Source organism: Oncorhynchus tshawytscha, linkage group LG02, assembly GCF_018296145.1.
Source record: "Oncorhynchus tshawytscha isolate Ot180627B linkage group LG02, Otsh_v2.0, whole genome shotgun sequence".
NCBI classification, from domain to species: Eukaryota; Metazoa; Chordata; class Actinopteri; order Salmoniformes; family Salmonidae; genus Oncorhynchus; species Oncorhynchus tshawytscha.
This window is the reverse complement of record NC_056430.1, coordinates 61252453-61372265: the sequence shown is the minus strand read 5'-3', so window position 1 is coordinate 61372265 and position 119813 is coordinate 61252453. Positions and strand designations below refer to the sequence as shown.

At 42.5% G+C, this 119813-nt stretch overlaps 3 protein-coding genes across 3 annotated transcripts; 2 read left to right on the top strand and 1 right to left on the bottom strand.

Moving 5' to 3' along the window:
* The first annotated feature begins 1878 nt into the window (after positions 1 to 1878).
* Positions 1879 to 31213, top strand: LOC112265494 (oocyte zinc finger protein XlCOF6). Its single transcript, XM_024442846.2, has 4 exons — positions 1879 to 2499; positions 3129 to 3322; positions 3638 to 3806; positions 29277 to 31213. The coding sequence occupies exons 1-4, from the start codon at positions 2118 to 2120 to the stop codon at positions 30647 to 30649; spliced, it is 2118 nt and encodes a 705-aa protein (XP_024298614.1). The 5' UTR covers positions 1879 to 2117; the 3' UTR covers positions 30650 to 31213.
* Positions 31214 to 37785: 6572 nt separating this feature from the next.
* Positions 37786 to 43478, bottom strand: LOC112265500 (cytochrome P450 2B4). The gene is made up of 9 exons (XM_024442859.2): positions 43108 to 43478; positions 41423 to 41585; positions 40916 to 41068; positions 40388 to 40548; positions 39879 to 40052; positions 39382 to 39520; positions 38737 to 38924; positions 38444 to 38585; positions 37786 to 38285 (listed from the first exon to the last, which is right to left on the bottom strand). The coding sequence occupies exons 1-9, from the start codon at positions 43267 to 43269 to the stop codon at positions 38092 to 38094; spliced, it is 1476 nt and encodes a 491-aa protein (XP_024298627.1). The 5' UTR covers positions 43270 to 43478; the 3' UTR covers positions 37786 to 38091.
* A 9022-nt stretch (positions 43479 to 52500) lies between these two features.
* LOC112265509 (nidogen-1-like) lies at positions 52501 to 118777 on the top strand. Its single transcript, XM_024442872.2, has 20 exons — positions 52501 to 53012; positions 74738 to 75040; positions 75450 to 75682; positions 75983 to 76530; positions 81881 to 82021; positions 82256 to 82507; positions 84233 to 84433; positions 85902 to 86135; positions 97179 to 97316; positions 98189 to 98317; positions 98664 to 98807; positions 105160 to 105288; positions 107600 to 107836; positions 108279 to 108451; positions 109587 to 109713; positions 111642 to 111813; positions 112093 to 112250; positions 112591 to 112714; positions 116065 to 116177; positions 118233 to 118777. Exons 1-20 carry the CDS (start codon positions 52797 to 52799, stop codon positions 118349 to 118351), a joined length of 3891 nt encoding a protein of 1296 aa, XP_024298640.2. The 5' UTR covers positions 52501 to 52796; the 3' UTR covers positions 118352 to 118777.
* The last annotated feature ends 1036 nt before the right edge of the window (positions 118778 to 119813 follow it).

The window sequence follows — 119813 nt, the reverse complement described above, 5'->3', positions numbered from 1 at the left end:
TCTGTATACATCAATGATGTTGCTCTTGCTGCTGGTGATTCCTTGATCCACCTCTACACAGACGACACCCCTCTGTATACTTCTGGACCTTCTTTGGACACTGTGTTAACTAACCTCCAGACGAGCTTCAATGCCATACAACTCACCTTCCGTGGCCTCCAACTACTCTTGAATGCAAGTAAAACTAAATGCATGCTCTTCAACCGATCACTGCCCACACCTGCCTGCCCGCCCAGCATCACTACTCTGGACAGTTCTGACTTAGAATATGTGGACAACTACAAATATGGGTCTGATAAGACTGTAAACTCTCGTTCCAGACTCACATTAAGCATCTCCAATCGAAAAATGTAATCTAGAATCTGCTTCCTATTTCGCAAATCAAAGCATCCTTTACTCATGCTGCCAAACATACCCTGACTATCCTACCGATCCTTGACTTCCGGGATGTCATTTACAAAATAGCCTTCAACACTCTACTCAGCAAATTGGATGCAGTCTATCACAGTGCCATCCGTTTTGTCACCAAAGCCCCATATACTACCCACCACTGCGACTTGTATGCTCTGGTTAGCTGGCCCTTGCTTCATATTTGTCGCCAAACCCACTGGCTCCAGGTCATCTATAAGTCTTTGCTAGGTAAAGCCCCGCCTCATCTCAGTTCACTGGTCACCATAGCAGCACCCACTAGAAGCACGTGCTCCAGCAGGTATATTTTACTGGTCACCCCCAATACCAATTCCTCATTTGGCCGCCTTTCCTTCCAGTTCTCTGCTGCCAATGACTGGATGAACTGCAAAAATCACTGAAGCTGGAGACTCATATCTCCCTCACTAACTTTAATAATCAGCTGTAAGAGCAGCTCACAGATCACTGCACCTGTACATAGCCCATCTGTAAATAGCCCATCCAACTACCTCATCCCCATACTGTTATTTATTTAATTAATTTTGCTCCTTTGCACCCCAGTATCTCTACTGGCACACTCATCTTCTACACATCTATCACTCCAGTGTTTAATTGCTATTTTGTAATTATTTCACTACTATGGCCTATTTATTGCCTTATCTCCCTTATCCTACCTCATTTGCACACACTGTATATACACTTTTTCTATTGTATTATTGACTGTATGTTTGTATACAGTTGAAGTCGGAAGTTTACATACACCTTAGCTTGTGGAAGGCTACCCAGAACCCTTGACCCAAGTTAAACAATTTAAAGGCAATGCTACCAAATCCTAATTGAGTGTATGTAAACTTCTGACCCACTGGGGATGCGATGAAAGAAATAAAAGCTGAAATAAATCATTCTGTCTCCTATTATTCTGACATTTCACATTCTTAAAATAAAGTGGTGATCCTAACTGACTGAGGACAGGGAATTTTTACAATATTTAAATGTCAGGAATTGTGAAATACTGAGGTTAAATGTATTTGGCTAAGGTGTATGTAAACTTCCTACTTCAACTGTGCAGAGTGAAAAGCCAGCAGGAGGTCGTGCGACAAAGACCCCCTCCAAAACGAACCATTTGGACCATTTGGAGTCCCTACTGAGTATTTCCCACCTCACTTTAGCTGAGACAGGTAGAACATTTATCTCTACAGCTGAACATTCTCAACATACCAGTGTCAACATTGTATTTTTTTAAACATTTTAATTATTGGTATTAAAAAAAGGTTTTTAAAACCATGTTTTTTATTTGTTTTTATGAACGACTCATTGCACTTCAAATATCAGTGAATGAGCTATCCACATTGCAATGTTTTGAAATGCGCGGTTCTATTTAGAAAATTTCCTCATTACCATACAAACAGGACGTCATCGTTTGTGCTGCTGATAGAATACAAGTAGAAGAAGAAGCTTCTTCAACAACAACACGGCTACTGATTCAGCCATCTCTGTACCGGTAGCTTGTTAGCCAACATTAAACCGACCCATTGCATCACTTTAGACCATTTTTTTGTATAGCTACATGAATAGTAGTGTTTTAAACCCGATTCGGATAACGTATGTACTAGTTGATTTAAACGGAATTTGCAATTTAAGATTGATACTGAGCCTAGCACCAGGGCAGTCGCTCATGCTAGCTAGCTAGCTAGCTAACATCCCCGACAATGAGCTCACAAAGCTTCTCCCCCGCTGCTAAAAAAGAGGTCTGCTGGACAGAGAAAGAACCTCTGGGGCTGAACATTGTCGTAAAAGAAGAAGACGGGGATACAGTAAAAGGAGAGGAAGAAGCTTTCAGAACGACGAAGGAGAAAGAGGAGGCTATCACATTGAAAGAAGAAGAGGGGGCTGTTATGGTGAACGAAGAGAAAGGACCTTTTGTAGTGAAAGAGGAAGTAGACGAATTCAGAATGAAAGAGGAGACTATCACATTGAAAGAAGAAGAAGAAGAATATTGTATAATGAAAGAGGAAGAGATAGCTATCTCAATAAAGGAGGAAGACGTTTTGGAACTGAAAGAGGAGGCAGGAGGGGAGACTGAAGACACCAGTGAGTTTTGTCACATATAGAACAAGGTTTTGTCTAGAAGGGAATTTACAGATTTTTCGTAGCAGGTTTAGGAGAATTTATGCAGCAGGTTAAGGTTAGCTAAAATGCCCCCCCCATCCCATCTAGCCATGACTTTAGAACAACGAGCCAGATGTTTTACGGGATGTATACATCTGAAGCATCCGGTTGGAATTTCCATTCCCTATTCTCCATCAAATATGTTGAGGAGAGGAAGGAAGCCCAGTGTCCAGCAGTGGGAGAGTATGGAGTGAGATGGAACTGGGACGACAGCTAATTTTCTAAATCTACGAAACCTTTAATCACAAAACAAGGAATATGTTATGAACAGAGTGGTACGTTTTGTAGACTTTAACCTTTGCTAAAGTAAAAAAAAAAATACTGTGGTGTATCTTGGGTTAGTTATACAAATCTTTGGTATTGTCTTAAAAGCAGTTGTGGAGGCATTCTACTGACCTCCGTTTTTTTCCTTTTCATTTTAGTTTAGTTTGTATTCAGAGTTCGCTCTCCGACTGAAGGTCCTAGGATTTAGAGAGTGATATGCCTGGAATCAGGTAGAAAGCCAGCTACACCCTTTGTTTTAACCAATAGTTGAACTCTTCCCTTTACAGAACCACGGCAAAATGCTGTTTTCTGGCCCTCACAGGGCTGTATAGTGAAAGAGGACATCAGAAAGATACAGGAAGAATATAGTGTGGCTCCCATGAGTCCCAGCCAGACTGTTGATGATGATGGCAATGTTATTCACTGCAATGAAGGATGGGACATGGAGGACAAGGATTGGTTTCCTAGCAACCTGCTGGAGGTAAGTATTTCCCAGTCATTGAGTGTTTTGGTTCTCAACAGTCCTTCCTTGATTCTTCAACCTCCTTCTTTGAATACATTAGAGGAGAATATTTGAGGTTCCTCCAAATGTCCTATATATTTAAATGTACTTGGCAAATAAAGGTGATTCTGATTGGACTTTCTCTTCCAATACAATTTGGAAAGGAGGTCCAGAGAATGAGAGGAGTCAAAGAAAGACTGCTGAGACTTTTGAGAATTCAAATTTCTTTGACATGTAGGAGAGTTTCCCACCCTAAATTGATTCTGTCATTATTTACGCATATGTGTTTTCCAGGACACATCTTTCCCGCCCCCCTCCCCTCTCCCGGAGTCCCCAGGTCGTGCCTCACTGTGGGGTCTGAAGAGGGTGTCTGTGTGGCTAGTCGATTGCAGGAAAACACCAGGGCTGAGTGGAACTGCGAGAGAAGGAGATGAAAAGGGAGATTTAGATTCAATATTATCAGGTAAGAATAATGTTGTGTGTGGAATAGACTTCAGTCTTCTTCTGTAACAGTTCACTAATTGATCAATATTTATTTATTGACCCATATTTGGAAAACATAGCTATTTAGTGTTGATTAGCAGCTCATCTGTCAGGGCTATACAGTGCAACCGTTTTGGTCTCGTGTATGGCTGTGATGGTCTCGAAATTTAGTCAGCCGGTGATTGTCAAGCAAATAACTGTCGGTCTCACAGTAATTGACCGTTAATTAATCTTAAACACATTTAGCATCGTCTGGCTTCCACACACAGCCTACAAGCCACTGATGCAGAACTTTGGAACATCTACATTTTAAAAAGTCGAATAAATCCATGTAATATAGCCTACACCATCACAATAAATCCATGTAATATAGCCTACACCATCACAATAAATCCATGTAATATAGCCTACACCTTCACAATAAATCCATGTAATATAGCCTACACCTTCACAATAAATCCATGATTTTATTTTAGACTGGTCTAAAGAAACATGATATGAAGAAAATGTATTCTACTTCAGAAGAATAGCATACCCTGAGTTGTCCTTTTGGCATAGCCAGATCAGGACCTAACATATGACTGCTTTGTTTCTACACACTTCATCAGTCCCTCATTCACAATTTGACAAGTACTTGATAATGCCTTGAATTTCCCGGCGGCATCCCCTTTGTGTGGCCATAATACACCCTAAAAAAATCACATTTGCAGCCCTTTCCCTGAGTGCTGCCTGCTCCGAAGCATCTATCATCTCACTCAAATGGCTCTCCATCACGTGATCGGGTCTTTCTCACAGGCTACAAGTGAAGACACTTGTAATAGGATAAGAACGCATGCATAGGATAAGGACACTTGGAGTTGCGTCCCCAATGTGTCTATCGGGGACGCAACTGCACGCGTCCTTATCCTATTCCGAGGTGCATATTGAAGATATTGGAAGAACTGTCCACATTTACTTTTCGTCAGCCAACAAGATGAGTAGGCCTAACGAACAGCAACAGCACTAACCTATGTCAATCTACTGTCCCCCATAGTACAAAAGTTGACCTATTCTGTGCAAGAAGTAAATATTCCAAACATAGTCTGGGACAGTTATTGGATGTGATAGATCTAAAATTAATACAACCATTAGCTTTAAAAAAAACGACGTAATGAGGCTGACGCAACAGATCAGAACGTTTAGCTTAATTTTTTTTTTAATTTTAAGAACTACCCAGAGTATGACATCTTGTAACTGTACAACAAACATAGCGATCCTAAACGTTGACACTGTACACTGAGTGTACAAAATATTAGGTACACAGTCCTAATATTGAGTTACACTCCGTTTTGCCCTCAGAACAGCGTCAATTTGTTGGGACATGGACTCTACAAGGTGTTGAATGTGTTCCACAGGGATGCTGGCCTATGTTGACTCCAATGCTTCCCACAGTTGTGTCAAGTTGGCTGGATGTCCTTTGGGTGGTGGACCATTTCTTGATTCTGTACTGTTCTGGACATAATACGGACTTGGTCTTTTACCAAATAGGGCTATCTTCTGTATACTACCCCTACCTTGTCACAATACAACTGATTGGCTCAAACGCATTAAGAAGGAAAGAAATTCCACAAATTAACTTTTAACAAGGCACACCTCTTAATTGAAATGCATTCCAGTTGACTACCTCATTTTGTATGTGTATTCATTATGGATCCCCATTAGGCAGCAGCTGCTCTTCCTGGGGTCCAGCAAAATTAAGGCAGTTTATACAATTTTAAAATCATTACAATACATTCACAGATTTCACAACACACTGTGTGCCCCCAGGCCCCTACTCCACCACTACCACATATCTACAGTACTACATCCATGTGTATTTATAGTGTGTGTGTGTGTATATATGTCTGTGCCAATGTTTGTGTTGCTTCACAGTCCCTGCTGTTCCATAAGGTGTTTTTTAATCTGTTTTTTAAAATCTAATTTTGCTGCTTGCATCAGTTACTTGATGTAGATAGAATTCCATGTAGTCATGGCTCTATGTAGTACTGTGTGCCTCCCATAGTCTGTTCTGGACTTGGGGACTGTGAAGAGACTAGAGGTCGACCGATTATGATTTTTCAACGCCGATACCGATTAATGGAGGGCCAAAATAAGCCGAAATCGATTCATCGGCTGATTTTTAAAAAAAAATTAATTTTTTAAAAATTTGTAATAATGACAATTACAACAATACTGAATGAACACTTATTTTAACTTAATATAATACATCAATACATTTTTTTGTTGTTGCCTCAAATAAGAGAACATATGAGCTGGTGGTTCCTTTTAACATGAGACTTTAATATTCCAAGGTAAGAGGTTTTAAGTTGTAGTTAATATAGTATTTATAGGACTATTTATCTCTATACCATTTGTATTCAATATACCTTTGACTATTGGATGTTCTTATAGGCACTTTAGTATTGCCAGTGTAACAGTATAGCTTCCGTCCCTCTCCTCGCTCCTACTGTCGTGGAGAATCGTCTCAGAAATATAACACTCTTACAAGAACTTGTGAATTCAATATACACTTTAATACAAAGTAGCAAAACTGAGCCCTTCCATGGAATGACCCTATCACAAACATAACAGGGCCGAGCCCCTCCATGGAAAGAGACCAAATTCTCATATTACAGAGTCCTGCCTTTATAGGATTCTGTTTTTGCATAACGTATAGAGTCCCCTCCCTCTATATGAAAATAGCTTCCCTTGACCTGTCCATTATTTTCTTCACATCTTCACACCCACTAACGCTCATATCTGCTTTTGGTTAGGTTATAACGATGGTAGAACCCTTTTCATGTCCTAAAAATAATGTATCCATTGCATGCTTATCTGACTTGCCTAGTTAAATAGAGGTGTACATTTTTTATTTATTTTAAATTGGCCAAATCGGTGTCCAAAAATACCGATTTCCAATTGTTATGAAAACCTGAAATCGGCCCTATTTAATCGGCCATTCTGATTAATGGGTCGACCTCTAGAAGAGACCTCTTGTGGCATGTCTTGTGGGGTATGTATGTGTGTCCAACCTGTGTGCCGGTAGTTTAGACAGACAGCTCGGTGCATTCAACATGTCAATACCTCTCAGAAATAAAAGTAGTGATGAAGACAATCTCTACTCCACTTTCAGCCATGAGAGATTGACATGCATATTATTAATGTTAGCTCTCTGTGTACATCCAAGGGCCAGCCGTGCTGCCCTGTTCTGGGCCAATTGCAATTTTCCTAAGTCCTTTTTTGTGGCACCTGACCACACGGCTGAACAGTAGTCAAGGTGCGACAAAACTAGGGCCTGTAGGACCTGCCTTGTTTATAGTGTTGTTTAAGAAGGCAGAGCATCGCTTTATTATAGACAGACTTATTCTCATCTTAGCTACTACTGCATCAATATGTTTTGACCATGATAGTTTACAATCTATGTTACTTCAAGCAGTTTAGTCATATCAACTTGCTCAATTTCCACATTATTTATTACAATTTTTAGTTGAGGTTTAGGGTTTATTTCCAAATACAATACTTTAGTTTTGGAAATATGTAGGGCTAACTTATTCCTTGCCACCCACTCTGAAACTAACTGCATCTCTTTGTTGAGTGCTGCAGTCATTTCAGTCGCTGTAGTAGCTGATGTGTATAGTGTTGAGTCATCCGCATACATAGACACTCTGGCTTTACTCAAAGTCAGTGGCATGTCGTTAGTAAAAATTGAAAAGAGCAAGGGGCCTAAACAGCTACCCTTGGTAATTCTAACTGGATTATATTTGAGAGGCTTCCATTAAAGAACACCCTCTGTGTTCTGTTAGACAAGTAACTCTTTATCCACATTATAGCAGGGGGTGTAAAGCCATAACGCAAATGTTTTTCCAGCAGCAGACTATGATTGATAATTACAAAAGCTGCACTGAAGTCTGACAAGACACCCGCCACAATCATTTTATCGTCAATTTCTCTCAGCCAGTCATCATTTGTGTAAGTGCCATGCTTGTCGAGTGTCCTTCCCTATAAGCATGCTGAAATTCTGTTGTCAATTTGTTTACTGTGAAATAGCATTGTATCTGGTCAAACACAATTTTTTCCAGAAGCTTACTAGGGGTTGGTAACAAGCTGATTGGTCGGGTGTTTGAGCCAGTAAAGGGGGCTTTACTATTCTTGGGTAGCGGAATGACTTTAGCTTCCCCCCAGGCCTGAGGGCACACGGTCTCAAGTAGGCTTAAATTGAAGATGTGGAAAATAGGAGTGGCAATATCATCTGCTATTATCCTCAATAATTTTCCATCCAGATTATCAGACCCCGGTGGCTTGTCATTGTTGATAGACAACAATCATTTTTTCACCTCTTCCACACTGACTTTATGGAATTCAGTAGTACAATTCTTGTCTTTCATTATTTGGTCCGATATACATAGATGTGTAGTGTCAGCGTTTCTGCTGGCATGTCATCCCTATGTTTGCTTATCTTGTCAATGAAAACGGCATTAAAGTAGTTTGCAATATCAGTGTGCTTTGTGACGAATGAGCCATCTGATTCAATGAATGAATGAGCCGAGTTGACTTTTTTCCCAAAATGTAATTTAAGGTGCCCCAAAGCTTTTTTCTATCATTCTTTATATAATTTATCTTTGTTTCATAGTGTAGTTTCTTTTTATTTAGTTTAGTCTCATGATTTCTTAATTTGCAGTACGTTTGCCAATCAGTTTGGCTGCCAGACTTAATTGCCATACCTTTTGCCTCATCCCTCTCAACCATACAATTTTTTAATTCCTCATCAATCCAAGGGGATTAAACCATTTTTACAGTCATTTTCTTAATGGGTGCGTGCTTATTAGTAACTGGAATAAGTAGTTTCATAAATGCGTCAAGTGCAGCGTCTGGTTGCTCCTCATTACACACCACAGACCAGCAAATATTCTTTACATCATCAACATATGAATCACAACAAAACTTATTGTATGACCTCTTATACACTATATTAGGCCCAGCCGTTGGAACTTTGATTTTCCTAGATATGGTTATTATATTGTGATCACTACATCCTATGGATTTGGATACTGCTTTAAAGCAAATATCTGCAGTATTAGGAAAGATGTGATCAATACATGTTGATGATTTAATTCCTGTGCTGTTTGTAACTACCCTGGTAGGTTGACTGACAACCTGATCCAGGTTGCAGGCATTGGTTACAGTTTGACGTTTTTTCTTGAGTGGGCAGCTTGATGATAGCCAGTCAATATTTAAATCACCCAGAAAATATACTTCTCAGTTGATATCACATACATTATCAAGCATTTGACACATATTATACAGATACTGATTGTTAGCACTTGGTGGTCTATAGCAGCTTCCCACCAGAATGGGCTTTAGGTGAGGCAGATGAACCTGTAGCCATATTACTTCAACAGTATTTAACATTAGATTGTCTCTAAGCTTTACAGGAATGTGGTTCTGAACATAGACAGCAACACCGCCTCCGTTGGCATTTCTGTATTTTCGGTAGATGTTATAACCATGTATTGCTACCACTGTCTCATCAAAGGTATTATCTAAGTGAGTTTCAGAGATAGTCAGAATATGAATATCATCTGTTACAAGCAAGTTATTGTCTTCATGGATCTTGTTTCTTAGGGTACATATGTTATATGGGCTATTTTTAGCACTTTTCTGGGTTGCTTGATTGTTTTTAATGCTTTAATGGGAAGCTTATCAGAGGTAGACTTACTCATGTTATTTACATTGGAGCTGATAGTGCAGGGTGAGCTGCATAAAGGGGTCTTCCTACTATTGCACACCGCCTCTGTGCTAACAGTGTAACTCTGGTTTATAGGGTCATGATTACTTCATACAATAGCTGTAGGATAAACAGATGTATTTGGTGCAATTAGGGGTACATAAATTAAATTACTTACATTGTGTTTGCCAATGCCCCTAAGATCATGTACATTTGATGCAGCATTATGACGACTCATTGTCACAATGGTAGAGATTAACTTAACTGGTTTTGGATAATTTACCAGTCATTGTTTCAACGCAGCCTTGAAATACGTGGACAGAGTCCAGGAGCCAAGAGGAGAGAGTATCCTGTAGAGTATCTTCTGTTTCCAGAAGGTGTCAAAGTTATCAATAACAGTGACTCCAGCAGAGCTACGACAGTCTTTTAGCCAGATGTGTAATGCCAACAGTCTGCTGAATCTTTCACATCTGCGGCCCAACGATGGTACTGGACCTGAAATTATTGGCCATTTTTTTTTTGTCTTTTAATGCTAAAATCAGTTCTTTAAAATCCATTTTCAAATGTTCCGAGCTAGCCCTCCTGATGTCGTTTGACCCCCACATGGACTACGACAGTGTCAGCTCCCGGCATCTGTGGTAGAACAGTCGGAAGCAGCCTTGTTATGTCCTGTACTCGTGCTCCTGGGTAGCACAGAGTTTTTGCCTTGGGGACCGAGATGTTTCTCACCATAGAGCTGCCTATGATGACAGCTGGTGATGTTGAATGGGCCGGTCTCTCAGGCAGCCTCATGTTCTGTTGAGGCTGGGAGCTCCGAGGATCTGAACCCGAGGTAGAAGAATACCAAGAGTGTGCAAAGCTGTCATCAAGGCAAAGGGTGGCTACTTTGAAGAATCTCAAATATAAAATGTATTTTGATTTGTTTAACACTTTGTTTGGTTACTACTTGATTCCGTATGTGTTATTTCATAGTTTTGATGTCTTCGCTATTATTCTAAAATGTAGAAAATAATTCAAATAATGAAAAAACCTTAAATGATTAGGTGTGTCCAAACCTTTGACTGGTACTGTACATATAACCTCAATTAGCTCGACTAACCTGTACCCCGCACATTGACTCGGTACCGGTACCCCCTGTATATAGGGAAAGGGGGATACCTAGTCAGTTGTATAACTGAATGCCTTCAACTGAAATGTTTCTTCCACATTTAACCCAAGCCCTCTGAATCAGTTTCGTTATTGTTATTTTATTGTTACTTTAGATTTTTTTAGATTTTGTTTATTTAGTAAATATTTTCTTAACTTATTTTTCTTAACTGCATTGTTGTTTAACTGCTTGTAAGTAAGCGTTTCATGGTAAGGTCTGCAACCGGTTGTATTCGGCGCGTGTGACAAATAAAATTTGATTTGAAGGCTTAAAAATCTCCTCAGCCTACATCTACACTGATTGAAGTGGATTTAACCGGTGACATCAATAAGGATCATGGCTTTCATCTGGATTCAGCTGCTCAGTCTTTGTCACGGAAAGAACCCAACCTTAACCTTAATGTTTTGTACACTCAGTGTTTATGACATGAGTTGTATGATATGGAAGTGTGAAGTGCATATTTAGACTCATGGGTGTTTGGTTTGCTTGTATGATGTCAAAGCAATATTTATTATAATCCTCAACGTCTCATCTTTCAAAATACATACTCCTCTTAATTTACAGCAATTCCCTCACTTAAGCAACAAAAAATGTATAAAAGCTGCCAAATTAGTGGGAGGGATGGGGGCAACTTCTTGTCGTGCGAGGGGCTCAAGTTCAGAACGGCTGTCAGTCAAAACCCATACAGCGCTGAGAAGTGCGGAGTCAGAGCTCTGACGTCATGTATAGCATGTTACTGTACAGCCACTGCATGCCAATTTAGGCATTTATCAGTGCCCAAATCTCTAATTTTTACCCGTATTCAAGTACCCGTTGTCAAGTTTTTCGGGGCAGGCTAACTCTACTGTAACCTGAATTAAGTGTTTGAGGTGTGAGTTGAGGAACAATCAAATCAGATTCCCTCTGTAGCACAGAAGGCGTTAAAGGACAATTCTACCACTTTTCAACTTCATTCATTATATCCAGCACCAAACCAGTGTCTACATATGTGATCTTTGGTTAAAAAGATAAGAAGAAAGGTCCTAAAAAATGCTTCTCTGTGACATCACAGGGTAGGATTAAAATAGGGATGAGCACGGTTGCCCGAATATTTGAATATCTGAAGGAATGTTAGTATTATTTACTTGCAAATATTTTTTGATAATAAAAAAAATATTTTAATAAATACTTTGGAAATGTTTTTATAAAATTGTCTGTGACTTTGCTACATACAAGTATTGACCATGTCATTAGACATTTTAATAAAACAACAGTTATATTACAGTTTTTATGAGTGTGACAGTGGAGGCTGGTGACTTCAAAAATTGAGGAGGATGGGAGACCCATGGTATAGGCACAGAATGCACAGAGACCACAAAGTGTGTTTCAAAAATCATCAAAGACAAATTATTTTTATCCTAAAGCATTTAATAAAGACATTTATAGTACAATATTTTGGGGAAGGGGAATGAGAGGGCTACTTACACAAAACAATAACACAACACACTACACAGTTAGACAAAAGAGCTAAGAATGAGTTAGTCTAAGCAAGGAGTAAACTCTTTGATCTGTAATAATGTGATTTGTGTATGTGATTGACTCTACATACAGCAATGAGAGAAAATTGATAGGGGTACTCTCAGTGCCTGGAAGGAAAACATTCAATGTGCCAGTGGATGAACAGGTACATGAGACGTTGTGGCTTCGTTCGATTTCAAATGTTTAGGTGTAGCCTAGACTGCGGCAACATTTATGTCATGAGTTTTTGCTTGTGCCTGTCCGGAGTGATTATGTGTTATTGTCTTTGCTAAATAAATACTGGAGGAAAGTGCAAAGCCTACTTGAGTGCACGCGGGAAAAAAATGTGCTGTGTCAACCTCTCTCTTTAATCTAACGTTTAATGGATGATGCGATGGAAGCTATCAAATCATTCGGAATTGTTTTTGACATCCCAGAAAAGATGTTCAGCTTGTAAAGAATCATAACATTCAATTACAGGTGGCTTGATGATAGGCTCCCTGTTAACCAGCTATACATTTGATACCAGTTGGTATTGAACGCTCTCACCTTTTCATCCTTCTTCATGAAACTGATCTCAGGCAGAGGACGACCCTCTCTTTTAATTCACACCTTTTCCGTGTACCTCAGAGAATGAAAGGGGTTCTTCAACAAAATGTCTGCACACTCACGCTGGTAGTTAGCTACTGAAGTTAGCAAGGCAACTTTAAATACAGTTGAAGTCTGAAGTTTACATACACCTTAGCCAAATACATTTAAACTCAGTTTTTCACAATTCCTGACATTTAATCGTAGTAAGAATTCCCTGTCTTAGGTCAGTTAGGATCACCACTTTATTTTAAGAATGTGATATGTCAGAATAATATTAGAGAGAATGATTTATTTCAGCTTTTATTTTTTCATCACATTCCCAGTGGGTCAGAAGTTTACATACTGTACACTCAATTAGTATTTAGTAGCATTACCTTTACATTTTTTAACTTGGGCCAAACGTTTCGGGTAGCCTTCCACAAGCTCCCCACAATAAGTTGGGTGAATTTCAGCCCATCCCTCCTGACAGAGCTGGTGTAACTGAGCCAGGTTTGCAGGCCTCCTTGCTCACTGTGCCTTTAAACTTCCAAAGTTGTGGCAAAATGGCTTAAGGAGTGGCATCACAAAGCCCTGACCTCAATCCCATAGAGAATGTGTGGGCAGAACTGAAAAAAGCTTTTTCAGTTCTGCCCACACATTTTCTATGGGATTGAGGTCAGGGCTTTGTGATGCCACTCCTTAAGCCATTTTGCCACAACTTTGGAAGTATGCTTGGGGTCATTGTCCATTTGGAAGACCCATTTGCGACCAAGCTTTAACTTCCTGACTGATGTCTTGAGATGTTGCTTCAATATATCCACATAATTTTCCTACCTCATTATGCCATCTATTTTGTGAAGTGCACCAATCCCTCCTGCAGCAAAGCACTCCCACAACAGGATGCTGCCACCCCGTGCTTTATGGTTGGGATGATGTTCTTCGGCTTGCAAGCGCCCCCCTTTTTTTCTTCAAACATAACAATGGTCATTATGGCCAAACAGTTGTATTTTTGTTTCATCAGACCAGAGGACATTTCTCCAAAAGGTACGATCTTTGTGCCCCATATGCAGTTGCAAACCGTAATCTGGCTTTTTTTATGGCAGTTTTGGAGCAGTGGCTTCTTCCTTGCTGAACGGCCTTTCAGGTTATGTCGATATAGGACTCGTTTTACTGTGGATATAGATACCTTTGTACCTGTTTCCTCCAGCATCTTTACAAGGTCGTTTGCTGCTGTTCTGGGATTGATTTGCACTTTTTGCACCAAAGTACATGCGTTCTGTCTCCAAGAGATGAGTCTCCTTCCTGTGCGGTATGACGGCTGCGTGGTCCCATGGTGTTTATACTTGCGTACTATTGTTTCTACAGATGAATGTGGTACCTTCAGGCGTTTGGAAATTGCTCCCAAGGATGAACCAGACTTGTGGAGGTCTACAATTTTTTTTCTGAGGTCTTGGCTATTTTCTTTAGATTTTTCCATGATGTCAAGCAAAGAGGCACTGAGTTTGAAGGTAGGCCTAGAAATACATCCACAGGTACACCTCCAATTGCCTCAAATTTTGTCAAGTAGCCTATCAGAAGCTTCTAAAGCCATGACATTTTCTGGAATTTTCCAAGCTGTTTAAAGGCACAGTCAACGTATTGTATGTAAACTTCTGACCCACTGGAATTGTGATACCGTGAATTATTAGTGAAAAAATCTGGCTGTAAACAATTGTTGGAAAAACGACTTGTGTCATGCACAAAGTAGATGTCCTAACCGACTTGGCAAAACTATAGTTTGTTAACAAGAAATGTCTGGAGTGGCCGAAAAACGAGTTTTAATGTCTTCAACCGAAGTGTACAGTCGTGGCCAAAAGTTTTGAGAATGACACAAATTTTAATTTTCACAAAGTTTGCTGCTTCAGTGTCTTTAGATATTTTTGTCAGATGTTACTATGGAATACTGAAGTATAATTACAAGCATTTCATAAGTGTCAAAGGCTTTTATTGACAATTACATGAAGTTGGCACAAAGAGTCAATATATGCAGTGTTGACCCTTCTTTTTCAAGACCTCTGCAATCCGCCCTGGCATGCTGTCAATTAACTTCTGGGCCACTGACGGCAGCCCATTCTTGCATAATCAATGCTTGGAGTTTGTCAGAATTTGTTGGGTTTTGTTTGTCCACCCGCCTCTTGAGGATTGACCACAAGTTCTCAATGGGATTAAGGTCTGGGGAGTTTCCTGGCCATGGACCCAAAATATCAATGTTTTGTTCCCAGAGCCACATAGTTATCACTTTTGCCTTATGGCAAGGTGCTTCAGCATGCTGGAAAAGGCATTGTTCATCACCAAACTCTACCTGGATGGTTGGGAGAAGTTGCTCTCGAGGATGTGTTGGTACCATTCTTTATTCATGGCTGTGTTCTTAGGCAAAATTGTGAGTGAGCCCACTCCCTTGGCTGAGAAGCAACCCCACACACGAATGGTCTCAGGATGCTTTACTGTTGGCATGACACAGGACTGATGGTAGCGCTCACCTTGTCTTGTCCGGACAAGCTTTTTTCTGGATGCCCCAAACAATCGGAAAGGGGATTCATCCGAGAAAATGACTTTACCCCAGTCCTCAGCAGTCCAATCCCTGTACCTTTTGCAGAATATCAGTCTGTCCCTGATGTTTTTCCTGGAGAGAAGTGGCTTCTTTACTGCCCTTGACACCAGACCATCCTCCAAAAGACATTGCCTCACTGTGCGTGCAGATGCACTCACACCTGCCTGCTGCCATTTCTGAGTAAGCGCTGTGCTGGTGGTGCCTCGATCGCACAGCTGAATCAACTTTAGGAGACGGTCCTGGCGCTTGCTGGACTTTCTTGGGCTCCCCCTGAAGCCTTCTTCACAACAATTGAACCACTCTCCTTGAAGTTCTTGATGATCTGATAAATGGTTGATTAAGGTGCAATCTTACTGGCAGCAATATCCTTGCCTGTGAATCCATTTTTGTGCAAAGCAATGATGACGGCACGTGTTTCCTTGCAGGTAACCATCGTTGGCAGCGGAAGGACAATGATTCCAAGCACCACCCTCCTTTTGAAGCTTCCAGTCTGTTATTCGAACTCAATCAGCATGACAGAGTGATCTCCAGCCTTGTCCTCGTTAACACTCACACCTGTGTTAATGAGAGAATCACTGACATGATGTCAGCTGGTCCTTTTGTGGCAGGGCTGAAATGCAGTGGAAATGTTTTTTTGGGGATTCAGTTCATTTGCATGGCAAAGAGGTACTTTGCAATTAATTGCAATTCATCTGATCACTCTTCATAACATTCTGGAGTATATGCAAATTGACATCATATGAACTGAGGCAGCAGACTTTGGGAAAATTAATATTTGTGTAATTCTCAAAACTTTTGGCCTCGACTGTGTGTAAACTTCTGACTTCAACTGTAAATTGCACTAACTGGACAAGAAATGTAGTTCTTAACCCAAGAAAACAATTTATAATATACCTCCTCCATATCGTGTCATTTGAAAAAACGAATTTGAATTGAAAGTCAACTATCACTCTATACTCAACCTCTTGGTGTTAGGGGGCAGTATTTTCATTTTTGGAAAAAAAACGTTCCCGTTTTAAACAGGATATTTTGTCAGGAAAAGATGCTAGAATATGAATATAATTGACAACTTTGGATAGAAAACACTCTAACGTTTCCAAAACTGTAAACATATTGTCTGTGAGTATAACAGAACTGATGTTGCAGGCAAAAGCCTGAGAAAAATCCAATCCAGAAGTGCCCCAGGTTTTGAAAGCGCTGCATTCCAATGACTCCCTATATGGCTGTGAATGTACCATCAACGAGCTTACGCTTTCTACGTATTCCCCAAGGTGTCTACAGCATTGTGACGTAGTTTTACTCATTTCTGTTGAAGAATAGCCGTATGGGGGCACATTGCGTAAGTGGTCACATGGTGGCTCCGAGAGAGATTCTCGCGTAAAGTGCAGAGGTAGCCATTACTCCAATCGGTCCTAGAGAAAAAGGAATTGTCCCGACGGATATATTATCGAATAGATGTTAGAAAAACACCTTGAGGATGGATTCTAAACAACGTTTGCCATGTTTCTGTCGATATTATGGAGCTAATTTGGAATATTTTTCGGTGTTGTGGTGACCGCAATTTCCGGGCGATATCTCAGCCAAACGTGAAGAACAAACGGAGCTATTTCGCCTACAAAAATAATATTTTGGGAAAAAATTAACTTTGGCTGTCTACCTGGGAGTCTCGTGAGTGAAAACATCCGAAGTTCATCAAAGGTAAACGATTTCATTTGATTGCTTTTCTGATTTCCGTGACAAGTTTGCCTGCTGCTAGCAAGGCATAATGCTATGCTAGGCTATGATAAACTTACACAAATGCTTGTCTAGCGTTGGCTGTAAAGCATATTTTGAAAGTCTGAGATGACAGGGTAATTAACAAAAGGCTAAGCTGTGTTCCAATATATTTCACTTGTGATTTTCATGAATAGGAAGATTTTCTAGGAAGTTTTATGTCTGTTGCGTTATGCTAATTAGTGTCAGATGATGATAACGGTCCCGTTCACGGGCTGGGTGTCACTACAGGTTAATCTCTATCCAACAATGTCACCAAGCTTCTCAACACACAGAACATCTAAAATGCTCTGTGGCACAATCCCAATAATCTCTGATCCTACATCTATGATTGGATGGACAACATGTCTTCGATTGGTTGGAGGACGTCCTCTGGAAGTGGTCATAATTACCATATATGTCTACGGAAGGGGGTGAGGCCTACAAACCTCCTAGGTTTTGTATTGAAGTCAATGTAGCCAGAGGGGGACGGAAGCTAGCTGTCCTCTAGCTACGCTATGGTGCTAGCCCAGACAGTGCTGTTGAAGTTACTGTAGACCTTCATTGCAAAACAGTGTATTTTAACCAATTTATTTGGTGACAAATTAATATATTTAGTGTAGTTTTATCTAAAAAGGATAACTTTTTTAATGTTTCACTATTTTTATTTTTATGAAATTTCACTGAGGAGGATGGTCCACCCCCCCTTCCTCCCCTGAGGTGCCTCCACAGGAGTGTGCATCATAAAAATGACTGGTAGTCTACACACTTTGTTATTATCGGTCAGTCAAAGGAGCACTACTGTCAGAAGCTCCATGTGTACCAAGCCATGTGGAAGATTTGTAATCAATGCAACATTTAATTACAATTATGGAATAAAGTTGTCTAAATGAGAAGCAGTAGGCTCCAATGATCAACCACCAGGTAGGCTGTTGTTTAATATGAATAGAGTTGTTGTAGACCAGGACGCGGGGAGCGCTTCTAAATAGCCTCAATTAGCCTTGCTAACTAACTTAGCTGGCTAGTGTAGCTATCTGGCTTCTTGATGCAGTCAAGACAGACACTACCAGATGAGATGATAGACAACATATCGCAGCGACATATTTGTGTAACTTGCGTGAGTCAGTTTGGCTATTTTCTCTCTCTCCCTCTGTGTCAGACACAACCGGCCCCTGCTCACCCCCCACATGTCTGTGCTGAAACTACTAGAGTGCACCGCCTCTCCTGAGTTGCACGAGCATTGTCCAATTGAAGTGTTGTCTTTAAAACACATGTACACTGAACAAACATGTCATCACAATATGTAAAGTGTTAGTCCCATGTTTCATGAGCTGAAATAAAAGATCCCAGAAATGTTCCATACGCTGTCGTGGCATTTTTCTGCTTTACCAAATGAGGAGAGTTACAAACTACACACCAGTCAGAGTTATACTTAAATGACATCTTTAATAACAACAAGAGCTTTGCAATAGCCTTTTTTCACTTTCAATGATGCGCTATCTCTAATGAACCATTGAAAAGTGACTACAGAAAATTACAAAAGATATTTTATAGCCAAGATACACCCCTCTGAACTTATATGATGAATCACAGATCTTAGGAACAGTTCACAAAGATTAAGATTTGTTTGAAAGATATCTATAAAACATAGCAGACAGTTACTGCTGTGTCAACAGTTCTCATTGTAAAGACCAGTGTCTGGCCCCCTTACTCCAAAAGGGAACCGTCTCTCCCTAATACGGCATAGAACAGAACCATTAGCTCATGTTATCTGGAATGCTCTTTAGGCTTTATTACCCAAAGACATCGTAAATCTCCTCTGTCAGTGCTATCTCATCCTCAGTGGAACACACACACAATACTCTATTCTGTCGAATGTAACAACTATTATAATGTAATGCAAGCATTATAACAATCTTACAAGCATTAAAACATAATCTTGCAATTTTCCACGACAACGCTCAAAAAGCTTATTTCTCTCATTGTGTGCACAAATTTGTTTACATCCTTTTTAGTGATCATTTATCCTTTGCCAAGATAATCCATCCACCTGACAGGTGTGGGATATCAAGAAGCTGATTAAACAGCATGATCATTACACACGTGCACCCTGTGCTGGGGACAGTAAAAAGCCACTCTAAAATGTTTTGAGGGAGCATGCAATTGGCATGTTGACTGTAGGAATGTCCACCAGAGCTGTTGCCAGAGAATTGAATGTTAATTTCTCTACCATAAGCCGCCTCCAACGTTGTTTTAGAGAATTTGGCAGTACGTCCAACCAGCCTCACAACCGCAGACCACGTGTAACCACCCCAGCCCAGGACTTCCTCATCTGGCTTCTTTACCTGCAGGATGGTCTGAGGCAAGCCACCCGCCCCGTCAATATTAATGGGGGCCTGTTTGGCCTGCCCTTTCCTGTAGTACACGATCAGCTCCTTTGTCTTGCTCATGTTGAGGGAGAGGTTGTTGTCCTGGCACCACACTGCCAGGTCTCTGACCTCCTCCTTATAGGCTGTCTCCTCATTGTCGGTGATCAGGCCTACCACTATCGACAGAAAACGTAATAATGGTGTTGGAGTCGTGTTTGGACACGCAGTCGTGGGTGAACAGGGAGTACAAGAGTGGACTGGCCTCCCGAGTGGCGCGGTGGTCTAAGGCTGTGCCACTAGAGATTCTGGGTTCGAGTCTAGGCTCTGTCGCAGCTGGCTGCAACCAGGAGACCCTTGGGGCGGCACACAATTGGACCAGCGTCGTCCGGGTTAGGGGAGGGTTTGGCCGGCTGCGATGTCCTTGTCCCATTGCGCACTAGCAACTCCTGTGGCGGGCCGGCTTAGTGCACGCTGACACGGTTGCCAGGTGTACAGTGTTTCCTCCGACACATTGGTGCGGCTGGCTTCCGGGTTAAGTGGCATTGTGTCAAGAAGCAGTGCGGCTTGGTTGGGTTGTGTTTTGGAGGACGCATGGCTCTCAACCTTCGCCTCTCCCGAGGCTGTATGAGAGTTGCAGCGATGAGACAAGACTGTAACTACAAATTGGATACCATGAAATTGGGGGAAAAAGGGCTAATAAAAAATAGGAGGGGAGTACAAACCCCTGAGGGGCCCCTGAGGATCAGCATGGCAGACGTGTTGTTGCCTACCCTTACCACCTGGGGGCGGCCTGTCAGGAAGTCCAGGATCCAGTTGCAGAGGGAGGTGTTTAGTCCCAGGGTCCTTAGCTTAGTGATGAGCTTCGTGGGCACTGGTGTTGAACGCTGAGCTGTAGTCAATGAACAGCAATCTCACATAGGTTTTCCTTTTGTCCTGGTGGGAAAGGGCAGTGTGGAGTGCGATTCAGATTGCGTCATCTGTGGATCTGTTGGGGTGGTTTGCGAATTGGAGTGGGTCTAGGGTATCCAGGAGGATGCTGTTGATGGTAGTCCATGACCAGCATTTCAGAGCACTTCATGGCTACTGACGTGAGTGCTATGGGGTGGTAATCATTTAGGCAGGTTACCTTCGCTTCCTTGGGCACATGGACAATGGTGGCCGGCTTGAAACATGTTGGTATTACAGACTCGAACAGGAAGAGGTTGAAAATGACAGTGAAGACACTTGCCAGTTGGTCCGCGCATGCTTTGAGTACACGTCCTGGTAATCTGTCTGGCCCCGCGGCTTTTTGAATGTTGACCTGTTTAAAGGTCTTGCTCACATCGGCTACCGAGAGTGTTATCACACAGTCATCCAGAACAGCTGGTGCTCTCGTGCATGCTTTAGTGTTGCTTGCCTCGAAGGGAGTATAAAAGGCATTTAGCAGGCTCGTGTCACTGGGCAGTTCCCTTCTGGGCTTCCCTTTGTTGTCCGTAATAGTTTTCAAGCCCTGCCACATCCGACAAGCATCAGAACCGGTGTAGTAGGATTAAATCTTAATCCTGTATTGAGGCTTTGGTTGTTTGATGGTTCGTCTGAGGGCATAGCGGGATTTCTTATTAGCGCCCAGATGAGTGTCCCGCTCTTTGAAAGCGGCAGCTCTAGCCTTTAGCTCAATGCAGATGTTGCAGGTAATCCATGGCTTCTGGTTGGGATATGTACGTATGGTCACTGTGGGGACGACATCGTCGATGCACTTATTGATGAAGCCGATGACTGAGGTGGTATACTCCTCAATGACATTGGATGAATCCCAGAACATATTCAAGTCTGTGCTATCAAAACAGTCCTGTAGCATAGCATCCTGACCACTGACCACTTCTGTATTGAGTGAATCACTGGTACTTCCTGCTTTAGTTTTTGCTTGTAAGCAGGAATCTGAAGGGTAGAATTATGGTCAGATTTGCCAAATGGAGGGCAGGGCAGAGCTTTGTATGCATCTCTGTGTGTGGAGTAAAGGTGGTCTAGAGTGTTTTTCCCTCTGGTTGTACATGTGACATGCTGTTAGAAATGAGGTTAAACAGATTTAAGTTTGCCTGCATTAAAGTCCCCAGCCACTAAGAGCGCCGCTTCTGGATGAATTTATGGCCTTGTAGAGTTGGTTGAGTGAGGTCCTAGGGCCAACATCGTTTTGTGGTGGTAAATAGATGGCTATGAATAATATACAGTTGAAGCCGGAAGTTTACATACACTTAGGTTGGAGTCATTAAATCTCATTTTTCAAACACTCCGCAAATGTCTTGTTAACAAACTCTAGTTTTGGCAAGTTGGTTAGGACATCTACTTTGTGCATGACACAAGTAATTTAAATTTAAAACTTGTTAGGGATAGGAATTTTGGATGACTGAGGTGTCCAAAGTAAACTGCCTGTTACTCAGGCCCAGAAGCTAGGATATGCATATGCATGGTAGTTTTGGATCGAAAACACTCAAGTTTCTAAAACTGTTAAAATTATGTATGTGAGTATAACAGAACTGATTTGGCAGGCGAAAACCCGAGGACCAATTGTTGACCTGCCAGCCAATTCCAAGCTTAAGCTATTGAAACCAAAGACTTCCGCCTCACAAATTGCAGTTCCTATGGCTTCCACTAGATGTCAACAGTCTTAATACATGGTTTCAGGCTTGTATTCTGAAAAACCAACAAGGAATAGTTGTTTATCCTCAGGAAGTTCTATGGAAAAACTAGTCTCATTGCTCTCGTGACCGAGGGAGCGCACTGCGTTCTTTTCCTTACCTATTGAAAATAGTTCGCTCCATATGAAATATTATCGTTTATTTAGATATTAGTGTACCTAATAATGAATAAGAAATGTTGTTTGATTTGTTTGAATAAACTTTACTGGCAACTTTTGGAACTCCTATGTCTGCATTCTGAACGGGTGGATTACTGAACTCAATGTCGCCTACTAAACGGACTATTTGGGATATAAAGAAGGAATTTATTGAACCAAACGACCATTCATTGTGTTCCTGGGACTCTTGTGATTACAATCAGAGGAAGATCTTCAAATGTAAGTGACTTATTTTATTGCTATTTGGGATTTTGTGACGCCTGTGCTTGTTTAGATAATATGCTGTTGTGGGGCGCTGAACTCAGATAATCGAATGCTGTGCTTTCGCCGTAAAGCCTTTTGGAAACCTGACGATGCGGTTAGATTGCCAAGATTCTAAGCTAAAGAATCATGTATGGCACAGGTTTAATATTGCGTTTTCTGTATTTTGAATTTGGCGCTCTGCAATTTCACCGGATGTTGTCGAGGTGGGTTGCTAGCGGGACCCCTGCGCCAGAAAGGTTAAACAGCTTGGCAAATTCCAGAAAATTATTTAATGGCTTTAGAAGCTTCTGGTAGGCTAATTGACATCATTTGAGTCAATTGGAGGTGTACCTGTGGATGTATTTCAAGGCCTACCATGGCAAGTCAGTTACGACATCTACTCTGTGCATGACACAAGTAATTTTTCCAATAATTGTTTACAGACAGATTATTTCACTTATAATTCACTGTATCACAATTCCAGTGGGTGAGAAGTTGACGATGCCTTTTAAACAGCTTGGAAAATTCCAGAAAATGATGTCATGGCTTTAGAAGCTTCTTATAGGCTCATTTATTTATTTATTTTACCTTTATTTAACAAGGCAAGTCAGTTAAGAACAAATTCTTATTTTCAATGACAGCCTAGGAACAGTGGGTTAATTAACTGCCTTGTTCAGGAGCAGTAAAAAAGATTTTTACCTTGTCAGCTCGGGGATTCGATCTTGCAAACTTTTGGTTAATAGTCCAACGCTCTTACCACTACGCTACATGCCGCCCCATTTGAATAAATTGGAGGTTTACCTGTGGATGTATTTCAAGGCCTACCTTCAAATTCAGTGCCTCTTTGCTTGACATCTTGGGAAAATCTAAAGAAATCAGCCAAGACCTCAGAAGACAATTGTAGACCTCCACAAGTCTGGTTCATCCTTGGGAGCAATTTCCAAATGCCTGAAGGTACCACGTTCATTTGTACAAACAATTGTACGCAAGTATAAACACCATGGGACCACACAGCCGTCATACCGCTCCGTAAGGAGACGTGTTCAGTCTCCTAGAGATGAATATACTTTGGTGCGAAAAGTGCAAATCAATTCCAGAACAACAGCAAAGGACCTTGTGAAGATGCTGGAGGTATCTAAATCCACAGTAAAACGAGTCCTATATCGACTTCACCTGAAAGGCCGTTCAGCAAGGAAGAAGCCATGGCTCCAAAACCGCCATAAAAAAGCCAGACTACGGTTTGCAACTGCATATGGGGACAAAGATCATACTTTTTGGAGAAATGTCCTCTGGTCTGATGAAACAAAAATAGAACTGTTTGGCCATAATGACCATCATTATGTTTAGAGGAAAAAGGGGGACGCTTGCAAGCCGAAGAACACCATCCCAACTGTGAAGCACGGGGGTGCATGTATCATGTTGTGGGGGTGCTTTGCTGCAGGAGGGGCTGATGCACTTCACAAAATAGATGGCATCATGAGGTATGAATATTATGTGGATATATTGAAGCAACATCTCAAGACATCAGTCAGGAGGTTAAAGCTTGGTCGCAAATGGGTCTTCCAAATGGACAATGACTCCAAGCATACTTCCAAAGTTTTGGCAAAGTCAAGGTATTGGAGTGACCATCACGAATCCCTGAACTCCATCCTATAGAAAATTTGTGGGCAGAACTGAAAATGCGTGTGCGATCAAGGAAGCCTACAAACCTGACTCCGTTACACCAGCTCTGTCAGGAGGAATCGGCCAAAATTCACCCAACTTATTGTGGGAAGCTTGTGGAAGGCTACTCGAAACGTTTTGCCCAAGTTAAACAAGTTAAAAGCAATGCTATCAAATACTAATTGAGTGTATGTAAACTTCTGACCCACTGTGAATGTGATGAAAGAAATAAAAGCTGAAATAAATCACTATCGCTACTATTATTCTGACATTTCACATTCTTAAAATAAAGTGGTGATCCTAAGACAGGGAATTATTCAGTGGTTAAACGTCAGGAATTGTGAAAAATTGAGTTTAAATGTATTTGGGTGAGGTGTATGTAAACTTCCGACTTCAACTGTACATGTAGAGATGAAACGGTATGAAAATTTCATATCACGATTATAGTGACCAAAGTTATCACAGTTATCAGTATTATGGCGGTGTTGTTCAAATGTGCTTGAAATGTTAAAAAAATTACTGATACACACACTGAAATCATTTCACCAAGTTTTATATTGAAAACCAACAAACAACAAATACAATTAGCAGCACTATGCACTTTTTGTGTGCATAAACATGAAAATAATAACATTAAAATTAAAGATGGCACCATGTGGCCATGATAGGTAAAAGTTTCCCTAGTGCAGGTTTAAATGAACACAACCGTCTCACCTCGTCAACAGCCAGTGAAACTGCAGGGCGCCAAATTCAAAACAACAGAAATCGCATAATTAAAATTCCTCAAACATACATGTATTTTACACCATTTTAAAGATACACTTGTTGTCAAGTGTCCGATTTCAAAAAGGCTTTACAACGAAAGCAAACCAAACGATTATGTTAGGTCAGAGCCAAGTCACAGAAAAACAGCCATTTTTCCAGCCAAAGAGAGGAGTCACAAAAATCAGAAATATAGATAAAATGAATCACTAACCTTTGATGATCTGCATCAGATGACACTCATAGGACTTCATTTTACACAATACATGTATGTTTGGTTCGGTAAAGTTCATATTTATATAAAAAAATCGGAGTTTACATTGGTGCGTTATGTTCAGTAGTTCCAAAACATCCGGTGATTTTGCAGAGAGCCACATCAATTTACAGAAATAGTCATCATAAATGTTGATGAAAATACAAGTGTTATACATGGAATTTTAATGCAACCGCTGTGTCAAATCAAATCAAATCAAATTTATTTATATAGCCCTTCGTACATCAGCTGATATCTCAAAGTGCTGTACAGAAACCCAGCCTAAAACCCCAAACAGCAAGCAATGCAGGTGTAGAAGCACCAGTGTCAGATTTTTAAAAAACTTTACGGAAAAAGCAAACCATGCAATAATCTGAGTACAGCGCTCCGACAACAAATCAACCCAAAGAGATATCCACCATGTTGGAGTCAACAGAAGTCAGAAATAACATTATAAATATTCACTTACCTTTGATGATCTTCATCAGAATGCACTCCCAGGAATCCCAGTTCCACAATAAATGTTTATTTTGTTCGATAATATCCATCATTTATGTCCAAATTCCTCCTTGTTGTTCGCGCGTTCAGTACACAATCTAAACTGACAACGCGAGTGCAAGTCCAGCGGAAAGTACGGACGAAAAGTCCAAAAATGTTCTGTTACAGTCCGTAGAAACATGTCAAACGATGTATAGAATCAATCTTTAGGAAGTTTTTAACATAAATCTTCAATAATGTTCCAACCGGAGAATTCCTTTGTCTGTAGAAAAGCATTGGAACGCAAGCTACCTCTCATGTGAATGCGCGTGACCAGCTCGTGGCTCTCTGGCAGACCTCTGACTGATTCCCCTCTCATTCGGCCCCACTTCACAGTAGAAGCATCAAACAAGGTTCTAAAGACGGTTGACATCTAGTGGAAGCCTTAGGAAGTGCAACATGACCCCATTTCCACTGTATTTTGGATAAGCAAAGAGTTGAAACAAACCTACAAACCTCAGATTTCCCACTTCCTGGTTGGATTTTTTCTCAGGTTTTTGCCTGCCATATAAGTTATGTTATACTCACAGACATCATTCAAACCGTTTTAGAAACTTCAGAGTGTTTTCTAACCAAATCTGCTAATAATATGCATATCCTAGGATCTGGGCCTGAGTAGCAGGCAGTTTACTCTGGGCACGCTTTTCATCCAGATGTGAAAATACTGCCCCCTACCCCAAAGAAGTTAAGTAAGCAAATCAAATAAACAAACAACAAATAAAATAATTAGCACTATGCACTTGTGTGTGCATAAACATTAAGATAACAACATTAACATTAAAGATGGCGCCATGTGGCCATGAGAGGTAAAGGTTTCACTAGTGCAGGTTTTAGTGAACACAACCATTAACATAAGCAAATCAAATGTGCATATAAAAGCAACACAAGCAAAGCAATGTGCATGTAAGAACAATACAACCATATGTAAACAAATCCAATGTGCAGGTGTTGACATTAAAATAACACAAAATGTAAACAAATCGAATGAACCGCATTGATTGTATGTCCGTTCTCTCCTTCATAAAGAAATAGGGTGCTGCTGGCTTTTTTGTTCACTTGAGATTGAAATGTAAAAATGTCAGCATATTTACTTTGTCCGGTTTAATTAGTGATCTGCGAGGGGAGACGATGTGCCCGCTGGCACTGAACACTCCCTCTGATGGCCGGCTGGTTGCTGGGATGCACAAAAGCTTCCTTGCAACCGTGGCAAGGTGAGGGAGCGCTGATGCATGGCCCCTCGTTGTTATAATTATTATTATTCACGCACGCACACAGTCTATCTTCTGTGTTGGATTTGAGTATATGCCATGACCCCATGCACAATTTACATAAATACAAATGAGACTTAAGAAGACGGTGATAGTAATTGCAATGAGCCCAACAATTGACATAAATACAGGAGTCGTGTATAGGAGTCTATAGTGTTTCTCCTGTTGGAACACTTTTACAACCAAGTCGACAACTGACAAATTTTTCATGAACAAAATATGATGGTTGGGTGACTAAACTACAGAACGTGTTATCGTGTGCAATGGGCGAATAGAGTCTGCAGACACAACGCATACAGCAGCAGCAACGTGTAGTGTTTTTACAAGAGTAGGTAACACTGAAAGCTTCAGTTTACATTATTGACAAGCTATTAGCAAGTTAGAGAGACAAACCATGACGTTTTCCCCATTCCAAAGTCCCCACATCATGCATTGAGCTAAAAGTGAACTTGCCTTGCGTTGGCTATAAAGTAGTGGGTGGTGGTCACGAAGATGACTCAAAAGATTTGAAGTGTTGCAGTGTTGTTTGTTGTTGCATGTTCTGCAGACAGGGTGACCATCTTCGATTAAGTTTCCCTCAGCACTTTTGTAAAACCCAAAATATGACCACACTTCAGATTTGGTCCTCTTAGAAGGCTGAAAAATCTCCTGAGCTCTGTCACTGTCTTCCGCCATGTTTTCACACAAAACAAAACCCACGTTGCATGCTGCGCCTGCACTAGACTGTTGCTAACGTTGGCTGATGTTGGACAGTATTTACTGTGAGTTTTTCAAACTACGGTAATCCAAAAACTTTTTTAATGATAATTACAATTTGAAATGGTAATACTAACCGTCAGGAATTTTACAGTGGTTTATTGTGAAACCAGTAACCATTTCATCCCTATATAGATTAGATCTCTCTTGGTAGATAGTGTGGTCTACAGCTTATCATAAGGTACTCTACCTCAGTCGAGCAATACCTCGAGACTTCTTTAATATTAGACATCGCGCACCAGCTGTTATAGACAAATAGACACCCCCACCCCCACCCCTCGTCTTACCAGATGTAGCTTCTCTGTCCTGCCGCTGCATGGAGAATCCCACCACCTCTATATTATCTGTGTCGTTGTTCAGCGACGACTCGGTGAAACATATTATTTTACAGTTTTTCAATATCCCATTGGTAGGATAATCTTGATCATAGCTCATAGATTTTATTTTCCAATGATTGCACGTTGGCCAATAGAACGGATGGCAGTGGGCGTTGACTCTGCGCCCAAAATTCCGGATTGTGAAAATACAATACATTTTCCTGACACTCCCCCTCGAACCTATAGTGCTACAGCCAGTGTTAAGATTTACTGCTACGTTTAAGTTTGTTTAAATAGAGTTCAAAGTGCGTTATCACCTCCTTCATTCTCAACAATATGAGGAAGATGACTGAAATAAATATTTTATTCGTAAAATGTTCTTGTGTAAAAAATATCACGCCACATTTAGGAATAACAGGATGCATTTGAAACATCATGCACATTAAAACTTTCATATGAATAAAATGAAAGGAGTCGTAAAGAAGATGCTTGTGTATTGATAAGCACATCAATGATGGCATTATGATACACATACAATATAAGAAAGACTGCACTTCTAATAGCGTATTTCCCACCTTAGCCTGCTGAATTTGCAAGATAACTTTCATTTTCATTTCGGACAAAAATGAAAACGTGGCACTGACTTGCCCATGGATTGCCGTTTTCAGGTTTGCATCAATAAATAGTTTGGCGTTCGACTCACTAGGTTGTCCACGTGCCACATGGACAAGCAGTTACATGCCTGGCTGGAGTTAGTGGCAGCTGCAGGATCAATATCCACATCCGTAACGTGGATGAAGCCTGCTGGAATGTGAAGCTAACTGAAGCTGCTTACTTCAGAAAACCATAAGTAGATCTAGCTAACTTTGTAATATACCCCTCAGAACCCCAAGTGTAAGCTTGTTTTACTCCATTGTTTGTATACACTGTAATTGTAGTCCATTAGGTCTAATAAATGCATAACAGTCAAGTTCTATTTTGTTTTTATTAGGCTACAAAACACTACTGCCATTCTGTGATGACATGCGCTGCTGTTTTTATTGATGGATCTAGTCTTGATTAAATCTCATTTGAGGACAATTTTATCATATGGATGTTTCATTCAGGTCTCTGTTTAGTATTTAACTAAACACTCTGTTTGTCTTTGGCAGGAGAGAGACTGGACTCTCACTCGAACAGCGGAAAGTGTACTTCAGGGGAACCAGACCCAGAGATGCCCAAACCAGCGAGACAACACTGCTGCTCGCAGTGTGGAAAGAGTTTTACTAAGTTACGGAACCTAAAAGATCATCAAAGAATACACACAGGAGAAAAGCCTTACCACTGCTCACAATGTGAAAAGAGTTTTACTCAGTCGGGGCACCTGAAAACACATGAGAGGACGCACACAGGAGAAAAGCCTTACCCATGCTCCCAATGTGGAAAGACTTTTACCCGGCTAGGGCACCTTAAAGACCATAAGAGAACGCATAAAGGGGAGAAGCCGTACCACTGCTTTCAGTGCGGAAAGAGTTTCACCCAGTCAGGGAACCTGAGAACGCATGAGAGAATACACACTGGGAAAAAAAACACACACACTGTAGAGAGGCCTTTCCAATGCACTCAGTGTGGAAAGAGATTTATCCGGTCAACTCATCTGAAAGAGCATAAGAGAACACACACAGGAGAAAAAACATTCCAATGCACTCAGTGTGGAAAGGGTTTTACTTGGTTATGGACCCTGAAAGACCATGAAAGAACACACACAGGAGATAAGCCTTTCCAATGCTTCCTGTGTGGAAAAAGTTTTACCCATTTAGGGAACTTAAAAATGCACAAGAGAATACACACAGGAGAGAAGCCTCACCACTGCTCCCAGTGTGGAAAGAGTTTTACCCAGTTAGGGCACCTGACAACACATGAGAGGACACACACTGGAGAGAAGCCTTTCTACTGCTCCCTGTGTGGAAAGAGTTTTACTGAGTTAGGGAGCCTGAAAAAACATAACAGAATACACAAAGGAGAGAAGCCTTTCCAGTGCTCCCTGTGCGGAAAGAGTTTTACCCAGTTAGGGAGCCTGAAAACACATGAGTGGACACACACAGAAGAGAAGCCTCACCTCTGCTCACAGTGTGGAAGGGGTTTTGTTGAGTTAAGGGGCCTGAAAGAGCATGAGAGAATACATACAGGGGAAGAGAAAACATACCACTGTTCTCATTGTGGGAAGGGTTTTGGGCGATCAGGGCATCTAAAAGTGCATGAAAGAACACACACTGGCGAGAAGCCGTATCAGTGCTCTCAGTGTGAAAAGAAATTTTTCTCATCAGGGGACCGGAAATCACATGAGAGAACACACTTAGTAGAGAGGCAGAGGGCTTTCCAATGCTCTCAGTGTGGGAAGAGATTCATCCAGTCATCTCATCTGAAAGATCACATGACAATACACACGGGAGAAAAACCATTCCAATGTTCTCAGTGTGGAAAAGGTTTTACCAGGTTAAGGAGACTGAAAACACACGAGATGACACACACAGGAGATAAATAATCCTTTCAAATCCTCTTAGTGTGAAAAAGCTTTTACCCAGTTAGGACACCTTAAAATGCACGAGATGACATGCAGGGAAGAAGCCTTTCCACTGCTCCCAGTTTTACCTAGTCAAGATACTTGAAAAATACATGCGCTAACACACTTTGCAGAGAATCCTTGAATAAATCCACACTGCAGGAAAATATATTTTTATATGATTAAGTTAACTCATTGATCCTGCTTTGTTGTATACCCCTCAGGTCTAAGTTTGCGAAAAGGAAACCAGGCCCAGTCCTTGCCGTTCTGCCACTCTAGGCGAGAAAATAAATTGCCGCCATCCTCTCTCCGCAAAACTACAATAGTGTGCCGTGTCCACCCAGTGGTGGAAAAAGTACTCAATTGTCATACTTCAGTAAAAGTAAAGATACTGTACCTTAATAGAAAATGACTCAAAAGTGCACGTCACCCAGTAAATTACTACTTGAGTAAAAGTATTTGGTTTTAAATATACTTAAGATTCAAAAGTAAATGTAATTGCAAAAATATACTTAGTGCATTCGGAAAGTATTCAGACCCCTTGACTTTCCACATTTTGTTACTTTACAACCTTATTCTAAAATGTATTAAATTGTTTTTTTCCCCTCATCAATCTGCACACAATACCTCATAATAACAAAGCAAAAACAGGTTTAGATTTTTTTGCAAATGTATAAAAAACAAAATGGAAATATCACATTTACATAAGTATTCAGACCCTTTACTCAGTACTTTGTTGAAACACCTTTAGCATCAATTACGGCCTCGAGTCTTCTTGTATATGATGCTACAAGCTTGGCACACCTGTAGTTGGTTCAAGTCCCGGGCTCTGGCTGGGCCACTCAAGGACATTCAGAGACATGTCCCGAAGCCACTCCTACGTTGTCATTGCTGTGTGCTTAGGGTCGTTGTCCTGTTGGAAGGTGAATCTACGTCCCTGTCTGAAGTTCCTGAGCACTCGATCAGGTGTTCATCAAGGATCTCTCTGTACTTTGCTCTGTTCTTCTCTCCTTTGATCCTGGCTAGTCTCCCAGTCCCTGCCGCTGATAAACATCCCCACAGCATGATGCTGCCACCACCATGCTTCACCATTGGTTTCCTCCAAAAAGTTTAATCTTGGTTTCATCAGAACAGAATCTTGTTTCTCATGGTCTGAGAGACTTTAGGTGCCTTTTGGCAAACTCCAAGCAGGCTGTCCATGTGCCTTTTACTGAGGAGTGGCTTCCATCTAGCCACTCTACCATAAAGGCCTGATTGGTGGAGTGCTGCAGAGATGGTTGTCCTTCTGGAAGATTCTCCTATCTCCACAGAGGAACTCTGGAGCTCTGTCAGAGTGACCATCAGGTACTTGGTCACCTCCCTGACCAAGGTCCTTCTCCCCAGATTGCTCCGTTTGGTCAGGCGACCAGCTCTAGGAAGAGTCTTGGTGGTTCCAAACTTCTTCCATTTAAGAATGATGGAGGCCACTGTGTTCTTGGGCACCTTCAATGCTGCAGAAATGTTTTTGTACCTTTCCTGAGATCTGTGCCTCGACACAATCTTCTCTCGGAGCTCTGTGGACAATTCCTTTTACCTCATGGCTCGGTTTTTGCTCTGACATGCACTGTCAACTTTGGGACCTTATATACGCAGGTGTGTGCCATTCCAAATCATGTCCAATCAATTGAATTTACCACAGGTGGATTCCAATCAAGTTGTAGAGACATCTCAAGGATGATCAATGGAAACAGGATGCACCTGAGCTCAATTTCGAGTATCATAGCAAAGGGTCTGAATACTTATGTAAATAAGGTATTTCTGTTTTTTCTTTGTCATTATGGGTTATTGTGTGTAGATTGATGAAGAAAAAAACATTTATTTAATCAGTTTTAGAATAAGTCTGTAATGTAACAAGATGTAGAAAAGCCAAGGTGTCTGAATACTTTCTGAATGCACTGTAAGTATCAAAGTAACAGTATAAATAATTTAACATTCCTTATATTAAGCAAACCAGATGCCATGATTTTCCTGTTTGTATTTTTTTAATTTAAGGATAGACAGGCACACTCCAACACTCAGACATAATTTACAAACAAAGAATTTGTGTTTAGTGACTTTGCCAGATCAGAGGCAGTAGGGATGACCAGGGATGTTCATTTGATAAGTGTCAATGTTTTAAAATGTAACTTTTATTTAACTAGGCAAGTCAGTTAAAAACAATTTCTTGTTTACTATGACAGCCAAACCTGGACGACGCTGGGCCAATTGTACGCTGCCCTATGGGACTCCCAATCACGGCCGGTTGTGATACAGCCTGGTGTCTGTAGTGACGCCTCTAGCACGGAGATGCAGTGCCTTAGACCGCTGCGCCACTTGGGAGCCCATTTTAGTAACAAGTTATTTTGGGTGACAGGGAAAATTCATGGAGTAAAAAGAAAACGTAAAAAATATAAATAGTAAAGTACACACACCCCCCAAAAAGACTTAAGGTGTACTTTTGAAGTATTTTTACAACGTGGTACCGTTTGTAAAACATGCAGTTGCATTGGATTTATTAGTCCTGGTGTTAGTCCTGGTTCCTGACAAAGGTTTTTCTATTTAAGCTTTGAATATCAATTCCCCAAGTTTATCAGGCTTTATCTTGAGACTATTTGCTATGAGAATCAACGTGTTTACACAGCGGGAAATGCAGATGTATTTTCTTCGCTATAATCAGCTGGTCAAAACTTCAGGGATACAAATCTTAAACACTTATCTATTTTATTACTGCAGTGAACTTAGCTTTACATTGAAGATTCTGACTTTACTCGTCAATACCTCAACAGAACATGCCAGGAAAATTATAAAAATGTAATTCTAAATCAGCTGACAATAGTGAACAAGTTACACCCCTTGTTTTAACATATTTACTTTTTGGAGACAAAATGTAGCTAAAACATTGCTCTCCTCTGCTGCAAGGGTTTAGGGACCCATTTTAAAACAGAAACGCTTACTATAGCATGTTAATGAACAATGTCAATACCTTCTCAACCACAGACATACCCAGATAACACATTTAGGTTCTGGCAATAATCCCTGAAGGTTGTGGGAATGTTCCCCGAACGTTGCACCAATGTTCCCTAACGGTTTAAACTGATGGTTTTCTTAACATTCTTATAACGTTCTCTTTTGGTTTTACAAAGATAGCGGGGCACGTTCTCTGAAGGTTACACTGTAGGCAACGTTCTCTGAAGGTTCTGGGAATGTTCTCTGTAGGTTAACAATGGTCCCTAAAGGTTCAACATTATGGTTTTCTTAACACACACACAGGATGGCACAATTAAATATTAACAATTAATTCTTATATTTATACCAATTATCCCACTGAATACATTTTTTTTTTAAAGTATACTACGTCATAACTGACTTTGTATGGGCAAATAAAAAATACAAGTTTCAATTCTTCCAAGACTTAAAAAGAACTGATGATATTGGACAGAGGCTATGTTAGTGATGTTCCAACGAAATTACAGTTAACAAAAATGACCCTTAATCCAGTATAAACTAATGTATAGAATGTATTTTACAAGTTAAAATCACAAATTCTACAGCAAAACGGCAGAGTCATGTTTTAATTGAGTGATAATGCCGGAGTAGCCGCTGTTTGGAGGATATATTGGCACAGCCTGAGACCAAGTCAAATCATACCAAAATCAGCAACTTCGAGGGCATTATCACGTTTATACAACGGGTTACCAACATATATAAATAATGATTGACATATTTTCATTAATAGAAAAATATTTTAATTTATTCATGATATTTCATCCTTCCACAAGATATAGTCCCGACACAAATCTAGGGTTGCTACCCAAGCTATCTGTTCAGTTGCCACAGACGCAACCCAGTCGTTCAGTCTTTTTGTTCTGTATCTATGGATGCAACCCAGATCTATATGTTCCATTGCCATATTGGTTGGCAATGTTGTTATCCCTTGCTAGCTAGCTAGTCATGTCAAACAGTGCAGACAGAAAAACAACAAAGTAGCTGCATTTGTTTGTTGTTTTCTAGTGATATTTATTTGGATACATCCATAACAATGAGCTAATGATGCGCGATTTCACCTGGCATAGAAAATCTACACTCTCTCTCGTGAGGACACTGTTGCTCAAGAGCTAGCCAACAACACAGCTAACACAATCATTTTAAACTGAAGCGGAAAACACTACAAACTAGCTGCACATTGTTTTGTTAGACATGTTTTCTATTGCTAGTTCTTTGTATATATCCATAAAAATTATGTTGATTTCATGATTTCGAACTGGCTGAGAAAAGCTGCCTACCTGTCTGTCTCATCCCAACACTTTCATTACTATGGGACAGGTGGAGATCGAATTTGAATATTGAAACAATTTAGCAAATGTCGGAGAGACAGACAGCAAGGTTTATACAAATCTCCGATGTTGAAAACTAGATGTTAGTCTAAAAGAAATGGGAAATAATGTCTACATGCTTTTATAGTGGAGATCAAGTTTATAAATTGCCTGGCTGGGCTGATGAGACAGAGGATTGCACAGGCAGATGGAACAGAGTAAATAGGCATTTTAACATCATAGATTTAGCTGGTGGTAACTTGTGGAATAGACACAGGCTGGAATGCAGTTTTAAGCAATCAGCATTCAGGATTAGACCCATCTGTTGTATAAGTGTAAAACTAATGACTCAATAACCCATGCAGTCTGCGAATGCTATAAAGTCCAAAAGTTTTGGGCGGAGTTAGAAAGTTGTCTGTCAGAAGTATCAAAATGTAAATGTACTTTTAATCCGTCTGTCTGCATATTTCAAGACATGGCATACGAATGAGCAGTGAGATACCCGACGGGCTGGATGATACTTTTCTCATCAACCATCTTGAAAAAAATGCACACTTAACTGGAAATCAACCAATCGTCCATCGCTAACACGATGGAAAGGTCAAATACTTTATTATCTAAATGTTGAAAGTGCGTGGGTGACAGAGAGAAACAAAATGGTGCAGTTTTAGGCCATGTGGCAGAAATTGATGCTGATGCTGGAGATGAATGGGGGGGTGAGCAGATAGGTCTGGCCAGATGTGATGACATTGATGTTTTTGTGCTGTTTGGATGTGCATGTTTAGTATTGTTTTTAAAAATGTATAATTTTAACAGTTAACACATTTATAATTTTAGTTAACAATTCAGAAATCTGCAACCTGGTGACTGCCTCATAAAGCTGGTTGAGAGAATGCGAAGAGTGTCCAAAGCTGTCAAGTCAAAGGGTGCCTAAATATATCTTTATTTGTTTAACACTTTTTTGGTTACTACATGATTCCATATGTGTTATTTCATCGTTTTGATGTCTTCTCTATTATTCTACAATGTAGAAAATAGTCCAAATAAAGAAAAACCCTTGAATGATTAGGTGTGTCCAAACTTTTGACTGGTACTGTATATGAATGTGTTTTCACATTTATTTTGAATGTTCCTAATTTAGAGTCACTGCAGTGTACCTCTAGTGCTGCAGACATTGTTGTTTTCTGAGCTGACATTTTTAATAAATGTTTAATATACTTTAAATAAAAGTGAGAATCAAACATGTATTGTTTTTTCAATGACTACACCACAATTGAACAAAACAGGTGTGATTCAGTATAGGTCAAGAACAGCCTGCACTTGTGCTTACTTTCACAGTCTGTCTGCCTCCTTTCTCTGCTCTGCCTCTTTACCTTTTTGACCTGAAGGACCTGTAAGTTCCATACAATCAATGCAATAGCAACAAATGTAAGTTAAACGTGGCCTGCTAACGGCTAGTTATATAGATTACCGGTATTGCCATGACTGATAGTTTTGAAAATGTGAGTAAAAAAAATTTTGGGCCTGGAAGCATTTTTTTTTTCTCATGAATATCTGTCTCTGCTAAGTTAGCTTTCTTCTTTGCTCTGTCATATGAGTAAAACAATAACATCGGGTTACAAATAATTATTCAATGGTTATTTGTTTGAAATGATATGCCACACCGGACATACCCTATTAGATGGTCATACTGAATCCAGATTTCATATATACTATCACTTTCAAAACATATTCACTTTACCTGTGGTCTCCAGAATTCGGCCCCCATTCTATCATTTTCTATGTCTTGTCTGGTCGTTCACAGTTTTTACCTTTTTTTTGGTCCAGTAGCAATACACAACCTGATGAAGAAGTTAGTGTATTTCAATTATAAGCCACATAAATACTTTGAAAACAGCTACTACAGAATTGTTCTGCTATAACTCACACATGCTCATACTTGACTTGTTACTCTATTTTTATTCAGAAATGGGAATGTAATTTTTGCAGTGTAGAGCCCTGAAAATTGACCACCCGCTTATGTGGCTGGTGAAATTGACGTTCTTACCCACCAATACCTAAATCTACCTGCATTTGGCACGTTTTAATGTTATGCCCTGCTTGTATTTATGTATACATTTTTTTTGGAACACAGCCCTGCATCGACACCAATTTTACGGAATCCAAACACGGTCCAATATAAATTGACCCGCAACCTGGGTCAGGTGGGCATCATTTCAAAGCTTATTCTATTGCCAACATGACTAGCTAAGTTATAAAATATGACCTTGCAGTGTTAGGCAAGTATATTAAGTTATAATATTGGAGAGAACAATCTAGCTAATGATTAATTCAGCTGATTGGTCGGTCCCATCGTAAATTGGTGCTCTGACCCTCCCTCTCGTCAGGGGATACAGCTGTCTCTGCTATTGCAAACTCCTTCTCCAGCCTGATAAAAGCCAGAGTTCCTGCATCAGGGAGGAGAGCATCTTTTTATGTCCTGTGTTGATTTTTGTAGCCGATCCTTCCCGAGGTATGTGTATGCCAATAGGGCTTAGTGAACAATTTCAATAACCAAAAACACTGACATTAAGTATTAGTAATTATTCTGTTTCATTTGTTCCCAGGAGGGGAAGGGGAACGCCCCTTGGTAGCGGTTAGGCAAGAGGCCTGCGGGCATACATAACCGTAGTATTTAATCTGTCTATGCACGCTAGGTAACACCTGGGCTTTCCACCCCCTTGTATTTTGTTAAGCGCGCCAGGTGGTCCACCTTTAAAAAAAAAAAATCCAAATCACATGTTTTTAGCAATTGTTATTTTACTTAAGATCACTTGATAAGAAAATACAATTAGTTGTCAGTAACAGAAACACAAAACCAATGGTTTTAAGAAGGTATGTATTACAAAATGCATGCAAGCATACTGAAAGATCTAGTTTGTGAATGATCTGATCCTTACAGAAGATGACACAGATAATAAGGCATTCAATGGTGGGTTACACATTATTGAAAATGACTTATTTGAAGAGTTACTAAAATTAAGGTGAATTATTACAGAATAAGATCTGTAGCTGTCTGGCAGAACTAGTGCTCTCGTGGAGACTGTGGGTAGTTCACCCTCTCTCGCTGCTCCTCAGGTGCACTCCCAGGCGAAAGGGCTTTTGAGACTGTGTCCCACCAAAGATGAGGCTGAAATCTGGGACACCTCCATCCTCAGGCCAGACGAATCGGAAACGCCGAAGCAATGTCACTAGAACCAGGAAGAGCTCCATACGTGCTAACCCCTCCCCCAGACACACACGTGATCCTGGGGAACACACACACACAGCTATCAATGAGAACAACATTTCACTCATACCTTCATATGCATGCAGCCTGGCATTTTATGTCAACATATTCTCCTGTCTCTGTACAACACACTATCATTTATAAGCCATAGATATTGACGCTTTTGCAAAAAGGCACCTGCTGAGAATGGCAGAAAGGCTTCCGGTTTCACAAACTCTCCGACCTCGTTGAGGAAATTTTCAGGGTTGAACTCGTGAGGGAATTTCCACTGGCCTTCTTCATGCAGCACCGAAGACAGGTTAGGAATTACCATAGTGCCCTGGAACAGATGAGGAATTAAGGGTGCGGTGGAGAGGTACACTGAAGACTGACACAGCACCCATCATGACATCACTCCCTCTAGCCCAGGCGACCTTTATAGTTCTAAGGTCAACAACAGGCAGCATATCAGTCGTCATGGTAATGCTCACCTGGGGCAACTGGTAGCTGTGTAGTTGCGTGTCGCTGCAGGTAGTATGGAACACGCCAAGAGGAACGGTGTCACTCATGCGCTGTACCTCATGGATCATGGCTTGAACATACGGCATGGCATGTCTGTCCTCAAACGAAGCATCTGCACGTCCCTCAAGAATGTTGGTGATCTCTCGGTAACAGCGATCTGGAACAAACACACTCTTTGGCCGGAATTCAATCCGATCAAGCTTTGTAGAACAATTTCATATTTAGCCGACATACTCATCTCATATACATATGTATAGAAATATATATATATATATATACGGTACTCTATACCATCTACTGCATCTTGCCTATGCCGTTCGGCCATCGCTCATTCATATATTTTTATGTACATATTCTTATTCATTCCTTTACACTTACTTGTGTATAAGGTAGTTGTAGTGAAATTGTTAGGTTAGATTACTTGGTAGATATTACTGCCTGGTCAGAACTAGAAGCACAAGCATTTCGCTACACTTGCATTAACATCTGCTAACCATGTGTATGTGACAAATAAAATCTGATTTGATATGCAGTGTTTACCATGAATGCCGACACATTGTCTACAAGCTCCATCGAATTGAATGAAATGTATTCCAGTGTGTGTATTTCCTCACCCTGTACATGCTGGTTGGTCATCAGGTGTAGCACGGCAGAGCGGAGGGTGTTGGAAGTGGTGTCTGTCCCAGCCATGAACAGGTCAAGTAGTAGAAACACCATATGAGTGTCATTAAATGTGGAGCCTCCATTAGCTGTCTGAAACACACACACACACCAAATGCCTCTACATTAAATTCTGCTCCATCCTGTAAAGTACTTCCTCCTCTTCCACCAGCCCCAAAAATGTTTTTGCCCTTCTCACGGAAGTCATACCAAAGACTCTAAAAATGGGATCCGATGCCTCTCTGATTGGCAGATACTCAGGGTAATGTCCTGCGACAGACTAGTGTCCTATCCAGGGTTGTACTTCTACATCAAGCTGCTTAAATGCTACAGAAACAGGAGATAGGCTCCTGCCCCATGTACTGTTCAGGCTTACTTGTACAAGGCTACTTACTTTATATCTTATCTTATTTATTTTACTTCTAGAACCCTAGTTCTATTGTTCTCCTACCTTGTCAATCTGGTCCAGGTAGCAGTCAAGGAGGTCTCTGGGCTCTCCCACGACCCTTGAACTTTTGTGCTTGGTCACAATCTTCTTGATATGTTCCTTCATTTGATTAAATTTGTGTAAAATGTTCCTGAAGGGCAAAGGGAAGGGCCTCAAGACTGGAATGATTTCATAGAGCTACAAAATATAGATCGGAGGAAATGGATGTAAAACAGAGGGGAATGTGGTTCAGTGTGTCATGTCTAGCACAGAGAGGTCAGTGAGGATCATGTACACTTAAAAAATAATAATAAAAGGTTCCATCTAGAACCTAAAAGGATTCTTTGGCTGTCCCCATGGGAGAACACTTTGAAGAACGCATTTGAAGAACACTTTTGGGTTCAGTGTAGAACCCTTTCCACAGAGAGTTCTACCTGGAACCCAAAAGGGTTCTACCTGGAAACGGCCGAAAGAACCATTTTGGGATCCTTTTTTTTTAGTAAACATGGAGTGACACAGGGCTTAGACTGTACCATGGCCCAAGGTCCAAAAGCTTCCTTGGTCAACTCCTCTAACCTCTGGATGAGGGTGAGGATGACCGGGTCGTCATATTCGAACCTCTCTCCGAAAATCAGTGAGCAGATGATGTTAGACGCAGTCAGATGGAACAGGTGCTGAGGGTCCATCGAACCGCCTACCAGGACACAGCAACAGTCACCACATGAGGCAATATACACAGACAAGATAATAACAACGATCACAGAGCTACTGAATTGAACACATTGACAGGATTGATAAAGTAACAATCCCCACAGTCTTTATACCTAATGTTAAAACAAGTATAGTAAATATAGTCATACTGGGAATATTACTGAGAGTATCTTATTTCTGTGAAGTTTGTGTGGTTTATGGAAGCTTGTTACAACTAGAAGGGGTTAATAGTGTAATTGTTTGATACAGTATTTGGAGGATCTTTGGGGTGGATACTAAGCGCTGATAATGACATGAATATGTACAATAATGATTATGATTACGAGGACGTTGTGTGTGTGGGACTGTACCAGCACTGCTCTCCAGCTCAGTGCAGATGTGGGACACCTCCTCTAGGATGCGCTCTTCCATGGAGCGTTTGCCCAGACCAAATTTTCTCAGCGTGGTCAGAGCAAAGCGCCGGTGGTCCCTCCAGCTGGAGCCATAATTGGCCAGGACGATCCCTGATCGGCACACACACACGGAACATACGTGGGTCGGGCTCACGGTCTCATGCCTGCTACTTTAAAATCAGTGTCAACCCTCAGCCCAAGGGGGGATTTCCTATTGGGCTAATTCCTGTTTCCTGTTAGGCTAATTCCTGGTCTCCCATGGGTTTCTCCCATGGTAGACCAGGGCCCAGATACCGCCGGTGGCACACACACACACACACACACACACACACACACACACACACACACACACACACACACACACACACACACACACACACACACACACACACACACACACACACACACACACACACACTACCCTTATTATACCACATATTTCAAAATGGGTCAAGAACCTACTACCTTTGCTTTCAAAGAGGTGGCTGATGAGGAGATGGGTTGGTCGTCCAGCATATTCCTCTGCGTGTGTCACTAGTGCTTCACGAACCACCTCCAGGCCATTCAGAACCACAGCAGGCCGTGAGCCGATGTACAGACTGAACACGTTACCATAGCGCCTCTTCAGCTGAAGCACAGAAGGAAAGGGACATGGGGAGGATTTATTGTGAGAATATAATGTGGGACTTTTCTTTTGAAATGCTATTCAGGCACTTGGGAGACAATGGAAGGGTTGATGGATAAGCTTTCAGTCTTGAGTTTTAGAGTGGTTCCAGGAGTAACTCTTGGCTGACTACTATTATTTTGTCCCTTTACAAGTTGCAAAGCACTCTGATATTAAACATTGAGTCGCAGTGTCCCTGGTTTCCATCATTATGTGAAATGACAAAAAAAAAGCTCAACCTTATTCACAACATATCTATACAGTGTTATTAGTGTGTAATAACACCATTTCTTCCCAGGATAATAAAGTGTTTCCCTTTCCCTAGAATTTTATGGTTTAGAAATAATGTAAAGCGTGGTTTTTATCCACAATTTTCACAAATTATTTTAAAACATTACACTAAATTACATAATTATTTCTGTTTATTGTCAAATGAATGAATTATTGTCTTTAAATTGAATATGTTTTATGACATTCCAACCTTTTTGAGTATTTTCTAGTCCAATTGTTGCATGATTCTGCTGTTTGTATCCTTTTGCATCAGTTTCAATGCAAGACCTTTATTTTGAAGGTGAACCACCGATTCCACTATTGTTGCTCATTGTCCTAAAACTTTAGTCTACATCAAGACTTAATACCCATTCAGTCAGACTGGTCTCATAGACTAGAGCTAACATAGTAAATGTTAGCATGATATGTTACCTCTAGTATGGTTACATAAGACAGATACTTAAGGCAGTGATTCCCAAACTTTTTTCTCTTTTTAAGAACTATGTCCGGCTTTAAACTTACTCTTGAAGGATGTTTTAGTCCCATAGATTTTGTTGTATTTTTTTGTCACTCAAATATCACATGAATACACATTAGACATGGCAAAAGGTATAGAATTATAAAAAATGTAGCTTTAAAACGGCAACATTTTCTTTGCACCCCATGACAAAATGTGTGGAATTGCAGGAAATATGCTTTAAACCTGCAAAATTCTCTCCACCAACAAGAAGGGTGTGAACAGTTTGAGTCATAAACAGTGCTCGTGCCCATAGAAATAGACGTGGTGCGTGCGCGGCAAATTCATAACATATTGTAATGAAACAGCAGGGAGCCAAGGTCCAGCACGCTATCGACTGTGCAGCAAAAGCATGCTCGTGCAGCAGGGTCGATTTCCGCGGTTATAAACCCAGGGTCGTTACACTATTGTACATTTTGCAAATTCGTTAAATTGTAATACGTAACATATCATACGAAATGGGTGATGGACATCCATAATACATACCATACGAAACGTAACATATCATACATACTAAATGGAGTGTCTCGGATTTACTATACAGAATAATATAAATCCATGTACCTATATTACGGACTGCTTGTAGAAAGCTTTATCACAAATATTAGAGTCACAAAAAAAAGTAATTTCCAGCAGGGTTATCGTAACAGGTATCGAGACTAGGTCTAACCTTGGCCTACAACATATTGCCCACTTTACCCTTTCCAGGTCTTTGAGAGGGTTGACAGGATCCAGCTGTAGCAGATTGCCGAGGATGGGCAGGGGACGGGGTCCTGGTGGGAAGTTTTTAGGTCGGCGGACCCTGGTGAAGAAGAATAGAAGGAGGGAAAAGAAGCACAACAACACGATCGACCCTAGCATCGCGACTGGGCTTCAGGAAATGTGTAGGCTACTTCACGATTTAAAGCTGATTTAAAGATGCCGGTTGCCACCTACACAGATTGCAGACTTTGTTTTGAACGCTAGTCAGCAGATGTTTATGAGAGGGATATTTGCTGACTCGTAAATGTACATTAAGCCTAGTTTCGTAAATACCAGATCTAGGGCAACAGTTAATGTGGGAGGTAACCTGTCTGCCAATGGGAGACTAGTACATTTAAAGCCTTGACAGGACTCGATGCAAATTTTTTTTGGACAATTTCTTGTTTGATTTGGTATTGGAACTGGGGGGTCTCGTAGCCAAATCAGATTTATTGTGAAGTTTCTATGCGAATATATGAGCTGCAACAACAATATTCCATGCTCTAATTTATTATGACGTTCCTTTCGAGAATATTGTGATATTTGCCAAAATTAAGAATTCTAACAATCACCATTTATACCATGGATGACACAAAACAAGAGCTTTTTTTTTGCAAACATTCAAACACAAATAGAATATTGATCCAAACCTTTCAACAAAGGAATACTTAAAATGGACAACATGAGTCGTTTTTTCCTCGCTTTTTTGTTAATTTACTGTTGTGCAGCGACTTAAAATGTTAGTAAAAGTGGACTGGTTTAATGCCAGTGGCAAGTCATTGGTAACAATAGAAAAGAGTAGAGGGCCTAGAGAACTGCACTGGGGTACATAGCATTCAACTCTGAAGAGAACCCCAGTTTTCATAGTGACAGTGGCCTACAGGTCAAGGTTTTGGTCTCCAACAGCCCGGCTACAGACCCAATCTCTTGGCGCCAAAGTCAGAGCTGCTGAACGGTGCAAGGCCAAAGTCCTCTGGGAGTGCATCCTGTGTGCTAACCCCAGAAACCCCTCTGCAATCAGGATGATCCTGAAGAAAGTTGGTTGTCCAGGCTCATCTCAGAAGGTTGTGTCAGGTCCCAAGCTGACCCAGCAGGCCTTGTGTAACAGGGTTAAATAGACATCCTCATGCTGACCACACTGCTCGCGTCGTGCGCATTGCAAAATAAATGTACACATACATGTTATTCAATCATTGCACCCAGACTGCTTGCGTGCGCCAATGAGCATCTGCGTTGCCAGGCGTTAAAATTGAAGTTGCTTCTATTTATGAAGCAGAATGTGATGCAAGTCCTGCCTCTCCCATCTCCTCATTGGCTGTTAGAAGCATATACCCATGTGCCATCTCCTCATTGGTTATACCCACGTGGGTGACTGAAAGATGAACTGAGGTCGGTTATGGTAATACACCTTATTATGAAAGTTAGTTGCCAATCGCAATATAAAGTCCAAAGAAGAAAAAGCCTGGAAGGAGGGGAGATGACTAGAAACGATTCGGTTGACCATTTTATGTGTGGATTGTCCGAGTAGAGGACCTTGTGCATTTCAGGTAAAATAACAAATCAATGTTTATATTCCAGGACAAATTAGCTAGCAACAGCAAGCTAGCTAGCTAAATAGGACAAATTAGCTAGCAACTGCAAGCTAGCTAGCTAAATTGCCATAAATGTTTAATGCTTTTTGACCTGTCCCCAAATTAATATAATTGGTTCAGAGTTTGTTTTCATATTTCAACCTACGTGTCGTGATCGTGTTTGGTGTGGGCGGGACAAAATCAATTTGCGCACGCGGACGCACTGGTTTGTGCATGGGTTAGTTGTATGAGTTTTGTCATAATTAAGCAGTCAGGTTATGTATGTATAGCTGTGAAGCCAGCTGCGGTAATGTTTGAGTAACTGCATCCCCGTGTGTATCTGTGTGCATGATCACGCAGCATCCAGCCAAAGAGTTGTTCAACTTTGATGGGGGTATGTATTGTGATCCATGCTGCACTCAGTGTTTTAACTTTTAAAATGATACATTCAGCAAAAAAAGAAACATCCCTTTTTCAGGACCCTATCTTTCAAAAACAATTTGTAAAAATCCAAATAACTTCACAGATCTTCATTGTAAAGGGTTTAAACACTGTTTCCCATGCTTGTTCAATGAACCATAAACAATTAATAAACATGCACCTGTGGAACGGTTGTTAAGACACTAACAGCTAACAGACGGTAGGCAATTAAGGTCACAGTTATGAAAACTTAGGACACTAAAGAGTCCTTTCTACTGACTCTGAAAAACACCAAAAGAAATATGCCCAGGTTCCCTTCTCATCTGCGCGAATATGCCTTAGGCATGCTGCATGAAGGCTTGAGTACTGCAGATGTGACAATGACCCTCCTGACATGACCCTCCAGCATGACAATGCCACCAGCTATGCTGCTCGTTCTGTGCGTGATTTCCTGCAAGACAGGAATGTCAGTGTTCTGCCATGGCCAGCGAAGAGCCTGGATCTCAATCCCATTGAGCATGTCTGGGACCTGTTGGATCGGAGGGTGAGGGCTAGGGCCATTCTCCTCAGAAATGTCCGGGAACTTGCAGGTGCCTTCGTGGAAGAGAGGGGTAACAAATCACAGCAAGAACGGGCAAATCTGGTGCAGTCCATGAGGAGGAGATGCACTGCAGTACTTAATGCAGCTGGTGGCCACACCAGATACTGACTGTTTCTTTTAATTTTGACCCACCCTTTTTTCAGGGACACATTTTCTGTTAGTCACATGTCTGTGGAACTTGTTAAGTTTATGTCTCAGTTGTTGAATCTTGTTATGTTCATACAAATATTTACACATGATAAGTTTGCTGAAAATAAACGCAGTTGACAGTGAGAGGACGTTTCTTTTTTTGCTGAGTTTATCTAGTGCGTGCTAGGCTGAAAACCATATTGTTTTATAATCATTATCAATGTTGTTACGTGATAGTGTTACAGAGTTGTGTCATGTATTTATCATTTTATGGACATTTACAAAATTTGCACGCTGCGTTATGCTAAAGGTTAGCTAACGTTCACCTTGTACTTTCTTAGCTAATGAGGCTAGTCACCTCTTGAAGTGTAAATGTATTTTAATTTTATGTTGTTTCACATCACTCAGATTGCATGTTGGGTTTGCAGTTGTGCTGAAGTTTACACAGTGTTGTGTATGTATTCGCAGGTACGTGCTCCCAAATTATATTGAATAATGATATGCTACTGTACACGTGTAGCCCATGTGCTGTGGTGATTTGTTATGGCAGTCAGACGGAGTCCTATGTTGAGCACTCCTCTGTAGCCATGTTGTTATACAGTTGAAGTCGGAAGTTTACATACACCTTCGTCAAATACATTTAACCTCAGTTTTTCACAATTCCTGACATTTAATCAGAGTAAAAATTCCCTGTCTTAGGTCAGTTAGGATCACCACTTTATTTTAAGAATGTGAAATGTCAGAATAATAGTAGAGAGAATGATTTATTTCAGCTTTTATTTCTTTCATCACATTTCCAATGAGTATTTGGCAGCATTGCCTTTAAATGGTTTAACTTGGGTCAAACGTTTTGGGATGCCTTCCACAAGCATCCCACAATAAGTTGGGTGAATTTTGGCCCATCCCTCCCGACAGAGCTGGTGTAACTGAGTCAGGTTTGTAGGCCTTCTTGCTCGCACACGCTTTTTCAGTTCTGCCCAAAAATGTTCTAAGGGATTGAGGTCAGGGCATTGTGATGGCACTCCAATACCTTGACTTTGTTGTCCTTAAGCCATTTTTCCACAATTTTGGAAGTATGCTTGGGGTCATTGTCCATTTGGAAGACCCATTTGCGACCAAGCTTTAACTTTAACTGATGTCTTGAGATGTTGCTTCAATATATCCACATAATTTTCCTTTCCTCATGATGCCATCTATTCTGTGAAGTGCTCCAGTCCCTCCTGCAGCAAAGCACCCCCACAACATGATGCTGCCACCCTCGTGCTTCACGGTTGGGATGTTGTTCTTCGGCTTGCAACCCGAAGAACAATTATAAGTGAAATAATCTGCCTGTAAACAATTGTTTGAAAAATTACTTGTGTCATGCACAAAGTAGATATCATAACCGACTTGCCAAAACTATAGTTTGATAACAAGAAATTTGTGGAGTGGTTGAAAAACGAGTTTTAATGTCTCCAACCTAAGTGTATGTAAACTTCCGACATCAACTGTAAATGTAATGTATAACATGTATATTATAAATAGACTTAACTTTTCTAAAATTATTACAGATCCAGATGAGTTGTTATACTTTGATGGAGATCTCATGGTGGGTTTGCAGTTGTGCTGAAATTTACACAGTGTTGTGTATGTATTCACAGAATAAACCGTGAACGATAGCAGTACTGTGTCCATTGTCGATGAGCCATACAAGACCCGTTACACTTGCAATGTCTAGACCTGTCTCAGAGTGCTGTGCAGTATGTGGAGGCCAGTGCCAATGCCAGTCAGGTGTCTGGGTACCTTCGCTGCCCCCTGACATGGGAGCAGTTGAAGGATAGTCATCCCGTCAATCAGGAAGTGAGCCAGCTCAAGAGACCTCAACTGTCATCCCTTGAGTTAAATCTGTGCAGCATGTGGAGTCCAGTGCCAAAGTTCTCAGGTGTCTGCGTACCTTTCCTGGAAGCGGCTGAGGTATAGTCTCGATCAGGAACCGAGAAAGTCAAAGAGGCCTAGACTGAAGCAGCAGCGAGAGGCCTGCTGGTATGTCAGATAAGGCGTTTGGCAGCAAGGGGCTCAAGAGAGCATATAGCCAGATTGAAGAAGGAGGAGACCCCAGATCGCAAAAAAGACGAGGGACCATAGTCACTGATATTCACCTATTCATATGCACACATCAGGGTTGGGATCAATTCCATTTCAATTCAGTCAAATCAGAAAGTGAGCTGAAATCCCAGTTTCCATTAAAACAAATTATTAAAGTAAGGCATTGAGGAGTATTGGAACGGGAAGTGGAAAGTCAGTTTATTTCCTAAATTGAGAGAAATTAAAAGGAATTGACTCCGACCCTGGCACACGTATACAAAGAAACACACACACACACACACACAAATAAATATTTTTGTAATAAATATTTTAATTAGCAAACAATCAGTCAGTGATGTGTTTTTATTCACCATTTATATTTGAGTTCAATTTAACATCTGTCAATAAAGACTGCACTGTACGTCAAACTGCCCATGCCCTGATAGGAAGAGAGAGGATGGTGCAATACTACCACTGAATGTAGTGACTACATGTGTAAAACAGGTAAATGTATCTTTCATTTAAATCAAAAAGCAAATATATCACACACATAAATAGATTATTAAATGCTTCGCATCCATTCAAATGGATTGTTAAAGAATCTTTGACATTCAATTTCAGACTCAAGTCAGCAGGTGGCAGTGTCAAATGAAAAAGAGAGACGACGATTAAAATAAAAAATAAGGCAACTACAGTATGTTTATAGTACCGTTATATTTGTATTCTCTCCCTTGTTATTAATTTACTTAACTAGTTCATCAGGTCTGGAAAAAGAAAACGGCGACCTGCCATTGCAACACTACTCCATGTTGCACACATATTATATAGTTATTTTGCAATCGTTTGCAATTGTTTGCAATTGTTTACAATCTGTTACTTAACTTGGAACAAAATGTCGGTTGACGGTTAACATAGGCAACACCTTTCAGCTGTTAAATATATTGGCATGACGCTCTACTCAACAGTGTTGTTGTTTACATTTTAATATTCAGCAGACTCTCTTTGATAAGTGCCTTGCTCAAGCGTTCATCAACAGATATTTCACCTAGTCAGCTCGAGGATTCGAAACAGCAATATTTTGGTAACAGGTGTTGTGCCCCTTGCCAGAATCCCCCCCCCCCTCCCCTGCGCGTGAACGCGCGCACACTCAATCTTCATTGCTGCGACTTGCTAGCTCGTTGAGATTTCTGCTCTTCACTCGGTTGTCAGTTTAGTCTACATTTCACTGATTTTAGTAGGAGAAAGCATTTTTTTATTTGTGTCTTACAAGGCAGCTGTCACAAATTTTAAGTGTATTAGTCTATAAATAAATCTCTTTGCCAAAATTCGTAATCTCTCCCATGTCTTATTCGACTAGTAGTTGTTCTGAAATGTTTATTGCTTGCCTACATTTTACTCCCTCCTCTATGTTTAATATAACACACATACATTAATTATTAATTTTGGTTGCCTATCCTGATGTGAAGTTTGTTCTATAGAAAGTATTTGACTCTGATGTGTGACATAGAAAGTATTTGACTAGTGACAAAATGAAGGAAATTAGAAGGGGGGAATTTCGGGGGGAATTTTGGCAAGGCCATTTTCTAGCCTGCCAAAATTCTCTCCCCTCTTCTAATTTTCTTAATTATGTGGCTAGAGTCAAATACTCTCTGTGGCACACACTAATAGTCTTGGTCATGGACCTACTGGACTCAAACAAGGTTCAGAATGTCCACTGACTACTGTTCTATATTGCACACGCTTTAGTTTGTCCATTTTCATCTCACACGTTTTTACATTAATTCTGTAAACTTTAGAATTTCAATAGCCCCTTGGTCATGTGACCTACTGACCTCAAACAAGGTTCAGAATGTCCACTTTATCACGACTTCTCCCGAAGTCGGTTCCTCTCCTTGTTTGTTCGGTGTTCGGCGGTCGACGTTACCGGTCTTCTAGCCATAGCCGATCCATTTTTCATGTTCCATTTGTTTTGTCTTGTTTTCACACTCACCTGGTTTCAATTCCCTAAATTACATGTTGTATATTTTCCCTCTGTTTTCCCCCACGTCCTTGTCAGGAATTGTTTGTTGTATGTATTGGTGCCAAGTATGTTATGGTGTGTGACGGGTTTTTACCCACTTTCTTTATTTTGTATGTTGGTTTTCGGAGTTTGTAAGAATTGATTAAATAACTCTGTTTATACCAATTTCGTTCTCCTGCGCCTGACTTCCCTGCCACCAGCACGCACCCCATTACACACTTAGTGGGCCTACACATTGCACACCTTTTTGTCTGTCCATTTTCTCACATGGTTTTACATTAATTTGCCTGCTCTGCTCCCCTGAAGGACAGTGTCACTCACACACCTATTCACTTGGGCCTTCTCCCTGGGGCTTTCCTGACCTCCAGCCAGGCCCCCTTTGACCTGGTGATGTCTGACTTCTGACTTCTGGCCTCCAGGCCTACACTCCCTGCCCGCCTGCCTGCCCTCTCCCTGGGCCTAAGAGTGTATAGCTTACTCCCTGGAACTACAGACCTCCAGGCCTCCACACCTACTCTCCCTACCCGGTCAACACCCTACACCCTGGAATTACTAAGACATCTATAGTCCTGCTGTCAGGAACCACGTGCACCTGGTAACCCGAAACAGGCTCTGTGCATCTAGTAACCCTAAACAGGATCTGTGCACCTGGTACCCAAAACAGGCTCTGTGCACCTGGTAACCCGAAACAGGCCCTATTTACCTGGTGACCCACACACTTTTTTACCTACTCCAACCTCCACAGCCTGCGTTCCCCACAAACATGCTGTGCGCATCAGGACCCCATCACTAGCACTCCAACCCCATCACTAACAGCTCTACTCACCTGCCAAAAGAGGCTATCCCGGGCCAACCGAAGACCCATGCCACTATGGTATCATTACGTTTCGAGGGGATTTTGACTTAGAGGCATTCAGTCATAATCCCACAGATGGTAGCTTCGCACCATTGGCTCCTCAGCCATTCACATATATCAAATGTCTGAACTTGCGGTTCCTCTCTGCAATGTCCTATCACTGGAGGGCCAATGGGTTTAGTCTCCGCCTCGAGTCTAGTGAGTGTTGAGGAGACCTCCCCACCTACAATGTGTGGTGTCCAGCACTCAGGCAAGCCTGAGGCCTGGTAGGGTTAGCTAATGGTAAGGCGAACCGCCGGAGACTCCCCATGCAAACGTAGGTGGGGAGATCCGCGAGAAGGGACTAGCGTGCATCCAGAGTCAACAATGCTAACCATTGGAACCAACCCCCCCACCGACCCGCCAACAGACACCACCCTGACAAACCCCCGCACGCAGCCCCTTGTGAGACCCCGCACGAGAGATTGCAAGATGGTCCGCATAACGAACTTCCAACGGTGGTAAGAGGGCGATGGAGCGACTGCTCCCCTAGCCGTGGCTTAAGCCCCGCTTCGCACCACAGCCTGACCGACCCAGCCCTTAGAGCCAATCCTTATCCCGAAGTTACGGGCTTGCCAACTTCCCTTACATACCTACATTGTTATAACATGCCAGAGGCTGTTCACCTTGAAGACCTGCTGCGGGATATGGGTATGGCCCAGCTTGAGATTTACACCCTCTCCCCTGGATTTTCAAGGGCCAGCGAGAACTCACCGGACACCGCCGGAACCGCAACGCTTTCCAGGGCTTGGGCCCCTCTCTCAGGGTGAACCCATTCCAGGACGCCCTGCACTTCACAAAGAAATGAGAACTCTCCCCGGGGCTCCCACCAGCTTCTCCGGGATCTGTGGCGTTTCCGCACTGGACTTGCGGTGCCCGTCTCCGCTGGTCTGTGGACATTCTGAAAGTAGTTTGAGGTCAGTAGGTCACATGAGGTGTGCAATATGTAGGGTGTGCAATGTGTAGGCCCACTAATTGCACAGTCTGAACCTTGTTAGTGGTCAGTAGGTCACATGACCAAGGAGCTATTGAAATTCTAAAGATTACAAAATTCATGTAAAATCGTGTGGGATGAAAATGGACAAACTAAAGGGTGTGCAATATAGAAGGGTAGCCAGTGGACATTCTGAACCTTGTTTGAGGTCAGTAGGTCACATGACCAAGGAGATATTGAAATGCTAAAGTTGACCAAATTAATTTTAAAATGGTCTGAGATGAAAATGGACAAACTAAAGGGTGTGCAATATAGAAGGGTAGCCAGTGGACATTCTGAACCTTGTTTGAGGTCAACATGACCAGGGAGCTATTGAAATTAGAAACATTGATAAACATTGAAAATTAATGTCAAACTGCGTGAGATGAAAATGGACAAACTAAAGGGTGTGCAATGTGTAGGCCCACTGATTGTACATTCGGCACCTTGTTAGAGGCCAGTAGGTCATATGATCAAGGAGCTATTGAAATTTTAATGTAAAAAAGTCTGTACTTTGTTTATGCTCCCGAACTAATTAAACTAGGAATGCAAAATGCTGCTCAAATTTCCACGTTTTTTCGCTTTGGAAAGCGAATTAATGTCCAAATCTTGAAAATAAGACATGTGCGTTGTTGTGCGCATTTTTCCAAAATCATGACACTTATTTGGAGTCTGTGGCTCAAGTGGTTTGAAGGTTATTGAGGTTTGAAAGCGTGAATATCCGTCGAATATCCAACTTGAAACTGATTTTACCTTGGCGGAAAACCTGCATGTGAGACAGGCGCAAGACAGGCGCAAGTGTCCCATGCAAATTTCTCTGCTTTCTCCAACTCCACCCTCCCTTTATATTGGATTTTGCTACCGCCGATTCATTCCGTTATTGTGCGCCCTGAGGTGTGCTCTGCATCGGAACCGCTTTGGCGAACTGGGTAGCCAAGCATATAGGTCAAAACTAATAAGAGTTCTGGGCATAGATGTATTTAAACATGGATCTTCATCAACGAGGTTGGTTAGGATGGGCAACTCTGTTTGCCATTGCGTTATCAGTGAACAGTTTGAGCAAACACGACATGTTTGATTATGGAGAGCAAGCTGGAGACCAACTGTTGGAGCAGGGGACCGACCAAACTCAAGCACTTATTTTGAACCAGTCAATGTTCTTCTTCGATGGCGCATATGACACTGTTTATGTGAGTATAATTATGTTTTATGCACATGCGAAAATAGTAGCTTAATTATACACGAGAATAGCGGGGAAATATATCAATGGCAAACATGCACAGCCATCAATTATGATATTCACGTTCATATGTTGGCAGTTGAGAACCCCTTCCTATGCATCCATTGTGATATGCTATTTTATCCATGAAAGATAGCTAACAAAACAATTACATCATATGTTCTCAATTAGTTTACCATCTCATGCATGTGCCACATTTCACATCATTCAAAATCTCTTCACATATTAAAGTACTCTTTGATGATAATTACATTAGCATAAATTGCTCAAATCCCATGAATTGGGGGTTGAAAGGCCATGTGGAATGTTGCTGGAATGTCAGTCAATTCATTATGTGACTGATAAGGCTATCAATGCCCACCTTCATAAACAATGTCTTGGCTCTGTGCCTCCTTATACTGTAGAATATCACATACCAACAAATCATGTGATGATGGTTGATAGAGAATGATACATTAATTGATCCACAAATATCTTTAGTTTTAGAATGTTTCAGATCTTCCCAAGCACCTGAATGTTGCCCAAAATGTCACATTGGCAATTGTCACCCCTGCTGTCCCCAAATGTCTCTCTCTCTCTCTCTCAATTCAATTCAATTCAATTCAAGGGCTTTATTGGCATGGGAAACATGTGTTAACATTGCCAAAGCAAGTGAGGTAGACAACATACAAAGTGAATATATAAAGTGAAAAACAACAAAAATTAACAGTAAACATTACACATACAGAAGTTTCAAAACAGTAAAGACATTACAAATGTCATATTATATATATATACAGTGTTTTAACAATGTACAAATGGTTAAAGGACACAAGATAAAATAAATAAGCATAAATATGGGTGTATTTACAATGGTGTTTGTTCTTCACTGGTTGCCCTTTTCTCGTGGCAACAGGTCACAAATCTTGCTGCTGTGATGGCACACTGTGGAATTTCACCCAGTAGATATGGGAGTTTTTCAAAATTGGATTTGTTTTCGAATTCTTTGTGGATCTGTGTAATCTGAGGGAAATATGTCTCTCTAATATGGTCATACATTGGGCAGGAGGTTAGGAAGTGCAGCTCAGTTTCCACCTCATTTTGTGGGCAGTGAGCACATAGCCTGTCTTCTCTTGAGAGCCATGTCTGCCTACGGCGGCCTTTCTCAATAGCAAGGCTATGCTCACTGAGTCTGTACATAGTCAAGGCTTTCCTTAATTTTGGGTCAGTCACAGTGGTCAGGTATTCTGCCGCTGTGTACTCTCTGTGTAGGGCCAAATAGCATTCTAGTTTGCTCTGTTTTTTTGTTAATTCTTTCCAATGTGTTAAGTAGTTATCTTTTTGTTTTCTCATGATTTGGTTGGGTCTAATTGTGCTGCTGTCCTGGGGCTCTGTAGTTTGTGTTTGTGAACAGAGCCCCAGGACCAGCTTGCTTAGGGGACTCTTCTCCAGGTTCATCTCTCTGTAGGTGATGGCTTTGTTATGGAAGGTTTGTGAATCGCTTCCTTTTAGGTGGTTGTAGAATTTAACAGCTCTTTTCTGGATTTTGATAATTAGTGGGTATCGGCCTAATTCTGCTCTGCATGCATTATTTGGTGTTCTACGTTGTACACGGAGGATATTTTTGCAGAATTCTGCGTGCAGTCTCAATTTGGTGTTTGTCCCATTTTGTGAAGTCTTGGTTGGTGAGCGGACCCCAGACCTCACAACCATAAAGGGCAATGGGCTCTATGACTGATTCAAGTATTTTTAGCCAAATCCTAATTGGTATGTTGAAATTTATGTTTCTTTTGATGGCATAGAATGCCCTTCTTGCCTTGTCTCTCAGATCGTTCACAGCTTTGTGGAAGTTACCTGTGGTGCTGATGTTTAGGCCAAGGTATGTATAGTTTTTGTGTGCTCTAGGGCAACAGTGTCTAGATGGAATTTGTATTTGTGGTCCTGGTGACTGGACCTTTTTGGAACACCATTATTTTGGTCTTACTGAGATTTACTGTCAGGGCCCAGGTCTGACAGAATCTGTGCATAAGATCTAGGTGCTGCTGTAGGCCCTCCTTGGTTGGTGACAGAAGCACCAGATCATCAGCAAACAGCAGACATTTGACTTCGGATTCTAGCAGGGGGAGGCCGGGTGCTGCAGACTCTTCTAGTGCCCGCGCCAATTCGTTGATATATATGTTGAAGAGGGTGGGGCTTAAGCTGCAAGCTCTCTCTCTCTCTCTCTCTCAATTCAATTCAAGGGCTTTATTGGCATGGGAAACATATGTTAACATTGTCAAAGCAAGTGAAGTAGATAATACACAAAAGTTAAATAAACAAAAGTTAAAAGTTAACATTACACTCACAGAAGTTCCAAGTTCTCTCTCTCTCTCTCTCTCTCCTACATCTTTGTATGATGTATATACTGCATTATGAGTGAATTCCCCTTTAACTATGGGCCCCAGACAGTGCAGTGTAAGGATTAATTAACCCAAACAATGACTAGTCTGTTCATTAAAAAGCGCTGAGCCCCATTGTTGAAGATTGACAAAACATTAAACCCAGAAGGTCCAGGTAAACTCATCCCAATGCCAGATTAGATAGCTTTGTCTGTGATGTGACCCGCCTTTTGTCGGATCAAAAGACAGAGAAGGCACAGAGAACTGATGAGGTCCCCACACCACAGGACTATTGTTTGATTTATCTCCAGAGCCTACAGAGTGACCTTAAGGCTCAGACATACCGGTATGATTGTCAAATGTTTGTCTGCCGACTGTACTTAGCACCAGTGAACAGCATCGGTAGTCAATCTCTTTTGTGTTCACACAGCAAAGACCTTGGAAGGTGTCAGCCACTCAGTCTTGTTAACTTCTTGGTGACAGGGGGCAGTATTTTCTCGTCCGGATGAAATGCATGCCCAAATTCAACTGTCTGCTACTCATCCCCAGAAGATAAGATATGAATATTATTATATTTGGATAGAAAACACAGAAGTTTCTAAAACTGTTTGAATCAAGTCTGTGAGTATAACAGAACATATTTAACAGGTGAAACCGCGAGGACAAACCATTCAGAATTTTTGGGGTTTTGAGGTCACTCTCTTTTCAATGGTTTTTCATTGGGAATCCCGATTTCTAAGGGACCTTCTTGCAGTTCCTATCGCTTCCACTGGATGTCAACAGTCTTTAGAAATTGGTTGAGGTTATTCCTTTGTGTAATGAAGAAGTATGGCCATCTTGAACGAGGGACACTTGAAGTGTACTGTTAGATAGAGGTGCGTGACCAGAAAGCATGCTTCAGTTTGTTTTCTTCCTGTATTGAACACAGATCATCCCGTCTTCAATTTGATCGATTATTTACATTAAAAAATACCTAAAGTTGTATTACAAGAGTAGTTTGAAATGTTTTGGCAAAGTTCACAGGTAACTTTTGAGATATTTTGTAGTCACGTTGAGCAAGTTGGAACCTGTGTTTTTCTGGATCAAATGCGCCGAATAAATGGAAATTTTGGATGTATATCGACGGAATTAATCAAACAAAAGGACCATTTGTGATGTTTATGGGATATATTGGAGTGCCAACAAAAGAAGCTCGTCAAAGGTAAGACATTAATGATATTTTTATTTATGTGTTTTGTGTCGCGCCTGCAGGGTTGAAATATGGTTTCTCTCTTTGTTTACTATGGTGCTATCCTCAGATAATAGCATAGTTTGCTTTCGCCCAAAAGCCTTTTTGAAATCTGACATGTTGGCTGGATTCACAACAAGTGTAGCTTCAATTTGCTGTCTTGCATGTGTAATTTAATGAAAGTTAGATTTTTATAGAAATGTATTTGAATTTGGCGCTCTGCATTTTCCTTGGCTTTTGGCCAGGTGGGACGCTAGCGTCCCACATATCCCAGGGAGGTCCAGTACCCTGTGCAACTGGGTACTGGACTTCCTGACGGGCCGCCCCCAGGTGGTGAGGGTAGGCAACAACATCTCCTCCCCGCTGATCCTTAACACTGGGGCCCCACAAGGGTGCGTTCTGAGCCCTCTCCTGTACTCCCTGTTCACCCACGTCTGCGTGGCCACGCACGCCTCCAACTCAATCATCAAGTTTGTGGACGACACAACAGTGGTAGGCTTGATTACCAACAATGACGAGACGGCCTACAGGGAGGAGGTGAGGGCCCTCGGAGTGTGGTGTCAGGAAAATAACCTCACACTCAACGTCAACAAAACTAAGGAGATGATTGTGGACTTCAGGAAACAGCAGAGGGAACACCCCCCTATCCACATCGATGGAACAGTAGTGGAGAGGGTAGCAAGTTTTAAGTTCCTCGGCATACACATCACAGACAAACTGAATTGGTCCACTCACACAGACAGCATCGTGAAGAAGGCGCAGCAGCGCCTCTTCAACCTCAGGAGGCTGAAGAAATTCGGCTTGTCACCAAAAGCACTCACAAACTTCTACAGATGCACAATCGAGAGCATCCTGGCGGGCTGTATCACCGCCTGGTACGGCAACTGCTCCGCCCTCAACCGTAAGGCTCTCCAGAGGGTAGTGAGGTCTGCACAACGCATCACCGGGGGCAAACTGCCTGCCCTCCAGGACACATACACCACCCGATGTTACAGGAAGGCCATAAAGATCATCAAGGACATCAACCACCCAAGCCACTGCCTGTTCACCCCGCTATCATCCAGAAGGCGAGGTCAGTACAGGTGCATCAAAGCTGGGACCGAGAGACTGAAAAACAGCTTCTATCTCAAGGCCATCAGACTGTTAAACAGCCACCACTAACATTGAGTGGCTGCTGCCAACACACTGACACTGACTCAACTCCAGCCACTTTAATAATGGGAATTGATGGGAAATGATGTAAATATATCACTAGCCACTTTAAACAATGCTACCTTACATAATGTTACTTACCCTACATTATTCATCTCATATGCATACGTATATACTGTACTCTATATCATCGACTGTATCCTTATGTAATACATGTATCACTAGCCACTTTAACTATGCCACTTTGTTTACATACTCATCTCATATGTAAATACTGTACTCGATACCATCTACTGTATCTTGCCTATGCTGCTCTGTACCATCACTCATTCATATATCCTTATGTACATATTCTTTATCCCCTTACACTGTGTATAAGACAGTAGTTTTGGAATTGTTAGTTAGATTACTTGTTGGTTATTACTGCATTGTCGGAACTAGAAGCACAAGCATTTCGCTACACTCGCATTAACATCTGCTAACCATGTGTATGTGACAAATAAAATTTGATTTGATTTGATTAGCTCAGTTACCGTAGCTTTCTTGGGAACAGGAACAATGGTGGCCCTCTTGAAGCATGTGGGAACAGCAGACTGGTATAGAGATTGATTGAATATGTCCATAAACACACCGGCCAGCTGGTCTGCGCATGCTCTGAGGGCGCGGCTGGGGATGCCGTCTGGGCCTGCAGCCTTGCGAGGGTTAACACGTTTAAATGTCTTACTCACCTCGGCTGCAGTGAAGGAGAGTCCGCATGTTTTCGTTGCAGGCCGTGTCAGTGGCACTGTATTGTCCTCAAAAAATGTATTTAGTCTGCCTGGGAGCAAGACATCCTGGTCCGTGACTGGGCTGGATTTCTTCTTGTAGTCCATGATTGACTGTAGACCCTGCCACATGCCTCTTGTGTCTGAGCCGTTGAATTGAGATTCTACTTTGTCTCTGTACTGACGCTTAGCTTGTTTGATAGCCTTGCGGAGGGAATAGCTGCACTGTTTGTGTTCGGTCATGTTACCAGTCACCTTGCCCTGATTAAAAGCAGTGGTTCGCGCTTTCAGTTTCACGCGAATGCTGCCATCAATCCACGGTTTCTGGTTAGGGAATGTTTTAATCGTTGCTATGGGAACGACATCTTCAACGCACGTTCTAATGAACTCGCACACCGAATCAGCGTATTCGTCAATATTGTTATCTGACGCAATACGAAACATGTCCCAGTCCACGTGATGGAAGCAGTCTTGGAGTGTGGAGTCAGCTTGGTCAGACCAGCGTTGGACAGACCTCAGCGTGGGAGCCTCTTGTTTTAGTTTCTGTCTGTAGGCAGGGATCAACAAAATGGAGTCGTGGTCAGCTTTTCCGAAAGGAGGGCGGGGCAGGGCCTTATATGCGTCACAGAAGTTAGAGAAAGAATGATCCCAGGTTTTTCCACCCTTGGTTGCGCAATCGATATGCTGATAAAATTTAGGGAGTCTTGTTTTCAGATTAGCCTTGTTAAAATCCCCAGCTACAATGAATGCAGCCTCCGGATAAATGGATTCCAGTTTGCAAAGAGTCAAATAAAGTTCGTTCAGACCCATCGATGTGTCTGCTTGGTGGGGGATATATACGGCTGTGATTATAATCGAAGAGAATTCTCTTGGTAGATAATGCGGTCTACATTTGATTGTGAGGAATTCTAAATCAGGAGAACAGAAGGATTTGAGTTCCTGTATGTTTCTTTCATCACACCATGTCTCGTTAGCCATAAGGCATACGCCCCCGCCCCTCTTCTTACCAGAAAGATGTTTGTTTCTGTCGGCGCGATGCGTGGAGAAACCCGCTGGCTGCACCGCCTCCGATAGCGTCTCTCCAGTGAGCCATGTTTCCGTGAAGCAAAGAACGTTACAGTCTCTGATGTCCCTCTGGAATGCTACCCTTGCTCGGATTTCATCAACCTTGTTGTCAAGAGACTGGACATTGGCGAGAAGAATGCTAGGGAGTGGTGCACGATGTGCCCGTCTCCGGAGTCTGACCAGAAGACCGCCTCGTTTCCCTCTTTTTCGGAGTCGTTTTTTTGGGTCGCCGCATAGGATCCATTCCGTTGTCCTGGTTGAAAGGCAGAACACAGGATCCGCGTCCCGAAAAACATATTCTTGGACGTACTGATGGTGAGTTGACGCTGATCTTATATTCAGTAGTTCTTCTCGACTGTATGTAATGAAACCTAAGATGACCTGGGGTACTAATGTAAGAAATAACACGTAAAAAAACAAAACACTGCATAGTTTCCTAGGAACACGAAGCGAGGCGGCCATCTCTGTCGGCGCCGGAAGTACTCCAAACCAGAAGGTGGCAGTAGCGTTGTTTGGCAATGCATATCCATGTGTATTGCTTATGGCTTAGATTTGAAGCTAATGTATCTGCGCTAATTTTGCTAGATAACTAGCAAGATGACGAAGAAACTATTTAATTCACTCTCCATAATTGCATACTGCCAGTGCCAGCCCATAGCAAAATGTTTAGCTACCTAGATAACATTAGCATATACGCTAGCTAGTACAAGCTAGCTAGCTAAGGACACTGCACTAACTTCTTTAAAAAAATGTTTACCTGTTACAGCTAGACGTTCCGCTAGCGGAACCCCTCAACAACATCCGGTGAAATGGCAGAGCGACAAATTCAAATTAAATTTATATAAATATTAAACTTTCATGAAATCAGAAATGCAATACACCGAAATAAAGCTACACTTGTTGTTAATCCAAACAACGTGTCAGATTTCAAAAGGCTTTACGGCTAAAGCAAACCATGCGATTATATGAAGATAGCACCCCACCAAACAAACACATGACGTTCATATTTCAACCCGCCAGGTGCGACACAAAACCCAGAAATAACGATATAATTCATGCCTTACTTTTGAAGATCTTGTTTTCTTGGCACTCCAAAATGTCCCATAAACATCACAAATGGTACTTTAGTTTGATAAATTCCGTCGATATATCTCCAAAATGTCAATTTCTTTGGGGCGCTTGATCCAGAAAAACACCGGTTCCAACTCGTGCAACATGAATACAAAATATCTAATAAGTCACCTGTAAACTTGTTCCAAACATTTCAAACAACTTTCCTAATACAACTTTGGGTATTTTTTTACGTAAATAATCAATCAAATTTAAGACAGGATAAATGGTGTTCAATACCGGATGAAAACAAAGTGGAGTGAGCTTTCAGATCGTGCGCCCCTAACAAACAGTACACTACACTCGACCCTCGTTCTGAACTGCCCTACTTCTTCATTTCTCAAAGGAAAAACATCAACTAAATGCAAAAGACTGTTGACATCTAATGGAAGCGATAGGAACTGCAAGCAAGTGCCTTAGAAATCTAGATCCACTCATTGAAAACACTGTTACCTCAATAGTTTTTTCCCTGGATGGATTTTCTCAGGTTTTCCCCTACCATATTAGTTCTGTTATACTCACATACATTATTTTAACAGTTTTAGAAACTCTCGAGTGTTTTCTATCTAAATCTACCAATTATATGCATATCCTAGCTTCTGGGCCTGAGTAGCAGGCAGTTGACTTTGGGCACGCTTTTCATCCGGGCGTGAAAATACTGCCCCCTAGCCCGAAGAGGTTTTAAGGGGTGGATCAGCTTAATATTGCAGAAAGACTGTTGCTTCCATCAATGTAATTGTCTGCATCATTTCCAATCCCCCATATATTTTTGGGGGTAAATATATATATATATATATATATATATATATATATATACGGTGGGGCAAAAAAGTATTTAGCCAGCCAGCAATTGTGCAAGTTCTCCCACTTAAAAAGATGAGAGAGGCCTGTAATTTTCATCATAGGTTCACTTCAATTATGACAGACAAAATGAGAAGAAAAAAAATCCAGAAAATCACATTGTAGGATTTTTAATGAATTTATTAGCAAATTATGGTGGAAAATAAGTATTTGGTCAATAACAAAAGTTTATCTCAATACTTTGTTATATACCCTTTGTTGGCAATGACAGAGGTCAAACGTTTTCTGTAAGTCTTCACAAGGTTTTCACACACTGTTGCTGGTATTTTGGCCCATTCCTCCATGCAGATCTCCTCTAGAGCAGTGATGTTTTGGGGCTGTTGCTGGGCAACATGGACTTTCAACTCCCTCCAAAGATTTTCTATGGGGTTGAGATCTGGAGACTGGCTAGGCCACTCCAGGACCTTGAAATGCTTCTTACGAAGCCACTCCTTCGTTGCCCGGGCGGTGTGTTTGGGATCATTGTCATGCTGAAAGACCCAGCCACGTTTCATCTTCAATGCCCTTGCTGATGGAAGGAGGTTTTCACTCAAAATGTCACGATACATGGCCCCATTCATTCTTTCCTTTACATGGATCAGTCGTCCTGGTCCCTTTGCAGGAAAAACAGCCCCAGAGCATGATGTTTACACCCCCATGCTTCACAGTAGGTATGGTGTTCTTTGGATGCAACTCAGCATTCTTTGTCCTCCTCAACACGACGATTTGAGTTTTTACCAAAAAATTATATTTTGGTTTCATCTGACCATATGACATTCTCCCAATCTTCTTCTGGATCATCCAAATGCTCTCTAGCAAACTTCAGACGGGCCTGGACATGTACTGGCTTAAGCAGGGGGACACGTCTGTCACTGCATGATTTGAGTCCCTGGTGGCGTAGTGTGTTACTGATGGTAGGCTTTGCTACTTTGGTCCCAGCTCTCTGCAGGTCATTCACTAAGCCATAGTGGAGATTGGAGTGTGACTGTTTGAGGTTGTGGACAGGTGTATTTTATACTGATAACAAGTTCAAACAGGTGCCATTAATACAGGTAACGAGTGGAGGACAGAGGAGCCTCTTAAAGAAGAAGTTACAGGTCCGTGAGAGCCAGAAATCTTGCTTGTTTGTAGGTGACCAAATACTTATTTTCCACCATAATTTGCAAATAAATTAATAAGAAATCCTACAATGTGATTTTCTAGATTTTTTTCCCCCCTCATTTTGTCTATCATAGTTGAAGTGAAAATTACAGGCCTCTCATATTTTTAAGTGGGAGAACTTGCACAATTGGTGGCTGACTAAATACTTTTTTGCCCAACTGTATATTACTTAAAAATCATACAATGTGATTTTCTGGATTTTTGTTTTCGATTCTCTCTCACAGTTGTGTACCTATGTGTACCTATGATAAAAAAATTACAGACCTCCTCATGCTTTGTAAGTAGGAAAACCTGCAAAATCGGCAGGTTATCAAATACTTGTTCTCCCCACTGTACATACACGTATGCATAAATATACACATATATACATACACATACCTATATTGATATACATACTTTTTTAAGAATATACCTTTATTATTCCCCGCAAAGCCTACCACCCTTCCCACAATTGAAGTAAACTAATAAACACTTAGGCTTCTACCTTCAGTTTATACATCTTATACACATTTTACAGACACAATCTATTTTACAATAGTTATATTATGTTTGTTTTTAGTCCTTCCTCTATTTCTGATGTCCATCCAGTTTGATTTCTATTTGTAACTGCTATTTCACAAAATTTCTGAACCTATATACATTTTACAGACCCTGTATGTTTTACATTGGTTATCTTGTTATTGGTCCCAGCTTCCAGCTCCATTCAACCTCTCCCATCTATCTCTCAACATCATCCATTTTGGATTTCTATTTGCCATATATTTTTCAACTGTGCTGTGATGCTTCACAAAAGTACTGAACCTTTCTATTCTCATAGCTTCTACAGATTGTAAATTAAAAATACTTTTTTTTGCTAAAATAATTATTATACTATTGATTGATTAACTATGGCTTTTCAAATCACCCAGTATTGCTATCTGCAGCGTTAGTTCTAGGCAAATGTTGCAATTCTTCAGCCATTCCTGGACCTGTGACCAAAAACGATCTACATATGGACAACACCAAAATAAATGATCTAATGACTCTGCCTCCTCACAGAAAAATCTACAGAGCTGGGAATATTGTATCCCCCCATATATATAACATTCTATTGGTTGCAAGACTTTTATATATGAATTTAAATTGAATAATTTGAAGTTTTGAATCCAGTGTTGTTTTGCATATCAATTCATTAACCATGTGCCATGGAATGGGTACATCGAAAATCTCTTCCCAACTATAAGGCTTATTTTTTTTAAATAATGATATTTTGGAGATTATTTCCTTTTCAAACAACCGAAAGTGAGCAGGTGTAATCTGAATAAAGGGAAAAAGGCCATTCTTGAACAGAGGATGAGACATTCCTACCAATTTACTAGAGAACCAGTTTGGATTTAAGTATATGTATGACTGATGCCTTTAGTGAGAGGTCTAATGCTTTAATATTTAATCATTTCTGCCCTCCGGATTCATATTCGTTATATAAATAGGCCCTTTTAATTTTGTCTGGCTTGCCGTTCTAAATACATTTGAATATATTTTGTTCATATAATTTAAAAAGCAGGTCACTAGGTGTAGGCAAAACCATAAGCAAATAGGTCAACTGTGATATGACTAAAGAGTTAATCAGGGTGATTTTACCACAAATAGACAGGTATTTTCCTTTCCATGGTAGCAAGATCTTATCTATTTTTGCTAACTTTCCATAAAAATCTATTGGAGTGAGAATATTTTTTATTTTGGGATTTGTATACCGAGTATGTCCACATATCTGTCAGACCATTTAATTGGTAAACTACACGGTAATGTAAATTTGCATTTTTTATTGATCCAATACGTAATATAGTACACTTATCATAATTTAGTTTTAATCCAGAGAGGATAGCAAAAGTATCTAGATCCTCAATGAGGCCGTGGAGAGATTCTAATTGTAATTTTAAAAGAAAACATGAATCATCAGCGTACATTGACACCTTCGTTTTTAAGCCACGGATTTCTAATCCCTTAATATTATTGGTTGATATAATTTTTTACAGCTAACATTTTGATGGCAATAATAAATAGATATGCCGATAGTGGACAACCTTGTTTTACTCATCTAGATAGTTTAAAACTTTCTGAGACGTAGCCATTATTTACTATTTTACACCTAGGGTTACTATACATAACTTTAACCCATTTTATAAGAGATTCCCCAAAATTGAAATATTCTAGGCATTTATATATAAACTCATACCAGGCCTAGTGTCCCCGAAATGTCATATTATTCTATTGTTTCCAGTACTTGTCTTATATTAACTCCAATGTATTGACCATGTAAAAAACATGTCTGATTAGGATGAAAATATCTGACAATACTTTTTTAATTCTATGTGCCAAGCATTTTGCTAAGCATTTGGCTAGGATTTTTGCATCACAACACTGAAGTGTAAGAGGTCTCCAATTGTTTTAATGGACTGGATCTTTATATATACTACTTGGGTCCTGTTTCAGTAATAATGATATCAGATCTTCTTGTTGCTTGTCTGATAATCTACCATTTATATAGGAGTGGTTAAAACATGCTAATAAAGGTCCTCTGAGTATATCAAAAAACGTTTTGTATACTTCCACTGGTTCCATCCAGGTCTGGAGTTTTCCAAGTGAACTGCACTAACTTGGCAGCTAACACAGGCAGCTGTTTCATGGAAACTAGCTAATACATTGTGATTTAGTTATAATGTCAATACTAGCTACAGTGGTTAGCTAGCTTGGAGGAAGTATTTAGTGTTGTATGCATTGCGTCTATGCACTTAGCTAGCTACCATCCCATAGCCTACATTGCATATGAAATGTGACTGGCTCATTCCTGGACATATGGACAAAAAAGCTGGATGAGAGAATGCCAAGAGTGTGCAAAGCTGTCATTAAGGCAAAGGGTGGGTACTTTGAAGAATCTCAAATATAAAATATATTTTGATTTGTTTAACACTTTTTGGGTTACTACATGATTCCATGTGTGTTATTTAAAAGTGATGTCTTCACTATTGTTCTACAATGTAGAAAATAGTAAAATAAAGAAAAACCCTTGAATGACTTAGGTGTGATCAATTTGATGTTATTTTAAATGGACAAAAGATGTGCTTAAAAAATGTTTAAAAAGGAAATTTTCCGAGTGACCTCAAACTTTTGAACGGCAGTGTATATATTATTATTTTGTTGATTGCAATGGAATCATGCATTGCATGTTTTTTCTGTTCAGTTTTGATCTCATTTCCTTAAAAAAAAAAAACCCACAAAAAGCCCAGAATGTTTCAATGCGTGACAGCAAACGGAAGATGAAAATCGTGTTGTATGGTCACTGGTGTGAGTTTGTTTAAGATAAATCAGAGTGACGTTTTCCTGCTTGTCCTTCACCGTCGTGGTCTGTTGCGTGTCATCTGTAAGCTTCAGCAACGAGTTCTAAGATTTGCTTTCCTCCCACCAAACTCTGCTCCCACACCCCCTTGTGCATGTGGGATTTCACCTTCACTCTCAATCGCGGTCAGTCGAGCTTCAGCGAATGCCGAGAGCTACCCCTCCCTCCATCCGTTGGTCCCTCTCTCCCTCGGTTTCTTCCTTCTTTCCCTCTCCCCCTCCTCTGATGCACAGGTCGAGGCTATGTTGCTCTAGTCAGTGCCTTTCCAGCTGTCCCAGCAGCTGTCTTTGAAATTGCCCCCCGACACACACAGACACACACACACACACACACCTACCTCCAGGAGGGAATGTTTAGAGGTTGGCAGAGGGGTAGAGGGTGGATATGTATGGGGGAGTTGGGGAGTTTTATTCTTTCAGTGCTCTGTAGGAGTGGGAGAAGGGTATGTTTGTTCAGGAAGAAGTTTTGCGACTTGTTATATTTTGGGTGTTAAAGTGCATTGAGATGGTCAATGTTGATTCTTTAACTCAGTGTACTTCTGACTAACTATATAATGGCAAGCATTTCGCTATACTGAACAATAAAATGTGATTTTGACACTTTCCTAATATTGAGTTTCACCCCTCTATTTTGCCCTCAGGACAGCCTAATTTTGTCAGGGCGTGGACTCTATAAAGTGTTGTAAGTGTTCCACAGGGATGCTGGCCCATGTTGACTCCCAATGGATGTCCTTCGGGTGGTGGACCATTCTTGATACACATGGGAAACTGTTGAGCATGGAAAATCCAGCAGTGTTGCAGTCCTTGACACAAACCGATGTGCCTGGCACCTACTACTATACCCCTCTGAATGGCACACATACACAATCCATGTCTCAATTGTCTCAAGGCTTTAACCTGTCTCCTCACCTTAATCTACACTGATTTAAGTGGATTTAACAAGTGACATCAATAAGGGATCATAGCCTTCACCTGGATCCACCTGGTCAGTCTATGTCATGGAAAGAGGAGGTGTTCTTAATGTTTTGTACACTCAGTGTATATTTAAGTGCACCTTATTTAATATACCAGGCTTTTAAAATGCAATATTGGTGCACAATTTCTACTTAAAATATCAAATGGATGCAAAAGGCACTCTATTCGTGGAATGACCCAGGTAATCATTTTTCAGTGGGAATCTTAAGGATTTACCCACAAACAATGCCATTATTAGACTAACACATCTGTAAAGCTGGACAGGAGAGGAGGCAAGACTGCTTGGTTTGTTTTCTCTCTCTCTTTCTGTCTTAGAAAACAAGTAGTTGGTTCATCTCTCTCTCTCGTCTTTCCCCTCAACTGATAATTATGATCCCAAGTGTCTGTATGATGTAACCAAGATGCTGTTCCTGTTCGTACCTCTCAGGAAAGCTTTACAGCCTTGCATAACTTTACAGTTTTCTCTTGGGTGTGCTTTTCCAGACCCAGACCCCCTATATTCCTGGACTAAAAAGTCATTTTTTAAGCCCACGTATCCAGATTAAGCCCACTCCTGGATTCTGAAAGCCTGCTCAGTGGAGAATGTCAGATTCTCTATTGAGCAGGCTTTCAAAATCCAGGAGTGGCTTAATTTGGGTACATGGAAAGGGTCTCTTAAAGTGATATTGGTAATGCCTATGGGCGGCTTTAGTTTGATGTCCAAGACCATATCCGAAACAAAGAGAAGGGCTTCCTGTCTTCTCAACCCCTGGAGGACTTTAAGCCACATTCTTGTCACATTGCAACCAAGCGACTCCTGCACTACAGGCATTTTCTTCAAGTCAAATACCTGCTGTGAGGGCAGCTATTCACCCAGATGCTTTTGTCATTCATGCGTTCCTTTGGATGAAGTGTCGTTTAGAGACGAGAGACAGATGTAGAACTGTAGTCTAGATTCCCCTTTGGTCCAAGCCAAAGGCTGAGCCTGAGCCTGCAACAGATGTAGTACTGTAGTCTAGATTCCCCTTTGGTCCAAGCCAAAGGCTATCGCCAGCTAATAATAATAAAATAATAATATATGGTATTTAGCAGACACTTTTATCCAAAAGCGACTTTCTGTCATGTGTGGATACAAGTCTCATGTATTTAAATCAATGGTGTTTAGCCTAAAGACAAATATTTCAAATATTATTTGAAATCTTTCAAATAGTTTAGCCAGCTAAATCCCTCCGGTTTTTCAAATTCATTCAACCGGATGGGAGAATGGACATAACATTGGTTTAGTTCCGCTATTTCTCCTTGTGCCGTATGTAGTTGTTATCCGCCGTTTTCTTCTTTTTTCGTCTAGAGAGCAAATTAAATTCACAAGTAATTCCAGCTAGACCTAGGCTCACATATTCAAAATCTGCCAAGAACTATGTGTGTTTGCTTGCACCTGCCAGGTGCACTTTTGAGACGTATCAATTAGTTCCATTGTGCCAGGCAAGTTCAGTCAAGCACAGCTAAACTATTTGAAAGATTTCAAATTCTATTTGAACAATTTTTCTTTAGGCTAAACACAGTTGATTTAAATACATGAGACTTGTCAGATGTGATTTGCGTCACATTGCTTCTTCCGTTGTGGCAAAGGCACCTGAGGCGTATGGCTTTGTTGTCTGGTAGCTAGTATAAAGTATAGACCATATATTGTGTTCCCTAAAGGTTACTGAAAAGAGCAGAGGCTCTGAACTATCTATTCAGACCCCAGTCTTACCTACAGGTTATGGGAATTGTGCTCTTGTAGTATTTCTCCAGTAGATAATTGTATGTGTGGGGTACAGAGATAAGGTAGTCATTCAAAAATCATGTTAAACACTATTATTTTACACAGTGAGTCCGTGCAACTTATTATGTGACTTGTTAAGCTAATTTTTACTCCTGAATGTGTTTTATGTTTGCAATAATAAAGGGGTTGAATACTTATTGACTCAAGACATTTCAGGTTTTATTTTAAATTACATTTGTAAAAATCGATTGAAACATAATTACACTTTGACATTATGGAGTATTGTGTGTAGGCCAGTGACACAATCTATTTTAAATACAGGCTGTAACACAACTGTAAAAAGTCAAGGGGTGTGAATATTTTCTGAAGACACTGTACTACAGTAATTTACGCAAAAACACAATAGTAAATACTACAGTATACTACAGTCTGTAAAAACACTACATGAATTACTATAGTATAAATTTTTGGGGGACTATAGTTAACTGTAAATACTACAGTATACGACAATAAATACTACAGTATGTACTGTAGTGTTTTTGCAGTACAAATCAATAGTAAGAAGGTGTTTCTAATGTTTGGTATACTCTGTGTATCACAATATAGGTCAGCGAGTCATATCCATATTTCACAGTATAGGAGGAAATTCCCAAGCACTGGCCTTAGACCAGTTTTTCTTCTCTGTTCTTTATTATTTGACTACACTACAATGTATTCGGAAAGTATTTAGACCCCTTGACTTTTTCCACATTTTGTTACGTTACAGTACATCATAATGACAAAGCAAAAACTGTTTTTTAGACATTTTTGCAAATGTATTAAAAAAACAACGGAAATATCACATTTACTTAAGTATTCAGACCCTTTACTCAGTACTTTGTTGAAGCACCTTTGGCAGCAATTATAGCCTCAAGTCTTCTTGGGTATGTTGCTACAAGCTTGGCACACCTGTATTTGGGGAGTTTCTTCGATTCCTCTCTGCAGATCATCTCAAGCTCTGTCAGGTTGGATGGGAGCGTCGCTGCACATCTATTTTCAGGTCTCTCCAGAGATGTTTGATCGGGTTCAAGTCCAGGCTCTGGCTGGGACAATCAACGACATTCAGAGACTTGTCCCGAAGCTCCTCCTGCATTGTCTTGGCTGTGTACTTAGGGTTGTTGTCCTGTTGGAAGGTGAACCTTCGCTCCAGTCTGAGGTCCTGAGCGCACTGGAGCAGGTTTTCATCAAGGATCTCTCTGTACTTTTCTCTGTTTAATATTTCCCTCGATCCTGACTAGTTACCTAGTCCCTGCCATTGAAAAACATCCCCACAGCATGATGCTGCCACCATTACGCTTCACGGTAAGGATGGTGCCAGGTTTCTTCCAGACGTTTGACATTTGGCATTCATGCCAAAGAGTTCAATCTGGGTTTCATCAGACCAGAGAGTCTTGTTTAGGTGACTTTTAGCAAGCTCCAAGTGGGCTGTCATGTGCCTTTTACTGAGGAGTGGCTTCTGTCTGGCCACTACCATACAGGCCTGATTGGTGGAGTGCTGCAGAGATGGTTGTCCTTCTGGAAGGTTCTCCCACCTCCACAGAGGAACTCTGGAGATCTGTCAGATTGACCATCTTGGTCGCCTCCCTGACCAAGGCCCTTCTACCCTCATGGCTCAGTTTGGCCGGGTGGCCAGCTCTGTAGTCTTGGTAGTTCCTAACTTCTTCCATTTAAGAATGATGGAGGCCACTGTGTGCTTGGGGACTTTCAATACTGCATACATTTTTTTGTACCCTTCTCCAGATCTGTGCCTCCCCACAACCCTGTCTCGAAGCTCTACGGACAATTCCTTCAACCTCATGGCTTGGTTTTTGCTCTGACATGCATTGTCAACTGTGGGACCAATCAAGTTGTAGAAACATCTCAAGGTTGATCAATGCAAACTAGATGCACCTGACCTCAATTTCGAGTCTCATAGCAAAGGGTCTGAATACTTTTGTAAATAAGGTATTTCTGTTGTACATTTTTTATACATTTGTAAAAATATCTAAAATTCTGTTTTTGCGTTGTCATTATGGGGTTTTGTTTATAGATTGAGGATTTTTTTATTCAATCAATTTTAGAAAAAGGCTGTAACGTATTTGTTACTTTTATTTCTTATTTTTCTTAACTACATTGTTGGTTAAGGGCTTGTAAGTAAGCATTTCACAGTGAGGTCAACACCTGTTGTATTCGGTGCATTTGACAAATAAAATTTCATTTGATTTGGATCAAAATGTCGAAAAACCGAAGGGGTCTGAATACCTTCCGAAATCATTGTACAGTGGGGCAAAAAAGTATTTAGTCAGCCACCAATTGTGCAAGTTCTCCCACTTAAAAAGATGAGAGAGGCCTGTAATTTTCATCATAGGTACACTTCAACTATGACAGACAAAATGAGAAAAAAAATCCAGAAAATCATATTGTAGGATTTTTTATGAATTTATTTGCAAATTATGGTGGAAAATAAGTATTTGGTTTATCTCAATACTTTGTTACATACCCTTTGTTGGCAATGACAGAGGTCAAACATTTTCTGTAAGTCTTCACAAGGTTTTCACACACTGTTGCTGGTATTTTGGCCCATTCCTCCATGCAGATCTCTTCTAGAGCAGTGATGTTTTGGGGCTGTTGCTGGGCAACACGGACTTTCAACTCCCTCCAAAGATTTTTTATGGGGTTGAGATCTGGAGACTGGCTAGGCCACTCCAGGACCTTGAAATGCTTCTTACGAAGCCACTCCTTCGTTGCCCGGGCGGTGTGTTTGGGATCATTGTCATGCTGAAAGACCCAGCCACGTTTCATCTTCAATGCCCTTGCTGATGGAAGGAGGTTTTCACTCAAAATCTCACGATACATGGCCCCATTCATTCTTTCCGTTACACGGATCAGTCATCCTGGTCCCTTTGCAGAAAAACAGCCTCAAAGCATGATGTTTCCAACCCCATGCTTCACAGTAGGTATGGTGTTCTTTGGATGCAACTCAGCATTCTTTGTCCTCCAAACACGACGAGTTGAGATTTTACCAAAAAGTTATATTTTGGTTTCATCTGACCATAAGACATTCTCCCAATCTTCTTCTGGATCATCCAAATGCTCTCTAGCAAACTTCAGACAGGCCTAGACATGTACTGACTTAAGCAGGGGGACATGTCTGGCACTGCAGGATTTGAGTCCCTGGCACCGTAGTGTGTTACTGATGGTAGGCTTTGTTACTTTGGTCCCAGCTCTCTGCAGGTCATTCACTAGGTCCCCCCTGTGGTTCTGGGATTTTTGCTCACCGTTCTTGTGATCATTTTGACCCCACGGGATGAGATCTTCCGTGGAGCCCCAGATCGAGGGAGATTATCAGTGGTCTTGTATGTCTTCCACTTCCTAATAATTGCTCCCACAGTAGATTTCTTCAAACCAAGCTGCTTACCTATTGCAGATTGTCTTCCCAGCCTGGTGCAGGTCTACAATTTTGTTTCTGGTGTCCTTTGACAGCTCTTTGGTCTTGGCCATAGTGGAGTTTGGAGTGTGACTATTTGAGGTTGTGGACAGGTGTCTTTTATACTGATAACAAGTTCAAACAGGTGCCATTAATACAGGTAACGAGTGGAGGACAGAGGAGCCTCTAAAGAAGAAGTTACAGGTATGTGAGAGCCAGAAATCTTGCTTGTTTGTAGGTGACCAAATACTTATTTTCCACCATAATTTGCAAATAAATTCATTAAAAATCCTACAATGTGATTTTCTGGATTTTTTTTCTCATTTTGTCTGTCATAGTTGAAGTGTACCTATGATGAAAATTACAGGCCTCTCTCATCTTTTTAAGTGGGAGAACTTGTACAATTGGTGGCTGACTAAATACCTTTTTGCCCCACTGTATGTACAAAAGTATGTGGAAAACCCTTCAAATTAGTTGATTTGGCTATTTCAGCCACACCCGTTGCTGACAGGTGTATACAATCGAGCACAGAGCCATGCAATCTCCATAGACCACTGGTTCTCAAACCTGGTCCTGGGGACATTTTTGTTTTTGCCCTAGCACTACACAGCTGATTCAAGTTATCAACTCATCATGAGGATTTGATGATTTGAATCAGGTTTGTAGTGCTAAAGCAAAAATACAAATGTGCACCCCTTTGGGCCCCCAGGACCAGGATTGAGAACCACTGCCATAGACAAACATCGGCAATAGAATGGCCTTACTGAAGAGCTCAGTGACTTTCAACGTGGCACCATCATAGGATGCCAACTTTCCAACAAGTCAGTTCGTCAAATTTCTGCCAGAGCTGCCCCGGTCAACTGTAAGTGCTGTTATTGTGGAGTGGAATGGCTAGGAGCAACAATGGCTCAGCCGTGAAGTGATAGGCCACACAAGTTCACAGAACAGGACCGTCGAATGATGCAGCGTGTAAAATCGACTGTCTTCGGTTGCAACACTCACTACCAAGTTCCAAACTGCCTCTGGAAGCAACGTTAGCACAAGAACTGTTAGTTGGTCACTTCATGAAATGGGTTTCCATGGCCGAGCAGCCACACACAAGCCTAAGATCACCATGCCCAATGCCAAGCATTGGCTGGAGTGGTGTAAAGCTCGCCGCCATTTGACTCTGGAGCAGTGGAAACGCATTCTCTGCAGTAATTAATCACGCATCACCATCTGGCAGTCCAACGGACGAATCTGGGTTTGGTGGATGCCAGCACCAAAATGTAAAGTTTGGTGGAGGAGGAATAATGGTCTGGGGATGTTTTTCATGGATCTGGCTAGGCCCCTTAGTTCCAGTGAAGAGAAATCTTAATGCTACAGCATACAATGACATTCTAAATGATTCTGTGCTTCCAACTTTGTGGCAATAGTTTGGGGAAGGCCCTTTCCTGTTTCAGCATGACAATGCCCTCGTGCACAAAGCGAGGTCCATACAGAAATGTTTTGTCGAGATCGGTGTGGAAGAACTTGACTGGGCTGCAACGAGCCTTGACCTCAACCCCATCGAACACCTTTGGGATGAATTGGAACACTGACTGTGAGCCCGGCCTAATCGCCCAATATCAGTACCCGACCTCACTAATGCTCTTATGACTGACTGGAAACTGCAGCAATGTTCCAACATCTAGTAGAAAGCCTTTCTAGAAGATTGGAGGCTGTTATAGCAGCAAAGGGGGGACCAACTCAATATTAATGCCTATGATTTTGAAATGAGATGTTCGACAAGCAGGTGTCCACATACTTTTGGTCATGTAGTGTATAAATAAAGCAGTCAGGCCTTGTCCAGGTTGAACTGCACCTAGATCAGTAGGTGAACCATATCACATTTAATGTCTGCTCTAGAATAAACTGATCCTAGATCAGTAGGGGAACCTCAGACATCTTTCACAACAGGGGGAGAAAGATACTCCATGTTCCCTGGGGGGAGGGGAGAAAGGCTTAACTAATGTGAAGGAGGTGTCATGGCATGTTAAGATTTACTGGGCAACTATTTTCACGAGGACCCTGACCGTGCTGGAAAACCAGATATTTACTTAACCGAGTTTGCAGCAGGAGAGGGTTCACTTGAGCATGTTTTCATAGCTACAATTGCTTCACATTGTCAAAATTCCTACGATTTCAATTCTAGAAGAAGTCATCATGATAAAATGTACTTTCTGAACCCAACAGCCGGTCATTCCCAGCAGTTTTGGGGTAGAAAGTGACAGGATCTCTGATTGTATCATGGACATTGACAATTGTGACTTCAACCACATTGTGGTTCATAACCATCATTATCCAAAAACCTATTTGAACTGTAGGCTATATTTAACTTTGGCGTTATGAGAAAATCTTGAAGTTGCAGAAAATTCTGCCGAAAAATTATCATTCATGTCTTTGCTGATGATAACACATTTGTAATATTCCAATCCCAGATCAACACCAATGGCTTTCTGGCAGTAGAAGAACCTAAGGTGGAGTCCGAGTACCTGGGAAAGATGCCTGCCAGCTTCGGAATGATAGCGATTTTCCTCGGAGATCTGGACAACAGCGACAGAGTGGGGAAGGTGTACTACCGGCAGGACAGCAGGCCCTCCGTGCTTCTCCGCACCATTGACCACATCAGCCAGGCATTCCCTCAGGACGATGAGATCAAGCCCACCCACGCCTTAATCATCACATGGGAGAACGTGGTGGCGCACGGCGAGCATGGTCGAGGAGATGGGCTGGACAGAAAGGTAAGGAGAACCCTCATAGATTGGCCTAGATAGGGTCATATTCATTTTTATGTCTTTTAAAATATGTCATGTTGAACTGAACTGTTGATAAACTTGTTTTAATGCAACGTTGATATGGATAGCATTTGAAATTATAATTTGACACCATATTTTCTATCCACCTAATATGAAGTTGCCTAAAACCCATACATTGTACAATGTAGTTGCAGGTACAGTATAGTTAGAGTATTGTTACACATGGCTACATAGTCCTTCCAACTGTGTTTGCAGTTTTTATGGTGGGCTACATAGATTTTTTTTGTTACATATTTAGTTCACTCTCAAGCCAAACTCAAAGGTAGTGCACAAAATAAGTAATAGGGTGCTAGGACTCAGTGTCCCACTTCTATCTTTTCTTTCTACCATGTAGAGAAACACGTTCCAGCTGGTGGTGGCGTCTATGGCATCCGCCTCCTATGCCATCTTGTTCTACCCCAGGGAGGGGCTGCAGTATATCTCCACGCCTGTGGCGGGCCAGAGCGTACCAGTTCACGCCGGTTTCAGCCAGGGCCTGGTTCAGGCCTGGTTCAGCTGGAGCAGCAGCCAGGGGCCCTACTACCGCATCACCACCGACGACGAGGCGTCTGTCAGACAGCTCTCCGAGTAAGTTGATTGGTTGGTGGGTGGGTGGGTGGGTGGGTGGGTGGGTTGGTTGGGTTGGTTGATTGGATGATTGATTGCATTTCTGTAGTACGCTTCCAGATGCTCCAAGAACTTTACATAGGCTTAGTAAGTGTTGTTCATAGAAAACTTGGTTAGGTTTCTGTCATTATGTTTTGAACTGGTATTTGCATAGTTACATTGCATTATCGTAATTATGTAATGATTACATATACCCTGACATATGCATAAAGCTTCTTCATAGAGGCAGGTCTCATAATGATGCATTCTGTCTCCCGCTAGAGAGACCAACTCAGGCAGGCGTGGTGTGTGGGTGTACGAGATCGGCACCTCCCCGTTCTTCTCCTCCATCACCCCAGGCCTGGTCACCAACCTGTCCCCGGAGGAGGGCGTGGCAGTTGGGCAGGTGGAGCCGGTGTCAGAGTCTCCACCCAGAAACAATGGAGAACAACAGGAGATTGAATTCCCTCCCTATGAGCACGAGGAAGAAGAGGAGACACCTGAGCCGGAGCTGCCCCCAACTATCTACCCGGTCCAGTACCAGCCCAGATACCCTGTTGTCCCTGAGTCGCCCCAGCCCAGCTACCCTGAGCCGGTCCAGACCAGCTACCCTGAGCCGGTCCAGACCAGCTACCCTGAGCCGGTCCAGACCAGCTACCCTGAGCCGGTCCAGACCAGCTACCCTGAGCCGGTCCAGACCAGCTACCCTGAGACAGTCCAGACCAGATACTCTGTGCCGGTCCAGCCTGCCCAGCTGCAGCCACCCCGCTACCAGCCTCAAACCCCACAGGTGGTGGTCGTGGATGAAGATGATGCCCTTGATGTTGATGGTAACCCATGAAAGAAACAACACCAATTGAATCTGAAATAGAAACAGTCAAGACTGCCATGACATAAACATTGGTTTAGTTTAGTTTATTAGGATCCCCGATAGCTACTGCACATATAGCAGCTACGCTTCCTGGGGTCCACATAAAACATACAAATACGTGACAAAGTACCAAACAGGTATAGACAAGAACAACATAAGATATTACATTAAATTAAAAAAATAAGTTATATATAGGAAAGACACCAAGAGACAACAAAAATGCTATTTACACACTATTCACATTCATACAGTACAGTTAAATTAGATGTTTAAAAAGAGGAGAGGCACTGTGATACATTTTTAAAAGTTTTTTACAGCTCAGGTTTTGCCTGAGTAACCTCTGGAGGCAGAGCATTCTGAGCGACGCATTAAATCTGTTTTTGGTGTGGGTACCGCGAAGAAACTCTGGTGGGGTATGTACAGTGCATTCGGAAAGTATTCAGACCCCTTGACTTTTTGCATATTTTGTTACATTACAGCCTTATTCTAAAATTGATGAAATAGTTTTTTTTACCCTCATCAATCTACACACACTATACCATAATGACAAAGCAAAAACATGTTTTTAGACATTTTTGCACATTTATTTAAAATATAAAACTGAAATATCACATAAGTTTTCAGACCCTTTACTCAGTAGTTTAATGAAGCACCTTTGGCAGTAATTACAGACTCAAGTCTTCTTGGGTATGACACTACAAGCTTGGCACACCTTTATTTGGGGAGTTTCTCCCATTCTTCTCTGCAGATCCTCTCAAGCTCTGTCAGGTTGAATGGGGAGCATCGCTGGACAGCTATTTTCCGGTCTCTCCAGAGATATTCATTCAAAGATGTTCAAAGACTTGTCCCAAAGCCACTTCTCCGTTGTCTTGGCTGTGTGCTTAGTGTCATTGTCCTGTTGGAAGGTGAACCTTCGCCCCAGTCTGAGGTCCTGGGGACTCTGCAGCAAGGTTTTCATCAAGGATTTCTCAGTACTTTGCTCCGTTCATCTTTACCTCAGTCCCTGCCGTTGAAAAACATCCCCAAAGCATGATGCTGCTACCACCATGCTTCACCATAGGGATGGTGCCAGGTTTCCTTCAGACATTCCTTCTTGGCATTCAGGCCAAAGAGTTCAATCTTGGTTCCATCAGACCAGAGAATCTTGTTTCTCATGGTCTGAAAGTCCTGTAGGTGCCCTTCGGTAATCTTCAAGAGGGCTGTCATGTGCCTTTTACTGAGGAGTGGCTTCTGTCTGGCAGAGTGACCAGTTTGGCCAGCTCTATGATGAGTCTTGTTGGTTCCAAACGTCTTCCATTTAAGAATGATGGAGGTCTCTATGTTCTTGGAACTTCAATGTTAACATCAGAAGCCTCCTCCCTAAGTTTGTTTTATTCACTGCTTTAGCACATTCTGCCATCCCTGATGTCCTAGCTGTGTCTGAATCCTAGCTTAGGAAGGCCACCAAAAATTCTGACCAATTACCACATTTTCCACCAAGATAGAACTGCCGAAGATGGTGGAGTTGCAATCTACTGTAGAGATAGCCTGCAGAGTTCTGTCATGCTATTCAGGTCTGTGCCTAAACTGTTTGAGATTCTACTTTTAAAAATCCACCTTTCCAGAAATAAGTCTCTTACTGCTTGTTATAGACCCCCCTCAGCCCACAGCGGTGCCCTGGCACCATATATGAATTAATTGCCCCCCATTTATCTTCAGAGTTTGTACTGTTAGGTGACCTAAACTGGGATATGCTTAACACCTCGGCCGTCCTACAATCTAAACTAGATGTCCTCATTCTCACACAAATGATCATGGAACCTACCAGGTACAACCCTAAATCCGTAAACATGGGCACCGTCATAGATATCATCCTGACCAACCTGCCCACTAAATACACCTCTGCAGTATTGTACCAGGATCTCAGCGATTACTGCCTCATTGCCTGCGTCTGTAATGGATCTGCGGTCAAACGACCACCCCTCATCGCTGTCAAACGCTCCCTAAAACACTTCAGCGAGCAGGCCATTCTAATCGACCTGGCCCGGGTATCCTGGAAGGATATTGACCTCATTCCATCAGTAGAGGATCGCTGGTTATTCTTTAAAAGTGCTTTCCTCACCGTCTTAAATAAGCATGCCCCATTCAAAAAATGTAGAACTAAGAACAGCCCTTGGTTCACTTCAGACTTGACTGCCCTTGACCAGCACAAAAACATCCTGTGGCGTACTGCATTAGCATTGAATAGCCCCCCGATATGCAACTTTTGAGGGAAGTTAGGAACCAATATACACAGGAAGTTAGGAAAGCAAAGCTAGCTTTTTCAAAGGAAATTTGCATCCTGTAGCACAAACTCCAAAAAGTTCTGGGACACTGTAAAGTCCATGGAGAATAAGAGCACCTACTCCCAGCTGCCCACTGCACTGAGGCTGGGAAACACTGTCACCACCGATAAATCCACGATAATCGAGAATTTCAATAAGGATTTTTCTATGGCTGGCCATGTTTTACACCTGGCTACCCCTACCCCGGTCAACAGCTCTGCACCCCCCACAGCAACTCCCCCATTTCTCCTTCACCCAACTCCAGATAGCTGATGTTCTGAAAGAGCTGCAAAATCTGGACCCCTTCAAATCAGCTGGGCTAGACAATCTGGACCTTCTCTTTCTAAAACATTCCGCCGCATTTGTTGAAACCCCTATTACTAGACTGTTCAACCTCTCTTTCGTATCGTCTGAGATCCCTAAAGATTGGAAAGCTGCCGCGGTCATCCCCTTCTTCAAAGGGGGAGACACTCCCAAAATGTTTACAGACCTACATATATCCTACCCTGCCTTTCTAAAGTCTTCAAAAGCTAAGTTAACAAACAGATCACTGACCATTTCGAATCCGACCGTACCTTCTCCGCTATGCAATCTGGTTTCCGAGCTGGTCATGGGTGCACCTCAGCCACACTCAAGGTCCTAAACAATATCATAACTGCCATCGATAAAAGACGATACTGTGCAGCCGTCTTCATCGACCTGGCCAAGGCTTTCCACTCTGTCAGTCACCATATTCTTATCGTCAGACTCAACAGCCTTGGTTTCTCAAATGACTGCCTCGCCTGGTTCACCGACTACGTCTCATATAGAGTTCAGTGTGTCAAATTGGAGGGCATGTTGTCTGGACCTCTGGCAGTCTCTATGGGGGTGCCACAGGGTTCAATTCTCGGGTCAAGTCTTTTCTCTGTATACATCAATGATGTTGCTCTTGCTGCTGGTGATTCTCTGATCCACCTCTACGCAGACAACACCATTCTGTATACTTCTGGCCCTTCTTTTGACACTGTGTTAACAACCCTTCAGACGAGCTTCAATGCCATACAACACTCCACTTCCGTGGCCTCCAACTGCTCTTAAATGCAAGTAAAACTAAGTGCATGCTCTTCAACCAATTGCTGCCTGCACCCGCCCGCCCGTCTGGCATCACTACTCTGGACAGTTCTGACTTAGAATATGTGGACAACTACAAATACCTATGTGTCTGGTTAGACTGTAAACTCTCGTTCCAGACTCACATTAAGCATCTCCAATACAAAATTAAATCTAGAATTGGCTTCCTATTTCGCAACAAAGCATCCTTCACTCATGCTGCCAAACATACCCTCGTAAATCCTGCTGATCCTTGACTTCGGCGATGTCATTTACAAAATAGCCTCCAACACTCTATGCAGCAAATTGGATGTAGTTTATCACAGTGCCATCCGTTTCGTCACCAGAGCTCAATACACTACCCACCACTGCGACCTGTATGCTCTCGTTGGCTGGCCCTCACTTCATATTCATCGCCAAACCCACTGGCTCCAGGTCGTCTATAAGTCTTTGCTAGGTTAAACCCCGCCTTATCTCAGCTCACTGGTCACCATAGCAGCACCCACCCGTATCACGCGCTCCAGCAGGTATATTTCACTATACATCCCCAAAGCCAACTCCTTCTTTGGCCGCCTTTCCAGTTCTCTGCTGCTAATGACTGCAACGAATTGCAAAAATCACTGAAGCTGGAGTCTTATATCTCCCTCACTAACTTTAAGCATCAGCTGTCACAGCAGCTTACCGATCATTGCACCTGTACACAGCCCATCTGTAAATAGCCCACTCAACTACCTCATCCCCATATTGTTATTTATTATTTTGCCTTTGCACCCCAGTATCTCTACTTGCAGATTCATCCTCTGCACATCTATCACTCCAGTGTTTAATTGCTAAATTGTAATTATTTCGCCACTATGGCCTATTTATTGCCTTCCCTCTGTAATCTTACTATATTTGCACACACTGTGTATAGACCTTTCTATTGTGTTATTGACTGTACGTTTGTTTATCCGATGTGTAACTCTGTGTTGTTTGTGTTGCACTGCTTTGCTTTATCTTGGCTAGGTCGCAGTTGTAAATGAGAACTTGTTCTCAACTGGCCTACCTGGTTAAATAAAGGTGAAAAATATATATATAGACAGTTGTGTGCCTTTCCAAATCCTATCCAATCAATTTAATTTACCACAGGTGTACTTCAATCAAGTTTTAGAAACATCTCAAGGATGATCAATGGAAACAGGATGCACCTGAGCTCAATTTCTAGTCTCATAGCAAAGGGTCTGAATGCTTATGTAAATAAGGTATTTGTGTTTTGTTTTTATAAATTTGCACAAATTTCTGAAAACCTGTTTTTGCTTTGTTGTTATGGGGTATTGCGTGTAGATTGATTTGCATATAATCAATTTTAGAATAATGCTGTAACGTAACAAAATATGGAAAAAGTCAAGGGGTCTGAATACTTTCCGAATGTACTGTTTGAAGTGTAAGCAAATAGATTATACAATTGGTTAGGCATTTTCAACACACACGTTTCTTAAAAAGACTAGAAGAGAAGAAGTACGTTTCTCCTCAACCCTCATCCATGATAGACTATCATGCATGTTGTTGATGTTAGTTCTGTGTGTGCGGTTAGGGCAAGGCATGCTGCTTTGTTTTGTGCTCCTTAGTCTTTGGCCATGCTTCTTTGTTTAACCGGCCTACTAAAGTATTTTTTAGCAAACAAGAGCTCCAATGAAATTACAATCTTAGAAAAAAAGGGTTCCAAAATGGTTATTTCACTGTCCCCATAGGAGAAGCCTTATTGATTCTAGGTAAACTATTTTTGGTTCCAGGTAGAACCCTTTTGGGTTCCATGTAGGGTTCTTCAATGGTTTCTCCTATGGGGACAGCTGGATAACCCTTTTAGGTTCTAGACAGGACCTTTTTTTTCTAAAATTGTATTTTTTCTAAGAATGTGGTTTGTCTTCTTTTCTGCAGTGTTTGCGTACAGTTCTGAGACATGCGCCAGTAACAGGCAGAAGTGCTCGTCCTTCGCTGACTGCAAGGACTACACCAATGGCTACTGCTGCCACTGTAGGCCTGGTTTCTATGGCAACGGCAAGGATTGTGTGGCTGAAGGTAGGAGTAACCCCATACCCAAAGTACATACAGTATTTGTGTAATAAGGGTTAGGGCAATCCTGCTACCTTTCGTTAATGAAACATGTGAAATAAAGTTTTAGAATTATTCAAAATTTCATAATGAAATTGAAAACCTGAATGCTTGACACACAGTCCCACATCAGTTACATTTGAACTTATATTAATTAAAATCGAATTCAATTAAGTTAATTTCCTTACATTCCACACCCAGGTAAGCCCCAGCGGATGAACGGCAAAGTGAGCGGCCGGGTGTTCGTGGGCAACTCGCCCTCGCCACTGGAGTTTTACAACAATGACCTGCACTCGTATGTGGTGGCCAACGATGGGCGCGCCTACGTGGCCATCAGCACCATCCCGGCCGGCTTGGGACCCTCCCTGCAGCCCCTCTCTTCCCTGGGAGGGGTCATCGGCTGGGCCTTCGCTCTAGAGCAGCCTGGCTATGAGAACGGCTTCAGCATCATCGGTAAGAACTGGTTCGCCTATTATCTTGCACATTGTTGTGTCATTAAGAGTTGTTTTAAGGTAAGAGCTAACATTGGGTGAATCACGAAAGTGATTCCTCGCTTCCTTGATTCATAGCGTCTTTCTCAAGACTTCCTTGCCCTGGAGAATGTCCATGAGAAGGGAACTCTGATCTTCTGCTTCAATGCGTTTGGAGAAAGAGGCGACGAATCATCAAGGAAAAACAGTTGAGAAAGTGCCATAGTGTCATTAAAAAGGCAGCAGGTGATTTGAATACATTAGGCTTTTCTAATGTGAATAGGGTCGCATTTGGTTTTGCTTCTCCTTCCATTGTTGCAAAGGCACCTGGGGCTTGGAACTTTGTTTGCTGTGGTCTAATGAGATGTCTTTCAAAGACAGGTGTGAATGACCGCTGTGGGATTGCTGCTTAGGTCAACATTTATTCAAGTTAAGTTTGATTAGTTTGATTTATTTGCTCTCTTTGAATGACAGATTTTTTTGTGTATGTCCAAAATCTGGCTCACATACTATTTACCTAAATTGCATACTGTGTACTAATAGTAGTACACACTGTTAAGAATGTACTGTTTAGTAAAAACGAATGCAGTAAGCAACAGATATCAGCATACTAGGCTCATCCATACTGAGAATGTGTCATCTAATGCACAATTGCGTTGATTCCTGCCATTTGTTCATTTTGGTACAGCACGTCCCCTCAGGTGATTATCAGCTATTGTCAAACACACGTTGGTCTCGAAAGACGATTCTATTCCTCACTAGTGTGTAGCGAATTCTACAAGATTAAAAGCCGAAATGAGTATGACGTCCTGGCATTTAAAGCATACAACATTTTGGACATTTCACATATGTTCTATACATTATTTCCCCCCCCTACTGTTTAGAACGCAAGTAAGGGTATTCGGACACTGCCAATCTCCTTGCTCAGGGAAAGTACATGCTCTACTGGCCATTTGAGTGGTATACGTGGAAGTTTGAGTGAATTGTGCCAAGTGATTAGGACTATCTTTCTCTTTTTGATACATTCCTCAACAAGTTGAACTCCACTTTAGTCTTCCACTTGGACGTTTAAAAATAATGTAACCTCTATTTAACAAGGCATGTCAGTTAAGAACAAATTCTTATTAACAATGACAGCCTACCCCGGCCAAACCTGGACGACGATGGGCCAATTGTGCGCCGCCCTATGGGACTCCCGAATCATGGCCAGATGCAGTGCCTTAGACCACTGCACCACTCGGGAGCCCATGATTTGTTGGTAGAACGATGATGGGTAAAATTATGGGGAATTTGTTCTGTGTTCCCATTTTTGGTGCATTTTTCTGCTTTTCGGGCCTCAAAATGTTGCTCCAGCTCATTGCTTCCAGCTGACTTCACTTCTTTCAAAATGTTCCCCTTTGATGTGTAATGTTGTTGGCTCCAGGGAGAACCAAAAGTCGGGGGATACACTCAAGGGTATGGGTGAGGATGCAGAATTAAGTTGCCCCTAAATGCTGATCTTCAGTACGGCTAGGTTTTGTGTTTCATCACATAATGGTTGAGCTTTTGGGCAAGGCAAGACAATCCTACATTTGTGCTCAGGAGCTGAAGAGAACCTATGAGACTTGGTTATCTCTCACTTTCCTTCTCCCACCACCATCTCTGCTCACGCGCACACAAACACCCTTCAACCCCATAACCATCCTCAACCGTTCCCCCCCTTCCCCAGGTGGCGTGTTCTCCAGGCTGGCTGAGGTGACCTTCTTACCGGGCAACGAGAGGCTGACCATCAAGCAGGAGTTCAAGGGTGTCGATGAGCACGACCACCTGGTGGTGAGCACCGAGCTGGAGGGCCGTCTCCCTGAGGTCCCACACGGCTCCACTGTCCAGATCGACCCATACAAGGAGCTCTACCAGTATGGCAGTAACCGTAAGTCATGACCACACCAATATAACATGGAATGCAGTCAATTCCATTTCAATTGAGTCAATTCACAAAAATGATTTTGATATCCTGAATTGAGTAACCACAAACCTGGAACTCAACACTGTCACAATTTGTAATACATCTAATCACATAAGAAAGGTCAGCATTAATCCCAATGTTGTTATTGGTTGACCAGATAGACTACTATCTTATTATTTTCATGAGACACATAGTCTTAAACACTTTTGGCAGCAATTACAGCTGTGAGTCTTCTTGGGTAAATTCTCTAAGAGCTCTGCACACCTGGATTGCGCAATATTTGCCCATTATTCTTTTAAAAAATCTTCAAGCTCTTTCAAGGTGTCATATTCAAGTCTTGCCATAGATTTTCAAGCAGATTTAAGTCAAAACTGTAACTTGGTAAAGCAACTCCAGTGTAGACTTGGCCTTGAGTTTTAGGTTGTCCTTCTGAAAGGGGAATTCCTCTCCCAGTGTTTGTTGGAAAGCAGAATGAACCAGGTTTGCCTCTAGGATTTTGCCTGTGATTAGCTCCATCCTGTTTCTATTTATCCTGAAAACTTCCCAGTCCTTGCCTCGAGAATACCCATACCATGATGCAGCCACCACTATGCCTGACAATAAGGAGGCAATTACTCAGGGATGTGTTGTGTTGGATTAGCCCCAAACACAAGACTTTCCATTTAGGCCAAAAACTATATTCCTTTGCGTGCTTTTAGTGCAGTAGTATTTTCTTGCCTGGTTGCATACAGAATACATGTTTTGGACTATTCTGTATATATTCTGCACATTTTTATTCTTAATTTAGGTCATTATTGTGGAGTCACTACAATGTTGTTGCTCCATCCTCAGTTCTCTCCCATCACAGCCATTTAAAATCACCAATGGCCTCATGGTGAAATCACTGAGCAGTTTCCTTCCTGTCCTGCAGCTCAGTTCAGAAGAACAACTGTATCTTTGATGTGCCTGGGTGGTTCAATACATCATCCACAGCATACTTATTACTAGCCAATGCTTAAAGAGATATTCATTGTCTGACTTGTTGTTGTTACCAATCTACCAATGGAAAAGCTCTTTGTGGTTGAAATTCAACACTTGACTGAGGGACCTTACAGATATTGTATATATGGGGGAGAGAGGAAGGGGTAGTCATAAAATATTAATGTCAACCCTTATTATTTCACACAATGTGATTTGTTAAGCGAAATTTGCACAAAAAAAAGTAACCTTTTTTTTTTCTCACTTTGACATTATAGACTATTTTGTCTAGACCAATGACAAAAAAATCGAAATGAAATCTATTTCAATCAAATCAAAATCCAATCAAAATCCAATCCAACTTCATAACGCAACAAAATGTGGGGGAAAAAAGCCAAGGGGATGAATACTTATGATACCAACTGTATATGGATGTTCAATGTAGCAACGTTCCACTTCTTCAAATTCTCTTCAGGGATCACCTCCTCCTCCAACCGCGACTACACCGTGAGCCTACTGGACGGCAGCGTCCAGACCAAGACCTACCAGTGGCGTCAGACCATCACCTACCAGAGCTGTCCCAATGACGAGGCGGTCAGGGCCGTGCAACCTACCCAGCAGCTCAGCGTCGACCAGATCTTCGTCATGTACGACTCGGGCAACCAGCTGATCCGCTACGCTATGAGCAACAAGATCGGCTCCATTCACGGTGAGACAGGGGCCCTTGTGTTACAGCTAACTATAATGTTATTCTAACCTTGTGCTTACGCTCTGCTAGTTGTGTTCACATTCTTCTAATGTTCCACTAATGTTCTGCTAGTTGTGTTAAACTTCTGTTAATATTTTGCTAATATTCTGCTAACCATCTACTAACAGGATTGGGTCCATCCTCAGTGAGTATAGCCTGTCATGTAAATACTGATAATCTTCAGTTTACGTTGGGCTTATGTTCTGCTATATTTCTGCTAACTTTCCTGCTACATCTTGCTTATCCGCTATGTTTGGCTGGATGTGGCTGTAAGACAGACACCTGATGCTTAAATTTAAATGGTGGTGGAAACCCTGCGTGGATTTGCAACAAGATCATATGATCGATGTTAATAATGACAGGCAAACAGGAGTATCAAGAAGGACAATAAAGGCAAAATAACATTGTTGTGGATGGAATCCCAGTCTCCACAAGACCTGGACGGAATCTGAGGAGAAAGTGAGAAAAATGATCGCTGAAAAGCTGCAGCTAGATCATAAGAAGATTGAGGTGTCAAGTTCTTCCACACCGACAAAACATTTCTGTATGGACCTCGCTTTGTGCAAGAGGGCATTGTTATGCTGAAACAGGAAAGGGCCTTCCGCAAACTGCTGCCACAAAGTTGGAAGTACAGAATTGTCTCGGTCATTGTATGTGGTAGCATTAATATTTCCCTTCACTGGAACTAAGGGGCCTAACCCGAACCATGAAAAACAGCCCCTGACCATTATTTCTCCTCCACCAAAATGTACAGTTGGCACTATCCATTCAGGCAGGTAGCGTTCTCCTTCTCCTGACACAGATTTGTCTGTCGGACTGCCAGATGGTGAAGCATGATTCATCACTCCAGATAACGCATTTCCATAGCTCCAGAGACCAATGGCGGCGAGTTTTCCACCACTCTAGCCGATGCCTGGCATAGTGCATGGTGATCTTAGGCTTGTGTGCGGCTGCTCGGCCATGGAAATCCATTTCATGAAGCTCCCGACGAACAGTTATTGTTCTGACGTTGCTTCCAGAGGCAGTTTGGAACTTGGTAGTGAGTGTTGCAACCGAGGACAGGCGATTTTTAAGCAGTACCCGCTTCAGCACTCGGCGGTCCCATTCTGTGAGCTTGTGTGGCCTACCACTTCACAACTGAGGCGTTGTTAATCCTAGACGTTTACTCTTCACAATAACAGCACTTACAGTTCACTGGGGCAGCTCTAGCAGGGCAGAAATTTGACAAACTGACTTGTTGGAAAGGTGCTATCCTTTGACGGTGCCACATTGAAAGTTTGGTTTTGCTGAAATAGCCGAATCAACTAATTTGAAGGGGTGTCCACATACTTTTGTATATATAGTGTATGTTAGCCATCACTGAGACTCACTTAGATAATTAATTTGACAACACAGCAGTAGCAATACAGGGATATAACATCCCAAAAAAGACAGGAATAAATCCGGGGGAGGTGTCTCTGTATACAATGCATTCGGAAAGTATTCAGACCTCTTCCCCTTTTTCACGTTTTCTTACATTACAGCGTTATTCTAAAATAGATTAAAATACATTTTCCCCCTCATCAATCTACATACAATACCCAATAATGACGAAGTGAAAACAGGTTTTTAGAAATGTTTAAATGTATTGAAACACCAAAACAGAAATACCTTACATACCTTACAGAACTATTTACAGACCCTTTGCTATGAGACTCAAAATTGAGCTCAGGTGCATTCTGTTTCCATTGATTATCCTTGAGATTGCCTATGATTTGTGGAGATGGGAGAACCTTCCAGAAGGACAACCATCTCCGCAGCACTCAGACCAATCAGGCCTTTATTTCATAGTGGCCAGATGGAAGCCACTTCTCAGTAAAAGGCACATGACAGGCCGCTTGGAGCTTGCCAAAAGGGACCTAAAGGACTTTCGGACCATGAGAAACAAGATTCCCAGGTCTGATGAAACCAAGATTGAACTCTTTGGCCTGAATGCCAAGCGTCAAGCCTGGAGGAAACCTGGCACCATCCTTACGGTGAAGCACGATGGTGGTAGCATCGTGCTGTGGGGATGTTTTTCAGCGGCAGGGACTAAGCAACTAGTCAGGATCGAGGGAAAGATGAACGGAGCCAAGTACAGAGAGATCCTTGATGAAAACCTGCTCCAAGCACTCAGGACCTCAGACTGGGGTGAATGTTCACCTTCCAACATAACAATGACCCTAAGCACACAGCCAAGACAATGCAGGAGTGGCTTCAGGACAAATCTCTGAATGTGTTTGAGTGGCCCAGCCAGAGTCCGGACTTAAACCTGATCAAATATCACTGGAGAGACCTGAAAATAACTGCAGTCATCCAACCTGACCGAGCTTGAGGGATCTGCAGAGAGGAATGGGATAAACTCCCCAAATATAGGTGTGCCAAGCTTGTAGCGCCATACCCAAGAAGTCTCAAGGCTGTAATCTCTGAGAAGGGTGCTTCAACAAAGTACTGAGTAAAGGGTCTGAATACTTATGTAAATGTGATATTTCAGATGTTCATTTTTAATGCATTTGTACAAAAAAAATCTAAAAACCTCTTTTTGCTTTGTCATTATGGGGTATTGTGGTTAGACTGATGAGGGATAAAACCAAAAAATATTTTCTATAATAAGGCTGTAACGTAACAAAATGTGGAAAGTCAAGGGATCTGAATACTTTCCGAATGCACTGTATGTTCAGAGCCAAATTCCAGTGAAGCTCAGAGATGATACCTTGCCAAAGGATGTTCCAGTGTTGTGGTTTCAGGTTCATCTGCCTCATCTAAAGCCTTCTTTTGTGGTGCTGCTACTGGCCACCAAGTGCTAACATTCATTATCCGGATAATATATGTGCAATGCTTGATAGTGTATATGATGTTAACAGAGAGGTCTATTTTCCGGGTGACCTAAAAATATAGGTTTTCGTCAAGTTGTCCTGCTCAAGAAGAAAGTGCTTACTGTAACCAATGCCTGTAATCTGCTTCAGTGTCACGCCCTGGTCAAAGTATTTTGTGTTTATCTTTATGTATTTGGTCAGGCCAGGGTGTGGCATGGGGTTTTTGTAATTGTGGTGTGTTTGTCTTGGGGTTTTGGTGGTGGTATTGGGATTGTAGCTTAGTGGGTTATCTAGCAAAGTCTATGGCTGTCTGGAATGGTTCTCAATCAGAGGCAGGTGCTTATCGTTGTCTCTGATTGGGAACCATATTTAGGCAGCCATATTCTTTGAGTTTGTCGTGGGTGATTGTCCTTAGTGTCCTATGTGTACTCTCGGTTAGTTTGCACTAGATAGGCTGTTTCGGTTTTGATTACGTTTATTGTTTTGTGTAGTGTTCGTGTTTCTTTATTTGATTAAACATGAATCTCAATCGACACGCTGCAGTTTGGTCCGACTCTCCTTCATCACCACTAGAAAACCGTAACAGAATCACCCACCACCAACGGACCAAGCAGCGTGTTAACAGGCAGCAGGAGCAGCAGCAGCTGCAGTGGGAGAGGCTGCACCACCTGGAGAAATGGACATGGGAGGAAGAACTGGACGGTAAAGGACCCTGGGCTCAGCCTGGAGAATATCGCCGCCCCAAGGAAGAACTGGAGGCGGCGAAAGCTGAGAGGCGCAGATATGAGGAGGCAGCACGGCGTAGCGGATGGAAGCCTGAGAATCAGCCCCAAAAATTTCTTGGGGGCTCAGGGAGAGTGTGGCAGAGTCAGGAGTCAGACCTGAGCCAACTCTCCCTGTTTATCGTGAGGAGCCAAGGAGGAGACCAGAACCAGAGCCGGTGTTGGAGGTGAGCGAAACAGAGACTGTGAAGGAGTTAATGGGGAAATTGGAGGAGAGAGAAATGAGGGAGTTGCTGTGTTGGTGCTTTTTGCATGGAATTCGCCCGACGGAACGTGTTGGGGATTTGATGGCACCTGGGTTAGCGCTCCATACTCGTCCTGAGGTGCGTGTTAGTCGGCTGGTGAAGTTGGTGCCAGCCTCACGCACCAGGCCTCCTGTGCACATCCCTAGCCTTGCACGTCCTGTGCCAACACTGCTCTCAAGATCTCCAGTACGCCTTCACGGTCTAGCCCATCCTGTGCCACCTCCACACTCCAGTCCTCCGGTAGCAGCACCCCGCACCAGGCTTCCTGTGCGTGTCCTCGATCCAGTACCACCAGTTCCAGCACCACGCACCAGGCCTTCAGTGTGCCTCGCCTGTTCAGCGCAGCCAGCGCTTTTCTCCTCTACAGCGCTGCCGGAGCCTCCCGCCTGTTTAGCGCAGCCAGAGCTTTTCTCCTCTCCTGCGCTGCCGGAGTCTCCCGCCTGTTCAGCGCAGCCAGAGCTGCCAGTCCGCATGGAGCAGCCAGAGCTGTCAGTCTACATGGAGCAGCCAGAGCTGTCAGTCTGCATGGAGCAGCCAGAGCTGTCAGTCTGCATGGAGCAGCCAGAGCTGTCAGTCTGCATTTAGCAGCCAGAGATGTCAGTCTGCATGGAGCAGCCAGAGCTGTCAGTCTGCATGGAGCAGCCAGAGCTGTCAGTCTGCATGGAGCAGCCAGTCTGCAAGGAGCAGCCAGAGCTGTCAGTCTGCATGGAGCAGCCAGAGATGTCAGTCTGCATAGAGCAGCCAGTCTGCAAGGAGCTGTCAGTCTGCACGGAGCTGTCAGTCTGCACGGAGCTGTCAGTCTGCACGGAGCTGTCAGTCTGCAAGGAGCTGTCAGTCTGCAAGGAGCTGTCAGTCTGCAAGGAGCTGCCAGGCTGCAAGGAGCAGCTAGTCAGCACGGAGCCGCCAGAGCTGTCAGTCTGTAAGAAGCCGCCAGAGCTGTCAGCCTATATGGAGCAGCTAGTGCCGCCAGTCTGCCCAGCGCCGCCAGTGCCTCCAGTCTGCCCAGCGTCACCAGTCTGCCCAGCGCCGCCAGTCTGCCCAGCATCGCCAGTCTGCCCAGCACCGCCAGTCTGCCCAGCACCGCCAGTCTGCCCAGCACCGCCAGTCTGCCCAGCACCGCCAGTCTGCCCAGCGTCGCCAGTCTGCCCAGCGCCGCCAGTCTGCCCAGCGCCGCCAGTCTGCCCAGCGCCGCCAGTCTGCCCAGCGCCGCCAGTCTGCCCAGCGCCGCCAGTCTGCCCAGCGCCGCCAGTCTGCCCAGCGTCGCCAGTCTGCCCAGCGTCGCCAGTCTGCCCAGCGTCGCCAGATCTGCCAGTCAGCCAGACTCTTCCAGATCTGCCAGTCAACCAGACTCTTCCAGATCTGCCAGTCAACCAGACTCTTCCAGATCTGCCAGTCAACCAGACTCTTCCAGATCTGCCAGTCAACCAGACTCTTCCAGATCTGCCAGTCAACCAGACTCTTCCAGATCTGCCAGTCAACCAGACTCTTCCAGATCTACCAGTCAACCAGACTCTTCCAGATCTACCAGTCAACCAGACTCTTCCAGATCTGCCAGTCAACCAGACTCTTCCAGATCTGCCAGTCAATCAGACTCTTCCAGATCCGGCAGTCGGCCAGGATCCGCCAGTCGGCCAGGATCCGCCAGAACTGCCAGTCGGCCAGGATCCGCCAGAACTGCCAGTCGGCCAGGATCTGCCAGAACTGCCAGTCGGCCAGGATCCGCCAGTCGGCCAGGATCCGCCAGAACTGCCAGTCGGCCAGGATCTGCCAGTCGGCCAGGATCTGCCAGTCGGCCAGGATCCGCCAGTCTGCCAGGATCCGCCAGTCTGCCAGGATCAGTTAGATCCGCCATTCAGCCAGGATCCGCCAGTCTGCCAGGATCCGCCAGTCAGCCAGGATCCACCAGTCTGCCAGGATCCGCCAGGATCCACCAGTCAGCCAGGATCCGCCAGAAGTGCCAGTCAGCCAGGATCCGCCAGTCTGCCAGGATCCACCAGTCATCCAGGATCCGCCAGTCAGCCAGGATCCACCAGTCTGCCAGGATCCGCCAGGATCCACCAGTCAGCCAGGATCCGCCAGAAGTGCCAGTCAGCCAGGATCCGCCAGTCTGCCAGGATCCACCAGTCATCCAGGATCTGCCAGTCAGCCAGGATCCGCCAGTCTGCCAGGATCAGTTAGATCCGCCATTCAGCCAGGATCCGCCAGTCTGCCAGGATCCGCCAGTCTGCCAGGATCCGCCAGTCTGCCAGGATCCGCCAGTCTGCCAGGATCCGCCAGTCTGCCAGGATCCGCCAGAAGTGCCAGTCAGCCAGGATCTGCCGGAACCACCAGCCAGCCAGGATCTGGTAGATCCATCAACCTGCCTGAGCTTCCTCTCACTCCCGAGCTTCCCCTCGGTCCCGAGCTTCCCCTCGGTCCCGAGCTTCCCCTCGGTCCCGAGCTTCCCCTCGGTCCCGAGCTTCCCCTCGGTCCCGAGCTACCTCAGTCCAGTGGGGCCCGTTGTTAGGTTTCCTAGGCCAAGGTTAGCGGCGAGGGTCGCCACTCAAGGGACACTAAGGAGGTGTACTAAGACAATTATGGAGTGGGGTCCACGTCCAGCACCAGAGCCGCCACCGCGGACAGATGCCCACCCAGACCCTCCCCTACAGGTTTAGGTTGTGCGTTCGGGAGTCCGCACCTTAGGGGGGGGGGTTCTGTCACGCCCTGGTCAAAGTATTTTGTGTTCATCTTTATGTATTTGGTCAGGCCAGGGTGTGGCATGGGGTTTTTGTAATTGTGGTGTGTTTGTTTTGGTGGTGGTATTGGGATTGTAGCTTAGTGGGTTATCTAGCAAAGTCTATGGCTGTCTGGAATGGTTCTCAATCAGAGGCAGGTGCTTATCGTTGTCTCTGATTGGGAACCATATTTAGGCAGCCATATTCTTTGAGTTTGTCGTGGGTGATTGTCCTTAGTGTCCTATGTGTACTCTCGGTTAGTTTGCACTAGATAGGCTGTTTCGGTTTTGATTACGTTTATTGTTTTGTGTAGTGTTCGTGTTTCTTTATTTGATTAAACATGAATCTCAATCGACACGCTGCAGTTTGGTCCGACTCTCCTTCATCACCACTAGAAAACCGTAACATTCAGGTTATTAATCAAGCTACCAGGGTCTTTACAAACAGTACAGGAACTACTGTATATCATCCACGTGTATTGATTATATTTTTTGTAATGCTGCAGAACTTTGTTCTATAGGTGCATCCACACCCATTGGATGTAGTGACCACAATATAATAGCTGCATCCAGAAAAGCCAAGGTTCCAAAGGCAGGGCCTAAAATAGTGTTTAAGAGATCATACAACAATTTTTGTAGTGATTCCTATGCTGAAGATGTAAAGAAGATTGATTGGTCAAATGTGTGTAGTGGGGAGCATCCACACGCTGTAATACATTTCTGAAATTGCTCCTTCCAGTTATTGATAAACATGCACCTATTAAGAAACGGTGTTAGAACTGCTGAGACGCCGTGGATCGATGAGGAAGTGAAAAAAGAGTGGAGTGGCTAATGAGTTGCTGCACACCTGATTGGCAAACCTACTGTAAATTGAGAAATGGTGTGACTAAACTAAACAAAAAGAAGAAGAAACTCTATGAAACTATGATAAAATATATAAAATATGATGGAAAAAAGCATTAGCATTAGATTCAATTATGGGCAGAAAGACTAATTCAACACCGTCTTTTATTGAATCAGATTGAATCAGATCGCTCATTCGTCACGAAACCCTGTGATGTGGCCAATTATTTCAACAACTACTGCATTGGCAAAGTGGGCAAATTCAGGCATTAAACTCCAAAAACAAACTGTGAGCCATCATATTCAAGCATAAAATACCGAATGATGAAAGAAAAGCAAGGTTCATTTAAACGTCATAAAGTTAGTGTGGAAGAGGTGAAAAAATGGAGAAACCACCTGTTATTGACAACTTGGATGGAAAGCTCCTGGGGATAGTAACGGAATATGTTTGCCGCTCCTATGTCTCATATCTTCGGTATGAGCTTGGAGAAATCAAAAAAACTCAAAAATCTCAGACCTGAAGGGAAGCTAAAGTCATTACGCTACCCAAGAATGGTAAAGCGCTCTTTTCTGGTTCTAATAGCAGATCAATAAGTCTACTGCTGGCTTGAGAAAACGTTTGGAAAGAATTGTGTTTGACCAGATACAATGTTATTACTTCATGAACAAATGAACAACAGACTTTAAGCATGCCCAGAGAGAAGGGCATTCTGCACACACTGCACTAATACAAATGACTGAAAGAAATGGATAATGCACAGATGGTGGGAGCTGTACTGTTAGATTGCAGTGCAGCCTTTTGATATTGACCCTAATCTGTTAGCGGAAAAATGTATGTGTTATGGATTTACACGCATATCATGAATTAAAAGCTATTTATCTAATAGAACACAGAGGGATTTCTTCAATGGAAGCCTCTCTAACGTAATACATGTAAAGTGTGAAATTCCACAAGCCCCGTTACTGTTTTCTAGCCTCAAACAAAGCCTGTGTGTCTAGGTATGATGAGTATTCAACCCTATACACATCAGCGGCCACAGCTAGCGAAATCACTGCAACTCTGACTCTGGGGGAAGTAGATTAAGGGCCTCATTGCCGAAATCCCGAAGTATCCCTTTAAGCTCTAGACCTAAGATGGAACTGGTTATGAAAAATGTGACTATAGAACATGTTGAGGAAACTAAACTTCCTGGTGTCACCGTAGACTGTGAATGGTCATGGTCGAGGTATATTGATTCAATTGTTGACAAGACGGGGAGCTGGGGAAAGGAGATGCTCAGCATTCCTAACACCACAACTGGCCGAAAAAGTCATACGGGCTGTAGTTGGATCATATCTTGTCTACTTCCTAGTAATATGGTCAGGTGCTGCAAAGAAAGACGTAATAAAGCTAAATCTGGCTCAAAACAGAACAGCACGTCTTGCCCTGCAATGTTCCAAGATATCTAATGTCAACTAAATTCATGTTGGCCTTTCCTGGCCCGAAGTACAGGAGACATTGTCTGCATCGCTTCTCAATTTTGTTAGAAATATTAAGGTGTTAAAAACTCCAAACTGTCTATTCAATCCACTGACTCACAGATCTGACAGACATTCATATGCCACAAGGCATGCAACTTAAGGTATCTTCATAGTCCCTAAAGCCCCAAAAGATGAATGTCAATGATAGCATGGAACTCCCTGCCGTCTCAAATCACTCAATCAAGCAACAGTAGTTTAAAAAAACAAACACATTAAGCAGCACATCACAGCACAACGCCTCTGACCTAAATAGCTGTAGCATCTCCCTCCCGAGCACATCTGGCAGTCAAGTTAAAGATAAAGATAAGATGTGCCCTTGGCATCAGGTTATCAAGAACTGCTCCGAGAAAGCAATTGTAAACAAAGCTCTAGTACAGTAAGGACTTAGTGGTCTGGTCAGCTTACTGATGTTAGTGAGAAGAGCAAAGTTTACGAAAGTGTATTTTGTTTTGTGACTGGTGGATGCTGCTGTGTGTGAGTGTGGTGTGGGGAATGACAATGGAAATTCAAAAACAAGTTCTTGAGAACCCGGAGGAAACCATAAGAGAATCGGACGAAACTCCGTATCAAGGGGACTTTATTCATTTTATGAATAAGTCCGAAAGCCACGCACTGTACATTAATTAGCTAACCCTTTACGGGCAGATAGATTGTAACACGGCAAATGTTTAGTTTAGCTCATTTCAATAGACTAGACGGGGGCAAGGACATATGTGAAGCCCATCTGATGATAATGACGACTGTTCAATTTATTGAACGGAGTGGAGTGATGGATCTCTAAAAAGTCCACATATGTAGCTAAAGGATTACATTTAAACTTGCATTCAGTAGCATCTATGAATCACAATATTATTATGAAACATATTGACGTAAAACGAGAAAACCAAAGACACCGGTGGTTCCTAATGTTGTGAGATTCTTGCTGGTGTTTCCAGAACAGCTGATTCTAAGAGATTCGGATCAGGACCTGTGATTGTAACAGTATACATTTTCCCAACAGATTCTTCTGTCTCTACTCAATACGTGTGTCTTCTTTAGATATCTGGGGGATGTTGTTACCACTCATTTGTTGTCTCAATGGACCATCGTATTACATACATTTAGCTTCAAGAGCGTTTGAATTCCTGACTATACACAGTATGGAATGTCGAGCCAAATGAATAGTAATTATCTGTAGTGTAACATCATCCGTAGGTAAACCAAAAACCTAGTGTTGTTGTATTTCCTCAGCTGACCTTTCTAAGACACCCAAATCCTTGACAGGGTAAAGGTTAGCGGATAAGGTAAACAAGGGGCCATCCTTCAGTTCACACAAGATTATTTACTGCAGGTAGGAGGTGTAAGAAGAAGGGGAGAGGGGGGGGGGTAAAGAAACCGGGAGAGGGGTAAAGGTACATAGGGGATGGCCGGGGGTGGTGATCAGGGGGCCGGGGGTAGGTTATGCAAGCAAACTTGACTCAGCTGGAGTTTATTGGCAAAAGTGGAACATCTGTGCCGAGTTTCCTGTGAGGACGCAATGGGGTCTGGAGGAGCAGGGACTTCAAACGTGCACCCCCTCCCCAATAAGCAGCTGTCTGATAAGCAGTCGGCGCATCTAACAGCCAGGAGAGGTGTCTTACATGCCTGTGTGTACAAAACTGAGACGTGTGTGTGTGTTTGATGTCACTACATCTTGTCCAGCTATTCCACGGCGTAAGCCATTTACAACAATAACTAACGTGTGGGTTACTGGGAATCGATTAATTTCAGGTTGTAGTACTATATTGTGGCTTTTCAGACTGAAGTATCCAAAGACTGAAGTAACTCCAAAGTAGAACTCCCCTGATCCCTTGTTTTACAAAATCCATCATCTGAAAACAGCCACACAAAAGCCTTACTGAAGGACTATATGTAGCCTATAAGTGAATTGCAACCAATTAGTCCATTCCATGTTTACTGCAACTATTTCACTTAAATTCTAGCTATAACATCAGAACGATCCCTGAACTAGGCATTGATGGCATCATCCACTAACACGGAACCCACTGCTGCCCCTCAAGAGAACGGACGTTTGTTTTGATTGACAGGTGGCCCACCAGAGCAGAACCCATGTTTCACCGGCAGACACGGCTGCGACACCAATGCCGCCTGCAGACCCGGAGAAGGCGTCCAGTTCACCTGCAAGTGTTCCACTGGTTTCACTGGGGACGGACGTCAATGCTATGGTAGGGGCCCTGCACACTATACATATCAGCTTAAACCTACGCCAGCTGATGCATAAGGGACATGGGGAATAGTCTTGAAGTTTGGGTTATACTTTATTTTACCTATTTACCTGGTAATTAATTAAAGAATGCATGGTAATAACTTTATTACATTGTTATTATCTAATAAACTTAGCGGTTTCATGGGGATTCTTTGAACTAAAGACTACTTGGCACCATTTAGTGGTGACCAATTTCCTTAAATGATTTCAATAGCAAAGCATACCAATTGTAGCAATTCTTTTGAGTAAATACTAGCTGCAATAGGACTGAAAGTGAAGTTGCCCTAGATATTGATCTTCGGTCAGTTTAGCAATTTCCCCACTAAGGATTGGGGGAAGATTGGGCTGAAAACAGCTCATTACATTTCATATGACTGATCTTCATAAAATAGGTAATATTGGTAAGATTGCATCTTCATAGCAGTGGTCATGATATTACATTTAGCTTATTTTGTACTTTCTAAGAACTCAGACGCTTTACATCAGTAAAGGGCAAGACCGCACAAAGAGAGAAACAAGTATTACAGGACTGAGAGACTGTAGCACAGGAAAACAAGCAATGTCATCAGGAATGCCCCATCACTAATAATTCATATTATTAATATACTGTAATGTACAATATATTGCTACATAAACTACAAATGACACAAATTATCACATTAAATCATGTATTACAAATATGCAATGAAATAATGTAATTATTATTATGGCTGTTGATATGACTTGCGGTAAACATGAATCTGGTGCAACAGAATTGCCCTCGGGACAAATAAAGTTGTTTTGAATTGGATTGAGTTAAGTTGAATTGAATTGAATGTGCTCATTTTGTAGACATTGACGAGTGCAGAGAGACACCCGAGATCTGTGGTTCTCACACCGTATGCAACAACCAACCGGGAACATTCCGCTGCGAGTGTGTGGACGGTTTCCAGTTCGCCAGCAATGGCAAGACCTGTGTCGGTATGTAGTGCTGAAAAAGTGTGTTTGCAGCTGGTTTGGTCTTTGTTTGGATGGCCCCCAAAATAACTGTTGTAGTTCACACAACTTAATACACACTTATATACACTAACCTTTCACAGATTTTTTCATAGCGTCTAAATTCATCTTCAGCTCCAATTTAAGAGTTTCTATGCCATATCAGTCAAGTAATCTGTTGTTTTCATTAGTTTATCAAACCGTCTACTGAGAACTTTCTCACATTTGCTACTCATTTTTATGGTTTTAGTTTAATCAAACTAATGATTCAGGGGATTTCTGTCTCCACCAAGTCTAAAATCTGCCTCCCTTTCCCCCCTATCCTTTGTAGAAATGGACCGTCCCATAGACCACTGCCAGAGGGGTACCAATAACTGCGACATCCCAGAGCGGGCACGTTGTAGCTACACGGGGGCGTCCGCCTATATTTGTTCCTGTCTGTCCGGATTCGTGGGTGATGGTCATACTTGCCAGGGTAGGGTGACACTTAAACAGTTGTGTGTGTGTTTGAGGGTGCATGTTTAATTATTCGTGTGGGGAGAAGAAGCCCAAAAAGAAAAATTGGACCAACTGGGGACATTTTGTTGGTCCTCACAAGGTCAAATGCTATTTCTAGGGGGTTTAGGGTTAAGGTTAGAATTAGGGTTAGGGTTAGGAGCTAGGGTTAGAGTTAGAGTACGGGTTAAGTTTAGGGTTAGGGGTTAGGGAAAATAGGATTTTGAATGGGACTGAATTGTGTGTCCCCACAAGATTAGCTGTACAAGTGTGTGTGTGTGCTTTGTATGCGTGCGTGCTGTGTGTGCTCGTGCGTGCTTGGTGGCAGCCTGTTTTCTGAGGTTGAAGCACTTCTTTTTTACTAATAAAATGATTCATTTGACTTAAATGATCTGAACTCACTCACGGGAACAATATTTATTTGTCATTAGGTCTTAACCTTTTTTTAAATGTTTTATTTGTTATTAGGTCTTAACCTTTTTTTAAATGTTTTATTTGTTATTAGGGGGTAGATCAGCTTTAATATTGCAGGTAGATTGTAGCGTCCATCAATGTAATTGTCTGCATCATTTCCAACCCCCAATATATATTTTTTGTAACTATATGTACAGTACAAGTCAAACGTTTGGACACCTATTTATTCAAGGGTTTTTCTTTATTTTTACTATTTTCTACAATGTAGAATAATAGTGAAGACTTCAAAACTATGAAAAGGCACATATGGCATCAGTAACAAAAAAAGTGTTAAACAAATGAAACATTTTTTATTGGAGATTCTTCAAAGTATCGACCCTTTGCCTATCAGGTATCAAGGTAAGACCCAGATGCAGACCGTGTCGAAGTAACAATGTTTACTACAGCAACAGCGGCATCAGAACAGGACAGCAGGCAGGCTCAGGTCTGGCAGAGGTCTGTAATCCAGAGGTGGGGCAAAGGTACAGACAGGCAGGCTCCCCCAGGCAGGCAGGCTCAGGGGCAGGCAGAGTGGTCAGGTGGGTGGGTACAGGGTCAGGACAGGCAAGGGTCAAAAACCAGGAAGACGAGAAAAGAGAGAATGGGGAATTGCAGGAGCTGACACAAAAACTCTTGTTGGCTTGACAAACAAGGCGAACTGGCAACAGACGAACCGAGAACACCTGTATAAATACACAGGGGATAATGGGGAAGATGGGCAACACCTGGAGGGGGGTAGAGACAATCACAAAGACAGGTGAAACAGATCAGGGTGTGACATTGCCTTGATGACAGCTTTGCACACTCTTGGTATTCTTGGTATCAAGCTCAGGTCTACCCTGTTTTCATCCTTGAGATGTTTCTACAACTTGTTTGGAGTTTACCTGTGGTAAATTCAATTGATTGGACATGATTTGGAAAAGCACACACCTGTCTATGTAAGGTCCCACAGTTGTTAGTGCATGTCAGAGCAAAAACCAAGCCATGAGGTCGAAGGAATTGTCTGTAGAGCTCCTAGACAGGATTGTGTCGATGCACAGATCTAGGGAATGGTACCAAAACATTTCTGCAGTATTGAAGGTCCCCAAGGACACAGTGGCCTCCATCATTCTTAAATGGAAGAAGTTTGGAACCACCAAGACTCTTCCAAGAGTTGGCCCTCTGGCCAAACTGAGCAATCAGGGGAGAAGGGCCTTGGTCAGGGATGTGACCAAGAACCCGATGGTCACGCTGACAGGGCTCTGGAATTCCTCTGTGGAGATGGGAGAATCTTCCAGAAGGACAACAATCTCTGCAGCACTCCACCAATCAGGCCTTTATGGTAGAGTGGCCAGATGGAAGCCACTCCTCCGTAAAAGACACATGACAGCCTGCTTGGAGCTTTCCAAAAGGCACCTAAAGACTCTCAGAAACAAGATTCTCTGGTCTGATGAAACCAAGATTGAACTATTTGTCCTGAATGTCAAGTGTCACGTCTGGAGGACACCTGGCAGCATCCCTACGGTGAAGCTTGGTGGTGGCAGAGTCATGCTGTGGGGATGTTTTTCAGGGGCAGGGACTGGGAGACTGTCCTTGAGTGGCCCAGCCAGAGCCCGGACTTGAACCCGATCAAACATCTTTGGAGAGACCTGAAAATGGCTGTGCAGCAACACTCCCTATCCAGCCTTGAGAGCTTGAGAGGATTTGCAGAGATGAATGGGAGAAACTCACCAAATACAGGTGTGCCAAGCTTGTAGCTTCGTACCCAAGAAGACTCGAGGCTGTAATCTCTGCCAAAGGTGCTTCAGCACAGTACTGAGTAAAGGGTCTGAATTCTTATGTACATTTGATATTTTAGTTTTTTAGTTTTTACAAATTTGTAAACATTTCTAAAAACCTGTTTTCACTTTGTCATCAGATTGATGAGGGAAATATCTATTCACTCCATTTAAGAATAAGGCTGTAAAGTAATAATGTGGAAAAAGTAAAGGGTTTGGTATACTTTCCGAATGCACTGTATGGACAGTACCAAAATAAATGATCTAATGACGGTCTCTTCCCAGCAAAATCTGCAGAGCTGGGAAGGTTGAATGACCCATATACAGTTGAAGCCGGAAGGTTGCATACACCTTAGGCAAATACATTTAAACTCAGTTTTTCACAATTCCTGACATTTAATCCTAGTAATAATTCCCTGTTTTAGGTCAGTTAGGATCACCACTTTATTTGAAGAATGTGAAATGTCATAAAGGTTGAGAGAAGGATTTATTTAAGCTTTTATTTCTTTCATCACATTCCCAGTGGGTCAGAAGTTTACATACACAATTAGTATTTGGTAGCATTGCCTTTAAATTGTTTAACTGGGTCAAACATTTCAGGTAGCCTTACACAAGCTTCCCACAAGCTTGTTGGGTCAATTTTGGCCCATTCCTCCTGACAGAGCTGATGGAACTGAGTCAGGTTTGTAGGCCTCCTTTCTCGCACACGTTTTTTCAGTTTTGCCCACAAATCTTCTGTAGGATTGAGGTCAGGACTTTGTGATGGCCAATAATTTTGCACGCCCAATTTTTCAGTTTTTGATTTGTTAAAAAAGTTTGAAATATCCAATAAATGTCGTTCCACTTCATGATTGTGTCCCACTTGTTGTTGATTCTTCACAAAAAAATACAGTTTTATATCTTTATGTTTGAAGCCTGAAATGTGGCAAAAGGTCGCAAAGTTCAAGGGGGCCGAATACTTTCGCAAGGCACTGTATATATGTTTATGGTTCAATAACACATTTAAAATCATCCATGTACCTAGAGGATCTGTTTGGACAATTTGCACATTGGGATCAAAATTACTGTTAATTAATATCACACCCTTTTAAATTTCTTTGCCCATGGGTGAAATATATTTTTCCGCCCCAGTCCTTTTTCCACACAACTTCATCTAAAATTGTTGAATGAGTTTCCTGTAAACACTAGATATTATATTTCCTCTGATTATTTCTTATTATTATCTGTTACACCATTACAATTATAACTGGCTATTCTTATTTCACAATTTACCATAATGAGATACAAGTTTCAAATCTAAACTCAGCAAAAAAAGAAATGTCCCCTTTTCAGGACCCTGTCTTTCAAAAACAATTCGTAAAAATCCAAGTAACTTCACAGATCTTCATTGTAAAGGGTTTAAACACTGTTTCCCATGCTTGTTCAATGAACCATAAACAATTAATGTACATGCACCTGTGGAACGGTCGTTAAGAAACTAACAGCTTACAGAAGGTAGGCAATTAAGGTCGCAGTTATGAAAACTTAGGACACTAAAGAGGCCTTTCTACTGACTCTGAAAAACACCAAAACAAAGATGCCCAGGGTCCCTGCTCATCTGTGTGAATGTGCATTAGGCATGCTGCAAGGAGGCATGAGGACCACATATGTGGCCAGGGCAATAAATTGCAATGTCCGTACTGTGAGAGGCTGACAGCGCTACAGGGAGACAGGACGGACAACTGATCGTCCTCGCAGTGGCAGACCACGTGTAACAACACCTGCACAGGATCGATACATCCAAACATCACACCTGCAGGACGGGTACAGGATGGCAACAACAACTGCCAAAGTTACACTAGGAACGCACAATCCCTCCATCAGTGCTCAGACTGTACGCAACAGGTTGAGAGAGGCTGGACTGAGGACTTGTAAGCCTGTTGTAAGGCAGGCTGTAACGTGACAAAATGTGGAAAAAGTCGTTGGACCAGACAGGACTGTCAAAAAGTGCTCTTCACTGATGAGTCACGGTTTTGTCTCACCACTGGTGATGGTCGGATTTGTGTTTATCGAGGTGGAGGTCCGTCATGGTCTGGGGTGGTGTGTCACAGCATCATCGGACTGAGCTTGTTGTCATTGCAGGCATTCTCAACGCTGTGCGTTACAGGGAAGACATCCTCCTCCCTCATGTGGTACCCTTCCTGCAGGCTCATCCTGACATGTCCCTCCAGCATGACAATGCCACCAGCCATCCTGTGCATGATTCTGTGCATGATTTTCTGCAAGACAGAAATGTCAGTGTTCTGCCATGGCCAGCGAAGAGCCCGGATCTCAATCCCATTGAGCACGTCTGGGACCTGTTGGATCGGAGGGTGAGGGCTAGGGCCATTACCCCCCAGAAATGTCCTGGAACTTTCAGGTCCCTTGGTGGAAGAGTGGGGTAACAGCAAGAACGGGCAAATCTGGTGCAGTCTATGAGGAGGAGATGCACTGCCGTACTTAATGCAGCTGGTGGCCACTCCAGATACTGACTGTTACTTTTGATTTTGACCCCCCACCCCCTCCTTTGTTCAGGGACACATTATTCAACATGTCTGGGGAGCTTGTTCAGTTTATCTCTCAGTTTGTTGAATCTTATGTTCATACAAATATTTACACATGTTAAGTTTGCTGAAAATAAACACAGTTGACAGTGAGAGGACATTTTTTTATTTATCATAAAATAATATATAATTTTGTTTATTTATCATAATATGTGTGTAAACTCACCATTAAAAAGTACCATAATGATTGAGTGTCCATAGCTATACCATGATATTTCCATTGCTACTAAGTAAACCTCCAATTGTTCCCCACTATTCCACCCAATAAAACCCCTCCCTGTCCCAAGATGGGTTGTCATCCCAGTGACCGGCAGACCACCCCCGTCACCCCGGATCCCAGAGATCCCGAAAGACCGGGACCCATCCTTCGAAAAGAGCACACAGTGCCACCGACAGAACAGGCATGCAAAATTGAGCAAAAATCAGGAGATTTGATTAACTTGGTCAAGTTCTAGGTGATGGAGATTAGATATACCCCCTTCCCCTGAAAACACACACTCGCTGGTCTCCAATTGTGACCATTTCCCCAAGCATCTCTGTGCAGTCAGACCTTTGATTATTTTGTACCACCAGGTCCACAATAATATGCCCCCTCTCTGATTGTCCGAGTGTGACCCCCCCCTCCATGAGTTACTGCAGATGTGTCTCGACTTGCATTTGTAGCCCTTGTCTAGTTACTAGGCCATATTAGAATAGTATACGTTACTGTCCATCATGCAAAATAAAGTTGTATTTTGCTTTTCTTGGATCCCCCAGACACCACAGAAACACACAAACCCTTCATATAAAAAAAACAGTCCATGTCTTCTCTCTAAACTCTCCACTGGGTCTCTCTACATTGGACCCTCTGAGTCCTTCTCGTTGTAATACACCCACACCGAGGCCCCTGCGAGAGGAAATGTGTCCACCTGGACAGGAAATGCAAACAACCCGGCCCTACAGCTGGGGAGCCCGTTGATCATGCGTTTTATTCATCCATCCATTCCTGTATTTCTTATTGTCCCTCATCCAATGCAACATGGCCCACCACCAAACGAAAGCAGTAGGAATTTACATATGTCCTTGTGAAATTTGTGGATTTGTAGAACTCCTTTTTCATTTGTTGACCTTAGAGTAGACTTTAGAGGTTGAGGTAGTGAGCTGGGTGTGTTGCATCCAAGTTGCATCCAAAGAATGGTATCCCTGACCTTATCGAACGCTTTGCTTCAACACGTGTACAAAGTACTTTAGTTATGCAGATACAATGTTTTATTGACTGTACTTTTCTAAAGAATGATGTTTCTTTCCCCATCTAACACCATTACATAACACAGTATGTGACATGTCATGAATGTATGTTTCATATTTAGATACTTTTTATAGTAGTGCAATACCAATACTTTTTGCATTTTTGTATTTCCATAGCAGGATTTAATATTCACATTCCAATTGACTGTGTATATTTCAGCTGTATATTACAATATTTTGAAACCTTATTTTCAGTTGAATTTAGCATCTGTGTCCTTATTGTTTCTCCTTGACTGTTGTTCCTCACACACAGACATTGACGAGTGCGAGCAAGGTCGCTGTCACCAGGACGCCGTCTGTTATAACGCTCAGGGCTCCTTCACCTGTCAGTGCCGCCCTGGTTTCCATGGCGATGGCTTCCAGTGTGCCCCTGGCTCCCCAGGTAGGTAACCCCTGTGCTTTTTGGTGTAAATAAATCCCCCTTTTCAAACCCCAAGTTGTGTGAGAGGAGTTCTTCTCAGGGTCATGGTCATTTGGAACCAAACAGAAGTTTGATCCCCGGTCAAGTCATACCAATGACTCTAAAAATGGGTGAATCTGCAGTTCAAACACTAACAACGTTGTCACCCGGCCAGTGTTTTGGTAAATAGCTACGGGATGGGGCTGGAGAAATGTAACCATTCTACATGGTTATTGATGTGCAGATTGGCCCTTTAAGGAAATGGACAGGGGCTGTACACCAAGCTGCCTCATGCTGCAGAAACAGGATATAGGCTCCTACCCTATGGGCCATTTTGTCTCAGACAAGGCTACTGATACTTATAAGTTAAACAGCAGCCAGAGGCAGTATAGTCCAAAATGTGCAAGGGAAGTCAAGAGACATGCATTCAGAAGGAACCTCTAAATTGTATGGCTATGTCCGGAAGTATCTAAATAGTGTACATTGCATGGGTATAGCTCGAGCTCTCATCAGACATTTTCTTCCCCTCAAAACATTAGGATTTGCGTAGTTTTACTTTTCTGTCTTAGTGCCAACAGCTGGAACATGTGAAGCTCCTAACAGTATAGTTTGGTTTAGAGGGAGGGGGGGGAGCAAGACAGATTTGTTATCAAAGGAAAGCATAATATACCAGAGACAAACTGTTTATATTGAAAGTCCACACAAGCCATAGTGGACTAAACATTATATACAGTGCATTTTATTAACGGAGGTCTGTTCGCTAAGTTAAACAAGTCTATCAGTGTTGCGTCATCGCCTGGCACGCTCCCAGCATGGCAGAAAGTGGATTGAGGCAAAGGCCGGAACAGTGTGTACTTCAACAAGACTGATATAAGACTATATGAGACTGCTAAAATATGGAACTGTTAGGGGGAGGGAGGATGGATGAAGGGTGTGTGTGCGTGTGCTTCGGGGTTCTGAAACTCACTCTGAACTGAGTGTCCGTTGGTTTCTGGTGTGCCTTGACCACATGTCCCCCTCTTCCCTCCCCCTGAATGACATTTAAAGGTTGACATTTGACACTGCATCCTTCCTGTGCGGGGATGGGTATAACAACACACAGATGTTATGTAGGGAGGATAAAGGAATGGAAAGGGAGGTTGGTGTTGATACATAACATACGATCCCCGTTAGGAAAGACCAACATAGCTGCTCATTCTCCATACAAATAGGGCCAAAGGCCTGGAACATGTCACAAGGATGTGCTGGAATAGAGCCAATGGTCCCACACTCCCGAATACAGACTCCTGAGCTGCGTCCCTAATGGCCTATATAGTGCAATACTTTTGGCCAGGGCCAATAGTCCAATTTAGTTGAACATAAAAGGTAAAGATGCCCTGGAGTTACAAACAGGAATTTAAACATTTAATAAACAACAACAACTGCACCTATTGACGTCCATTTTCTCTTTGATTCAACTCACCACTGTATATTTGGGAATATAGGGTATGTGTATTCAAGTGTTCCATTATTTTTCTATAGGCTGGCCTTGGGTGTTTGTGAGTTGGCATCTTTCTCAGATGTTACCTCTTTGTTCAAGTCCAATCCAGGTGTCAACTGCATGTATGTACTCCACCACGCTAATTATACCTCCTTCTCCTCTGCCTCCAGCTTTGTCATATTTTGTACAAGCCTTCTGCAAAGGGGATTAATTTTGTCCTCCTTTGTATGAACTTATACTTGTAGTACACACTGTAGTGTCTGGACCCTGTGAGAGTTGACCTGGTTGTCTTCCGCTCGTCTCGACGGTTGACGACCGTCTGACAAAAACTGTTAACTGTTTCCATCGTTGTGACTAGTTGTCTTTATGTGGTGGCTTTTGTTGATTGTTGCGGCCAGACGTTGTGCATAGCGCAGATTGTATGTTCCGGCTGTTTGAGATTGTTATGACTAGTCTGTGGTTAACCAGACAGATACCCTGGGGATGAGACACTGTATTCCAGATGTCACCGTGTCCCCTATGTCAGATTTACAGGACTGCAAAAATATTCTACATTGAATCATATGCTCATCGGCTCTCTCCTTATTCCATGTTTTCCATATTAGTAGCAGGCAATTAACTTTAGTTTTGAACTGCCATGTGCCATGTAGTACAGTAAGGCAATTATATTTAAACCAAAGCTATACAGCGCTTTAAAAAGAAAGCAATTTCTTTAAAAACCTTTCTAAAAGACATGTAGGATCATTTTTATTTTCTTAATTTCCTCTATTTCTTTTATTACTTCTCTCATGTCATCTTTCTGTTTCATTCCAGAGCTTGAGAAGACGCAGTGCGAGCGAGACAGAGAAAGCATCCAGGTCTCTTCCGACACAGGCTCGTTTTCCTTCTTCCGCCCACGCCCCGCCGTCAGTCAGTACGTTCCTACCTGTGACCAGCATGGTGCCTACGAGCCCACCCAGTGCCACGGTAGCATTGGGCAGTGCTGGTGTGTGGACGGCAATGGTCAGGAGGTCCCCAACACTAGAACTGGCCCCGGCCAAAGACCTTTGTGTGAGTGACTGCCTCAAAAGGTGGTGGGGCCGATTTGGTCATCCTTGGCTTTTACCTTAATATTCATATTCAACATATTCATCCATTCATAGCACTCATGTCTATTCCATTACACTCAACATTTGTACCCGTTTGCTGAATAAAAATACAGTAGGAACCCACTGGGCACATACTGGTTGAATTAACATTGTTTCCACGTCATTTCAACAAAAGAAATATATGTGATGACATTAAATCAACGTGAAAAACTGATTGGATTTTCAAAAAGTAATCAAAGTAAAGTAACTTTTAACCTAAATTCAATGGCATGGTTGAACGTTTTGTTGATTTCGCATTTAAATCAGGTTAGTTGAAAACTCAATCGAATATAAACCAAAACTAGATGTTGATAGGGCGTCTGTGTCCAGTGGGAAATGTAACTTCAGTTGTCCTTCCTTGACAGGTATTGACCAAGGAGTGATTCCTCCCCCGATCGGACCCACCACCAGGCCGGATGTCTCTCCTGTGGCCCCAGGGACCCACCTGCTGTTTGCCCAGAGCGGGAAGATCGAGCACATCCCTCTGGACGGATACAGCATGAACAAAGGGGAGGCCAAAGCCCTGCTGCACCTGCCTGTGAGACTCCACATAGACGCACCTCAACTCACCTCACATTATCTCAAACAGACAGTCAGATAGCTACTCATTCAGTCAAGCACTGCACATCACTCGCTAAAAGCACTGTGGGAAGTTACTTATTGACTCACAAATGTTAACTCACTCACTCTCTTCCCGAGTGAGAGATTCACTCAGTCAATAAGTCACTCCTCTGTAAGCCCCGGTGTAACCGATGTGAAATGGCTAGCTAGTTAGCGGTGGTGCGTAACGATGCTTCATGGGTGACTGTTGTCTGTGTGCAGAGGGTCCCTGGTTCGAGCCCGGGTAGGGCCGAGGGGACGGACTAAAGTTATACTGTTACACCGGCATACCACACTTTGTTAAGATGGCCGCTCACCAGATGGCCATAGCTGTCTTCTCAGACCCCCAGTCTTAGGTTGAATGAAAAGAGGGGGTTTTGCTAACCTCTTGCTCGCATATCAGATGTTTCCTTTAACCGGACTGAGAGTGCGTTGATGGGTGTTGTGGGTCCACGCACCCACTCTCTGTAATGTCCCAAATGTCACTTGAACAATCTCCCGATTTTGTGAGTCAACCATCCATACTCGTCCTCAGGCTTGTCATCTTTCTTCTCACTGGCGTGGAATGGTCTGGCAGAACGTGTAACTGGACATACAGAGGGATTCTTCCCCATAAAAGCTTCAATTGTTTGGCGAGCCGCATTCTGCCATTTTGAAATGTAATGTAACATTATGTACTTCAATAAGTCATTTGGTTGTACACCATCTGTGAAATGAATGGGGTGAGATATTATCACTGTTAAAGTAGTTCCTGTTCTGCTTGCAACGCAAATGTGACAGTCTAGTTAAACAATTTTTTACATAATAAATTGTTCTCTTCCTGTGAACAGGGGCTCTATTGAGTGTGTGTGACATCCTATATTCTGACACTTGCATGGTTTCCAATTAGCAGTTAAGAAGGGAAAAAAGAAGGGCATTTTATTTGTATTAGTGCCAGGCCAGCTACACACGCTACTACGGTGCAAAGTGCATCGGATGAGTGGTCTTTTCAATGTGACAATGTGTTTGTATCTGTCCCGATCTAAATAAACCATTAATCAATAAAACCCTCTGTCTTTATGTGTTGCTCCCAGGACAGAGTGGTGATCGCCGTGGCCTACGACTGTGTGGAGAAGATGGTGTACTGGACGGACATCACTGGGCCCTCCATCAGCAAGGCCAGCCTGGAAGGAGGAGACATCATTTCTCTCGTCACAACAGGTGAGCAGTACACAGGTCTCAGGTCAGTCTGGAGAGAAGAGACACCATCTCTCTTGTCACAACAGGTGAGCAGTACACAGGTCTCAGGTCAGCCTGGAGGAAGGAGACACCATCTTTCTCATCACAACAGGTGAGCTGTTCACAGGTCTGAGGTCAGCCTGTAGGGAGGAAAAACCATCTCTCTCGTCACAACAGCTTTAGTACACAGGTCTCAGGCCAGTCTGGAGGAAGGAGACACACTCTCTCCTCACAACAGGTGAGCGGTACACTGGTCTGAGATCATTTCAAACCTAGCTAGCATGGTCCATGAAATGCATCAAGAATGGTAATAGTTAACTTTTCATTTATCATGTTTTGTTTCTCTTAATTTCTCTTTATAAAGGCTTTACATGTGGGTATAATGAGTAAACAAAAACACATCGGCGATCTGTCTATCCATCAAATGTTCCATTAATTTCATCTTTTGACATGTGTGAAACAACACGGACAAATGGCAGATTGCCATCCATTGTCTTGGTAGTCTTTCAATGTTCACTATATATCCAAAAGTATGAGGACACCCATTCAAATTTGTGGATTCGGCTATTTCTGCCACACACTTTGCTGACAGGTGTATAAAATCGAGCACAAGGCCAAGTAATCTCCATTGACAAACATTGGCAGTGGAATGGCCTTACAGAAGAGCTCAGTGACTTTCAATGTGGCACCGTTATAGGATGTCACCATTCCAACAAGTACGTTTGTCAAATTTCTGCCCTGCTAGAGCTGCCCCGGTTAGCTCTAGTAGCAACAACGACTCAGCCGCAAAGTGGTAGGCCACACAAGCTCACAGAATAGGACTGCCGAGTGCTGAGGCACGTAGCACGTAACACTCACTAGCGAGTTCCAAACTGCCTCTGGAAGCAACGTCTTCACAAGAACTGTTCGTCGGGAGCTTCATGAAATGGGTTTCCATAGCCAAGCAGATGCACACAAGCCTAAGATCACCATGCACAATGCCAAGCGTCGACTGGATTGGTGTAAAGCTCTCCGCCATTGGACTCTGGAGCAGTGGAAACGTGTTTTCTGGAGTGATGAATCACGCTTCACCATCTGGCAGTCCGACGGACAAATACCTGCCCGAATGCATAGTGCCCACTGTAAAGTTTGGTGGATGAGGAATAATGGTCTGGGGCTATTTTTCATGGTTCGGGCTAGGCCCCTTAGTTCCAGTGAAGGGAAATCTTAACGCTACAACATACAATGACATGCTAGATGATTCTGTGCTTCCAACTTTGTGGCAACAGTTTGGGGAAGGCCTTTTCCTGTTTCAGCATGACAATGCCTCCATACACAGAGCAAGAGCAAAAATTATATGTTGAGATCTGTGTGGAAGACTGGCCTGACACAGAGCCCTGACCTCAACCCCATCGAACATCTTTGAGATGAATTGGACCACTGACTGAGCCAGCTCTAATTGCCCAACATCAGTGCCCGACCTCACTAATGCTCTTGTGGCTGAATGGAAGCAAGTCTCTGCAGCAATGTTCCAAAATCTAGTGGATAGCCTTCCCAGAAGAGTGGAGGCTTTATAGCAGCAAAGGAGGGACCAGCACCATATTAATGCCCATGATTTTGGAATGAGATGTTCAACAAGCAGGTGTCCACATACTTTTGACAATGTCGTGTCCCCCAGGGATGGAAATATTGCTTGCCTAAGGATAGTATTTTTTTCCCTGGGCTTGTAGAAAATATGACCAACTAGCTTGCTGTCTATTGAAATTTTCTCTTCTGAAAGATTTTGGACCCGGGCTTGTAGGAATTGCAGTCTACTACCCCAGCTGGCCAGTGCCCCAACTCCTTAAGTTCCATCCCTGATGACTCCCATAGAAAATCAGCCGTTTCTGTCTGATCTAGGCGTAATGATGTCCTCCTCCTCTTTTCCTTAGACCTGGAGAGTCCAGAGGGTTTGGCTATCGACTACCTGGCCCGACTAATGTTCTGGACGGACTCCATGAAGGACAGGATTGAGGTGGCCAAACTGGACGGAAGTCAGCGCCGTGTCCTCTTCGACACCGACCTGGTCAACCCTCGGCCCATCGTCGCTGACCCCTCCTATGGGTACGTGTTTTTGGACAATGTCTGAGTGATTCCTTTGATGAAAATGTGTGATTAAATAAGCAGTTAGTTCTTTGTGCTGAATATATATTATCCTTAACCGCTAAGGCCTGGAATGATTTCGCTAGCGAATCTGGCAGGTTAGCCGTTTCATGATTTCGATAGCATAATGTAGGTTGACAACACAAATCACCAGTGCTGTGTTCCTTTTAAAGCTGTTGGTTTAAAAATATGGTTCTAAGCATCGTGCCAGGAACATGTTTTCTCTGGCTTGTTGTCCAGACGACTCTACTGGGCAGACTGGAATAGAGACGGGCCCAAAATCGAGATGTCTAACATGGACGGAACCGACCGGACAGTCTTGGTTAAGGACGACCTGGGGCTGCCCAACGGCCTGACATACGACCCTGAGAGCCAGCAGCTGTGCTGGGCCGATGCTGGTAAGAGGCTATGCTAAACATAACACTATCGATGCTGGTAAGAAGTTACGAAAAACATGCTAACACTATCTGTAAAAAGCTATGCTAAACGTGCTTACACTATTGATGTTGGTGAGAAGGTATGCTAAAAATGCTAACACTAGTGGTGCTGGTAATAAAATATGCTAAACATGCTAACCCTATCGTTTCTGGTAAAGACGCTACACTAAACATGCTATGTAGCAATCCATGGGAAAATCCCACTCTACTGAGGCAGTTCAGATGACTTAGTTAGTTGAAGCATGTTGCTAGCAACAGGGATGTTGGTTTGACTGCTGCATGTTTTCTTTGACCTTTACAGGTACTCGTAAGGTACAGTGTATGGACCCCAACGGTAGGAACCGTAGGACTATTGTGGAGGGGATTCAGTATCCTTTCGCCATCGTATCCCATGGGAGGAACCTTTACTACACTGACTGGAGAAGGTATGATCACCTGGGTCCGGTTTCCCAAAAGCATCTTAAGGCTATGTTCATTGTTTGAACCTTCGTAGGAGCATCGTTAAATCTCCAAGCTGTTTCCTAAAACTATTGTTACTAAAGTTGCACTTGAAAATGCTTGTTATTTACTGACTGCCCTTCTTTAGATTCTCCTACTATACACATAAAATCTCTGCTATACATAGAGACAGATAGGCCTAAAAATCAAATCAAATCAAATTTTATTTGTCACATACACATGGTTAGCAGATGTTAATGCGAGTGTAGCGAAATGCTTGTGCTTCTAGTTCCGACAATGCAGTAATAACCAACAAGTAATCTAACTAACAATTCCAAAACTACTGTCTTATACACAGTGTAAGGGGATAAAGAATATGTACATAAGGATATATGAATGAGTGATGGTACAGAGCAGCATAGGCAAGATACAGTAGCTGATATCGAGTACAGTATATACATATGAGATGAGTATGTAAACAAAGTGGCATAGTTAAAGTGGCTAGTGATACATGTATTACATAAGGATGCAGTCGATGATATAGAGTACAGTATATACGTATGCATATGAGATGAATAATGTAGGGTAAGTAACATTATACAAGGTAGCATTGTTTATATATTTACATCATTTAAAGTGGCTGGAGTTGAGTCAGTGTCATTGTCAGTGTGTTGGCAGCAGCCACTCAATGTTAGTGGTGGCTGTTTAACAGTCTGATGGCCTTGAGATAGAAGCTGTTTTTCAGTCTCTCGGTCCTAGCTTTGATGCACCTGTACTGACCTCGCCTTCTGGATGATAGCGGGGTGAACAGGCAGTGGCTCGGGTGGTTGATGTCCTTGATGATCTTTATGGCCTTCCTGTAACATCGGGTGGTGTAGGTGTCCTGGAGGGCAGGTAGTTTGCCCCGGTGATGCGTTGTGCAGACCTCACTACCCTCTGGAGAGCCTTACGGTTGAGGGCGGAGCAGTTGCCGTACCAGGCGGTGATACAGCCCGCCAGGATGCTCTCGATTGTGCATCTGTAGAAGTTTGTGAGTGCTTTTGGTGACAAGCCGAATTTCTTCAGCCTCCTGAGGTTGAAGAGGCGCTGCTGCGCCTTCTTCACGATGCTGTCTGTGTGAGTGGACCAATTCAGTTTGTCTGGGATGTGTATGCCGAGGAACTTAAAACTTGCTACCCTCTCCACTACTGTTCCATTGATGTGGATAGGGGGGTGTTCCCTCTGCTGTTTCCTGAAGTCCACAATCATCTCCTTAGTTTTGTTGACGTTGAGTGTGAGGTTATTTTCCTGACACCACACTCCGAGGGCCCTCACCTCCTCCCTGTAGGCAGTCTCGTCGTTGTTGGTAATCAAGCCTACCACTGTTGTGTCGTCCGCAAACTTGATGATTGAGTTGGAGGCGTGCGTGGCCACGCAGTCGTGGGTGAACAGGGAGTACAGGAGAGGGCTCAGAACGCACCCTTGTGGGGCCCCAGTGTTGAGGATCAGCGGGGAGGAGATGTTGTTGCCTACCCTCACCACCTGGGGGCGGCCCGTCAGGAAGTCCAGTACCCAGTTGCACAGGGCAGGGTCGAGACCCAGGGTCTCGAGCTTGATGACGAGCTTGGAGGGTACTATGGTGTTGAATGCCGAGCTGTAGTCGATGAACAGCATTCTCACATAGGTATTCCTCTTGTCCAGATGGGTTAGGGCAGTGTGCAGTGTGGTTGAGATTGCATCATCTGTGGACCTATTTGGGCGGTAAGCAAATTGGAGTGGGTCTAGGGTGTCAGGTAGGTTGGAGGTGATATGGTCCTTGACTAGTCTCTCAAAGCACTTCATGATGACGGATGTGAGTGCTACGGGGCGGTAGTCGTTTAGCTCAAGTTACCTTAGCTTTCTTGGGAACAGGAACAATGGTGGCCCTCTTGAAGCATGTGGGAACAGCAGACTGGTATAGGGATTGATTGAATATGTCCGTAAACACACCGGCCAGCTGGTCTGCGCATGCTCTGAGGGCGCGGCTGGGGATGCCGTCTGGGCCTGCAGCCTTGCGAGGGTTAACACGTTTAAATGTCTTACTCACCTCGGCTGCAGTGAAGGAGAGACCGCATGTTTTCATTGCAGGCCGTGTCAGTGGCACTGTATTGTCCTCAAAGCGGGCAAAAAAGTTATTTAGTCTGCTTGGGAGCAAGACATCCTGGTCCGTGACTGGGCTGGATTTCTTCCTGTAGTCCCTGATTGACTGTAGACCCTGCCACATGCCTCCTTTGTCTGAGCCGTTGAATTGAGATTCTACTTTGTCTCTGTACTGACGCTTAGCTTGTTTGATAGCCTTGCGGAGGGAATAGCTGCACTGTTTGTATTCAGTCATGTTACCAGACACCTTGCCCTGATTTAAAGCAGTGGTTCGGGCTTTCAGTTTCACACGAATGCTGCCATCAATCCACGCCATCAATTTCTGGTTAGGGAATGTTTTAATCGTTGCTATGGGAATGACATCTTCAACGCACGTTCTAATGAACTCGCACACCGAATCAGCGTATTCGTCAATATTGTTATCTGACGCAATACGAAACATGTCCCAGTCCACGTGATGGAAGCAGTCTTGGAGTGTGGAGTCAGCTTGGTCGGACCAGCGTTGGACAGACCTCAGCGTGGGAGCCTTTGTTTTAGTTTCTGTCTGTAGGCAGGGATCAACAAAATGGAGTCGTGGTCAGCTTTTCCGAAAGGGGGGCGGGGCAGGGCCTTATATGCGTCGCGGAAGTTAGAGTAACAATGATCCAAGGTCTTTCCACCCCTGGTTGCGCAATCGATATGCTGATAAAATTTAGGGAGTCTTGTTTTCAGATTAAACATCTTTATTCTGTGTGACTGACGATAACTGCAGAACGAAGTTGACTACAAATACAAAGTCGCCAATGTCTTTGCAATTGTTACAAACAAGCGAAGGATTAAAAGATGCTTCAACTTTAAAACAGAGATGACTGCATTAAAATATAAATACTGTAGGTCTAGACCTATAGGCTACATATCCCTATATATTTAAATCATATAAAAATAAATTCATGATCAATAATTTGAGTTCTAATTTGCTAATTGTCAGTTGTCAAAAGAGTAAGAGCCTTCAAAAGAATGATAGTAGACTTCATAGTTATGAGTACGAGGTGTTTTTTCATAGCCATTTGAAACAGTACTGTTTATTTAAAAACGCAAGTGTCTCATAAATGTCTTAAGTTTGTTTAATGCCAATGATTATTTGACGTGGCTGAAACATTGTTGTGTGGTTCCGGGCGGGGGAGGGGGGCAGCAGCGACTGCTTCGGAAATGTTTTGATAATGTTGTTTGCTGTTGCCAGGGAGGCGGTGGTAGCCGTGGACCGCACAACAGACAGAGAGACGGATGAGTTTCTGCCACAGAAGCGTTCGCGAGTGTACGGCATTGCCACGACCCCAACTCAATGCACACAAGGTAAGCCTCCTCACACTTCCTCACTCTCTCAATAGCCTTGGTTTGCATCCCAAATGGCACCCGATTGGCACTCTAATAGGGTGCCATTTGGGGATAGTCGAGGTCAGTGGTCACCAACCTTTTCTGAGTCAGGATCACTTTCGTAGTCAAAAAGTAAGCCGAGATCGACCTGTCAGGTAAAAAACATGACTTTAAAAAATGTAACAATCTAATAACTGTTCTGTAGGAATGAGGTTTGTGCTGTAGGCCTAATACATTATCACAGCATATTGGCTACAGTTTACATACACTTAGGTTGGAGTCATTAAAACTCCTTTTTCAACCACTCAACAAATGTCTTGTTAACAAACTATAGTTTTGGCAAGTCGGTTAGGACATCTACTTTGTGCATGACACAAGTAATTTTTTCCAACAAATGTTTACAGACAGATTATTTCACTTAAAATTCACTGTATCACAATTCCAGTGGGTCAGAAGTTTACATACACTAAGTTGACTGTGACTTTAAACAGCCTGGAAAATTCCAGATAATTATGTCATGGCTTTAGAAGCTTCTGGTAGGCTAATTGACATAATTTGTGTCAATTGGAGGTGTACCTGTGGATATATTTCAAGGCCTAGCTTCAAACTCAGTGCCACTTTGATTGACATCACAGGAAAATCAAAAGAAATCAGCCAAGTCCTCAGAAAAAAAACATTGTAAACCTCCAGAAATCTGGTTCATCCTTGGAAGCAATTTCCAAACGCCTGAAGGTACAACGTTCATCTTTACAAACAATAGTACGCAAGTATAAACACCATGGGACCACGCAGCCGACATACCGCTCAGGAAGTTCTGTCTCCTAGAGATGAACATACTTTGGTGCGAAAAGTGCAAATCAATCCCAGAACAACAGCAAAGGACTTTGTGAAGATGCTGGAGGAAACGGGTACAAAAGTATCTATTTCCACAGTAAAACGAGTCCTACCTATCGACATAACCTGAAAGGCCGCTCAGCAAGGAAGAAGCCACTGCTCCAAAACCGCCATAAAGAAGCCAGACTACGGTTTGCAACTGCACATGGGGACAAAGATCATACTTTTTGGAGACATGTCCTCTGGTCTGATGAAATAAAAATAGAACTGTTTGGCCATAATGACCATCATTATGTTTGGAGGAAAAAGGGGGAGGCCTGCAAGCCGAAGAACACCATCCCAACCGTGAAGCACGGGGGTGGCAGCATCGTGTTGTGGGGGTGCTTTCCTGCAGGAGGGACTGGTGCACTTCACAAAATAGATGGCATCATGAGGAAAGGACAATTATGTGGATATATTGAAGCAAAATCTCAAGACATCATTCAGGAAGTTAAAGCTTGGTCGCAAATGGGTCTTCCAAATGGACAATGACCCCAAGCATACTTCCAAAGTTGTGGCAAAATGGTTTAAGGACAACAAAGTCAAGGTATTGGAGTGGCCATCACAAAGCCCTGACCTCAATCCCGTTAAAAAAAATGTGGGCAGAACTGAAAAAGCGTGTGCGAGCACGGAGGCACACATACCTGACTCAGTTACACCAGCCCTGTCAGGAGGAATGGGCCGAAATTCACACAACTTATTGTGGGAAGCTTGTGGAAGGGTACCTGAAATGTTTGACCCAAGTTAAACAATTTAAAGGCTGTGCTACCAAATCCTAATTGAGTGTATGTAAACTTCTGAACCACTGGGATGTGATGAAAGAAATAAAAGCCGAAATAAATAATTTTCTCTACTATTATTCTGACATTTCACATTCTTAAAATACATTGGTGATACTAACTGACCTAAGACAGGTACTTTTTTACAAGTATTAAATGTCAGGAATTGTGAAAAACTGAGTTTAAATGTATTTGGCTAAGGTGTATGTAAACTTCCGACTTCAAATGTACCTACTGCTGCTTTTGGTAGGGTTTGCTCTTATTCTTATTCACCACACATGTAGTGTGCATTTGATTTCAAAGTACAATTTAAAGTACAATTGTGCCAAGTAACTAGAAACTCCTACATGTGATGGTAATGTTATCCGAATGTCTCCCGCAGCGTATAACTACTGCTCGAACAACGGAGGCTGTTCACACCTTTGTCTACCCCGCCGCGGCGGCTTCACCTGCCGGTGCCCAGACGTGGTGGACGGAAGCTGTGTGGAGAGGAACTTGTGAGGAGTGAAGAGAGAATAGTAGATTCTCCTCCTAACTGCACAAAGGGTTTGTGACACGTGTACCTTCCAACTTCCTCTGTAGAGGAATAATGATAAACTGCCTCCAGGTGGGGGTTACTGTGTGGCCCAAATCCATTCAGATCGCTAGGCCTCTACTGCTCAGTTTATTGTTGAATCCCCTCTGGCAGATCTGAGAGGATTGGGTCGTTTGTAAGGATATGATAGCGATCTCTACTGTAGTTCTCTGGTTAGTTAGGTGGAGATGCTATCCTATTGCTTACACCTATCTCGTCCTTTGATCTTGTTACTGTTACGGTGTGTATTTGAAACCTCCCAAATTATTTTGCCATTATTTTCTGATCCATTTGATAAAAGGTCACATTGTATTTTTTTGTATTGTAAATAAATACCTGAAATATAGACGTATTATCTGAAGTACACGTTTCCATTGGTGCTCTTGATGACCAGTTATAGTTGATTATTACTGTGAAGGTGTACAGATTGTTGGGCATAACGCCAGGTTGTCGGTGTTTGGCTGCCACAAGCCTATCTGGAGAGAAGTTGGCCCATCGCCTTTTGATGACCTCATTCTCCCCTTGAGAGGGTTGACAGCCCACCATAGGAGTGTTACATAAGGTTAATGCGTGTACTGTGTGTGCAGCTGTGCGGTGACTGAGAAAAAACAAGAACATTTACATTATGTGCAGCTGTCCTATTAACATTTTTACAAGTTTGGTGTACATGGTCTTTTTTCTTGTTAGTCCAGTAACATGTTTGTTATCAGGAAGATATTTGTCTTTTTTTTTAAAGCATACAGTAACTATAATACCAGTTTGTGGTTTGTGAAAATACACATTGTCATTTGTAAATGCATTATATTTCTAATAGATCTCAAAATGAACTGTGGCGAACGCAAAATCTCTGGTCATGGCCTATATACGTAAGCCCTGTCCGAGCCAGAACAACCAATCGGGCAGATGCCCATCTCCCGCCTCTGTAGACTGAGGCAGCTTGACGTACAAGTACACCCATGGACAGAACGCTAGTCTATCAAAGGGCCATACCATAAATCCATCTCCTTAATGCTGAGTGCCAAGCAGGGGCATCGGTCCCATTTTGTACGTCTTTGGTATGACTCGACAGGGGATTGAACCCCTAAACTTCCAATCTCAGAGCAAACACTAACAACAGTTGGCCAGTTATTGTCTTATATGATTGGGCAAAATGTTGATTTCCGCCTAAACAGGCATACCCAAATGTAATTATTTTATCATGAGATGGCCATAAACAACTGCTAATGTTGCATAGTTTTAGAAATGTCGAACTCACCTTTCTGGTAAAAATGTTTTATAAATTGTTGAGGTGTACTCACTTTTGAGGACACAAGCTCAAGTACAATGTACAAATGTGATTTAAAAAAAAAAAAGGAATTTCTCCTAACATGCTGACCACACCGGTCGCAT

Excerpts from the sequence above, each read along its gene's own strand:
- LOC112265494 (XM_024442846.2), top strand. The coding sequence starts at position 2,118 with ATGAGCTCACAAAGCTTCTCCCCCGCTGCTAAAAAAGAGGTCTGCTGG. Across the intron at positions 3,323-3,637 it reads TTCCTAGCAACCTGCTGGAG|GACACATCTTTCCCGCCCCC; the intron begins GTAAGTATTTCC and ends TGTGTTTTCCAG. Across the intron at positions 3,807-29,276 it reads TTTAGATTCAATATTATCAG|GAGAGAGACTGGACTCTCAC; the intron begins GTAAGAATAATG and ends TGTCTTTGGCAG.
- LOC112265500 (XM_024442859.2), bottom strand. The coding sequence starts at position 43,269 with ATGCTAGGGTCGATCGTGTTGTTGTGCTTCTTTTCCCTCCTTCTATTC. Across the intron at positions 40,549-40,915 it reads TGAGCTGGAGAGCAGTGCTG|GCGGTTCGATGGACCCTCAG; the intron begins GTACAGTCCCAC and ends GTGTCCTGGTAG. Across the intron at positions 38,925-39,381 it reads GACCAACCAGCATGTACAGG|ATCGCTGTTACCGAGAGATC; the intron begins GTGAGGAAATAC and ends TGTTTGTTCCAG.
- LOC112265509 (XM_024442872.2), top strand. The coding sequence starts at position 52,797 with ATGTATTTAAACATGGATCTTCATCAACGAGGTTGGTTAGGATGGGCA. Across the intron at positions 84,434-85,901 it reads CTACCAGTATGGCAGTAACC|GGATCACCTCCTCCTCCAAC; the intron begins GTAAGTCATGAC and ends AATTCTCTTCAG. Across the intron at positions 107,837-108,278 it reads CCCCGGCCAAAGACCTTTGT|GTATTGACCAAGGAGTGATT; the intron begins GTGAGTGACTGC and ends CTTCCTTGACAG.